At 48.8% G+C, this 144,179-nt stretch overlaps 1 protein-coding gene and 2 long non-coding RNA genes across 3 annotated transcripts; 1 reads left to right on the plus strand and 2 right to left on the minus strand.

Moving 5' to 3' along the window:
• Window positions 1–23,315: 23,315 nt before the first annotated feature.
• Window positions 23,316–30,720, plus strand: LOC144093781 (uncharacterized). Its single transcript, XR_013306329.1, has 4 exons — window positions 23,316–23,404; window positions 23,938–24,013; window positions 26,051–26,180; window positions 30,595–30,720. It is a non-coding gene; the product is annotated as an uncharacterized LOC144093781 (long non-coding RNA).
• A 41,443-nt stretch (window positions 30,721–72,163) lies between these two features.
• On the minus strand, window positions 72,164–75,199 carry LOC144093787 (uncharacterized). The gene is made up of 4 exons (XR_013306330.1): window positions 75,016–75,199; window positions 73,157–73,248; window positions 72,777–72,878; window positions 72,164–72,418 (listed from the first exon to the last, which is right to left on the minus strand). It is a non-coding gene; the product is annotated as an uncharacterized LOC144093787 (long non-coding RNA).
• Window positions 75,200–105,074: 29,875 nt separating this feature from the next.
• LOC144115013 (uncharacterized) lies at window positions 105,075–111,337 on the minus strand. The gene is made up of 4 exons (XM_077649127.1): window positions 111,111–111,337; window positions 106,106–106,197; window positions 105,726–105,827; window positions 105,075–105,367 (listed from the first exon to the last, which is right to left on the minus strand). Exons 1-4 carry the CDS (start codon window positions 111,335–111,337, stop codon window positions 105,075–105,077), a joined length of 714 nt encoding a protein of 237 aa, XP_077505253.1.
• Between the last annotated feature and the right edge of the window lie 32,842 nt (window positions 111,338–144,179).

Below are 144,179 nucleotides of genomic sequence, written 5' to 3' on the forward strand. Positions count from 1 at the left end.
ACAGCGTCGGCAGGTCGGTTGTCGCGGGTGGGGGCACACATCCGCCCTGTGGCCTAGCTTCCGGCAGTTGAAGCATGCCTCCGGACGGCGTTTGTAGGGGTACACCTCAAAAGTGAAGCCGAGATACCTCACGTAGCGGGGTAGCTTGGCATTGGCGATAGTCACCACGAAATGTCGTGTGCGGCCCATGCGGCGTGCGGCGACTACGGGGAGATCAGGGTTTCGAGCTTGGAGCTCAGCGAGGATCTCAGAGTCGGTCTCGTGACTGTAGGCTCTGTATATGATTCCTCGAACGGAGTCATCGGGGGCTGGGGCGTACGTGGCTACCCGGATGGCATTGGAGTCAATGGTTAACGTTTGTATTTTAGCATACAGGAACGCCCGTTCTTTTTCCGGTGTGCTGATGGTAACAGTGTTGTTTGTGGGGTGGATGCGGACTTGGTCGGCGGTGATTGCAAGGCGGCCGTCGATCTTGGCGGCGTTGTAGATGGCCATCGCCAATTTGGCCGGGCCGACTGCGTTGAGGTCGACGGTACCTTGCGGTCGGAAGACGATTTTGTAGTCCTCTGTAGGCAGGCGAGGAAGTGGTCGTTTTTTAGTCGGCGGTGGTGGACGGCCGCGGGGTCGTTGGTCTGACAGGACAGTGGTGGCTGCAGGCGTTTGGGTGTTGGCCGGCGGCGTTGCCGGTGGTGGCGGGCGTCTGTAGCGGCGTTGCATTTCGAGCGCCGTCCAAGTGCCATCGGCCAGCTCCGCGGCGGTAACATCCGTGCCGGTGACTGTGTACTGCATCTTAAAATGCAGGGAAGCGCCGTCGAGGCGAAGCGGGCGTCACCGCCGCAGGTGGGAGCAGAGCACGCACTAGGCGTGCTGAGCCGTTAGGCCTAGCTCCCGCGGTCGGGCGTTGCCGCAAATCGGCCGTAAAGTTGAAGACACTCGCCTGAAAGTAGTTAAAAGTCCCACAGGTGACGCCGGATGGGTGGCGGGCCGTCCTGTGAAAAATTGGTGGCTGTAAATAGCCGGAAACTGGTGAAATCGCCGGAAAATCGCAGACCGCATATAAGATGCGTCCGCTCGCTCCGAGCGCCTATACAAAGCCTGGAGTAGCAGGCCAAGGTCACGTTGCCACCGGGCGACCTCTCCTGCTTTCCTCTCATTAATTTTTTTCTCTCTCTCCACAGCAACGACGAAAACCAATGTTGCTGGCAAAAGATATGTGCTTGCAGCCTATTTTGGTTGTCTGCAAAGACCAAATAAGGTCATATATAACCGTTATTTTGTCACTTATTCTCATATTTTATTTAAATAAATATAAACCTTGCGTTTTCATCATCATCATCATGATTTATTGTCCCTTAAAGGCCCCTGTCGGGGTATTACATAAGGGGGGAGCGTATACAAGGTTGATGTGGAAAAACAAAGGTCACAAAAATATAACAATGCAATATAGGAACATAAAGAGAAGCAAGGAACGCGAATAGTTAGAACGGTGCATGTAAAAAATGCCTTTAGGCCACAAGCACCACACACGTCGGCGAGAGGTTAGAAAAAAAAACAGTTTTAAGCATTCAACACCACCAAAAGGGCTCCTTTGGACGTCCTTTTCCTGAAGTTCTTGCCTTTAACCTCCCATAGCAGAGGCGGCTTTGAGACTACAGAAACAGCTCCCGTGACATGTCGGTTGCACGTGCAGCAAGGAAATAAACACTGCCCTAAACGCAGGCTACCCTGCACGAGGCCTCTGCTGGTCACCTGGCAACGCCGGGTCTTTTGTTCAGAAGTGGTGCTGCCGCGCTGTCGCCGCGAAGAATTTCGAACTTGTCCGAACCTCGCCGCTCCAGCCACTGGAGCTGCCGCCGCCGCTCGAGAGAGGGTGCATGAGTCGCGGCGGCGGGATTCGCGAGCGTTTCGCTTGCATGTGAACCAGCCTTTAGAGACGGCCGCGGCGGACCGCCAAATCTCAGAGCTCACAATTTCACTTTGCCGTGCCCGCAGCCGCTCTATTTTTTTTTATGCGCAACGCCATCTGTGGGAGGCGTAGAACGCCAAGCTCGGCCGCGAAAGAGCTCGAGTGTCCACTCTTTGCAGTTATGCTACTTTATGGCCTCACCGCCTTGCTGTTGTTACTTGTGGACGGAAATGCTGGCTAAGAACAGTAAACTTATATTTAGTCGATTTTTGCCTGACAGTGCGAGGAAGTCGGTTTGTTCTCGTGGTCAAGTAAGCACGCGGCTATTGTGCGCTAACAGAAGAGACGTGGAGTGGGAGCATCTCCGACGAACGCACGAATTTACACTCGTGTCCGGGCGTGTCACGGACACAAATGGGAAAAAGCAAGCGCAAGAACCGTGAATGATAGCTTCTTTCTGTAGCTGACGTGCCGACAGCATAGAAAAATAAAAGAGGATGTCTGGGTGGTAAGGACGCTGATGGAAGAAACGAATAGCGCACCAACTTCAAGAGCACGAAACTTAACGATTAGCGGGATGCTGTTTACGTTGCTGTACGGCACCGCTTTCATTTGCTTTGCAGTTCTGTTTAGGATGAAAGCAACAAAAACGAAAAAATAATGGATAAAAGACGAGAAGAAAACGCGCGCCGAAGTAAAGCACACAAGGGCTGGCTAAAAGCGCCCCAAAGCCTCAGGAAACCGGCGGCCACACGCAGACTGAAAGGGTCAAAGCGCGTGGCTGCCGACTCGAACGTCGTCGAGGGACGCGCCGGTGAAAAGCTGCCGGAGAGCGACGTGCCGAGCGCAGCGTGGCAAATTCGCCCGTCGGCTTTCAAACTTTCTTGCTTTGGACCGCCTTTACGGTCGATGCTTTCGTGCTTCCTTCTCGCCTAAGAGCACAAGTGCAGTTCCTGCACTTCTAACTTAATAAAACAACCCTGGTGTGAGGTTCGGGAAATCCTGATTCAATTTTCTCGTGGTAGCGTTTAACGTCAGCATATCGGCACGTCTTGTTTCCTGTAGCAAGGTGGGCAGGGGTAGTGCGACACACGCAAAAGAGGGCGAAACGACTTGTTTGCTTTTCCCATTATTGTGTGCTCTGATTTGCATACGGGCTGTCTGCCGTGCAGTGACATGCTCAGCGAATTGCTTTTTTTCGTGCGTCATGCGTCACGTTCGGCGCATTGGCCACTGCAGCGAACACAAACAAGTGGCGCATTTGCGCCCAGCGGCTGTGGAAAAAGAAGCGCGAACGCGATGAGAAGGCGCTGGCGTTGTTTTTGTGCACTTGCCCGAGTTGATGGAGGACGTGAACGACTAGAGACGGGAATCTAATATACCGCCGCCTCGCTATACGCGAATATTTGCAGGCGCGTCCAGCGATTGAGGTCGGAAGGTACACACGATCTGAGCACTTCAACGGGGGTAACGCGTTTCTGATTCAGACATTTAACCTGTCAGGGTCGCGTAAATCCAGGCCCATTTTTTCTCCCTTTCATTACCGGCCTGATTAAGAAAGGAGAGCAAACCAAGTAGAGTAAAAGAATTCAATCAATCAATCAATCAATCAATCAATCAATCAATCAATCAATCAAAAGATGTGCGATTAATAAAAAACCGACACAGTCAATCCAATACCGTTACTATTGCTTAATAAACAGAAATATGGGCCATACAAAGTGCGCATCTGCCACGCAGTGACTACGTGAGAATTCATGCCAACATGTGAAAACGCGTTTTCTAAGCATTCACGAAGGGAGGCAAGCTGTGGGGAATACCACTGCGCTCGAGAACGAGCCAAGAACTGAGTCAAGCCTGCCCTCCCCGCCGGGCACCATCAGTCACGTGGAGGCTGAACGTTGGCAGAGAGAGCAGTGACCTCCGAAACACACACACACACACACACACACACACACACACACACACACACACACACACACACACACACACACACACACACACACACACACACACACACACACACACACACACACACACACACACACACACACACACACACACACACACTCTCTCTCTCTCTCTCTCTCTCTCTTCTATATGATCAGTACACATCTCAAACACACGTTACAATGTCATACGCACCACAACGCTTTCACTAGGTGACCCTCTAACACGCTTCAACCAACGACCGTTCATACGTGATGCGTGCCACGCAGAGGGCCTCGGTTAAAACCTCAATACATGCTAAATTCTCTTCATATAGTGATTTCAGGAATTCTGGGATTTTTTTTTTTTACCTACGCCGGGCGACAGGCGACGCCGGGTTTTCAGCATTAACGCTGTCGCGTACAAAAAAGAACATGGACAATTTCTAATTTTTGCTCTGCGTTGGCAATAAATTTTGTGCTCCAGATAATTGCAGTGCCATTCTCATTTTCGTCCTTGTTTAGAGTAAGCCTGAAACGCCGACGCACGCACATAGGTAAATATATAAGCTCGAGGCCTCGGCTTGCACTGCCGGCTGTCACGCTAGGGTTAGCGCTCTTCTCAGGACTCAGTGGAGAAAAGCCTGTCCTCAGGAACAAAAGCATTTGGTAAAACCTTGCACTTAGTCAACACCCACAGTATGTGTCATTCTTGAGGATAAGACGAGAAACGGTCAAACCGGCTCTTAAGGCGCAGACAAGTGTCTTCAGCGCGAAGCGGGAGCGCGACTTCGGGCTCCTCCTCTCGAGATCTCTGCGGTTTTAGCGCGAAAAGCACTACCACTAGCAAAACTGACAAACACGAGGTATGTGTGAAGCCTCAACCATTGGCCTTTGACAGAGCGCCAGCGGCGGAGGCCTTGCGCAGCTGCTCCGTCAACGCTCGAAACCAGCAACGCCTCTCCCCACCCACCTGTCATCCACGCGCGCGGCTGTCGATGGCGGCTGACGGTAAGATATGATGCACGTTTTGATGGTTACGGCTGGCTAAGTCCATAATTAGCCAAGAGAAAATGAATAATGGTAACCATTAAAAGTATGCAAAAATACCACCACTCAATACAAAATATTATAAAAAGAAGCAAACAAACTTGAATGATCTCGTGCGTCAGCCCGCAGCGGTTAGTCTCCATAGGCTAGTTACTGATAACAGTTACTCTGGTTGCGCGTTCCGTTATCCGCTGATGCAAGAAAGAGAAGAACTAAACCCCATTAACGAAGATTGATGGGGGCGGGTCAGTAAGAAAGCGAACGCATTAGACCCTTCAACTTGATAAGCGGTGACAGAAAAACGTGCCATGAAGATGGAAAGCCAATATGAGCGCCACGAGCAAATGCACGCAGCGGGAAGCATATAGAGATTTCGCACGCCGCCGGTTTATGGCAGTCCCAGTAAACACTCCGGTCGTCGCCTATACCCACGTGAGCAGCAGGTATCGGTGGACCCCAGTTCTCTTTAACTCCGGTGGGCGCGCATCGAAGCAGCCGTACACAGAGTTCAGTTATCGACTGCTGCGTGAGCAGTGGGCCCGCACGTTCATCCCGCACGGGCAGCCTGGGCCCGGCAGACTAAATCGCAGAGACCCCACGCGAAATCAATGCGCGGCCAGCGGCGGCGGCAAGAGCTCAAAAACAGGCCGCTCCCCTTTTAAGCAGCGACAGGCGCGAAGAGGCTGCCGCTCCAGCGCGTATCAAAATAAGCCCCAGCTCGGCGGCGTGCCGGGTTGAAGAGAAGTTTATTTACCACGGGCCTGGAAGGGACTGGTGTCCCTCGCAAAAACAAAGGCACAGAACGGCGACTAATGTCGTCCAACCTAAACTAATGACATGCTTTGGCGACTAGCGGCAACCTACGTATGCAAAAATGCACGTTGGCATGAAATGCACAAATACAAAAGCCATAAAAGTCCAAAAGAGTTCGAAAGAGGGTCCATACGCGCGCGGGGGGGGGGGGGGGGGGTGGATGCACGCGGAGCATGCACGCACAACACACCGCGCACAATCGCCGCACACAAAGAGCGCATGGCACACTCAGTACGGCAGGAGCTGCACAGTGACGCGGCCCCTGCTTGTGTTGATGAACCGGGTGCTCCACCGGCGCAGGAATTCTTCCTCGTCGAGGGTGACCCAGTCTAAGCACGCCTGTTCGAACAGGCGCGTTCTCACCCTCAGCAACAATGGGAACATGGCCCGCTGAGGTCGACCCTGCAAGGAAGCCACGCCTCTCTGCCGCCACAAAACAAACGCACCCACACAGAGCAGAAGCCGCACAACCGACTCACGTGGCCGGGTGCGGGAGTTCAAGGAGACAAAAAACATACGCGACATGAGCCGCCAAAACGTTCTAGCCACCACGCAGTCAAACATGGCATGCTGCAGGGTTTCAGTTTCGCCACACTGAGGACACCGCGAAGAAGGGGCGATGCCCCACGCTGCGACACGGACTCCCGTGGGCAAGACCCGCCAGCATCGCAGCCAGCCGAAGTCGCGAACGTCTGGTGGAAGAGTGCTAGACGTCAAATCTCGCCACCGCACCCGCCTGCTCCGTTCGAGCTGTTCTGGAGTAGCCTCCTGGATAGCGAGGAGCTCGCAAACACGGGAGGCCTGTGTCTTAGCGACGTCGACCTCGGGCAGAGCGGCTGTGAGAGATTCGGCCGCCCGACCGACATACCTAAAGAACCTCGGCGGCTGTTCGGCTGAAGGACCTGTTACCTGACCAAAAAAGAGGCGCCGCAACGTCCCAAGAAGGTAGGCGAGAAGTCCCCTCCCCGGGTAGTCGGTGACGTTGACCAGGTCGCGGACACCTCGGACAGCTAGAACACTGCACATGGTGCGTAAATCGGCAAGCTGAACCCGCCCATGCGCGTGGGAAGGCGGAGGAGCGCGCGAGCGACGGTCTCCGTCTTTCCCGCCCAGAAAAATGCGCCACAAAGTGTGGCCAAACGACGCATGAATGTGCGCGGCGGACAGGCGACGCGAGCTGCGTAGAAGAGTGGCGCGCACACAGATGATCTAATTATAAAAGCGCGCTCAGACAGCGACAAGCGAAAACGCGCTGCCACTGCGAGACGTCGCTCTGCGGTCGTTCTTAACTGCGACCACGACTCGCGAGCTACCTCTCCTGAGGAGAGGAACACGACGCCAAGGACCTTAACCGCCGAGACTCACTCAACGTCGCCCAGCAGGTCTGACGTAAAAGCGCCAAAGCGCAGAGCTTTGCTCTTGCCCCTGTTAAGCAGGGCGCCGGACAGCTCGCTGTAACCCGCAAAAAGCCGTAAGAACGCTGCGTAGCTGTCCTCCTCTCGCAAAAACAGGGACACGTCGTCAGCGTACGCGGACACCTTCACCTGACCTTGGCCAGGCAAAGGGAACCCGCGCACCGATGGACACTCAGCTACGCGCCGCAGGAGTAGGTCTAAACACAACACGAATAGCAAAGGCGACATGGGACAACCCTGTCGTATGCCGCGCTCGATATTGAAGCGGTCGCTCAACGAACCGTTAAAAAGCAACCGAGCTGTAAGGCCGGAATACAGCTGCGCTAACCGCGCCACGAACTCGGACGGAAAGCCGAAAGCCCCGAGAACTCCAAAAAGGTAGCGCTGCTCAACTCGGTCGAAGGCTTTAGCCTGATCGAGTGAGACGAAACAACCCGGTATTCCCGTTCTCGAGGTGAACGTGAACAAGTCACGCGTTAGTGCGAGAGACGAGAACACCGATCGTCCGGGCACACTGCATGTCTGTGCAGGGCTTATGAGCTCCGCTAAAACCGTACTCAACCTTTTAACCAGCAGTGACGCCACAGTCTTGTAATCTACATTAAGCAGTGTGATCGGGCGCCATGCCTGCGGGTCAGATGGGCTCCCGCCAGGCTTAAGGATGAGCACAATAGGCTCTCTCTGAAGGACTCCGGACTCTCGCCGTCCCTAACGAAGGCGTTCACCATCTGGAGAAAGTGTTTCTCCAGAACGGTGTAAAACCGCGCATAAAAGCTAATGGGAATGCCGTCAGGGCCTGGAGCTGAGGCAGCGTTCATGCCTTTAACTGCGGCAAAGAGTTCCTCTGAGCTCACCGGAGCGCCGAGCTGTGTGCAGACATCGCTCGGCACCTGCGGCAGCTGGCCGAAAAAACTGCGTAAAGCGACCGCAAAGGAGGCGGCGTCCCACCGTCCGGCCTCAGAAACAAACAGCTGTGAGAAGTGATGCCTAAAAACGGCAGAGATGACAGCCGCGCTGCTGCTCCTGGAACCGTCCGGCAAAACGACCTCCTCCACGCGAACCTGTCGTGTCTCATCAAGACTACCTGCGCGCACCTGCCGCAGCACAGTTGGATCAGACACAGGTCTACCCTGCACTAGTGCCTGACTTGCGGCTCGCGAGGACTGGCGTAGAAGCATGTGATAGCGCGCTTTTAAAAGGGCGAGGTAATCGCGCATGGCAAAGGTAAGCGGCGCGCCGCGCTGCACAATGCGAATACGGGCAAGGGTTGTGTTTATCTCCTCCGAGATACGCCTCCTGCGCTGGCGCCCTTCGCTAACTAAAAGCGCCCGCCATGTCGATTGGAGGTCATCCCAGGTGTTGGCACTTGCAACGTCTCCAACCGGGCCTCCCAACGCCTGTTCAATAGAAGTCACGCTCGACCAATCTGTCAGCAGACATGGATCCATACGCCACGCGTCGACATGGGGGGCGCCACCGCCCATGTCCAGTACTGCTGACAGAGGTCGATGGTCGCTAATACGTGGGGTGCCCGGGGGAAACGCGAGCACGTCACACGATACCACACAACAATCCAACTCGCGTGGAAACAGGAATTTGTCGAGACGACTAGCTGACCTGCCCCTCTCCCAGGTAGCACCAAAACTGTCACCATGTAGTTTTACCCACGCGCCAGTCAAAGAAAATTGAATACAAATATCCCGCAGTGACCGTGCCCCGGCGTAGGGTCGCCCCTGGCCTGGACCGCGAACATCACGAACGGGATCTCCGACTAGAAAACAAGGATAACAGTCCAACAAAAAAGAATCTAACAAATTAAAGAAACTAGACGAATCAGAACGGCGGGCTGGTGCATAGACCACTACCGCCCTGACACGCCTGCTACCCAAATAAAAATCCACCGCAAGTGTGCGACCGTCAATGCCGTAAATGCAGTGCGCGCCAGAGCGAAAAGAGCTGTTAACAAAAACCACACCAACACCGCACGAAACAGAAGTAGTTAACGAAAAAAAAGCATGAACACAAAACCTGGACTTAAAATCGGAGACCTCGCGTGGGTAACGTAGGTTAGTTTCCTGTAAAAACAGGATGTCGACGCCCTGCGCTCGGGCGAAGTGCATCACCTCTCTCTGCTTGTCCGGCGACCTAAATCCCTGAACATTCAGGGAGAGAAGGTGCACCAACGCCATGATGGTGATAAAGAGCGTCGACGGTGACAATACTCCTTCAGGGAGCCCCGCCAATAGCGGAGCTTGGGGCAGACTTTTTTGCCTGGGGCGAGACAGCGCCATCGGAATTATCATCCGCGTCCCTCGCGTGCTTCCCCGCTAGCTTTCCTGTGTCCATTTCGGCCACTGCTCGTAGATCGAGCGGCTGGCTGACCGTCACGTGGTGACTCAGCGTTCCACTCGACGCCGCCAAAGTAGCGACCGGTGTTGGCGACAAGCCACCACCGGCTGGTTGCGTCTCCTCTCCCTTGGGCTGGGGGCGGGGCGCATGACAGGGCAGGGCTTGGTGTACCGAGGTGGAGAGGGCTTGGCGCTGCTCGCAGGTCAGGTCCCCCGTCAGGCGCAACACTGCACCGCTCACGGACGGCCCGTCCTGATCCGTCTGGGACGAGGTGGACTCAGAGTCCTGGCTCGACTCGTCCTCCGAGCCGAAAGATGCGAGTGGCTCCGGCGAGAAGGCGCCCGTTGCATCAGAGATGGCGGCCGGGGACGAAGGGAAGTGAAAGGAGAAAAGCTCTGAGAAGCTCTCTGGCGGCGCGTCAACGGTGGGGTCCACGCTGGGGTGGCACATGGGGGTGGCAGCCGGGGGGTTCGCACTCTGCTCCTCTCGGGGGGAGGCGTCCGGGGGCTCGCAGTCTGATCCTCTCTGGGGGTGGCGAGCGGAGGGTACGCGGCCTGGTCCTCCCCGGGGGTGTCGACAGGGGAGCCTGCGGCCTGGCCCTTCCGAGGGGTGTCAGCCGGCCGTTGCTCGGCGGGGCGCCGCAAGGTGTCTCCAGGTCCCTTGGGCGGCCCAGGTCGGGGAGCCCCGGGCCCCCTGGCGGCGGCCGCATCCGCGTACGAACGCGGCCGCAGGCAATCCGCCGCCGCGTGTGGCCCACCGCACCGCCTGCACATCGCCCGACACCCGACCGTGTCGTGGCCGAAGGCCTCTCAACGCGAGCACCGCGGCGTGCGACATGCTGCGCCGACGTGGCCCTCCTGCGCACAGCGAGAACAAACTTTGCGGACGCCTCTATAATCGCACATGGCGCGGTGCCCTAGGACAGAGATGAAGTTGGGTACGAGCTTATGCATTTCCATCCGGACCAGCCGCTGACCGTTGTCGACATGCCGCCGGCCCTTCAGGGTAGAGTGGGTGATCTCGAGCACTTTCCCGTAAGGGCTGAGTGCCGAGGCGAGCGAGGCGTCACCTACGAAGAGCGGCAGCCGGAACACCGTGACGTTCACGACCGCAGGACCCACGCAGTAGACCGGGACTGAGGTGCCGTTCACAAGGAAGGCACCCGCTGTGAGAAGCTTGTGAGCCGCCGCAGCAGAGACTACGGCGACGCAGAACTTGTAACCGCCCTGGTGCTGGAGCGACTCCAGCCCCTTCGGGCCGACAATGGCCTCGATGCCGTCGACTAAGTCGTCGGCCGAGGCCTCGGTCGTCAACGAGAAGTTGAAGCAGTGCGCCTTCGGGGGAGGCGCGCGGAAAGTTGGTCCGCCAGCGGGACCGGTAGAAACCATGCTTGAGCCGGGCCGGGGACCTGGATCAGCAGATGGGCAGCTCGTAGAGGGTGGGGGGGAGGGGCCGCGGACAGCACCTCCACCAAGCTCCGGGGTAGGCTGAACGGTCGGGATTCCCGGGCGACCGGCCAAAAGCCCGGCGCCGGGACGACGATCCTCCAGAGGTATGGGGCCTCCTTCCGGGAGCGGGGCTAAAGACCGCTACGCTCCGTGGGCGCGTGGGTTTGCCTCTCCGAAAACCAGCAGCCTGACGACTCTGATCTTAGCCAAAAGGCCGGGAAGCGATCAGAACCTGGTATTAGATTGCTTTGGAGCGGTATGATAGTCGTGCCGGGACCGCTGCCGCCGGATGGCGCGCCGTGGGAAGGAGGGCAGCGCGCGTGCTTTTGCGGACGTCAGCACCAAGTCGGCCTGCTCTAACGAGCCGATTGGCGAGCGCCCAAGCGAGTCTCAAACTCCCCAATTTGGGCAATTAGAGGGAAGGCGGCGGCTGCGGCGCTATTAAGGAGCGCTGACACAAAAATTCTTCACCTGGGAGCGGCTGCGGGGATTCTAAATCCCAGACTCCCCCACCTTTCAGCCATGCTCTTCGTGTCGAGCGTCTAGCGCGCGCTCCGAGGCGTCGCGTGAATAAACTGCTTACTTGCTTGGCCTGGCTCCGGCCGCGCTCTTGGCTCCCTCTTTCCACTGCCACACCTGAGCCAGTGAAACAAAAAGCCCGCCAAAATGCCCCAGAAAACTGTGCAACGGTGTGGCGCACACAGAAGCGCTTGATTTATATGAACTTTAGGAGCCACGCGCTGCGCTTGCTAATGCGAAGGCGGCGATGTTTTGCCGAGTTCAGCTGCGCGCAAATGACGCGCCGAGTTCAACGCAATCGGTTCTTGAAGAGTAAGAGAAAAGGACGAAAAGCATGGATTGAAATTTTTTGGATCTGCACCAAACCCTCGCCATGAATCCCCCACCGTGCGTATGTGTCTTCGTCTCTGAGGCAACAACTATACATTTGATTACACTTTCTCCAAAATCGGTACTTCTTCGAGCTTCTTCCTTCTTGATACGTGTCTGAGCGCACGTTTGATTGCTGGATTGGATTGGATTGTATTGGATAACACTTATTCGCCGGCACAAAGTGCTAAGTTGAGGTCTTGGTCGCGCTAGATGGCAGTCAGCCCGTGGCTGACGGCGACCTCTTTGGCTCGCTCCACTGGCCGGAGTTGGGTCTCCGGGTCGGAGCTGAGCAGCACGGCCTCCCACTGCTAGGAGCTAGGAGGAGTTAGGAGCTGAATCAGGTCCGGGGGAGGCGGATCTTCCGGACAGTTCTACAGGATGTGGTCTAGTGTGGCTCTGTCGCCCCACTTGTTACAATGGGGGGGGGGAGTATTCCCCGGGGTACATGACTGAAAGTACCGCCGAGTTAGGGTGGAAATGGGTTTGCAAGCGACGCCAGGTAGTGTCCTGTGTCTTTGTGAGCGATTTATGCGGAGGGGAAGGTGCGTCTTTCGAGGCAAAAGTGATTGGTGTGTTATGTCATGAAACGAGTTCAGGCCATCCTTCGAGAAACTCGGGTCAGAGGAGCCCACTGCCCGACCGACGAAACCTCGGGCGTAATCGTGGGCTGCCTCGTTCCCCGGGTTGCTCGAGTGGGCCGGAACCCATAACAGCTCGATCTCCCTTGCGGGGGTGTGGTGGGCGCTTCTGAGGATTTGTAGGGAGATGGGGGAGACGCGGCCCCTGGCAAAGTTGCGTATGGCTGCTTTTGAATCGCTGAATATAATGTCAGCTGAGGTGTTGGCTTTGGCTAATGCAATTGCCGCTTCCTCCGCCGTCTCGGAGGAAGTGGTGTATATCGTGGCGGCTGTTAAGGGCGAACCGGTCCCGGTCACTGCGCCTATCGCGTACGCTTTGTGAGGTGCTGCATATTCCGCCGCGTCCACGTAAGCGGCCGCGGGGTAGTCCTTGTAATTGGCGTGGAAGGCGCGGGCTCTCACCTTGCGCCTTCCCTCGTGGTGCTTAGGATGCATGTTCATGGGTAGGGGTTTTAGAGTGAGCATGCTGTGTACTTCGGCGAGAAGTTGTTCCGAGTCTTCGGTTAGGGGTTCGGCGTTGATCCTTATACGGTGCAGGATGGCCCTACCTGCCTTGGATCGCGTGAGATGTGCATATTGGGAGGTGAGGTGTGCCTCGCACAGTTCAGATAGTGTGTTGTTTATGCCAAGGGCTAGCAATCTGTCGGTAGGCGTGTTGTTAGGAGGACTGAGCGCTGTTTTGTAAGCTTGACGGATGAGGCAATCTATCTTGATCTTCTCCGCTTGATAGAGATGCAGGTACGGTGAGTGTACACGAACCTACTGAGGACGAATGCCTGGATCAGTCGGCAGAGGTCGTTCTCCCTCATGCCACGTCTCTTATTTATTTATTTATTTATTTATTTATTTATTTATTTATTTATTTATTTATTTATTTATTAGTACTTCAAAGGCCCTATTGAAGGGGTATTACATCAGGATTGGCTATTCGTCGTATGAGCCGGGCGGTTTTTATTGACCGTGGCGGTCGTTTGCCTATTGTTTCGTTATTCTTGCGGTTGCTCTGAATGAGCATCCCGAGAGTTCTTATGGTGGGTACTTCCTTGATAGGGTGTCCTCCTGCAGTTAATTGTAGTGATGGCGGGGGTGCCTGGTCTTCTGAGGCTGCCTCTTGGTCTGTCTCTGAACACCAGCAATTCCGATTTTGGATGCGAGCATTCGAGCCCCGCGCCCGAGGCATGCGACTAGATGACGTTCGCTGCCTCCTGCAGCGTCTCCTTTATTTGGCCGTCGCTCCCCGTGGACATGCATAGGGTGATGTCGTCCGCGTATAAGCTGTGTTGTAGACCCTCGATTTCGGCCAGTTTCGGTGGCAGCGTGATTAGGAAGAGGTTACATATGAAAGGCGTGAGTACAGAGCCTTGCGGCGTGCCTCTGCTTCCTAGGGGTATGGGATCCGAGGTGAGACCTCCGAGTGATAGCTCAGAGTGCTGTGATTGCTGAAAAATATAATTGTACGGTCCAGAGACGGAGTGACTGACAGCGGTTAACTATCAGTACAACGCGAACATTCGTTTCTGTATTAGCGCTTTCCCAACCAAACCGAGGTTCTTTTCCAGAGGTCTTGCTTGAGGAGGAGGAGGAGGAGGAGGAGGAGGAGGAAAGAACATTTATTGAGCTCTCAAATTCGTTTTTGATGGCTTCAGATGGTGTCTTCCTTCTTCGGTTGACACTAAATCTTGTTACAGGGTTAGGGCCCTAGTCTAAGGCTCCACTGAGTATGGCTGCGCCTCGCACTCTATTTATCAGACCCTTTTGAGTCTCCATGGCTGGTCTTGCTAGAAAAAAACGGCACGACGAAAGCGCGGGATTCATACGCCGTAGGTGCGCTATTACACTGATTAGATTCAAACAAAGCAAAATTACCTCTCAAAAGCAATTCTGCTGCTAACTGTTTTGTGCTATTACAGATTATCTCGTACAGCAACAATTCACCTCACGTGACAGCTACTTATAAATTGCTGATGTAAATATATTCCCGAAAGGCATTTCTTGCAAAGCAGCAGCTACAAAGCCTCCAGTTGGGCGTCACCATGGAGGGCGCGTCAGAAACATTTCTTCGTGACAGCAGATCGTGTGAGAAACCGAGATGGCGGGTTCACTCTTACTTCTTGTCATTTTCTGAACCTATGACGCGCAAAATTATCAGCACCATAGCGCTAACAGCCCTCGATGTTTTAAAGTTAGTGACTTGGTAGTGCTGCGTATGAAGCGCAGGAAGACGTCAGACACAAAAGAGACAGCAGCGAACACAAAGTGGTTCGTAGTTAATAAGAGCACGTTTCTGTCGTCTGTGTTCGATGCCTTCTTGTGGCTTATCCACATCACGCAACAGGAGCTATCATCCCAGGCCACAAATGTGAATAATGGCACACTTTCCTCAGTAAGGACAACCCGTCAATTATTTCTGGACAAATCCTGTATTTCTCTGAAAAACAGTACTCCAGTAAATTACTATCAGCGAAACATAGAAAAAAACGGAGAATAACATTACGTCCCAAAACTAAGCAAAAGTTTGAGAAATTTAGATATTTACACGTGAACGTAAACAATAAAAGTCTATGAACCGGAAGCACAAGTAATGTCCAAAAATTTTCAACAACGCCATGTCCATGACGTTGACCATAGATGGAGGTCTGACGCGTCAGAAAATGTTTTTGTCCTTGAAGCACTGGTGGCCAGGGCGGTCTTCAGCTTCAAGTACACAATCACGGCAGCGGTGCGGCTGGACGCACAAGCCGCGGGCGCAGGGTGGGTCGATTGAGCTCGAACGCCAGTGCTTGCCTCATCTTCGTTGACTGGCTCACTCATTCGCTCTGAAGACTATGAAGAGCGGCCCATCACTGGCGTTCGAACTCCTTCACCTGTGCGGCTTCCTGCAGCCACCCCGCAAGCGACTCCGACGCCATGCTAGCCGTCGAATGGGCCGGCAGTGTACCGCAGGACATGTGGCACGACGGCACCGAGGACAGGTGGCACCAGCGCCGCAGACCTAAAAGCATCAAGGTCTGTGGCGAGGTGGGGTTCGAGAACCAGCATGGAAGAGAACCAGGCGTAGGTCGACGAGGTGTTCCGCTTCTTCGGAGACCTGGAGGCAACCACGGGCACCAGATTCATCCACAGCGGGGTCTCTCTCAAGGCGGTGGTCTCGAGCAGCAGCGTGGCCGGGAGCCAGAAGCAGGAGGTGGCTACCTTCTCTGCGGTGGCGGTGCGGACGGCGCGGACGCAGGTGACGACCACGGCGTGCCATGCGGCGACTGGGGCTGTGACCGACCCGCTTGCCACGTTGAACAGCGCGGCCATTGACAGGTGCAGTCACCTAGCACCGATGGAGAATGGCGAGAAGGTTGGTCTGCGCAAGACAGAAACGGCGTTTAGAGGACTGGGCGGAGAGCACAACGTATTCTATTATGTCCATGGGATGAACGCAAGCCACAACCGCGCGAAGAGAGCACGTAGAACGTACCCTGACAAGCGGCCTCTCACTCTCTGGCTGCCTGGCTTGACGCTTGAAGGAGCGCTTCCACTGTGGCTGTTGCCACTAGAAGCTGTAGGGGCGATGCGGCTTCATCGCAGAAGGGCACACAGCAGCAGCTCCCAGTAGAATAGCGGCGCTCCGCTCTCGGGTACCACCGCGGGCCCGTGTGCTGGACCATGCTTCAAGAACGACTCCGCGGCAGTGACAAGGGGCGACAATGTCAACTCCGAGCGTCGCCGGTGCCGCCAGTAATGGTTCAGCAGAACGCTGGAACATCGTCGAGTTGCTTCGAGGTGGGGACAGCGAGGCCTACCTTCGCCGGTGTCTTCGAGCAGTGCAGCAGCAGTGACATGGCTCTTGGCGGATTGAAAGCGGCTTTCAGCGTGAGATGTTCGACACGTGACCAGCGCTGCGAGTGGTTCGATGGCACGTTTGCCGAGTGACACGCGAGGGTGAAAAGAACGTCCTTCATCTTTCTCTTTGTGGTCAGTATGAAATGGTGTCCACATGCCGGCTGATGTGCTGTTCGTGGGCATATGATTGTTCAATTGTGAGGACACGATTTTTTTCCAGCGGGAAGCTGCTTAAAGGACATTATTCGAGATAAACGTCAGTGTAATCGTTCGCTTCGTGATGTCACCGAAGAAAAAGGAGCAGAAGAAAAGGAAGAAGTGTGAAAAGAATTGTAAGTTGAAGAAGGCGAGAAATGTCGACAATGGCTGCATCCAGCCAATGTGCTAAATGGTTTCCTGGAAGAATATCTGGTCCAGTATCCGAGCCACGCAGTTATTTTCACAGACGCCTCTCAAAATGGCGAAAAAGCAGCAGTAGGTGTTTATTCCCACGTACTAGATTGGAGGTATCCTATCCGGACCCCAGATTATTCGCCAATTTTTGCTGCTGTATTTCTCGCTATTGGCTTTGCCCTTCAAAAAGTCCCCGATATATTTCTCATGTAATCATTCTCTCGGACAGTCTCTCAGTCTTAGCAGCGCTTGAAAGCTCGAGGAGTAGTCTCTTGTACAGATCCCTAATGTATTCTGTGCTCCTTCATGTGGAAGAAGTGCGTTGTCAGTGGATTCCAGGGCACTGTGGCATTACTTCAAATTCGACGGCTGATTTCTTAGCGAATTTCAGCCATCAATGGGCCTGTTGCCCATGTCCTTCCATACGTTACCCTCCTGACCACGTCCCGTTATGAACGTTTCCAAATACACGAGAACCTGAGCCATGAGACCATCCTTGCTACAGCGGACTATGAACACTTAAAATTACCATGGAATTCGTTCATGCGCTTCAAGGCAATGTGATGTTTCCTTGACGCTATTGCGCTGCAAGATTCCTCGTCCCAATCTTTATTTATGTCGTTCAGGCCTCATGTGCGTCATGCGGGGATGCTAAATCCTTAGACCATTTCATCCTCTCTTTCTGGCGGTTTGCACGGCAGAGAATTTGGTGTTTGCCAAATCCCCTTGCTCAATTAGGGCTGCCGTTTACTCTCCCTGTCCTCCTCTGCTTCAGTGCAACCGTAATGCCCTTAAGCTGGCGTTGAGCTTCTTCACAGGTATACGTTATCGAGGCCGGGAGATTTTTGTGTTAAATCTTCTTCCTCTTTACTTTTCTCTCAAAATTTATTTATGATTATTACTTTTTAATTTATTTTAACCCTCACCCCTTTGTTTCCTAGATATTCATTCCAATCTCTTCAAAACCTCTCAAAATGCTTTATTCATTTTCCCAGATTCCTCAATTTTTATTTATGAGCCGCTTGAGATAAGTCTGGACGACTTTTTCTCCTGTTTGGATCTGCACCAAACCCTGGCCAATCCCCAACCGTGGGTATGTGCCGTCGCTTCGTAGGCAACAACAACAACAATTACATCCAGCCGTTAGGCTTCGCTTCGCGGTTAAACCGAGCGTCGCTGTCGCTGTCTGGGCAACTTTCACGACATATACACCATGTAGCAGTGGTGCCGCCAACTCGTGCGCGGAACCCCGTTGTTTGCTCCATGCTGTGTCGCAGGAGCATTCAGACAAGTTTTTGTGAGATTTTTCCTGTAAAAATGTATCCTAGTAGCGCAGTTGGATGTATGTCTGTATGCCAACGACATAGATGAGCTGCTAAATATCCCTGCATGGCTTTTCTGATGCCAGCAATACAGACAGAGCATGGAAACACTAAGATTTACCTGTGCTGTGGAATTCTTGGAGGAATGCTTGCAGATGGGCGAATGATAGAAATCGATTACTATCGAGCGACACGCATTTTACACAGTAACCGTGCACATTCATTACATATCCTCTATTCACTGCCTGCAAGTTGAGAGCACAAGCGCGGTTAACTGCTGCAAGGAAACAGTGGACGGGAAAGGCGACCTTACTGTTCTCGCTCTTCACCTGTGCACATGATTTGAAATAGATATTCGTATTTAAAGTGGCACACGTTTATTATAGCTTATGAGCACGAGAAAACGCAGACAGGTCCCGCATTATCAGTTAAATCTCAAGCGACAGTGGCTGGCCATGTTTTCTAGCTTTTTTGCGAAACAGTGTGACAAAGTAATAATCGCTGAGTCTTGTTACCTGATCTCCTGGTTTTTATTCACCCGTTTACAAGCGCCTGCTTCATTGGAAGTAGCTCATTTCAAATCTCCTAAACCCGGCCCGATCAAAACGCACGACAGAATTTTTTGTCGCGCATCTGTCGCGCGACACAATTTTGTGTCGCAAGACAAGCTGTCTTGTCGTGCCTTCTGTCGTGCGACAAGCTTCGTGTCGTGGGTTCTTTCGCGCGACAAAGTTGTTTGTAGTTGGTTCTGCCGCACGACAGACATCTTTCCTGCATTTTGCCGTGCGAAGAAGGTCCCTGTCGCAGCATTTGTCGCGCGACAGGTTTCTGTCGCAGGTACTTTCGCGCGACAGAGGGAGTCGTGCCGCGCGAAAGAGATTGCGTGCCTCAGCAAAGTTGCCTGTCGTGGGTTCAGTCGCGCGACAGACTTCTATCGCGCCTCTTTTCACGCGACGAAAGTACCGCCGTGCGGCCTGTCGCGCGACACAACAGCTTGTCGTGGGATATGCCGCGCGACAGATACCTCTCGTGGGTTGTGCCGCGCAATAGATACCTATCGTGGGATGTGTCATACGACAGATTCCTGGTGAGGGTAATTGTTTTACTGCAGAATTCTAGAAATACTGTCGTGCTGTCGTATTACAGCGATAGGATCAAATTGACCAAAGATGCTTCAAAGCACGCTCACTGTGGTGAGTCGCGAAGAGGATGCGAGGTGCTCTGGTCTGTTGGTGACGGGCACCGAGCGAAATGAAGTGCTCATTCACATTGGCGAATCGAGTTTTCAACTCGCTTCCCGCGACCTGGCTCTCTCACCGAACGAGAATTGGCTTAGAAGAGAGGCACTGCTCGAGCACTCACCTAATTTCCTTCTGTTCACACATGACAATGTGACGAAAGCAGTGCATGCTCAAGAGTATAATGCGGCTTTGAAAGCCCAAAGAGCTGTAATGCACAAGCGACGAAGCCAGCGGTGCCTGCGTATCCGCACGTGCTTGCGGTGGCGGCATGTAGCTGCAGCCACGACAGCGCCTGCACACCAATCGGTGTGCGCAAGTCGAATGACGCTACTGAAAGTCAGTGTCCTCTTGGCTTCTGTGACATGTTCAAGCCATGTAACATAATGTACCGCTACTACTACATGCGCAGAAAAGGCCAAGGACACTTCTATGTGTCGCGGAAAAGAATGTCGTTAATCGTCAATCAGGGAAAATTACTCGCCATGACCACCCGGCTACACAAAGGCAGCATGTGTGTACATGCACGCAGTTCTCTGTATAAATGTTCAAAGGAACCACGATATCATTTTTCCGCGTTTCAGTTTTAAGAGCGTCAGCTCTTACTACTTACGTTTGTCAAGGACACGTCTGTCTGCAGGGAAGGTCAAATTGGCCAAGACAGTTACCACACTATATCAGAAAGCAACAGCGGGCGCGTAGAGCCTCAGTTTTCACAGATACCTTCGATCCGTTTTACATATGCCAGTATAGCGGCTATCGAAGTGGAACCCCGGGGACCCCCATTTGCATCAAATTTGGGGGCCGCCCGTTTGACGCATAACGATCGAAGTGGTGTCAATTGACTTGTCATGTTCCTGAGGATAAAATAAATATTTAGATGAAGCCCAAAATATGTGTGGGATTCGCACCGACGACCTTTTCGCACCCAAACTGTGCATTCCGGGGACTTCCAGAGAGCCATAAGGCCTAATCCTTTGTCGCAGAGGGTTTCGGATGCGGTCAAACAAATCGTCTTGTTGTAATGCACACGTTTATAAAATTCGTTAACTGATATATAAGGAGGAAACATACCGGATATAGCGAAGGTGGCTGTAAGTAGCAATAGTAGTGCAAAATCTTTGAAGTAGATGACGCTGCTTGTATCTTAGAACGAATATTTCCGAAACGAAACGCCCTCTGATGTTTGTATTTTGTCTTCTCCACGTTTGCTGAGCACCCCGATCTAAACACTTGAAGCTCTCGTAGCTAACGCTCTTAAGTCCAACACTGATGCAGTGCTGGCGGAGAACTTTTCTTTTTAGTGGCAGTGACGTGGTGCTTATCATTAAATAACAAAAAAATACTTTACGACATCGTTCATTGCCCTCACTGAAAATTTCATGACGGTGACACGAAAATGTCGCTAAATATAGACAGCAGCGTATGCAGCTGAAGGTGAAATGCGGCGGCCGGCGAGTTTGAATCGATTTGATTCTCGGTCGAAATGAGAATAAAGTCTTGGGACTGACGTCAACCGCGCGCTTTCAAGAGTTTCGCCTGCTTTGACACAGTCTAGCTCCTGTGCACCCGCGCTCGGTCCTCTAAACTACTCTGATCCTAGTGTGACTGTGTGCTATGACAATCTGAGCGAAAAGGAGGATGTCTGGGGGTTTCGATGTGCACCACGCCCATACAGTTGAGCGACATGATAACGTACGGGCGCAGCATTCCAGCCTGAATACCGGCCGCCAGCGTCAGAAAAATGCGACAGTAATGTTTGTTCAAGTCCATACTAAGCCGTCGGATGGAGTATCGTTGTCCAATATCGAGTCGTTGGTAGAAGCGATAACAGGAATACAAACAAATGTCTCCCCACGGCGCCTTTAATTGCTGCTGCTCAATCGCGGCTCTCCTGGCCTCAGCTGGCTCTGCTCCTAAAGGTGTCGCGGAAACCGAGCATATCTTTGTTTTACTATGAGACGAGGTTCACAGTAAAACGATGACGAGAGCAGCACCTCAGCGATAGCACTCAGCTGCTGCATTGATGTGAAACCGGCTAGGCTTAGCGACGACTAGGGCAGCCAGGGGGTAGCGCGTAGTTCATTGCCCGGCGCGCCCGCGGGCGGCGTCGTTCCCGAAAGCTCGCCTCGCTCACTCCGGCTGGCTCACTGATTGGCTCAACAGCTTGCGACCTTCACTCGGAAGGTTGGAAAATAGAGAAGCGAGCGACTGGCGCTGCGACTGAGCGATACTTTATGCCCACGTTTGCAGTACTGGTGAACAACATTTAACGCCCATATGCTTGGGTTATCGGCTGCGTTGCGGCGAGTCTTAGTTAAGATCGTCCGCGACGCCATCGTCACCGTCCGTGACATACCGGCTGAGAACTTCAATTCCAGTACGTGCCGAAACAGCTCGTATTTATCGTAACGATACGAACTCGAAAACACGGCTGCTTCGATGCGCTAGTGGGCTCTTGCTTGTTAAACTATACGCGATCAGGATGCGGCGAGTCCTAGCCGCTGTTGCATATTAGCTAAAGTGAGACGCAAGTATCGACGTAGTTTCGTAACGCAGTTGATATCAAAGTAATCCGCTTGTACTGGTCACCGATTAAGCTGTTAAGTTTAATGATCTCCGGTGAGCGTGCCAGTGTCGCGCAAATTAATGCATCGCAGCTACTCTCCATCGTGCCAATTGCGTTCAACTTATCCACGATATTCGCCAGCTTGAGATACGGCGCTTTTCTTCGCTGTTTTTGTTGCAACTTAGTGATTTTATCTGGCATCAAACGAAGTTGCATTCTGTCAACACCGTCGTCTACTCCGTCGTGTTCTCCGTCGTCTGCTAGGGCATCCGGGTCACTTAAGGGGATCACAGGATCGCAGCTTCTACAAACGACATGCCAGCAAAAGTAACTGAAAGCGCTTTAGTATTCTTAAATAATCTAAAAATAATTTAAAATAAATGCAGTGTCTTTGTTGTGAAGATATTGTAAATATTCATGGTTTAAAAAACAAATTTTTTTGTCGGTTGCAATTTTTCACCGACAAGAAAGCGCAGCCGTCGGCGCCATTGCAGCGCAACCGACTCGTCGTGTTTTGTATAATTTGCCTCTTTGAGGCATTGCTTGAGTACTTGTACGGCGGACACGAGTGAAGAACTCATTCAATAGGAAGGTGAGCAGGAGTGTGTTTTGGAAGCCAACGACCAGGATTTCGGCATGTCAGCATTGGCGAGTTTCAACGGGTAAGCCATGAAGACAGTGCTGGGATGTCTTGTCATCTGTAAAGGGAACGAAGACTCCTGCGCCGTTTTACTAAGCCTGGATGAATCGCATGGCCGGTGAGTCCCGCTCTGCGTTTCTTTGCTAATGATCTGTATTCACACGCGCTATTTGTATGCGGCTATATAGGGATGTGAGTGGAGGCAATCCGCCTGCGGTTGCCGCAGCTATAATGCGGCGCCAAAAAAGCAGGGCCTATATCCTGCATGACAAGTGTTGTTCTCATTGTCTTTATGTGCATTTAGTACTCGCGTGCCGTGGTAAATAAAAATGGCACCAGATATCACAACAGAGTTACGCTTTCGCTTGCTAGCGCTTCGACACTCGGTGAAAAAGCATGGATTTGCACTGCGTAGAAGTCGGTGAGCGAGAAGTGCCGCGCGGCGGAGCGCTCGCGCTAGGCCAGCTGCGAACAGACAGCGCACTATTTTGCTCAGGGTTAGTACTCATCAGATTAGTGCTTGTGCCTTAATATGCGTCATACTAAATTCTGAGACAGTGATCGCATGCGAAAGGCTAGTTCAAATTCATCTCCTTGTCATTTGTAAACTTCTCTGTGCTTCCCCAGTGGAACAGGATTTGAGGCAGTGTTATGTCAAAGTTAGATCAATCTTGCGTCTCCTGTGCTGTAAACGTTGATGCTTCCTCTCCTTCTGAGCACTGCGAGCTGTCGGAGATGCAACTGCACAATTATTTAGGATTTCTACCTTTTTGCTATATCCCTCGTTTTTGCGGCCCGCATTCAAGTCGTTCGCCATTGCCGATATTTTTTTGTTACTTATTTTCGCTTTGTTATTTATTCTTGGTTGCGTGCCATCAGCTGTGGCGCCGGCGATTCTCTGAGCTCGGAACTCTTCCCAGGCACGGGATCCTACCCACAGACCTCCCTTCGCCGCACTCACGATTGTTCTTTGGTATTTTTTTGTTTCTCTTACCCTTACTTGCATTGTCAGTCGACAAATTTGTGCAGCTTTTAATTGTATGCAGATTTGTTAAATGCACTACCAATTTTTTTATGATGCTAAGCTGTGCTGTGAGATATCAAGATTCTTGCTAGTAAAGGCATGCTTTTTTCCATTCTCTCTTCTCATTTAACCAAGGCAGACTGGTTGCAACTTTAAATTTAATACCTAGACATTGGTGCAAGGCAGCATGATAGGAATTAATGAAAACCTGCACATCCTATATTCAAATTGGTGTGCGGTATTTCAGCCAGCTCATCTTTCAGTGTTGTTATAACAGTTATTGTGACTCTTCTCAAAGAATGTATATGGGTGCATTACATAAAATCTGTTCATTTGTTTTGTCATGGGCTAGCTCATTGTTTTTTTTTTACATATATTACGTCTAAGTTTAGTTTTTAAAGCAGTAGACGATTTCCTCTCTTGTCATTCATGACATGGCTACAGCCACTGACAGCTGTTGCTCTGGATGTATTTATTTGCAGTTGCCAGCGGCCAGCATCTATTGGGCCATGCGTGCTTCCTGCCTTCGGCTGTGTCATCCCTCCTGATCCGTTCATGGTAGTTATTCTTTTTCAGTGATGCATATCTTAGCTGCCTATTTAGAAAAATATTTTCCATATAGGCTTGCAGCTAGGTTTAGAAATGCATGAAACTTTACATGCACTTCACAGCAGTACCTCAGCTTATAATTACCGGAACTGTAGACTTGTACAAAATATAGTCGCTGATGTAGCTCTTGACGCAGCTGCTGTTAACATAAACGTGCTTGACATTGCACACCTGTTGCCTGGTATGCAGATGTGTCCTAGAAAAGGACCTATATGTTCATTTATCCCTTTAAAAACATTGTGCTTTACAATGATGGTTTACCAGTATTTCTGATACAGAGACCAAATTGTCAGTCAGTAAGTAATCCTTGTATGGCATAGCATCCTTGCAATGCACTGGGCAAGCTGCTGTCAGCACATATTTATTGCTGGTTTATTGTCATAGCATATGGTTATACTGCACAGTTTGTACCTCTACCTTCTTAAAGCAGTATACTTGAAAAATTTAAAATTAGTTGAAGGAAAATTCAAGGAAATGTAACCGTAATTGTCTCACATTTTGGTGGACACTTGAACCGTGATATAAGGGAAGGATATAGAAGGGAAGTAATGAAGAGCTGATGCCCATGTTAGATGCCCCTCTTTAGTTAAACATACCTCGCAATTAACACATTTGGTGCAAAACAAACATGGGACTTGCACACACACAAGCACCCTCATGTCAGTAAAACAAAGTGCCAATGTTTCCGTACTTTAGAGCTTTGCTCTTAAAAGCGCAGCTGACTGCTGCTCAAAGTTGAGAGCAAAAATATGTCTACTTTTCCTCATGTGCAGACCGCGGTGCTGGTGCCATTTCCAATGGTGATTGACATTGAGTTTCAAGATGCGCAGTCCGTTCCTGGAGTTAGTGATTTTGTCCGTCTTGTGAATGTGCTGTTAAAATTAGTGCAGAACAATGGTTCTCTAGTTCATTTTAGGTAACTGTGTCCTGTGCCACATGCTACCACACTTTTTCCTCAAATTTCCTAATCTCATTTAGCCATCTGATTGCCACCCATTCATGCATTCACCTACTCTTGGAATCCTCCCAGTGTTTTAGTGTGGTATTGCTTATATCTTCTCTGCATTACACATGCATTGCACTTCCTCTGTTTTTGATTTAGTCAAGATATCTCTGTTCCTGTTTCTTGCATAAGCATAAGAGGCGACTCAAGTGCACCATCTGGGCTTGTGATGCAATGTGTAGGGCCCTTCGTTTTGAGTAAAACCTGGTTTCTTCCTACTGTTGCACCAATAAAGATTCTTAAAGATTAGGTTCAATGCAATTTCTGTGCAAATGTGCCTGTAAGAAAGTGTGGATTGAAGGTGCACAATCCGAAGAACTGCTGGAGTGTAGTGGATGTCACATAATTCTTCTGACAGATTTTTTAAACAATTCTGGTTATTTTATTTCCCTTTTAATGTTTATTGTTTGTCGGTTGCTTATAATTTTTGGATAAATTGAAAACTACATGTACTGACTGGTATTTCATTCCCATAATTATACGCATTATTATGAAGCTGTGTTGGAAGGTAGATGTGCATTTAGAATGCGTGCTTTGAATTTCAGTGATTGTTTCTGCAATGCAAAATGGAGGACAGGTCTCTGCTGTGCGAGTTTTTTGCAATGGAGTGAAAGTACCTGGAGCAGCGTTTGCTACTGTGTCACCCAGCCAAAAGTTCTCCCACAGACCACTGAGCTTCTGAATACCTATGGCTTAAAGCTCGAAGCTCTGGTTGCCCTTTCCGAGGTTTTCTGCATTAGCGAGTGCAAGCCCAAGGGCTCAGAGCTAACAAGCATTTGAAACCATAGAGCTATACACAGTAGTGCTGGGGCCGTGCAGCAAGTCAGTGTGAAATAGGTCGCGATAAACATGGTTTACTGTAAAAAGGTAGTGTGAAAAAATAGTTGCGCTCACAGAAACCGCTGTTTTTTCTTAGTCGGTCATTGAAACAAAGCAATGCATGTAAAATTTGATATCTCACTGATCCCTCAATTTTTTTCCAGCTAAAGACCAAGAGTTGCATGGAAGTTGTGCAAGCCACCAAGTTGCGTGTGATTTTTGCCAGGGACCTGGAGCAGGCTGGGAAATTAGTGGATGGCCAGTGGTATTCACTCAGTAAGGCAAGCTTTTTCTGTAAGTACAGTTTTTGGCATGGCATTTCTTAGGAACGCATGCACTAATCTGACTACTCTATGGCCGCACATGCTTCAAGAATAATGAAGTACATGAAAAATTGATTGCCGAAAAAAAATTGCCGCTTCTGTTATGTTTTTTCAGGAAAGTATTTGCCATTTAAAGGGCTGTGAACACCATAAAAATTATGTGCCTGTTGTGGCTTTTGTTTTTCAAATTTCTTCCACGTCTATGTTGGCCTGACCTTGTAGCTTGTCTGCATGAGATTGGCTGCAGTTCGCTTTATTGTTGCTTCTTTATTGCCTGTCACAATCTTTACTTTGCGTGGCAGTGTCATGCAGTTTGGAAAGTAATCTGATCTTATTTCTGCATTGGCCTGAAGTGCAAGCTGTTACATGTGGGGCAGGTTTATGGTGTCCTTTTGTTTGCAGTAACTGCAGTTTGGCCATGAGGGTTAGAGGTTTAGTCCTTTTTTATTTTGATGCAGTGTCATATATTTCATGCATAAATTAATGAAGTAAGCACTACTTTTTGTAATAAATGAACATTCATTATAGCTGTGGCCATTATAAGTGCACTTGACTCTAAAATGGCTGTCTTTCGGCACTCAGTATTACATCTTAAAACCAGCCGGAAGATACAAAACAGGAGAAGAGATGAGCACAAGATGAGGCTGGTCTAACAACTGAAAATTTACTGAAGGAAAGTGGCAAAAGAAGACCTGCAAAGAGATTCAAGCACGCAAAACCCCAAAGCAGTGAGAAGGTAAAAAACAATCGAAAGGCACTGACATACTAGTAAACCATCTAAAAAACTAATTCCTTACAATTAAGGTTCACCGACGGTTTAGCCAGGCACTTGTTTTTAGCCTTACTGATGTAATAAGCCTCGACTATATCAGGACAGATAAATCACTTCCCTAAACCACTGATGTGCCGCAAAAATCAGGCGTGCAAAGAGAAAGGTCGTCCTCCGATTGCATTCACAAGATTGAACGTGCAGTGTCAGGTGAAAATTCGCCTTCCTCTCTATACAGTGAAAGTGCTCTCAGCCAGGCGCACATTCAGATATTTGCTTGTCTGCCCATAGTAGTTTCTGCTACGAGGCAGTGGAATGCAAAAAGCCCGTTTACTTTTGCAAGTAGTGAACATTTATCTGCCACTGTGCATAGCGGACGATTACCCGTAGTTGTATCAAGCCTAGTTTGAACGAAGAATCAAAGGGCTCCTACCTTACTTTTAGCGGTCAAGAAAACAGCAACATCATACTTTGGTGCAACTTTCTTGGGACGGTGAGAAATGGCGTGTAGGTAAGGTATAGAGCCCGTCTTTTTGTGCTGCTAAACTACGACAGCATCATGTGAATGGTGTTCCGTTCCCTAAAGAGAGTAAAAACACACTCTGACAGGTGCGCGAAATGGGCAAGTGGGAACCCAGGTGCCATTGGCTTGGAAACCTGCTCCGAGAATGCATTCTAAACACTGTGATGGCATGACTTCCATAAAGCGGTCGTGATGCATGCGATTGCCAACCTGTCCTTCACCAGCCTCGAGTGGTTCAACTCGTAGCTAAGAGGCTTCCTGATCTTGGGCTGTGGCGCCAACATATGTGGTCGTCCGCAAAGCGCAGGTCTAAGTCAAGAAGCTACAAACGGTTATGCTTAGTGAAATTCAGACATAAAAGATAGGCTTTGACCACATGCCTAAAGGTTTCTAAAACGTCTTGTGCCAACTTATCTGAGCCCTCCTTGTGCAAAAAAATTAGGTAGCTATCAACATAACGAAATGCTACTATCCCGAGGTCTTCCAAACAGGGCTTTGATGCGGTATCGACTCTGGACAGAAGAATGTCGCGGAGGAACAGTGCAACCTGGGACCCTCTGCATATGCCTGATTTCTGATGTAAATACCGCCTTGCCAACTCACAAAAGTGGAGTTCTGTGGAGTTATAGTTTCTTGTGGACAGCAACCTGGGCAGGTGCTCTGCAGTGAGCATCGACATGGAGGGCCTGCACTATTCATTGTCACATGATAGACCTCTGAGGCATGTGCAAACTGCATCAGGGTGAACAATGAACATGCTTTTACAGATGATTGCGTGATTTCGGTTGCTGGCTTCATGGGGCTGTTGTCCTTTTACTGCAAATCTGCATGTGTCAGTTGGCAGGGCGGTATTTACACGCAGGTCGTACCTTTGCTCAGCAACATTTTTTTGTCTAAAGTCGATAAGGCATTAGAGCCCTGTTTGGAAGACCTTGGAATAGTAGCATTTCGTTATGTTCATGACTATCTAATTTTTCTGGACATAGAAGGGTCAGATAAGTTGGCACAAGATGTTTTAGGAGTCTTTAAGGCATGCGGTCAAGGCCTGTCTTTTACATCAGAATTGTCTAAGCAGAACCGTTAGCAGTTTCTTGATGTAGACCTGCACTTTGTGGACGAATATGTTTGTCGGGGCTACAGCTAAAGATCGGGGAAGGCTCTTTTTAGCTACGAGTCGGACCACTCGTTGCTGGGGAAGGATGGTGAAGAGGTGTATTTGTCGCTGGTTAAGGTCAGTAAAGATGGAAACACTTGATGGGTGTGCAATCGTGTGCATGACATCAGCTTTACATAAGTCATGCCATCACTGCTGAGGACGCATTCTTGTAGCAGGTTTCCGAGCAGCTGGGTTCCCACTTGCCCATCTCAACAACCTGTCATAGATGTTTTCACTCGCTCGAGGGTAAGGAGCACATACTCCGATGATGCTGATACACCTTACCTCCACAGTATTTCACAGTCTCAAGAAAGTCGCGGGAAAGCGTAATGCTCCTGTTGTCTTAACAGCGAAGTGCAAGACAGGAGGCCTTTGCGCCGCCATTAAAAAGGCTTGATAAAACTGGGTACTTGTCCACAATGGACAGTGTCACAAAAAAAGGTTCACCACTTGCAAAAGTAATGGAGTTTATTGCGTTCCACTGCCTTATGGCTGCAACTAATATGGGCAGACAGGCAGATATCTGAATTTGCACCTGACTGAGCACTTTCACTCTATAGGGGGAAGGCAAATTCTAATCTGGCACTACATGCTCAATCTTGTGAATGCAAATCTGAGGATGACCTGTCTCTTTGCGCGCCTAATTTCCACGACACATCAGTGGTTTATGGAAGGGAGAAATCTGTCGGTAGATAGTTGAGGCTTAATACATCGGTAAGGCTAAGGAAACGTGTGGCTAAGCCATCAGTAAACCTTCACCGTAAGGAATTTGCTTTTTTAGATGATTCATTAGTATGCCAGTGACCTTTGATTGCACTTCGCCCTTTCACTGCTTTGGGTTATTGTGCGCTTGTATCTCTTCGCGGGTCTTCTTTTGCGGCTTTCCTTCAATGATGCCGCCGCGGTGGCTCAGTGGTTATGACGCTCGGCTGCTGTCCCAAAAGACGCAGGTTCGATCCTGGCCGCATCAGTCAAATTTCAATGGAGGCGAAATTTTAGAGGCCCGTGTACTGCGCGTTGTCAGTGCACGCTAAAGAACCCCAGGTGGTCGAAACTTCTGGAGCCCTCCACTACGGCGTCCCTTATAGCCTGAGTCGCTTTGGGACGTTAAACCCTCACAAATCAAATAATCAAAGTCTTCAATTAAAGTTTTGTTAGTCCCGCCTCTTGAGCTCATGTCTTCTTGTGTGTTCTGGCTGGTTTTAAGGTGAGTCAGTACCAACTCGGCCAGTCATAAGCCTTGTTCAGTATTACAACATTTTGAATAAAGTGAAGTTTACTAGGCTATGTTGCCGGGGATCGTGTCCGCAGCAGTTGTGGGCAACTCAGAAGAGATAGCGTCATACGATTGGTTGTGTAATTGGCAGAGGATGATGTGAGGATGCTGCTCGAAAAGAAAATTTCATAATCGGATAATTATTTACAGCCAAAAATGTCCAAAAAGTGGCTGGGCCAGAGAAAAAGTGCCGCGAAATTTGAAAACGCTGAAAGTAGGTGGAGCTACAGCGTAGTGCCAAGTTTGAAAAACTGGAAGTATGGACAAAGCCAAAGCTTGGCGCCAAGTTTGAAAGCTCGAAATGAGCAATGACGTGACCAGTGATAAGTGTCCTATACTTAACCAGGAGATAGGAAAAAGAATGATAAATTATAGGCAATTAGGTAATTATTGAGAAGCGAAAGGCAATGAACGGGTGATTAGACTGGGCGGGTATTCAGTGAGTGGGCAGGAACGATCCATGGAGGAAAATTTGAAAACTCGAAATCGTTGCTGGGATGAAATGAGGGTAAAATAAGAGTTAATTGATACCCAATCAAGTCAACGAGAAAACAACCATGGCACCAAATTTGAAAGGCGACCAGTGTCGAGGAGGCGTCAACGCTTTCACATTCTTTTTGCGCAGGTAGCAGCGGTGATCTCTATTTTTTCTTTTTTTCAGCCAAGACAAAAACCACTTTTCTTGGCTCATGGGCGATGTATCTAGGAACCTGCGGCCAGGACAACGCTGGACAGCATGCATCAGCAAGCTCGAAAAAAAGCACGAAACAGTAAATAAATATTGATCATTTTCATTTCAATTCTAGTGGTTTTGTGCACGAATTACTCTGGAATGCACAAAGATTGTGTTAATTGACAGGCGACGATTAACAAGCTGTGCATTTTTGTGCATTGCCTACTCCAGAACACAAATTCTGTGTTAATTGACAGGTGACACAGTGACACAAGACACACAGGTGACACAAGACACACTACAGAAGACAAGGCAAACTACAGAAGACAAGACAGACTACAGAAGTCAAGACAGACTACAAAAGAGAGGACAACTACAGAAGACAGACTACAGAAGACAGGACTACAAAAGACAAGACAGACTACAGAAGACAAGACAGACTACACAAGACATGCCCAAAATACGACAAGACTACAGACTACAGAAATTTTCTGTCTTAGAATCCTGTAGTGCGTTTTGACTGGGCCGCGTGTAGAATACCTTCTGGTGCGCTTTCACGCCGGCAGTTTTCATACACAAGACAGCGGTTTGTTCGTTGTAACTCATTTATTCTTTGACACCGTCGAAAACAGACTGTTTAGGCCACACGAGGGGTTCACTAACGAGAAAGGCACGCCCATTTATCTCGAAATTTGAAAAAAAATCACGATTCTGGGTAGGCTGATACCGGAAGGAGTCCTCTGTAGTGCGATAGCATTAAACGGTCGTTAAGTCGCGTTAAGCGGGATGTCAGGAAAATCCCTCATTGGTCGAGACAATGATAACATCACAGGCGTCAAATGATCGCCAAGGACAGATCACAGCACACCGCCAAATTTGAATATATCACCACTGCAGGAGCTGGGAGACTGCGACAGTATCGACATCGCTACTGGAGAGAGCAAAAGCAGTGCGTCAAGAGTTTCAGGGGCGGATGACGTAATAAACAAATAAAGCACTTTATGGCCGCGAGTGGGATTCGAACACGCGGCGGCGCGAAAAGATTATCTTAGCTGACCATCGCATGAGAAGGTTACGACACCACCGCATATTTTTTTTTACTTGAGAAAAAAAAACATGTTTGTTTATTAGTATATGCAGTACAGGAGTAAAATGACAGGGAAAAAAATCTAAAAAATTAAAATTTACTTTTCTGCATAGGGAGACTGGTAAAAGTAAGGCTAGGGGAGAGGTTATCTCTGTGAAAGGGACTGAGCGTAGAATGGAAACGGGATTGCGTCTCGTAGACAGCGAGGAAAGCTTGGCCGTGAAAATACAGGGTAGTTGGAGGGAAAAGTCACGTATTTCAATCAAGGAAATCCTGAGATAAGACACGATTAAGGCCAGGAAAAAAATATTGCCTCTAGGACAAGAAGGGAGAGGGAAAACATTTAAAGGTAAAGTTAGCGATGTGGTTTGAGATTCGGTCAGATGGTCACGAGCCCTTGTGCTTTGACGACCTCCGTGGCTCTCTCGATGGTACGGACTTGCCTGTCGGAGTCTGAGCTGACCAAAGCGGCTTCCCGCTCCTCGGGATTAGTGAGCCGAGCGTCCTTAGGACATGGCCATAAAATATGTGATTAATCGGCATTTTGCCCACATAGTTTACATATGGGGGAGTATGCGCCGCAAACATGGGCCGCATATAGCGTCTGGTTAGGGAGCGATCCCGATTCAGGTTACCTCCATAGGATTTCTTAGACTTCGCTTACGGACTTGTGTCCCGGAGGGTCTGAGCTACAGAGGGTAGGATATTGCAATTCCTAGATATAAAACCATGCGGTCCTCAGCGATTGGGGAAGATTTCGCTCCCTTGAACGATCCGTTAATCCTCGGGCTGTATTGTGGGCAGCCTCGTAATCGGAGAGTAAGGAGGTGCGCACGTGCACCCATATGAATTGAATAGGCCGTGTGCGCTGCTGAAGAAAGAGCTTGAGAAAAGAGGTAGCGATGGCGGATACCTGTCCCTTGGTGTAGTAACGAATGGCTGATCATGAAAGGAAAGAAAACTCAAGGCTGAAAGATGCAAATGGGATGAAGGACGGCAGGGATCAGAGGGGAGCCGTTGGTTAAGATAAGCGAAGGGTACTAGGGGACTGTCGCCCAGCGGAGACGGGCCCGCAGCCGATCATTCCAAGTGTTGCCAGTCTCTTAACTGCCATCAACTTTAGTCTGTGTGCAATGGATCCGGAACATCCTGCTATCGCATTGCCCTCTTAAGCTATCTTCGACGGCCCCATAATTTTAAATCAACCGTGGTGCTCCCTCTAGGTAGTGAAAATCGCCAAAAGTTGCAATGGCGTAAGAGGGAAGCATCAGGACAAGCGGACGCATTGTTCATCTAGAAAACCCAAGAACCGACCAAGCTAGGTAATCCATAGCTTAAAAGGACATTGAGAACAAATAGAAGTTGACCTGTATAGATAGAGTACCGCGCTTTGACAGAAAAGAGACTGATTCGCCCCTAAAACCGAGCTTTTATAAGCTAGAAAAAACTATAAAACGAAATACAGGGGTCGCCATCCCCGGTCGATTTCGCATGTAAAATGCGCACGTCGACACCGAAGCTTGGGCGTGGATCCCAGGGGCTACGCAAAAACGCTATTCACTTCAAAACGGTGGCAACCCGTTCTTTTCGGTAACGGCGTCACGAGATCGAATGGAGTAATGGCGTCTTCGTACTTGGCTGTCTCTTTCCACTGCGACACCCGAGCCGGTGAAAAAATACCCCCAAAACGACGCAAAAAAACTGCGCAACGGTGTGGGCCACAGAGAGGCGCTTGATTTATATGAAATATAGGAGACAAGCGTTGCGCTTGCTAATGCGAAGGCGGCTATGTTTTGCCGAGTTCAGCCCGCGCTACTGACGCGCTGAATTTAACGCAATCGGTTTATGAAGCGTAAGTGAAAAGGACGAAAAGCTTGGATTGTAACATTGTATTACACTATCTCTCATATTGTGTACTGCTTTCAACTTCTTCCGTGTAGATATGTGCTTGAGCGCAGCTTTGATTGCTGGAAAAATATAACTGTATGGTCGAGAGACGGGCCGATTGCCAGCGGTGATTAGTCAAGTACATGAAACGCCAACGCTAGTCTCATTCGCTGGGTTTTTACAACCAAACCAATATTCTTTTCCTGATATTTTGATGAAGCACAGCAGGGCGTAAACGCGGGATTTATGCACCGTAGGTGCGCTATTAAACTGATTAAATTAAAGCACAGAAAAATTACCTCTCAAAAGAAATTCTGGGACCGTATTACGTACCGCTCTCAGTACTATAACGCTCACAATGCCCCGCTCCTATTGGTGGGCCTTGGCCGGCGGACATATATGAATTTTTGCGTCGCCGGCGACTTCTACTCACGTAGGGAACACTGCTGCAGTGATGACATTGGGCACTTAGTTATGCGGGCTGAATGTGACCGAAACTTGCGAGCGAAAAACGTAGCCCCTATAGTACGCCCACAATCTTTGCGAGGAAAAATGGCGGCAAACGTAGCAGCGTACTGCGGCGGCGCGAGTAACGAGGAGAGTCCGCGAATACGCTTTTGGCTTGCCGGTCGAGTTGTTTCGACGAGATTTTCCCCTGGAGAAGGACACTGCACGGCGGTCGTGTCAATTAATTGCCGAATAACTGGAAGGTTTGCGAGCAAATGCGCTGTCAGTGGAGCGGCAGGCCTTCTGTGCGGGCTCCGCTTTTTCGCCATCGGCGGTTTTCAAAGCGCGTCGGGATAATGCAACCGACGGCTAGCAAATGTGTGCGGCGGGCTGCCGAAACCATCGTGAAGGTTGAGTCGCGGAACGGGTGGGTTCGCTTTCCGGCGAGCCCCGAAGAGAAGGCGGCGGCGAAGGAGGGCTTCCATCGCCACGGCAGCATCCCCGGCGTCGTTGGGTGTGTCGATGACACACTAATCGCCATCAAGGCGCCGCGGGGCAATGCTGCACACAGGGCAGCCTTCTGGAGCCGCTAGGGCTATTACGCCTTGAACTACATGACAGTGAGTAGACTTCATCCTCTGCTGTTTTTGACTGCATGTGTTCGGCTGCAAGTCCGGGCCGCGACCGCGGAAGTTCATGGCTAAACCTGTGTTGTATCTGTTTTCTTTCAAATCTGCGACTCCAACCTTCGAATCCTGGCCGTAGACCCCCGCTGCTCCGGCTCGTTCCACGACGCGTTCGCCTGGCGCTACTCGTGGCTGCGGTGAGAGGTTGTGCGATGCATGTTGGAGGAAAATGAAAATTGATTTTGAGGATAGGAAATGATGCAGTAACTGCCTCACCTATCTCAGCCAACACCCGAACCACGCCGTAAGGCAGGGATAAAGGAGGGGGTGAAAGAAGAAACGAAGAAAGAGTTGCCGTAGTGGAGGTATCCAGAACGTATCCGACCACCTGGGGATCCTTAAGGTGCAGTGACATCGCACAGCACACGGGCCATTTTGCGTTTCGCCTCCATCCAAACGCGGCTGCCGCGGTCGGGTTCGAACTTTGGTAGTCCGGCTCAGTAGACTAGCGCCTTAACCACTGAACCACCGCGTCGGGTGCATGTTGGAGAACGGATAGTTTCTTCGGGCTAAGCAGTAAGAAAGCGCTGTCTCGGTTATATATATCGAGCTACAGTGGTCCGCATGCACTGACGCTACAAAAATGGGGCGTGCTCGTTGCACTTAGGAATACCCATTGCGGTACGATACATACGCCTTGTGCGAGTTGCCCCTGTGTTGTTACTGAATGCAGCAGAAACACAAGGCACATAAAGCATTGTTGAAATGCATAGTATTCCAGGCTTAAACCAAGCCAGAAGGCGTTGTTACGACACTTGTGGCGTGTTGGAAATAGTAGTGAATTGTTTACATCAGAATGAGCTTCCAAGGATGTCCTTTCAGCTTTGGCTAAACATCTTAGTCGCGCAAAGGTTTCGGATGCTCCATTACAATCCGGAGCGAGTGGCTGTTATCATCGCAGCATGTGCAGCGCTGTACAACCTCTGCTTGGAGGCCCCTACGTCAGCGGACGACGAGGATGGCCCCTGACGCAGAGGACAATGACCCGCCTACGCCGGCCGGCTATTTGCCAGGTACTGGAACCCGCCTCAGCTACCTGCAGGGGAAAAGTCGTGCATGCACATGTCGTCAGCCAGCTGCGGAGAAACCATCTCCAGGAGCGACTGGTACGGTTGCGTAGGCTATAACAGAGGCAATGAACTAGCCGGTCAAGTCGTCGCAGCTACTGAAGGCAGTGTTCAGCCAATGGCTGCATGTATGTTGTGGTTGTTTTGGCTACAGCTAGCGAAGTGGCAAGTTTTTTTTTCTTGTTCGCGGTGTGTGTCTGGAAGCCTGTAGTGGCAAAGAAGAGAGCATGCACACCAGCTGCCACATCACTGACAGTGTATTTACCGTTCATCATAGTTCGCCGAACAGCCGCTTAAGTCTCCTTCAGCACTTGAAACTCGAGCCGAAACAACTCGTCCAGTAAGCCAAAAAAGCATTATCATGCACCCTCCTATGCCGCTGCCCGTGTGGACTCACCTGCCCCTCCACTGCCGTCATCTTGCAGCCTGCCTGTGCTGTGTGTAGAGCTACATGTGCTCGCTGTTTGCATGACAAAGCACGTGAATAAATAGTGTAATGTTGAAGCAAGGCAGGCAATGTTTGATGTAATCGGAAAGTACCACCGAAGCTTTATTTAGTGTGCACCACTAATTGTTTTACTGCATAATGCACCACTTGACACAGGTGGTCAGAGGAGCACAGGCATTAGCAGAACATATTGCATGCCATAACATCGACAAAAATTCCATCTTGTCAAGTGCAACATAAATTGTCATGCAGACATGATAAAAAAATATTACAAGACTACAAGCTGAACTGGTAATTACCACAGCTTCTGCCTAGCTTGTGCAGGCAGGAAGCCCAGTTTTGCAGTAAGTGCAGAAACATAGTACACAAGTAGTGCAATGTTAAGTAAACGCTACATAATAGGTTGTATATGACTACAAAACCTTTAACATGTACAACAGCGTGCATATAGATGATGTAGCCAAATTTTTGTTATTTATGCAGACGACACGACATTACTATTTTCTGCTACTTTGACCAATCAACTATTTAACTAGGCAAACAGAGCACTCAGAAGTATTGAAGAATGGTCTAAATGAAACAAGTTCAGAGTAGATGCTAATAAAACAATAGGTAATCCCTTTCGTTCAAAAAATAGAGATGTCTTCATCGATGAAGATATCTGCTATAATATTTCAAAATAATTGTAAGCCCATTTAAAATACTTGGTGTCGTCTTCACGGAACAGATATCATGGGATGCCCAAGTGGAGCATATTATGCAGAAGTTGTCATAACTCATTAGCTTGACTAATATAAACAAACATATCTTCACTATCAAAGTTAAAACTCTGTTACACCACGCATTGTTCTACTCGCACATAAAATATTGTCAGTTGGCCTGGGGAACGACAACCCTAAGTAACTTAACATGCATAAAATATATGGACTGGAGAAAAAAAATGGAAAGAAATATTTCCTACGCTCCTTATGACCATCTGTCTCTTCCGTTCTTTTAGAAACATAACATATGGGCCATATATGATATGTACACTTATCATTTAGCTTCAGCCTATAAAGAGAAAATTAAAAACAATGTGGAGTTTATGAATGAACTGGGTTCCTTAGAGAGAAAAGTTGCTCATTATACCACCCATAACGCACATACATGGAATAAAGTGTTCTGTTGAGCAAATTATGGGAAACAGATGATATGATATCACCTTCCAAACTTGTTGAATTTACTAAATAAACAAGGCCATAAACTCCAGCAAGCAATGAAAGCTGATATCAGATCAGTTTTATCCATGGCTGAACCCGTTTCCTGATATTTTCTCGATATGTTCCAGTAGGAAATTTTTTCTTCCTTTTATTTGCTGTGATTGTGATTCTTCGTTCATTTCTCTTCATGCAAAACATTTTGTAATCAAAAATTGGCATTTGTATTGTTGCATTTTCTTATTTTGAGAGTACAAAAGTTCAACATGTGTTCAAAGCTTTGAACTTCCACTATGTCTCACTGTTTTGCTGCTAGTGAGAACAAAATCGGTCCTTTTTTTGTTTATCATTTTTCTTGAATAAATGGTGACCTCACTCTTTTTAAAGAACCAAATTTCTGCGCATGTTTCGTGCAAATGCCCTGACTTTTGTTTCTGAATCTTGAGCTGACAATCGATGATTATAATGTGTCGTCGAGTGCACTTTTATTTTCTGCACATGCTACACTGTTCTGCTGATGCCCCTTCCTCATTTTTTATTACTGCTGGGGGGAGCCACGTCAAGCCAAGTGCCCAGTTTTTCTCCCTTCCTCCACCATCACTATGATGGAAAATAAAGGTGTTATTATTACATAACAAAAGGCCATTATCACTACATTTGATGAACAGTGCAGCAGTTTTGATGAAAATGGTGCATGACTAAGTTTACTGCACGTAATGCAAGTCGCAGTGCTCGCAATGAATGTAGCATTAGTAAAAAGTCCTCATACATAAATAGAGACGTGTAAACATGATAGCTACATCAGTTAGGTGCTATGCGTGTAGAGGTTTTCACTGAACAGCAGAACATGGAGCACAGTCATGCCGAGCAGTACAAAATATGCAACTTGTTACAATGCAGGCAATACTGCATGTAAAATCCCGTTGAAGCGCCTCAATGGATAGGCCATTAACACTTCTGCGTCTGGCAGAAGTAAAACAGTAACAATCAGAAAAAAGCAGATACAGACTTAATAGATATCATACATCTGCGTTTTGCAAAATTTAAAAAGGCACCATTACAAATATGCAAAAACAACCTAACCAGAAAATATCACACGACTTCTGCGTCACACACTGACTAAAGGATATCACACACCTTCTGTAACTTGCAGAAGGTAAAGAGGCACCATTGAAAAAATACACAGAGGGCGGCTAGAAATTATCAAAGACCTTCTGCTTCTTGCGGAAGGTAAAAAGGCACCATAAGAAAAAAACCATACCTCCTGCGTCTTGCAAAAGGCTGTAAAAAAAGTGTGCCAGCAAGCAAGATCTAAAAACAATAAAAAAGTTAAGTTGATGCTGTCTGTAGCTGGTTTTGCAGCAGCACCACCATGAAGGAGATGGCCAGTACGAGCTGCTCCTGCAGGCGCGCCGTTTGTTATCACGCGTCCCGCACTGTTGTTGCAAGATCTGACATAGTGGCTGTTAGCCGCCTTCTGTCTGCAGCAGCCTCGTTGAGGTGCTGCACATACAAGAAAGTTCAATTGCAAATCTTTGCTCCAAATACATTCAAAGCTCACTTCACTTTCATGTTATAGATGACCTACTGAAATATAGTGGAGCACATCCCAAAAGAGACAGTCATAGTGGGGTTAAGCACAGGTTTGGAACGGTGGACGTAGCAACATTACGTTGCATGCAGCTGCTTCTGTTGCACAAAATGTGGCGTATCCTGTCCGCCCATACCTCCAGGAGGCGTGCCTGAAAATTCGGCATCCTGCCCGTTGCGTGCCTAAGCGAGGTCTGCTGTGCGCCTTGTCTCCCTAAGCAGCTCGTCCACCTCCTCGTCCTGCTACTTCCTCCACCGCAATGGACGGCCTGGAACTGCCGATGCGGGTGGTGCCGTGGGCTGCTGCTGGCGGGTGCCTGTCGGAGGGGAAACAGTCTGAACGTACACTTGTCATACGACACCGCACGATGTGCAATAAGCAAACTGTTAGCTGCAACGTCTAAGGGGAGCAGCAGTACATAAAAGCAATTGCAGTCAGTGATATGACAAATGCAGCATTGTTTAAGTGAACTCAAAGTGCACGTCAGCCTTGTCGCAGCTCCTGCTGTAAGAGGGAAAAAGCTTGCACTACATGTCAATATGCCGGATCTGAATGAAACTTTTGTGGACATTGTTAAACAACTGTGACTGTATGGCGCTCCTGCAAATGCTATTTTTAAGAAGCACCTTGATAAGAGGGCAATGTGGAGCCTGCATACTGGCAGGTCAACTCACTCGCTGTGTCAGCACGCAGCCGATGCTGCTGCAGCTCCTACACCAGCAGTTCAGCAGATGTCTCCCCCGTCTCCTCCAGCCAGGATGTTTCACTGGCGTCGTCTACATGAAATCATTACACAAGACAAAACTGCACAGTAAACAGTTTCAGCAAAATGTGACATGTGTACGACTAAAATGTGTGGTCAGTTGGTACCGTGGCTGAAGGCGAAAAATCACTACCAGAAAAGGAAGGTAAAGAAGCTGCGGCTGCATTTGCAATCTCCAGTTTACGCACTACTACACCTTCCAAAATTAGTAAAAATGCAGATGAGGTTATCAGCAGTGTACACAACCTCTACGGCATACACATAAAATGGTTTGAAATACAGTTAACCTACCAGCTGCAGACTGGCCTCCCTCTGCAGGCTGCTTGTCCCCGGCTCTATGCCCACTGAAACTCTGACGGGAAGAGAGGTGTGCTGGGCAGCTCCTGCAAGAAGGCACAGTGCCTCACGTTCAAACATGAATGTCTCGAAGTTCATCATAGGGTTGCATTGCTTACAGTACATGGCCTTGAGGTTCGGTCAAGAATCCTTTATCACAACCAAGCTGCAAACTCTGCAACTGCCTGTAACGTCACAGGAGTTGACTAATGAGAGTGGTCATACCTGCTGGTGACGGGGGGAAGTGGGGGGGGGGGGCAGCAACCTGCTCAAAATAAGATCGCGCGACGCCCGTGGCGCTCACTGGCCCAATAAGCTCATTGGCTTGGCCATCCACAGCCGGCAGTATGCCGCCACCGGCGCCACTGCGACAGGAGCGTTCACGCGGTCCTCCACAGAACAATGTTGGCAGGCTTACCCTTGACCAGCTTGCAGCCGCGCCAACTCTGCTTGCCGCAGGCAAGCCACTACTGATGGACTGCTGCAAGCGCCCCGAGCAAAGCCCAGTTGCGGTGACCTCTTCGATGGAGGCAATTACCGGGCAGGGCTAACCCCTATTTTCCTCTCCCCTCCCCCGTCCAGTACCTAACAATAATCACTATATATATATATATATATATATATATATATATATATATATAGTCACCGGCTGTGAGATAATGCTCTCAGTATGTTTACGGCGGCTGACGATAGCTGGTGCGCAGCTGGCTTTGCTTTTTCGCATGTGCCCGATCGCCTGTGCCCTCGCACGCTCTGCGTTGCAGTTTTCTTATCGCCGGAACCCGAAATTGCGAGCTAGGCTGCCTCAGCACGCGCGCCTTGCGAGTTTGGTCCAATGGCTGCAGTCTAAGAAAATATATGTTATAAGCAGTGTGGTGCGCTGCATGAAATTCTGGCATATATGGGTGAACTTGTAAGGGCACCAAACTGCTCAAAACATTTATTTCGTTGGATCAGCGGTTCTCGCACCAAACTCGCAAGGCGCGCGAGCTGCGGCAGCTTAGCCCGTTATTTCTGGTTCCCGCGATAAGAAAACTGCAACGCGCTGCCTGTGTGTGCGAGGCCGCATCAGCCATCAAAATGCAGACAAACGCCCCCCTAACGGATGTGCTTATTTATGCCTGTGCTGTCTACGCGGCGATCGGGTACAGGCGAAAAAGCGAAGCTGCGCACCGGCCATCGCTAGATGCCGTGAAGGTGCAGGCACCCGTTGACAACCGGTTCGCGGCGCTGGCGCCAGTCCAAGACACGGTTTCCGTCTTTCGTGTTAAGTCTTGTGGGCTCCTGTACATGCCACGAATGGCGCCAATGTTCAGATGACATGACTGCCATTCCCTTTGTATTTAAGGCGGCGACAATCTCCTCCTAAAGCTCCCGCCTGCGAGCCGCCGCGTACTCAGGCGAGAGCTCCGACGAGGCCCGTGCCAAGAGCGGATGCTCTTCGAGCAATTCGATGAGCATACGCTCTTGGGTGACGGATATTACGTGGCCTCTTTGGTGGTGTTGCCATTTCAAATGATAACGGTATTTCACCCCGATTCCCTAGGCGATTTCTTGGTATCGGCCAAGGAAATTAATTTTTTAGACAGGGAATAAATATTCGGGAATCTACAACAGTTGTTCATTAACATGCACATTCGTGCGCTGCATTAGAACAACTTGTAGTAGAGTTATGAATGAGCAAGGACGAGCGAGATGGTTTAAACTGTGCACCTGACCGTTTTCCTCGCCCTCGTTCTTTCCCACGGCCGTATTCGTTCAGTTTTGTCATCGATAGTGAGCGACCTCCGACAGCAAACTTACCTCAAGAAGTGGTCTTCGTCGAATTTCGTGCCAAGAGCTCCTTGCGAGCTGATTCCTGCGCACCTACGGCCTTCAATGCATTCAATCAGATGTTTCTACCCTTAAGACATCGGCACAATACTTTGATTTTAGTCGACACGTGAAAAAGCAGGAACTTGCCGTCGAATCAGCTGTTCCATTGCGAGCCGCCATGCTCACGCTTTACCACTACCAGCGCGCCCTCATGGCAAAAAAACCTACCCTACAGCAAATTTAATTGCAAAAGTGAGAGCGCCTCTCATTTGCCTTCCTGTTTTTAAGTTTGCGAAACACTTTATTAGCAATACAGAACGTTATGTTTTTAATTCGTTGCGTTGCTGTTTTTTTTTTTTTGAGCAGACATGCTCACGCCGCTGTCAGCGCACCTTCGCAGCAACAAAAGTTCTTGTAAGAACGAATTTAATTTCAAAACTGAGAACGCTTCTAGTTTTGATGAGTATTTTTGACTTTGCGAGTTCGAAACAGTTTTTTGACAAAATAAAGCATTGCTAATTTTATTTGCGACAGCTTCACAATACGTTAGCATATGGCCCCTTGTACAAGTAAATGATTCCGAGGCGGAGCTTTGCTGGTGTCTGGCTGATTCCATGATCCGTAAAAAGTGCTGTCAAACACTGTTTCGTAATTTTGACGTGACGCTTACAAACTTGCGGTACATAATATGGCCCCAGAAAACAGGAAATTGGTTTTTGGGGAAAGGAAATGGCGCAGTATCTGTCTCATATCGGCGGACACCTTAAATGCGCCGTAAGGGAAGGGATAAAGGAGGTACTAAGAGGACAAGAAAGAAAGAGGTGCCTTAGTGGAGGGCTCCCGAATAATTTCGACCACCTGGAGATCATTGACATGCACTGACATCGCACAGCACACGGGCGTGCCTTAGCGTTACGCCTCCATCGAAACGCGGCCGCGGCGGTCGTGTTCGAACCCGTGTACTCCGGATATGGCCCCAGCTGTTTTTTTCTTTTTCTGGCTGCCATGTTCACGATGAATGAGTTTGTGGATGAATTGATAAGGCTGAATCCTTCAAATTGGTCAGCAGCTCACGCCACCTAGCAGACGCTTTTCCGCCGTCAGCGCATACCCACAGGGGAGCAGAAGTCACTGAACAGCAAACTTAAATGCAAAACTGAGGGTGCTTCTTGTTTTGCTTGGCGCTGTTGAGTTTTCAATGAAGTTTCTAAGCAAAATAAAACATCACTCTTTTTATTCACTGCGTCTTTACGGCAAAACGTTAGCCTACGGTCCCCTGTCGTGCAAATAAATGCTACCGGCGCGGAGCCACCGGAAAGTTGCTGCTAATTGCCTCATTCCACCGTCAGGCTGTCGTGTTGTCATTTTACCGCGACAGTGTTAAGGAGCTCGTGTCACAGAAAAGCCGGTGTTGTCGGCGGCGTTGGCCATGAGCGAAAAATGCCGCATCTCGGTGGACACCTTAACCGCGCGGTGTGTGTGCCAGCGAGAATTGTGGGACAGGCGGCATTTCCTTTCCTTAAAACCACTTTTCATTTCATTTTTCTTCCCTTATGACCCGGTTCGGGTGTCCACCGAGATATGTGCGACAGGCGTCCTTTTCTAAACTGTCCAACAAGCCACGCGTCGCGCCGAACGTGCGACGGCGCTCTCTGCTCTCCGTGGCAACACTGCAACACGCTGTCGCGTCTCACTCTAGAAGACGAAGCTTAAGCGTCCTCCAATTTTTTGACGTCACGCTGTCAAAAACAGATATATTGATAGCGCCCCGTAATTCGGCCACAGGTCATGTTAGAAGTCGAGATGTCAGTTCCCCTTATAATTTATTTGTTTGCATTCTTCAAATTGTTGCCGCGCAAAATTATCACCACCATAGCGCTAACAGCCCTCGATGTTTTAAAAGGCTTACATTCCAGTTTAGGCAGCACGATTGCTGGTAGTGCAGAGTACGAAGCGCAGAAGGACGTCAGACAATAGATCTCGACTCAGGCTATGAGGGACGCCGTACTAAAGTGCTCAGGAAGTTACGACCACCTCGGGTTCTTTAACGTGCACTGACATCGCATGCACAAAACACGGGAATCTAGAATTCGACCGCCATGCTGGGATCGAACCCGCGTCTTTCGGGTCAGCAGCCCAGCCCAATAAACCACTGACACCGCGGCGGCTTGCCCTTGGCATTAAGAGAGACTTGTTTCTGGACAAATCTGTATTTCTTCGAAAAACAGTGCTCCAGTAAATATCAGCAACAAATTGAAGAAAAATTCTGCGTCAATAATATTATATAAAGAAATTAAGCGAAAATTTCAGAAATTCAGATATCGTTTACACGATTAAACCGCAAAAAATGGAATAGTCTATAATACGGAACCACATGCAGCGTCCAATGATTGTGCACGACGTCATGTCCAGGAGGCCTACCATGGGCGAAGGTCTTGAGCGCGTCCGCAAATAACTGTTCTTGAGCAGGCGGTGGCCGCCTATCATCAGCTTCAAGTACATAATTCCGCCAGCGGGGTGGCTGGGCGCAGAAACCGCCCTGAGCTCGAACGCCAGCGCTTGCCTCATCTTCTGAAGACGATGAAGTGCGGCCCATCACTGACGCTTGAGTTCCTTCGCCTGTGCGGCTTCCTGCAGCCAACCCGCAAGCGACCCAGACGCCATGCTAGCCATCGAATGCGACGGCCATATATTACAGGAGACGCGGCACGACGAAATCAGGCACTGGTGGTACTTCCGGAGCGGACCTAAAAGCATCAAGGTCTATGGTGGGGCGGAGTCCTCGAGAGCCAGCCTCTAAGAGAACCAGGCGTAGGTCGATGAGGTGTACCGCTTCTTGGGAGACCTGGAGGCAACCACGGGCACCAGATTCATCAACAGCTGGGTCTCTCGCAAGACGGTGCACTCGAGCAGCAGCGTGGCCGGGAGCCAGAAGCACGAGGTGGCTACCTTCTCTGCCGTGGCGGTGCGGACGGCGCGGACGCAGGTGACGACCACGGCGTGCCAGGCGGCGACTGGGGCTATGACCGACCCGCTTGCCACGTTGACCAGCGCGGCAATTGTCAGGTTCAGTCACCTCGCACCGATGGAGAATAGCGAGAAGGTTGGTCTGCGTAAGACAGAAACGGCGTTTAGACGACTGGGCGGAGAGCACAACATATTCTATTATGTCGATTAGATGAACGCAAGCCACAACCGCGCGAAGAGAGCACGTAGAACGTACCTTGACCTCACTCCCTGGCTGCCCGGCTTGAAACATGACGGTGTGGTTCCACTGCTGTTGCAACTCCAAGCTGTAGGGACGATGCGGCTTCATCGCAGAAGGGCAGACAGCAGCAGTTCCCAGTAGAACGCTGGCGTTCCGCGCTCGGGTACCACCGAGGGCTCGTGCGCCGCACCAGGCTTCAATAACGGCTCCGCGCCCGTGGCAAGGGCCGACGTCTCCGAGCGTCGCCGATACCGCCGGTAGAGCAGAGGTGGGGACTGCGAGGCCTACCTTCGCCGGTGCCTTGGAGCAGTGCAGCAGCAGTGACGTGGCTGTTGGGGCTCGACAACTTTCTGTGTCCAACGGCAGATGGTCGACGCGTGACTAGCGCTTAGCGTGATTCGATGACACGTACGCCGCGTTACACATGAAGTGGCCGAACCTGATTGGTCAAAACGCCGGAAGCGGATGTGGTGGTTCGTATGCAGCGAAAAGAGTCGAAGAAATCGGATGGTGACGTCAAACCATGAAGCCGAGGGCGAAGTTGGTGGCGCGTTTTTTTTTTATGGGAATAAAAGTTGTTTCAATCAATAAATCAAGGAAGATTTAGAGGAGAGGCCATCACGCATGGAGGAGGGAAAGCTCAGGAGAGGCCCTCGATCGCAATCCGAGCTGCACGCCAAAAAGGTTGCCGGAATTAAGTCACGCGTTTTCGCAAGGACTACTTCGAGTCTTTAGCCGAAGGCGCAGCAAGGGTAACGGTGGACGCACCGCGCCGCCTGCTATATTAGGGTCATATTTTGTACTCACACTGGCTACACTAGTGTAGCTAGTGTAGCGCGGTTCCATTTTTTTTTGCCAGTGTAGAAAACGTGTAGCCACGCTCATCTACACGGACGTATTTTTTTTAATCGCAGTGTAGCATGAGGACTACACTTTCCACACCGCTTTTTTTGGAGGTGTAGGTTAGCAGACGAAAAAAGAAGACGCGCGTTTCAAACAAAAAAAAATTATTGTTTTTTGGGGAAAGGAAACGGCGCAGTATCTGTCTCATATATCGTTGGACACCTGAACCGCGCCGTAAGGGAAGGGATAAAGTAGGGAGTGAAAGAAGAAAGAAAGTAGTAATAGGTGCCGTAGTGGAGGGCTACGGAATAATTTCGACCACATGGAGATCTTTAACGCGCAACGCCATTTTCTGATTAAATTCCGCGAGCGGTTGCAGCGCAGCCTCGCAAGTCTGTGAAGATCGTCCGCCTGGACGACGGCAGCTTTATGGCGGTGCACCCACGATACGAAGAGAGTGGCAGCCTTACCTTCTACGAAGATAAAAACTGCTTACACGACTGAAAGTGCGTATTTTAGTGCGTGAACACTACTTCGCGTTTAGGTAAGCCGCGTTCGTTCGGATGGTATCGGCGCTGAGCGACGCACGTGACAAATGTATTTTGCGTTATGCATGGTCGTGTATACGTATCTATGCATGTTAGTGCGAAGCTCGCTAAGCGTGCAGTATCGTCTTTGACGTCTGTGTATTAATACGCCGGCGCCTCAAGTGGTCGGTCAGGCCGCTGTCTCAGAGCGGAGAGACAGCCATCGAAAGTCGCACTCCATATGCCGCGGAACGCCGGTTTCAACGCGGGGCAGAACGCTGTTCCCCTAGTCACGACAGAAGCATGGATGCTTTGTATTTCGCACGAGGAATTCGCCGCCGAACCTTCATGCGACGATTAACTCACTGCGCAAGTAGCGACTGCTTCAGAGCAGGCGATACACTTTTGTGTGCTGCGGTCGATTTGAGGCGAAACAAAAATGTCCTTTGAATTTTTCTACCGTAATGAACGCAACGCAGAAATGTTTTGTAGTATATATTTTTTCATTTTATCTTCTAATAAATTATGACGACTCGAAAATTCAGATGTCGTCTGCTCCCGAGGACGACGGCGCTTCGTATCATGCTATTGGCTGGCACTCGTGCAGACGAGTGCAGCTCCTCACGCCATAGCTTTAGCCGCGCCTCCGCTGGCCTACACGAGCTTGCACGAAGTGTAGGTTAAAAAAATTAATGTGGATTAGCTCAGCTAATCCAGGATATAGAAAGCGAAAGATGTCGGCATTCACTGTGTGTATTGGCGTTGACTATGTTCTAGACGGCGATGACTTTGAGCAAAGAAGGGCGCATGACTGGCTCCCTGGATATGCGGACGCCTCATTCGTGATTTGATACATGTGGCGGTGGTGAGAGAGAGATGTAGCTTGAATGCATTAACGCTGACAGCGTTGTGGCTGATATGCGGTACTGCTGCAATAGCTAGGCCGCAGCGTTCATTTAGTGATCAATCTCTCGCGATCGACCGTTAACTGCATGCCACCTCCCAGGGTGGCAGGGAGGGCGCGCTGCCTGTCCAGTGTGCGGAACAAAATCAAAGCAGGCTTTTGCAGTTGCAATTTTTAAAGCGAAAGCTTTACTGGCCGCGAACTTGCGATATCGCAATGGCGGGGCTCCGAGGAAGCACATGACGTCCCAACGCGCGCCTCGTCGCGGATATTTCTGACTCCATCGCTCCCTAGTCTCTACTGCGCATGCGCCACTAGTAGCACCGATCCACAGGTGTTCCGCCGCTGCGCCTATCCTCAAAATACAACTTTCAATTTTAAGTTTTCCCTTTTTACTTTTCCTCCCTCCTTTATCCCTTCCTTTACGGCGCAGTTCGGGTGTTCACAGAGATTGTGAGACGGTTACTGTGCCATTTCCTTTCCTCAAAAACCAAACAAATCTAGTGAGACGACGTCGTTCATATAGTTCATTGGCGTTGACAAATTTGCAAAGGCCGTTCATAATCACGAAAGGAAAGGCGCAGAACCTGCTCCGTGGGTGAGTGGAAACCTCAATCTCGCTTTCATGTACGTGGTGTTGGTGTCCAACTTAAAACTGAAAATTGGTTTTTGGGGACAGGAAATGGCGCAGTATCTGTCTCACATATCGTCGGACACCTGAATGGCGCGGTAAGGAAAGGGATAAGGGAGGGAGTGAAAGAAGAAAGGAAGAAAGAGGTGCCGTAGTTGATGGCTCCCGAATAATTTAGACCGGCTGGGGATCTTCAACGTGCTCGGACAACGCACAGCACACGGGCACCTTAGCGTTTCGCCTCCATCGAAATGCCGCCGCGGCGGTCGGGTTCGGAGTTCCCGGATGTGGTCTTGTTCATAATCAAGTATTATTCGGCGAAGGCGCTTATCGCAACTGCGGTAAGCGTGGGAATTAACTTTAATTTTTTGTGGTAGCCAACCATGGTACGTAGTGTCTTTCATCGCTTTTGCCTGCTTCGTTTTGCGATGGCAGATGTATGCGCCGCTGGGGTCCTGGCAGGCTACACTCGGCACAATATGATGTTAGAGAAAGTTTTGCTGTAGTGTAAGGCATCGAAACGCGGCCACGGTCGCTTGAATTTTAACTGATAAAGCTGTGCCTTTATGTCTTTTCTCGTCCTCCTAAATTTAATTTACGATGTCCTAATTGAACTATCAGTATTTATTTCTTATCGTGTGCAAAGGTCGAAGGCGAGAACAGAGACATCGGCTTTCCCGCGCAGTTTCCTCAGAGCGATTAACTGCGACTTGTGGGCTCATTTGGCCTTCCAAAAGATGCCTTGCTATGTAAATCATGTCATAATTCCTGCTGATAGCCTTTCTGTCCTGAGCCGTTGCCTAATATTTTTCATTCTACGACACGTGAAAGAAGTGCGTTTTCAGTGGGTATCCGGCCATTACGGCATTGATGCTAATGTGATGGCTGATATTTAGCAGACTCTACCCTTTGCGGACTTGTGGTACCATTAATTCCTGACACTGTTCATTTGACAATAGCTCGATTTCAACCGTTCCTGCAACTTCACTCCTTGAGTCATGAGCTTCTCCTTGCTACAGCGGATTTCCAGCATTTGGCATTTACTTAGAGTGTCCGCTTATGCAGTTCAAGGCAATGCGAGGCGCCTATGACCCTCTTGCGGTGCAGAATACCATGATTGAATCTTTATTTGTGCCGGTCGAGTGATCACGTACTTTATCTCTTTCTCCTCTCCTGCCGGTGGTTTGCTTCTCTGCGTATATAGTTCATTTGTGGATTCCCTTCGCTCGATTAGGCCTTCCACTTTCTATTCCGGTCCTTTCCTCATCTGGGGCAAACGCCAGGAGATATGTCCTAAAACCATTGCGCGATTATCTTCTCAATTTCATCATTGCGTCAGGGAGATTCCTTTATTACTTACGATTGCCAGAATTTTTTCCACTACAACAAAATTTAATCTACGTCAATCTTAACTGTTCCTGATGTTTGAATGTGCAGGCACCCTGGCCAATCCCCCATTGTGCGTGTGTGCCATTCCTCCAGAGGCCAACAGCAACAACGCGGCGGCCACGTTTGCATGGAGTCGAAGCGCGAAAGGCTCCCGCTTGGTTCAAAGTGCCCGTCGACCACCTTTCGCCCCGCTTCCACGCCGGCGAATTTCAAACACCAGACAGCAGTCTCTTCCTTGTAACTGGTGTATTCCTTGATACCATCGAGAAAAGACTGTTTGGGCTACACAATGGGTCACCGTGACAAACAAGGGCCAGCTCATCCCAAAATTAAAAAAAAGAAATCGCGATGCAGTGCGGGCTGACCCCGGAGGGAGTCCTCTGTGGCGTCTCTATACTGAATCAAATGTGGCGCCTATCTGTGTCATGAAAATCGCCTATAGCTGCAAAGGCGCTGGACGGACGCATCCCGACGAGCAGACACATTGCTCATCTAACGCAAAATCCCAGCAACCAAACTAGCCGCCGCGGTGGCTCAGTGGTTATGGAGCTCGGCTGCTGACCCGAAAGACGCGGGTTCGATCCCGGCTGCGGAGGTCGAATTTCGATGGAGGCGAAATTCTAGAGGCCCGTGTGCTGTGCGATGCCAGTGCACGATAAAGAGCCTCAGGTGGTGGAATTTTCCGTAGTCCTTCACTACGGCGTCCCTCATAGCCTGAACCGCTTTGGGACGTTAGACCCTCATAAACCGTAAACCAACAACTAAACTAACCAAGCTGGGTAATCCATACCTTAAAGGCACACTGTGGACGAAGAAAAGTTGGCCTGCATCATTAGGGTCACCATTATCATCATGAGCCAGACTACACCCACTGCAGGGCAAAGTCCTCTTCCATATCCCTCCATTGAACCCGGGCCTGTGCCTTCGGCGGCCCTTCCACCCTCACAAAGTTCCTAACCTCATCCGCCCCCTATCCTTCTGCCGCCTCCTGCTGCGCTTCCCTTCCTTTGGAATAGTCTTTTACCCCAAGGACCATCGGTTATCTTGCCTTCGCATTGCATGCCCTGCCCAAGCCCATTTTTTCCTCTTGATTTCGACTAGGATGTCATTAACCTGCCTTTGTTCCCTCACGCACTCAGTTCTCTTCCTATCTCTTGACGTTACTTAATCAAGGGAACGGAGCAGCGCAAAAACATTCAATCACACAAGAAGGACAAGACGCGACACGAGCGCTGTGTCGCGCCTTGTCCTTCTTGTGTGATTGCATGTTTTTGCGCTGCTCCGTTCCCTTGGTTAAAAAATGCACCAACTAGCCCAAAAAGAAGTTTTCTTGACGTTACACCTATCATTTCCCTTTTCATTGCTCGTTGCGTTGTCAGTTTAAGCTGAACCTTTTCGTTAGCCTCCCCGTTCCTGCCTCATAGGCGAGTACAGGAAAGATATACCTGTTATATACTTCTCTCTTGAGGGATATTGGTAAACTGACATTCATGATCTGAGAGTACCTGCCAAATTCACTTCACTCCAACCTTATTTTTGTAGTTATTTCATTTTTATGGTCCGGATCTGCGGATCTCTACCTGCCCTAAATAGAATATTCCCTTAGAGCTTTCAGCGCCTCGCTACATATTTTAAAATGATGTTCCATATCAGGGACTGTTCAACATTATTTTTCAGCATTACGATTTTTCGACTCACCGTTCTGTTTTCCCTGCCTAGCTGATTTATCATGTTTTGCAATTCCCCCCTGGGATGAATAGGAAGGCAATTCCATCAGCGAGTCGCAGATTACTACGGTATTCTCCATTTGGTCTTATCCACAACTGTTCGAAATGCAGGTCTCTGAATACCTCGCGTAAAGAGGCGGAAGATATCTCGCTGCCTGGCACCTTTCCTTATTGGGAATTTATTCCTTTTTTTGTGGAGGTTCATGGTGGCTGTGTAGACCTATAGATATCTTTCAGAACTTTTATACGCGGCCCCTCTACACCCTGATTTAGTAATGCCGGCATGACTGCCAATTGCTTGACTGAGTCAATTGTTTCCTTGTAATCTGTGAAGGCTACATATAGGGGCTGCTTAAATTCTACGCATTTCTCTGTCACCTGATTGATGGTGTGGACGTGGTCTATTGACGAGTAGCCTGTACGAAAGCCAGCCTGGTATCTTGGTTGATTGAAGTTTAAGGCTGCCGTGATTCTATTGGCGATTATCTTACCAAGTACCTCGCAGCCAACGGACAGAAAGCTTATAGGTCTGTAAGTTTTCATATTCTTGATGTCCCTTTTCTAATGGATTAAAATAATATTAGCATTCTTTAAAGACTCAGGTACGCTCGAGGTCATGAGGCACTGCTTATGCAGGGAGACCAATTTTTCTAGCATAACCTGCGCCCCGTCCGGCACCAGGGTAGCCAAATCCTGTTCTGTTGAGGGAATGCGTCGTCGGCTTCGGCACCAGGATCAGGCCACACCTCAGGCCTGGTAATGCGTGGCACCGGGATTCTAACCACGGTCCTCATGTATGCGAGGCTGATTCTCTAGCTTTACGATATCATTCCTCATTCTTGATTTCCCGTTTAACTTTGCTTAAAAGGATGTCATTAACTCTAGTTTGTCAGCTGACCCACTTGCTCTTTTCCTGTCTCTTAACGAGTACCGCCTTCTAATCACAAAGAGATTACACTCAGTGAAAACTGAGTCTTCGTAAGTTAGCAAAGGCCACAAAACGAAATGCATGCGTTGCCAAGCATCCCCGGTCTATTTCCGAAGTAAAATTCATGCGTCGACACCGAATTTTGGGCGTGGATCCCAGAGGCTACGATAAACCACCATTCCCTTCAAAACGGTGGCAACCCGCCCTTTCGGTAAGGATGTCATGAAATTGAGGATTTTCGACTCAAGTTTCTTAGCAGGGCGTCTGGAGCGCTCTCCTAGGCATTGCGCGAATAATCTGCTCTCTTGCTTGGCATGGCTCCTTCCGGACACTTGGCTCTGCCTTTCCGAGTGCCGCAGCTGAGCCGTTAAAAAAAGAGAATGCCCACAAAACGCGGTAAATAACCTCGAAAGGTGTGGCGCACACAAAAGCGTTTGATTGAGACAAATTAGGAGCCACGCACTCAGCTTGCTGGTGCGAAGGCAGCGCTGTTATGCAAAGTTCTCCTGCGTGCTACCAACGCGTCGAGCGCAATGTTCTTGCAGCATAAAAGAAAAGAAAGGAAAGCTTGGATTTGTATCATTGAATTGCGCTATCTCAAGTCCAATCGAATTCCTGCAATAAAGGGAACGACCACAAACTTCAGTTGCAATTAAATTGTTTTCATTGTCACCTCATTCTGTACTGCTTTCAGATTCCTCCTCGACATGCATTTGCGCGTAGCTTTGTTTGATGGAAAAAAATAATTGTATTCTCCAGAAACACAGCAACTGCTAGCTGTTAATTACTAAGTGATACAACACCGTTCGTTTCAATCCTCCCGTTGTCCCAATAACCTGAGGTAGATCTTTTTTCGGGATTTTGCTTGAAAATTCTGACAGGGTGAAAGCACAGGATTCATGCATCATTAGGTGTACTGTTAAATTGACTATATATTCCAATACAGTAAAAATACATCCCAAAACCAATTGTATTACTAACTTTTTGTACGATCACAGATTTATATGCATTTCACTTACAATTACAATTCACCTCTAGTGAAAGCTAGTTATGAATTGTGGTGTGAATATATTCATCCCAAAGGCATTTCTTGCAAAGCTGGAACGACAGTGCCTTCCTTTCGGCGTCACAAACTTTTCTTCGTGAAAGCAGGCAGATCGTATCGGAAGTCGAGATGGCGGCTTCCCTCTTGCTTCTTGTTCGTCTTTCTCAGAGTCTTTGGCTTGCAAAGCTCTCGATGTTTCAGAATGCTTAGCGTCTTGTAGTTTTGGCAACACCATGGTTGTTAGCGATGCGAATGAAGAGCAGAGCGACGTCAGGCGTATTGGAGACTACTAGTGCACACATACAAAATGTTTCGTAGTTCTCGAGTGTACCTTTCTCTCGTCCTTCATGCGCTTTATTCAAATCGTGCAACACTAACTATACAGCCAAACCACAAAGGTTAGTAGTGGCACACTTTCCGCATTAAAGGGCCACAGAAAGGGGTGTTTGAGCTTGGCTTTAAAATATTTGCACTATGTAGAGCACAGGCCACCGAGCGTTCATGCCGGGTACGAGACCTGAAAAGCGAGCGGGAAATTTACAATACAGTTTTAAAAATTCCCGCTTTCGCACCTCGCAGCGACGCGCGGTGCCGGGCCTTTGCGCGAACACCTGGCAGACGACGTCACGTCTTGCAGATGACGTCAGTAGCCGGGGGTAATCATTGGTTCACAGTGCCAAATCCTTTCACACGTCACGCGCTACCACGGCCGCGGCCACTCCGCGCGCTCCGCAGCCGGCGGAGGTAGGGGAGGGGCCGAGTGAGTGGGGCCGGCGGTGGAGCGCCGCCGTTTTGGTTTTGGCGTGCGCGAGGAGAGGGAAAGGCGCGAAGACGCAGAAGTTCAAATTTTGTCTGCATATAACTCACCTTCCACAAAGCGCATTAGAATAATTCTTGCTGGGCGATAATTATAAACCGCCGTCTTTTAACATTCCAGACATATCGCACCTTTATTGAGACCCCCTTTCTGGGTCCCTTTAAGGACAACCTCTTGCAATTCAGTGACAGTTTTTTTTTTTGAACAAATCCTGTATTTCTTTGCAAAACAGTACTGCAGTAAATATCAACAATAAATTGGAGAAAAAACGCGCAGGTTAGAACATTGAGCCAAGACATCTGAGCAAGAATTTGAGAAATTTAGACGTAATTTCCACGTTAAGACCGTAAAAAATAAATATTCTATGAAGCAGAAGCACAACTAATGTCGAGACAATGTGAAATTTTGAACGATGCTATGTCCACGAGGTCGATCATGGGTCGAGGTTTTCATGCGGGCGAAAATGTTTTTGTCCTTGAAAAGCACGCGGCCAGGTCTACCTTCAGCCTCAAGTACATAGTCACCCCAGCGGGGCGGATGAGCGCAGAAGCCGCGAGCGCACGTTGGGTCTCCAGAGCTCGAACGGCAGTGCTTGCCTCATCTTCGTTATTCTGGCTCACTACTCATTCGATCTGAAGACGATGAAGAGCGGCCCATCACTGGCGTTCCATCTCCTTCCCCTCTGCGGCGTCATGCAGCCACTCCTCTGGCGACTCCGACGTCATGCTAGCCGTCGGCTGAGGCCGTCTACGGCGGGACATATGGTACGACGCCACGGAGGCCAGGTGGTACCAGCGCCGCAGACCTACCAGTAGCAATGTCTATGGCGAGGTGCAGACTTCGAGAGCCAGCCTCTAAGAGAATCGGACGTAGGTCGACGAGGTGTTGCGCTTCTTCGTGGTCCTGTTGGCAACCGTCGGCACAAGGCAGATCGACGGCGGGGTCACTCGCAAGACAGAGGCAGAGAAGGACCACGACGAGGACCGCGGGCGCAGACGAGGACCATGACGTGCTTGGCGTGGAGTGCGGTTACGACCGATCCGCTGCACACGTTGATCAGCGGGATCACCGTTGCCGTCAGGTGTAGGCACCGCGCACTGATGGAGAATTGCGAGATGGTTGGTCTGTGGAAAGGCGCGACTATGTTTCAGAGACTGGACGAAGAATACAACGTTTTCTGCTGCGCCGGTGAGATGAACTCTGCTCACAGCCGGACAAAGAGTGCATGTAGAACCTCTATTGACAAGTGGCCGCTCTCTCCCTGATTGCCAAGCTTGAAACATGAAGAAGGGCTTGTACTAGGGCTGTGGCTGTTGCAACTAGAACCTGTAGGGACGCTGCAGCCTCATTAGGGCACGGCACACGACAGCTTTACCCCGTAGAAGTGGGGCGTTCCGCACTTGGGTACCACCGTAGGCTCGTGCGCCGCACCAGGCTTTGAGAAATGCTCCGCAGCATTGCCAAGGGACGACGTGGTCGTCTCTGAGCGTCGCCGGTGCCGTCAGTGCTGGTTCAACAGAGCGTTGGAACATCGTCGAGTTGCACCGAGATGGGGACAGCGATGCCGCACCTTCGACGGTGTCTTCTAGCAATGTAGCAGCAATGACGCAGCTCTTGGGGCTCGAAAACTGTCCTCGGCCTGTCCGACACGTTCGTCGCGTGACCAGCGCCGAACGCAACTTGAAGACGGGCACGCCACGTGACGCTCGAGGGTGGAACGAGCTCCCTTCAGTTTCCTCTTTGTAGTGAGTATCTCGAACGAGGCCCAGATACCGACTGCTGTGCTCTTTGTGCGCAGGAGATCGCTTGATTTTGAGAAGAGGATTTTTTTTAATAGCTTACAGCGTATTAAGGTATATTATTCGTGATAAATCATGGTGTAATCAGTCGCTTCGTAACTTCACCAATGAAAAAGAACTAGAAAAGAAAGAGGAAGAACAATACTAGTAAGCTGTAGGAGAAAAAGGCGAAAACCTGAAATTGTTCAGGTGCGGTCCACCACCCCATTTGTGAACATTGTCTTTGATTATATTTATCCACGCAATGGCAAATTAATGCCTTTCCCTTGTTAAATAGTATGTTGCAAGACTACTTGATGACCTTGCGCTCACATGCTTCAATTGCGACTGATGCTTCGGTGTGTCAAGAAACACACATCATAGGCATTTACTCCTAATCCCTTGACTGGTCTTTTTTTCTCCGTCTTCAAGATTTCACGCCTATTTATTTGGCCGAGTTTCTAGTGGTGGTTCTTGCACTGCACAAGTTACCCAACTCTTTTTCCGCGGTAATAATAATTACAGTCTCATTATCCTTATGCATTTCCCTTTCCGCGTCTACTGAATCGCAGCCATTTCGAATGCAAAAATTTCTGATCCCTCTGTATGCCCAATAAATTCCGTTTGTTTGCGTTCCTGGACACAGGGGCCTTCATTTAAATGAATCAGTTCATGGTTTAGCGAAGGCAGCCCTGATTGGTCCGATCGTTGACTCCCTTCCCTCCTGTGCGTTCATTACGTCGGCACGGTTTCGTACGTATACATTTTAAGGAGAGGATTTGGCGCATCAGTGCTTACTTCCTTGGACGATTTTCTGCACCTCCTGTTCCCTTGGCGGAGTACAGCTTAATTATCTCGCAAACTTGAAGTTTTCTTCACGCGACTACGTTGCTGTATGCCGCAACTAAATTTTTACTTCTACTGGCCTGGTCTTGCGATATCCCCATTGCGTCCGCATTGTGCCGAAACGGAAACAATAGAACACTTTCTTCCCTATTGTCTTCGCTACTTGACGCTAAGGAGGCGACTGTTAGAAGTTCAGTTACAGAAACTCAGTTTGTGTCTTTCTTCTGCGGTTGTTCTATCCATTGGCGCTTCCATACTTGGACATACTAATAGGAATGTTTGCTCTGATGCTCAAAGTTTTCTTCTAGAATCAGAACGCCTACCTCCATAACCTTTCGTAATGCCCAGTTTACTCTTTATTTTGGTATTTCTTTTTGTCTTTTATGTATTCCTACATGTTTCTTTTTTCTTCTTTCTTTCTTTTACTCACTCGCTCGCATAAATTTAAGCTTGTTAGGCACCCTCGCCACCCTCAACCAGATCTGTGACAGAAACTGAGTTGCCCAAATTTTTTTTAGATCATCCCATGTTTGCCGAATGCAGTTTGCAATAGAGGTAGTCGCCACCTGGTTATGGCCAATCACCTTTGTGGGTATGTGCCATTTTAAGAGGCCAACAGCAACAACAGTATCAGGGCTAAAATTTGCGGTTGGTCCCCCTACTCCGATAGTCTGCTGGATCTTGCAGCCGCTCTTGCTCTTTGGCTAGCTGCTGCTAATCTTTCGGTTCCTAGATGGACAGCATTTCCTCGCGACGCTCGACAGTTGGTTCTTCTACCCTTTCTACTTCCGTGCGCTCCTGGGAGGCTCACACCGTGCAGAATAGGCCCGCCTCTGTGCCACAGTGTGTCTCGCAATGCGAGAAGCGTCAGTAACGGGAAGGTCCAACCGTTCTTAGGCTTCGCGGTCAAACCAAGTTTCGGCGTCGCTGTGAAGCTGCACCGGCGCTAGAGGGAAGCATTTGAACCAGCAGACACATTGCTCATGTAACTCAAAAACCTCGCCCAATATAAACCAGGACTGGTAAGCAGATTCCAAGATTATATCCAAGTAACAGCTTGGCGCTTAATTAGCCGCGTTGAACCATAGCTTAAATTACACTAAAGGCAAATACATGTTGGCCTGTAGCAGTATGGTGCCGCGTTCTGATCAGAAACAGACCACTCATTGAGAAAACTAATCTTTTATAAGCTAGGAACAATCAAAAATTGGAAACTACACTTAAGCTCCGCCTCAGCGGTATGACGCCATAGGGTAAAGGGGTAACTCCTATATATCCAGAAGGTGATTCTGTACTTTGCACTCATAGACCTCTGGGAGTCCTGATACCCCTCGTAATGCAGTAGTGCAGCGGGAAACCGATGCGCCGCTGCCCTGCGATGGCAGATGCTCCCAGCGATGGGCCTTCTGCGACCCCAGGTTGCTCTTCCTGATGGACCAATCTTTAATTTTAATGCCAACTGCCACTATGGGCAGTTTGCTCACTACCCGATTGACAGGTTGGGATGACGTCGCAAGGTCACGTGACCTAGGTGGCTCACAAGCCTCGTAGGTTGCTCCCTGGGCACCACCTGCCAGAGCAGTGCCCATGACTTTTCACTCAGGGAACATACGCCGACAACGGCAACACGGCGTTTTCTGGTGAACGGGGCACATAACGCTGTAGCGTTGCCATGCGCGCTTGAGCACCGGCTTGTTTTTGCGGATCTTCGAGGCTAGCAACGCCTCCATTCGCTTCAATTTTCTAGCCGATGAAAACGTTTTTTCCTACTGGACGGTACTAAGCACGTGCTGAGAGGTTTTAGCGGTCAAAACAGCGAAGAAAGGCAGACAGGTGAAGAAGTTCAGACATCCTGTGTACTTTTTTATTTCTGATACACGATTCGTCCCTGGTTTCCACAGCAATTTTCCCGTTCAACGCGGATAGTAATCACAGTGGATTAATACGGCTGAACTACCCTTCGAATCCCCTTTGGTAATTTTTCTGCCTTGGGCAGTGTCCTTTGGCTCATTTACCACCCCTCGTAAACCGCAATTTGAATACCTGTGGCCACTAGGACTGCATCTAGCGACTCCTAAAAAGCGAAGCGCACCTTCCGAGTAATCGCTGAAGCGTAGTGCGCCCTTCAGTGCTCGTGACTAGGCGGCGGTGGAGGCATCGAGTCACCCAATTCTCGACTCAGTCGCTGAGCCAGCTGCTGATGACGATGTTTTGCCGGAAGCGAGGGGAGGAGGGGGGTGGGGGATCCTGCTCCTCGTGCAAGTCTGCTATCACAGTGCTGTGCTGCCTGACAACTGCAACGCTTCCGTGCAGGTAAAGGGCGCAGTCCAATTACCGCTTCAAGTGTTCGACGCAGACAAACCACTGGAAGGTGCACACAAAATACGAAAGAGGAGCACGAGGCGTAATTCGCTCGTTTCATCTTTCCAGAAATCTTGGCCGCTCATTTACGCGGGGCGTGTCCCTTCGAGCACCTGTTTTGAACGAAAATGGCGCATTTAAGATAATGATGAACAATGAAAATTGCAAACCATGCATGGGCCCTTATTTCCCTTTTTGTTGCGCTCCGCAATTATCAGCGCGTTGAGGGTGCGAATTTTGGACTTTAACCTGAGCCATTGCATTCACAGTTATCTGCTCTAGCATTTCATTTTATTCTCAGAATTTCTACAATCTGAATTTGTACTCAAGGTGGCAGTGCCTGGGAGCGGAATGCAAGTTGCTCTGCTACGGCTGCGGCTGTGCCGGTGACAACGAAGGAAACAAACTATAAGATGAAAATAAATATAAGATAATTTACAAATATGCTTACGTGCCAGTTACACACGCACAGGATTACAAAGCTGGAGTGCGGTTTTTTTTTAGGCGATGAAAATGGCGCAGTAACTGCCTCGCATATGAGCAGACACTTCAACCGAGCCCTGAGGGAAGGGAGGAGAGTGGGAGTGAAAGAAGAAAGAGACAAAGAGTTGCTGTAGTGGAAAGCGCCGGAGTAATTTCGAACGCTTGGGGATTGTTAACGGGTGCTGATATCGCACAACACACGGACACGTTTTGCGTTTCGCGTCCATTGATAGAGTCTCATTATTTTTTTTTCATCAGGCTGACTGCACCCACTGCAGGGCAAAGGCGTCTCCCATGTCTCTCCAATTAACCCCGTCTTTTGCCAGCTGCGCCCACCGTATGCCGTCAAACTTCTTAATCTCATCCGCCCACCCAACTTTCTGCCGAGCCCTGCTACACTTGCCTTCTCTTGGAATCCACTCCGTTACCCTTAAGTCATCTTGCCTTCACATCACATGCCCTGCCCAAGCCCATTTCTTCCTCTGGATTTTGACTAGGATGTCATTAACCCGCGTTAGTTCCCTCACCCACTCTGCCCGCTTCCGGTCTCTTAAAGTTACACCTATATATTTTCTTTCCATATGAATGCCGTACAAAACAGACGACAGAGGAAAAGGTTAGACACGAAAATGAGCGCTGCTCCCATTCTGCGCACTCAGGATGCGTGTGGCCATTGGACGTAGCGAGTTCAGAACGGCGAGGTCGCAACGGCATTCACGCTCTGTTGGGGCTGGCTAGGCGGTCGGTGGCGCGGCTTCATTCTCACTTCAGCTTTCTAATAGTACTTTAAGCTGCGGGGGTTCTGAAGTTGCAAAGCGTTTGTATATATATTTTTTTTACTTCTGTACCAAGTAATGTGGATACGCGCATGCATGCACGAATCACCGTATTTTTACTGTGCGGGTCATCACGCATGCAGTATATGATACGCCGGCAAGAAATGCAAGATTTTAGCGCCTTTCATTGTACCGCTCATGGTGAAGCTGTGGCATACGGATGCGGTATGCAGCTGAATTGGTATTAACGGTATACGCACTTCCACGAGACAAACGTTCAACCAGCTGATGTGCGTTCGTCATCAATATGCATGCCTTAAGGAACGTACCCCGATTCTTTTCCCGCTTACAATTAACAGAAAACAATTCGCGAAGGTAGAAATCGCAACAACCACAGCACAGTCATTCACAAGCGTCGTCTGAAATCATAATTACGGCATCACCAATCGGCAAACACGCGATAAGCGATTCCATAGCGCGCAGTTTGATTAACATTACGAGCGCAGTTTTCATTCATATGTGGTGTTGAATCAAATACGTCCGAGCGCGACTGCTTCTCGTATGTTTTTGAGGGTCTCTCGAAGCTTACGTTGTACATTTCACGCCGGCACACAACGCACCGAAGGCCACACTCTCGCGTTATAGTCGCCTATATATAGATGCGTAAGCACGATAAGCAGTTTTTTTTTTCGATCTGCAGCTGCCCTCGATAACTTCAAGTTTTTTTTTTTTTCTTTTTTCACCAACAGAGCCTATTTCTACCGTACACATGCGTAGCAACAAGACAAAGCCGCGCGCGATGCAACGGAGAGCCCCCACCGAAAGAGCGGTGGAGGCGCCCTGCACTTGCACCCTTGCACCTTGCCGCCGTCAACAATGATCTGTTGAGTTTCAGTTTTAAGTTTCCGGCCGCTTTTCTGGTCCTTAGAAGTGGCGTCTGATATGTCGGAGGGCTCCATTGCAAATACGCCACAAAAATGACGAAACTGTGCTGCACTCGAGCGCTGCAAAGAGTGCTGCTCTCGAACATTCTACCAGAACACGGCCGCTCAATCCGGCTACGATCGGACTAAAGCCCTATAGAGTAGCTATGCTAAGTAGCGACAAGTTCCTCTTCACCCTGCCACCTTTTCTACGCGACTCGCAGCCGTCCGCGCGCATATATATATATATATATATATATATATATATATATATATATATATATATATATATATATATATATATATATATATATATATATATATATATATAGTGGCATTTTAGAAAGATAACCTCGAAATGACGTAGCATACTTTGCCACACTCTTCTTTAAACCACTATATATATATATATATATATATATATATATATATATATATATATATATATAGTGGCATTTTAGAAAGATAACCTCGAAATGACGTAGCATACTTTGCCACACTCTTCTTTAAAGCACTTGCCAACCTTTAACAAACAGCCGCCTCTATGGGTACTCTGTGAAACAAGAAAAATATTTCTGAGAGTTTTGCTTACACGTGTTTCTATGGGCCGCGCTCCCGCCACGTCCGTACCGCTAAGCGCGTATCACCCTCGCTAGTACGTAACGCAGTGGTTCAAAAATACATTGCACTCGAAATGACGCTTCATACTTTCAGAATATGTTCTAGGATGAACTTGGTTGTTGTCCACGAAGGGACAAAATCATCACGCACTCAAATCAGGTGCAGAGTGAAATCATATATCGAAAAAAAATTTTGCTTCCATGCATTCCTAAGGGCGCTAAGCCTACTTTACACCCTCAGTTTTATCCTGTCGTTTCAGCCGACGACAGCAGCGCCACCGCATCTTGCTTAAATCACAGATTGGTATTTGTCTATTGCAACGCTACGCATGCGCGGAGAGCAGTGATAGAAACCTAGCTCTCCCATGTGAAGCGCCGCCTCCAATCGTGTTTGCGCGTGCGCCACTTCGCTTCGATGAACTATCACGCCGCGGAGCGCGGCCACGCGCTCTTGTGTTCGTCCCAAGAGCGGGCTACCTTGTACACTGGTGCACACAGGCGCACGCAGATTTATTACACGCGGTTTTGTCGAACGTTTTCTGTTCGGCAACACTGGGATTTAGCCCCACAGCACTTTGTTTGAAGAGCAGCATCAAAAGCTGGAGCGCCACCAGTACTGGAGCCTTATCAAACACTGCGCAGAATGCTACCCTCGCCGCGCTGCCTTATAAAAACCAGCGAGACACGCGTCGCCTGGCCTGGCGTAACCTTGCCTAAAACCGTGTCACAGATACCGGACTCACTTTGGGGTTAGTATCATCATCTGTCCCCATGTTTGTTTACAAACGTCAAAACCATGTATAGATCGTTTGTCCTGTGTGTAACATGAACAACGGCAACAAAAAAAAGAAAAAGAAAAATGTTAATGAAAAAACAACAATTCCTGCATACAGGCTTCGTATCTGCTGGCTGGTATGTCTGCTGTCTGGTCCGTCGTTTGCCAGCAGGTTAAATGCTGCTTCAACTGAAAAAAAAAGAAGCACACTAGAAAGAGTTCTTTCCAGTTGCTAACATCAGGAAGCGTAACCATATGAGAAGTTGCCTGTGCTGTATACCAGCTACATTTCCCGCGATTTTCGCATGCAAGGGCGCCCACTTAAATTCGGCAAGAGAACCACTGACATGCAGACACATAGCGAGAAAGAAAACCTTTCCATTTGGCTCTCGTCGCGGTCGAAACTGCGACACAAAATGAAGCGGCGGTCCGTGATCAACACAACTGTCTGTTCTTGACCAGAGGGAGCTCCGAAGCGAGATTTGGCCGCAGACGAAGCCACTGTACCATCCAGACAGATAACCAATATGTACATCGCGCGGCATGCGCAGCATAGCTGCTCCGCACTTGTCTGTCGCGGCAAGCATTAGCACAGAAATGTAGAATGCCCTCTCTTCGATGGTCAAATCTCTTCTCCCTTTTCACTGCTGCATTATACCCCTGTCTCTAAAAAGGCATCGGTAAGCACTACGTGGGAGTTACATTGCCTGTGACCTTGCTTTCATCAGTGGCGTCCCCTCCGGTCGCACCTTTTTTGTTCGTTCTGCATCTAGTACTGCATCTTTTTTAATTTTTTAAGGAGACCTTGTTCTCGGTTGCGTCACTCAGGAATAAAAACTTGGACAGCACTGCAGTCTTCTGCAATGGAGAAATGCGAAAGCATTTACGTTTAAACGTCAGCATCTTTTTTTGCGAGTTTTGTTGTCAGGTTACAATTATCACGTGACCCTTGGATCAGTAACTTTTTTCGCAAGTCATCGCTGTCTAACATCCGTACACATCCCCAACACACTTTACCGTCGTACACACCACAACGCGTTCACTTCGTGCCCCTCTAACATGCTTTAACCAACGACCCTTCGTGGCGCACAGAATTTTTGATACTTTTTTGGCGACAATTTGTTTCTTCCTCTGGAGGCTGGTGGAGCTGGCCTTCAGCACTTGCTTGTTCGTCAGATTGTTTCAAGGTTTTTCTTTTTTTAAAACAGCAAACCTTCCTTCCTGCTAGCTGTGTTAAAGAGACGAATAGGTGCTCATTTGCCTATTTTGTTTGCGTCCACTGGCATAGGAGTGTGTGGCCTTTGTGGGGTTTTCTTAAGTCACCGACACATTATATTTGCTCACTTTACGGTTTTCCATGGAATTCCTCCAGAAGACAGATTGCAAAAGTTCTGAGACTTTGTTCCCTGTACCAGTATTGGCAGCCTAACCTCTCCTTTCTAGACAACAGCGCGTGCAACGGAACACGATCAATCGGCCGCAAAGACTTCCTTTTTTTAAACTTCACACGTCAACCTTACCTGTCAAAACGTGGCTTCATTAAAAAGGGGCTGTTCTACCATAGTGAACTGTCTCTTGTGTCAGCAGCCATAAACTATTGATCATTGTTTTGTGTCTTGTCGTGATGCCGTGTTTTTTTTTTTTTTTTGGGGGGGGGGGGGGGACATCCTTCAACGGAGTCCTAAAAAGGTCATTGAGATTACACCCTATATTATAAGATTTTTGCCTAAAGTGGAGGGTTATAAGGTCCCATTTAATCTTTTACTGCTCATGGGACTGTTTAGCCTGTGGAAGAGCCGCACGAGTGATCGCCATGCAGAGCCGCCACGTTCATCGAAGTCTGTTCAGAGAGCAGTGTGCTATGGTGCGGGGGTACATGCTGCGCAGGACCGACTTACTGGATGCATGCGTGTGTCTCCCGGATTTTTTATTTTCGGGCAAAGTGAGAGCAGGATGCTGGTGTGACTCTGTATGACAGGTTGCGTGATGCGACCTGGTCAAGTCGGGCTTGAAGCCTGTAAGGGTGGGTGTACTTCCATGCAATGAGGAAAAAAGACCCTTCGTGGCGTATGTGTTACGTGCCCGCCTGGCACACCGCGGGCCTGGTTTCGTGCCGTAATGCCAGCGAATTTCTTTTTCGAATGGTCATTTTCGTGCGTGCACGGTCTGATGACATGCTCTGGTGACTATCTGCTGACATTCTCTGGTGACAGATCCTGTAGACGTCAGTCATGAGACAAGAAATGCTTTCGCATTGAATTATTGCATGACTCCTTTTTGATCACGGTTCATGATTTAATGTTCGTAAGGAGGCCAGGATAAAACCCATTCCATTTCTTCTGCTCAAACGGTAGACGACTGGAAGTTTAAGCTCTTTCAAAATTTATGTTGTTGCCTCAAGGAATTTCCGGGACGTATATTTAAGGAACTGCAGGGCCGGATGTACTATCATGATTCTTTTTGAAATGAATCGGTAGCCAACGTATATTTCCTTTACTATTCACGCCTTCAGTTAGTGCGCCATCCAACCACAGCGCAAAGGATCGGTTTTTTTTCCTTGCGCACTGCAACGCCCACGGCCAAGAAAGAAAATTTTTTTTTTCGTACTTCTGGTGTACCATACACGGTGAGTGCATAGGCTGCTAAGCACTAAAAGCATTTTGTAGGAAAAATACTTACATCGAACAGTCTAGTGATCCACACGCAGGTTTGACCGATCACGTTTGCAAGCCGTTGCGATCACTCGAGCGTTGACACGAGTGGAGTTCATGTGTAGGGAAACCATTAAAAACGTAGTCATCGCAGAAATTCAGGTATTTTCCGTCGTTAGGCAGTCAATGTGCTCTTATGAGTGCCAAAATTTCCTGTCACTCACTTCATTAAAGAAAAACTAGTCGAGCTCAGCTTACAAGCTAAGGTCATTCTCCAGCGAGAGCTAGCTGTTTTACAGTGCTAAGCGGCTAAGCTTGGCTGAATGGGGGTTTTCTGCTTTCAGTAACTGCAGGTGTCGCTTCTCGATTACAATAAAAATACAAGCAATGAACAGTTCTTGTTGCGACCACAACATTTTTTTAATTGCTTTCCGCAATGCACTGTTACTTTGTGGTCGCTGAAATGAGTGTATCGATGCACTCCGTGCCAAGCACAACGGTGCAAGTATGCTGAAACGCTAGGGTAATTCCCGTATCTTACGGTGTCGTGGGCTAAGGCTGCATTCGAAAGTAGCTGCCGTCCCAAACCATGCATTTCTTTGATGAACTGCCTGTAGGTAGCTCCTACACTCTAAACAGAGATGAGTAAAAAGGAAGTAAAATGTCTTCTGACGAACTCTCTTTTTAGGTGGTGCGTCCTTGGGACATGCCCATAAAATATGTGATTAATCGGCCTTTTGGCCACATAGTTTACATACGGGGGAGTATGCGCCGCAAACATGGCCGCATATAGCGCCGGGTTAGGAAGTGATCCTGATTCATGTTGCCTCCATATTATTTCTTAGATTCGGATACGGACTTGTGTCCCGGAGGGTAGCCGTTCTGAGCAATATAGGGAAGGATATTGCAATTCTTAGACATAAAACCATGCCATCCGTCGCGGTCCTCAGCGAATGAGGAAGATATTGCTTCCTTGCGCGATCCGTTATTCTGGCTGTACTGTGGGCAACCACGTAATCGGGGAGTAAGGAGGTGCGCACGTGCACCCTTATGAATTGCATATGCCGTGTGCGCTGCTGGAGAAAGCGCTTAAGAAAAGAGACAGCGATGGCGGATACCCGTCCCTTGGCGAAGTAACGAATGGCTGATCCTGAAAGGAAAGAAAACTCAAGGCTGAAAGATGGAAATGGGATGACGGACAGCAGGGATCTGAGGAGAGCCGTTGGTTAAGATAAGCGAAGGGTACTAGGGGACTGTCGCCCAGCAAAGACGGGCCCACAGCTGATCATTTCAAGTGTTGCCAGTCTCTTAACTTCCAGTGTTTAACTGCCTTCAACTTCAGTCTGTGTGCAATGTATCCAGAACACTCTGCTATCGCATAGCCCTCTTAAGATGACTTCGGCGGCCCCATAATTTAAAATCAACCGTGGTGTTCCCTCTAGGTAGTGATGACGTAGCGCACTTAATTATGCGGGCTGAATGTGACTGAAACTTGCGAGCGAAAAACGTAGCCCCTAGTACGCCCACAATCTTTGCGAGGGAAAATGGCGGCCAACGTAGCAGCCTGCTGCGGCGGCGCGAGTAACGAGGAGAGTCCGCGAAGACGCTTTTGGCTTGCCGGTCGAGTTGTTTCGACGCGAGTTTCGCCTGGACAGGGACACTGCACGGCGGTCGTGTCAATTAATTGCCGAATAACTGGAAGGTTTGCGAGGGAATGCGCTGTCGGTGGAGCGGCAGGCCTTCTGTGCGGGCTCCGCTTTTTCGCCATCGGCGGTTTTCAAAGCGCGTCGGGATAATGCAACCGACGGCTAGCAAATGTGTGCGGCGGGCTGCCGAAGCCATCGTGAAGGTTGAGGTGCGGAACGGGTCGGTTCGCTTTCCGGCGAGCCCCGAAGAGAAGGCAGCGGCGAAGGAGGGCTTCCATCGCCACGGCAGCATCTCTGGCGTCGTTGGGTGTGTCGATGACACACTAATCGCCATCAAGGCGCCGCGGGGCAATGCTGCACACAGGGCAGCCTTCTGGAGCCGCTAGGGCTATTACGTCTTGAACTACATGACAGTGAGTAGACTTCATCCTCTGCTGTTTTTGACTGCATGTGTTCGGCTGCAAGTCCGGGCCACGACCGCGGAAGTTCATGCCTAAACCTGTGTTGTATCTGTTTTCTTTCAAGTCTGCGACTCCACCCTTCGAATCCCGGCCGTAGACCCCCGCTGCCCCGGCTCGTGCCACGACGCGTTCGCCTGGCGCTACTCGTGGCTGCGGTGTGGGGTTGTGCGATGCATGTTGGAGGAAAATGAAAATTGATTTTGAGGATAGGAAATGATGCAGTAACTGCCTCACCTATCTGAGCGAACTCCCGAACCACGTACGCCGTAAGGGAGGGATAAAGGAGGGGGTGAAAGAACAAAGGAATAAAGATTTGCCGTAGTGGAGGTGTCCAGAACGTATCCGACCACTTGGGGATCTTTAAGGTGCAGTGACATCGCACAGCATACGGCCATTTTGCGTTTATCCTCCATCCAAACGCGGCTGCCGCGGTCAGGTTCGAACTTTGGTACTCCGGCTCAGTAGACGAGCGCCTTAACCACTGAACCACAGCGTCGGGTGTATGTTGGAGGACGGAGAGTTTCTTCGGGGGAAGCAGTAAGAAAGCGCTGTCTCGGTTACATATATCGAGCTACAGTGGTCCTCATGCACTGAAGCTACCAGAATGGGGCGTGCTCATTGCACTTAGGAATATGCATTGTGGTACGATACATACGTGTTGTGCGAGTTGCCCCTGGGTTGTTACTGAATGCAGCAGAAACACAAGGCACATAAAGCATTGTTGAAATGCATAGTATTCCAGGCTTAAACAAAAACAGAAGGGGTTGTTACGACACTTGTGGCGTGTTGGAAATAGTAGTGAATTGTTTACATCAGAATGAGCTTCCAAGGGTGTCCTTTCAGCTTTGCCTAAACATCTTAGTCGCGCAAAGGTTTCGGATGCTCCATTACAATCAGGAGCGAGTGGCTGTTATCATCGCAGCATGTGCAGCGCTGTACAACCTCTGCTTGGAGGCCCCTACGTCAGCGGACGACGAGGATGGCCCCTGACGCAGAGGACAATGACCCGCCTACGCCGGCCGGCTATTTGCCAGGTACTGGAACCCGCCTCAGCTACCTGCAGGGGAAAAGTCGTGCATGCACGTCGTCAGCCAGCTGCGGAGAAACCATCTCCAGGAGCGACTGGTACCGTTGCGTAGGCTATAACAGAGGCAATGAACTAGCCGGTCAAGTCGTCGCAGCTACTGAAGACAGTGTTCAGCCAATGGCTGTGAATAGTTTACATCAATATGAGCTTCCAAGAGTGTTCTTTCAGCGGTGTTTGCGTAAACATCTCAGTAGTGCAAATGTTTCATACGCTCCATTATAAGACGGAATGAGCGGCTATCATCATGGCAGCATGTGCAGTGCTTCACAACCTCTGCTAGAGGCCCCTACATCAGCGGACGACGAGGATGCCTCTGCCCAAGAAGACAATGACCCGCCTCACCCACCTCCGGGGGAAAGTCGTGCGTGCACATGTCATCCAGCTGCGGAGAAACCGTTTCCAGCAGCGACTGGTACAGTTACGCAGGCTATAACATAGGCAATGAAATAGCCAGCCAAGTCTTCGCAGCCAAGACAGTGTCCAGCCAATGCTTGTGTGTATGTCGTGGTTGTTTTGGCTACAGCTAGCGAAGTGGCAGCCTTTTTTTTGTTTTTTGTTCGTGGTGTGTGTCTGGAAGCCTGCAATGGCAAAGAAGCAAGCGTGCACACCAGCTGCCACATCACTGACGGTGTATTTACCGTTCATCATAGAGTTCGCCGCGCAGCCATTTCAGACTCCTTCTCCATTTGAAACTCGAGCCGAAACAACTCGTCCAGTAAGCCATGCACCCTCCTATGCCGTTGCCCGTGTGGACCCACCTGCCCCTCCACTGCCGTCATCTTGCAGCCTGCCTGTGCTGTGTGGACAGCCACCTGCCCTCGCTGTTTGCATGACAAAGCACGTGAATTAATAGTGTAATGTTGAAGCAAGACAGGCAATGTTTGATGAAATCAGAAAGTACCACCTAAGCTTTATTTAGTGCACACCACTAATTGTTTTACTGCATACTGCACCATTTCACACAGGTGGTCACATAAGTACAGGCATTAGCAAAACATATTGCATGCCATAACATTGACAATAATTCCATATGTCTTGTCAAGTGAAACAAAAATTGTCATGCAGACATGATAAAAAAAAGATTGCTAGGCTACAAGTTCTACTGGTAATTATCACAGCTTCTGCAGTGCTTGTGCAGGCAATAAGCCCACTTTTGCAGTAAGTGCACAAACCTAGTACACAAGTAGATCAATGTTCAGTAAGCACTACATAATAGATTTTACATGACTACAAAACCTTTAACATGTACAAAAGAGTTGATAAAGATGATGTAGCCAAATTTTTGTTATTTATGAAGACGGCACGACATTACTATTTTCTGCCCCTTTGCCCAATCAACCAGGCAAACAGAGAACTCGTAACTATTGAAGAATGGTCTAAATGAAACAAGTTCAATGTAAATGCTAATAAAACAAAAGCTATTCCCTTTCGTCCCAAAAATAGGAACATATTCATCGATGAAGATATCTGCCATAATAATTCATAGCAATTGTAAGCTCATTTAAAATCCTTGGTGTCGTCTTCACGGAACAGATGTCATGTGATGCCCAAGTGGATCATAATATACAGAAGTTGTCATGACTCGTTAGCTTGACTATTATAAACAAACATATCTTCCCTACCAAGGTTAAAACTCTGTTACAGCACGCATTGTTCTACTCGCACATAAAATGTTGTCACTTTGCCTGGTGAACGACAACCCTATGTAAAATGCATAAAATATATGGACCGCAGAAAAAAATGCAAAGAAATATTTCCAACGCTTCTTATGACCATCCGTCTCTTCAACCCTTTCAGAAACATAACATAATGGCCATATATGACATGTACGCTAACCGCTTAGCTTTAGCCTATAAAAAGGAAATTAAAACAATGTTGATTTTTTGAAGGAACTGCCTTCCTTACAGAGAAACGTTGCAGATTATCCCGCCAGCACCCCACATATATGAAATAAAGTGTCAAGTTGCACAAATTGTGACAAACAGATGATATGGTATGACCTTAAATACTTATTGAAATTACTAATTAAACATGGCTTTAAACTCCAGCAATCAATGAAAGCTGATATCAGATTAGTTTTATACATGGATGAACCTGTTTCTTGATATGTTCTAGTAGGCGATGTTTTTGTTCGTTTTATTTGCTGTGATAGTGATTCTTCATTTTTTTACCTTCATGTGAAACCTGCATCTTGTAATCTAAAAAGTGGCATTTGTACTGTTGCACTCATTTCCTTATTTTCAGAGTGCAAAAGTTCGACATGGTGTTCAAAGCTTCGAACTTTCACTTTGTCTCACTGTTTTGAGGCTAGTGGGAACAAAATGGGTCCTTTTATGTTTGTTTATCTTATGTTTCTTGCATAAATGGTGACCTCACTTTTTTTGAAGAACCAAATTCCTGCGCATGTTTCGTGCAAATGTCCTCACTTTTGTTTGTGAATCTCGAGCTGACAATCCATGATTATAATGTGTTGTCTTGTGCACTCTTATATTCTAAATGAAGGCACAGCGCACGAAAGGCGGGACTGAGAAAGATACAAACACAGCGCTGTGTTTGTCTCTTTCTCAGTCCCGCCTTTCGTGCGCTGTGCCTTCATTTAGTACCATGTACCGACTAGCCCAGACAAACATCTTATATTCTGCACATACTACACTGTTCTGCTGATGCCTCTCACTTTTTTATTATTGCTGGGAGGGGGGAGCCACGTCAAGCCAAGTGCCCAGTTCTTTCTCCCTACCTCCCCCATCACTATGATGGAAAGTAAAGGTATTACTATTACATTACAAATGGCCATTATCACTGCATATGATGAACAGTGCAGCAGTTTCGATGCAAATGGTGCATGACTAAGTGTATGGCCCTTAATGCAAGTCGCAGTGCTCGCAGTGAATGCAGCATTAGTAAAGAGTCCTCATACATATATAGAGACGTGTAATTATCATAGTTACATTAGTTAGGTGGTATGCGTGTAGAGGTTTTCACTGAACAGCAGAACATGGAGCACAGTCACGCCGAGCCGTACAAAACATTCAGCTTGTTACAATGCAGGCAATACTGCATGTAAAGTCCCGTTGAAGCGGCTCAGTGATTGGGCCATTAACACTTATGAATCTTGCAGAAGTAAAACAGTAACATCAGAAAAAAGCAGATACAGACTTACTAGATATCATAAATCTGCGTCTTGCAAAATTTAAAAAGGCACCATTACAATTATGCAAAAACAACTTGACTAGAGAATATCGCACGCCTTCTGCATCACACACTGACTAGAGAATATCACACACCTTCTGTATCTTGCAGAAGGTAAAGAGGCACCAGTGAAAAAATACACAGAGGCCGACTAGAAATTATCACAGACCTTCTGCTTCTTGCAGAAGGTAGAAAGGCACCATAAGAAAAAAACCACACCTTCTACGTCTTGCAAAAGGCTGTAAAAAAACTGAGCCAGCAAGCAAGATTTAAAAACAATAAAAAAACTTAAGTTGATGGAAGCTGTAGCTGGTTTTGCAGCAGCACCACCGTGAAAGGGATGGCCAGTACGAGCTGCTCGTGCAGGCTTGCCGATTCCCTTCTCATGTCCCGCATTGTTGTAGCAACGTCTGACATAGTGGCTTTTAGCCGCCTTCTGTCTGCAGGAGCCTCGTTGAGGTGCTGCAGAAACAAGGAAGTTCAATAGCAAATCTTTGCTCCAAATACATTCAAAGCTCACTTCACTTTCATGTCATGGATGACCTACTGAAATATAGTGGGGCACATCCCACAAGAGACAGTCACAGTGGGGTTAAGCACAAGTTTGGAACGGTGGACGTAGGAACATTACGTTGCATGCAGCTGCTTCTGTTGCACAAAATGTGGCGTATCCTGTCAGCCCATATTTCCAGGAGGCGTGCCTGAAAATTCGGCATCCTGCCCGTTGCGTGCCTAAGCGAGGTCTGCTGTGCGTCTTGTCTCCCTAAGCAGCTTGTCCACCTCCTCGTTCTGCTACTTCCTCCACCGCAATGGACGGCCTGGAACTGCCGATGTGGGTGGTGCCGTGGGCTGCTGCTGGTGGGCTGGCGGGTGCCTGTCAGAGGGGAAACAGTCTGAACGTACACTTGTCATACGACACCGCACGATGTGCAATAAGAAAACTGTTTGCTGCAACGTCTGAGGGGAGCAGGAGTACATAAAAGCAGTTGCAGTCAGTGATATGACAAATGCAGCATTGTTTCAGTGAACTCGAAGTGCACGTCTGCCTTGTCGCAGCTCCTGCTGTAAGAGGGAAAAAGCTTGCACTACGTGTCAATAAGCCGGATCTGAAGGAAACATTTGTGGACATTGTGAAACAACTGTGACTGTATGGCGCTCCTGCAAATGCTATTTATTAGAAGCACCTTGATAAGAGGGTAATGTGGAGCCTGCATACTGGCAGGTCAACTCACTCGCTGTGTCAGCACGCTGCCGATGCTGCTGCAGCTCCTCTACCAGCAGTTCAGCAGATGTCTCCCCCGTCTCCTCCAGCCAGGATGTTTCACTGGCGTCATCTACATGAAATCATTACACAAGACAAAACTGCTTAGTAAACAGTTTCAGCAAAATGTGACATGTGTACGACTAAAATGTGTGGTCAGTTGGTACTGTGGCTGAAGGCGAAAAATCACTACCAGAGAAGGAAGGTAAAGAAACTGAAGCTGCATTTGCAATCTCCAGTTTACGCACTACTACACCTTCCAAAATTAGCAAAAATGCAGATTAGGTCATCAGCAGTGTACACAAGCTATACTGCATACACATAAAATGGTTTGAAATACAGTTCACCTACCAGCTGCAGACTGGCCTCCCTCTGCAGGCAGCTTGTCCCGGGCTCGCTGCCCACTGAAACTCTGACGGGAAGAGAGGTGTGCTGAGCTGCTCCTGCAAGAAGGCACAGTGCCTCACGTTCAAACATGAATGTCTCGAAGTACATCTTAGGGTTGCATTGATTACAGTACATGGCCTTGAGGTTCGGTCAAGAATCCTTCATCACAACCATGCTGCAAACCTTTAAACTGTCTGTAACGTCACAGGAGTTGACTAACGACAGTGGTGCTGGTGATGGGGGGGGGGGGGGGGCAGCAAACTGCTCAAAATAAGATCTTGCGACGCCCGTGGCGCTCACTGGCCCTATAAGCTTGGCTTGGCCACCCACAGCCGCCAGTCTGCCGGCACCGGCGCCACTGCGACAGGACCGTTCACGCGGTCCTCCACAGAACAAGACTGGCAGGCTTACCCATGGCCAGCTTGAAGCCGCGCCAACTCCGGTCGCCGCGGGCAAGCCACTACTGCTGGACTGCTGCCAGCGCCACGAGCAAAGCCCAGTTGCGGTGACCCTTCGACGGAGGCAATTACCGGGCAGAACCCCTATTTTCCTCCCTCATCCCCCGTCCAGTACCTGACAATAACAGCTCTCTCTCACTCACACACACACACACACACACACACACACACACACACACACACACACACACACACACACACACACACACACACACACACACACCGTCGCCGTCTCTGAGATAATGCTTTCAGTATGTTTCCGGCGGCTGACGATAGCTGGTGAGCAGCTGGCTTTGCTTTTTCGCATGCGCCCGATCGCCTGTGCCCTCTCTTCTTAACGCCGGAATCCGAAATGGCGAGTTAGGCTGCCTCAGCACGCGCGCGTTGCGTGTTTGGTCCACAGGATGCAGTCTAAGAAAATATATGTTATGAGCAGTTGTGGTGCGCTGCATGAAATTCTGGCAAATATGGGTGAACTTGTAAGGGCACCAAACTGCTCAAAACATTTATTTCGTTGGATCAGCGGTTCTCGCACCAAACTCGCAAGACGCGCGAGCTGCGGCAGCTCAGCGCGTTATTTCTGGTTCCCGCGATAAGAAAACTGCAACGCGCTGCCTGTGCGTGCGAGGCCGCATCGCTGAGCAAAACGCAGACAAACGCCCCCGTAACGGGTGTGCCTATGACTGTGCTGTCTACGCGGCGATCGGGCACAGGCGAAAAAGCGAAGCTGCGCACCGGCCATCGCTAGATGCCGTGAAGGTGCAGGCACCCGTTGACAACCGGTTCGCGGCGCTGGCGGCAGTCCAAGACACGGTTTCCGTCTTTCGTGTTAAGTCTTGTGGGCTCCAGTACATGCCACGAATAGCGCCAATGTTGAGCCGACTTGACTGCCAGGCCTTCTGTATTTAAGGCGGCGGCAATCTCCTCCTAAAGCTCCCGCCTGCGAGCCGCCGTGTACTCAGGCGAGAGCTCCGACGAGGCCCGTGCCAAGGGCGGATGCTCTTCGAGCAATTCGATGAGCATACGCTCTTGGGTGACGGATATTACGTGGCCTCTTTGGTGGTGTTGCCATTTCAAATGATAACGGTATTTCACCCCGATTCCCTAGGCGATTTCTTGGTATCGGCCAAGGAAATTAATTTTTTAGACACGGAATAAATATTCGTGAATCTACAACAGTTGTTCATTAACATGCACATACGTGCGCTGCATTAGAACAACTTGTAGTAGGGTTATGAATGAGCAAGGACGAGCGAGATGGTTTAAACTGTGCACCTGACCGTTTTCCTCGCCCTCGTTCTTTCCCACGGCCGTATTCGTTCAGTTTTGTCATCGATAGTGAGCGACCACCGACAGCAAACTTACCTCAACAAGTCGTCTTCGTCGAATTTCGTGCCAAGAGCTCCTTGCGAGCTGATTCCTGCGCACCTACGGCCTTCAATGCATTCAATCAGATGTTTCTACCCTTAAGACATCGGCACAATACTTTGATTTTAGTCGACACGTGAAAAAGCAGGAACTTGCCGTCGAATCAGCTGTTCCATTGCGAGCCGCCATGCTCACGCTTTACCACTACCAGCGCGCCCTCATGGCAAAAAAACCTACCCTACAGCAAATTTAATTGCAAAAGTGAGAGCGCCTCTCATTTGCCTTCCTGTTGTTAAGTTTGCGAAACACTTTATTAGCAATACAGAACGTTATGTTTTTAATTCGTTGCGTTGCTGTTTTTTTTTTTTGAGCAGACATGCTCACGCCGCTGTCAGCGCACCTTCGCAGCAACAAAAGTTCTTGTAAGAACGAATTTAATTTCAAAACTGAGAACGCTTCTAGTTTTGATCAGTATTTTTGACTTTGCGAGTTCGAAACAGTTTTTTGACAAAATAAAGCATTGCTAATTTTATTTGCGACAGCTTCACAATACGTTAGCATATGGCCCCTTGTACAAGTAAATGATTCCGAGGCGGAGCTTTGCTGGTGTCTGGCTGATTCCATGATCCGTAAAAAGTGCTGTCAAACACTGTTTCGTAATTTTGACGTGACGCTTACAAACTTGCGGTACATAATATGGCCCCAGAAAACAGGAAATTGGTTTTTGGGGAAAGGAAATGGCGCAGTATCTGTCTCATATCGGCGGACACCTTAAATGCGCCGTAAGGGAAGGGATAAAGGAGGTACTAAGAGGACAAGAAAGAAAGAGGTGCCTTAGTGGAGGGCTCCCGAATAATTTCGACCACCTGGAGATCATTGACATGCACTGACATCGCACAGCACACGGGCGTGCCTTAGCGTTACGCCTCCATCGAAACGCGGCCGCGGCGGTCGTGTTCGAACCCGTGTACTCCGGATATGGCCCCAGCTGTTTTTTTCTTTTTCTGGCTGCCATGTTCACGATGAATGAGTTTGTGGATGAATTGATAAGGCTGAATCCTTCAAATTGGTCAGCAGCTCACGCCACCTAGCAGACGCTTTTCCGCCGTCAGCGCATACCCACAGGGGAGCAGAAGTCACTGAACAGCAAACTTAAATGCAAAACTGAGGGTGCTTCTTGTTTTGCTTGGCGCTGTTGAGTTTTCAATGAAGTTTCTAAGCAAAATAAAACATCACTCTTTTTATTCACTGCGTCTTTACGGCAAAACGTTAGCCTACGGTCCCCTGTCGTGCAAATAAATGCTACCGGCGCGGAGCCACCGGAAAGTTGCTGCTAATTGGCTCATTCCACCGTCAGGCTGTCGTGTTGTCATTTTACCGCGACAGTGTTAAGGAGCTCGTGTCACAGAAAAGCCGGTGTTGTCGGCGGCGTTGGCCATGAGCGAAAAATGCCGCATCTCGGTGGACACCTTAACCGCGCGGTGTGTGTGCCAGCGAGAATTGTGGGACAGGCGGCATTTCCTTTCCTTAAAACCACTTTTCATTTCATTTTTCTTCCCTTATGACCCGGTTCGGGTGTCCACCGAGATATGTGCGACAGGCGTCCTTTTCTAAACTGTCCAACAAGCCACGCGTCGCGCCGAACGTGCGACGGCGCTCTCTGCTCTCCGTGGCAACACTGCAACACGCTGTCGCGTCTCACTCTAGAAGACGAAGCTTAAGCGTCCTCCAATTTTTTGACGTCACGCTGTCAAAAACAGATATATTGATAGCGCCCCGTAATTCGGCCACAGGTCATGTTAGAAGTCGAGATGTCAGTTCCCCTTATAATTTATTTGTTTGCATTCTTCAAATTGTTGCCGCGCAAAATTATCACCACCATAGCGCTAACAGCCCTCGATGTTTTAAAAGGCTTACATTCCAGTTTAGGCAGCACGATTGCTGGTAGTGCAGAGTACGAAGCGCAGAAGGACGTCAGACAATAGATCTCGACTCAGGCTATGAGGGACGCCGTACTAAAGTGCTCAGGAAGTTACGACCACCTCGGGTTCTTTAACGTGCACTGACATCGCATGCACAAAACACGGGAATCTAGAATTCGACCGCCATGCTGGGATCGAACCCGCGTCTTTCGGGTCAGCAGCCCAGCCCAATAAACCACTGACACCGCGGCGGCTTGCCCTTGGCATTAAGAGAGACTTGTTTCTGGACAAATCTGTATTTCTTCGAAAAACAGTGCTCCAGTAAATATCAGCAACAAATTGAAGAAAAATTCTGCGTCAATAATATTATATAAAGAAATTAAGCGAAAATTTCAGAAATTCAGATATCGTTTACACGATTAAACCGCAAAAAATGGAATAGTCTATAATACGGAACCACATGCAGCGTCCAATGATTGTGCACGACGTCATGTCCAGGAGGCCTACCATGGGCGAAGGTCTTGAGCGCGTCCGCAAATAACTGTTCTTGAGCAGGCGGTGGCCGCCTATCATCAGCTTCAAGTACATAATTCCGCCAGCGGGGTGGCTGGGCGCAGAAACCGCCCTGAGCTCGAACGCCAGCGCTTGCCTCATCTTCTGAAGACGATGAAGTGCGGCCCATCACTGACGCTTGAGTTCCTTCGCCTGTGCGGCTTCCTGCAGCCAACCCGCAAGCGACCCAGACGCCATGCTAGCCATCGAATGCGACGGCCATATATTACAGGAGACGCGGCACGACGAAATCAGGCACTGGTGGTACTTCCGGAGCGGACCTAAAAGCATCAAGGTCTATGGTGGGGCGGAGTCCTCGAGAGCCAGCCTCTAAGAGAACCAGGCGTAGGTCGATGAGGTGTACCGCTTCTTGGGAGACCTGGAGGCAACCACGGGCACCAGATTCATCAACAGCTGGGTCTCTCGCAAGACGGTGCACTCGAGCAGCAGCGTGGCCGGGAGCCAGAAGCACGAGGTGGCTACCTTCTCTGCCGTGGCGGTGCGGACGGCGCGGACGCAGGTGACGACCACGGCGTGCCAGGCGGCGACTGGGGCTATGACCGACCCGCTTGCCACGTTGACCAGCGCGGCAATTGTCAGGTTCAGTCACCTCGCACCGATGGAGAATAGCGAGAAGGTTGGTCTGCGTAAGACAGAAACGGCCACAAGCCACAACCGCGCGAAGAGAGCACGTAGAACGTACCTTGACCTCACTCCCTGGCTGCCCGGCTTGAAACATGACGGTGTGGTTCCACTGCTGTTGCAACTCCAAGCTGTAGGGACGATGCGGCTTCATCGCAGAAGGGCAGACAGCAGCAGTTCCCAGTAGAACGCTGGCGTTCCGCGCTCGGGTACCACCGAGGGCTCGTGCGCCGCACCAGGCTTCAATAACGGCTCCGCGCCCGTGGCAAGGGCCGACGTCTCCGAGCGTCGCCGATACCGCCGGTAGAGCAGAGGTGGGGACTGCGAGGCCTACCTTCGCCGGTGCCTTGGAGCAGTGCAGCAGCAGTGACGTGGCTGTTGGGGCTCGACAACTTTCTGTGTCCAACGGCAGATGGTCGACGCGTGACTAGCGCTTAGCGTGATTCGATGACACGTACGCCGCGTTACACATGAAGTGGCCGAACCTGATTGGTCAAAACGCCGGAAGCGGATGTGGTGGTTCGTATGCAGCGAAAAGAGTCGAAGAAATCGGATGGTGACGTCAAACCATGAAGCCGAGGGCGAAGTTGGTGGCGCGTTTTTTTTTTATGGGAATAAAAGTTGTTTCAATCAATAAATCAAGGAAGATTTAGAGGAGAGGCCATCACGCATGGAGGAGGGAAAGCTCAGGAGAGGCCCTCGATCGCAATCCGAGCTGCACGCCAAAAAGGTTGCCGGAATTAAGTCACGCGTTTTCGCAAGGACTACTTCGAGTCTTTAGCCGAAGGCGCAGCAAGGGTAACGGTGGACGCACCACGCCGCCTGCTATATTAGGGTCATATTTTGTACTCACACTGGCTACACTAGTGTAGCTAGTGTAGCGCGGTTCCATTTTTTTTTGCCAGTGTAGAAAACGTGTAGCCACGCTCATCTACACGGACGTATTTTTTTTAATCGCAGTGTAGCATGAGGACTACACTTTCCACACCGCTTTTTTTGGAGGTGTAGGTTAGCAGACGAAAAAAGAAGACGCGCGTTTCAAACAAAAAAAAAATTATTGTTTTTTGGGGAAAGGAAACGGCGCAGTATCTGTCTCATATATCGTTGGACACCTGAACCGCGCCGTAAGGGAAGGGATAAAGTAGGGAGTGAAAGAAGAAAGAAAGTAGTAATAGGTGCCGTAGTGGAGGGCTACGGAATAATTTCGACCACATGGAGATCTTTAACGCGCAACGCCATTTTCTGATTAAATTCCGCGAGCGGTTGCAGCGCAGCCTCGCAAGTCTGTGAAGATCGTCCGCCAGGACGACGGCAGCTTTATGGCGGTGAACCCACGATACGAAGAGAGTGGCAGCCTTACCTTCTACGAAGATAAAAACTGCTTACACGACTGAAAGTGCGTATTTTAGTGCGTGAACACTACTTCGCGTTTAGGTAAGCCGCGTTCGTTCGGATGGTATCGGCGCTGAGCGACGCACGTGACAAATGTATTTTGCGTTATGCATGGTCGTGTATACGTATCTATGCATGTTAGTGCGAAGCTCGCTAAGCGTGCAGTATCGTCTTTGACGTCTGTGTATTAATACGCCGGCGCCTCAAGTGGTCGGTCAGGCCGCTGTCTCAGAGCGGAGAGACAGCCATCGAAAGTCGCACTCCATATGCCGCGGAACGCCGGTTTCAACGCGGGGCAGAACGCTGTTCCCCTAGTCACGACAGAAGCATGGATGCTTTGTATTTCGCACGAGGAATTCGCCGCCGAACCTTCATGCGACGATTAACTCACTGCGCAAGTAGCGACCGCTTCAGAGCAGGCGATACACTTTTGTGTGCTGCGGTCGATTTGAGGCGAAACAAAAATGTCCTTTGAATTTTTCTACCGTAATGAACGCAACGCAGAAATGTTTTGTAGTATATATTTTTTCATTTTATCTTCTAATAAATTATGACGACTCGAAAATTCAGATGTCGTCTGCTCCCGAGGACGACGGCGCTTCGTATCATGCTATTGGCTGGCACTCGTGCAGACGAGTGCAGCTCCTCACGCCATAGCTTTAGCCGCGCCTCCGCTGGCCTACACGAGCTTGCACGAAGTGTAGGTTAAAAAAATTAATGTGGATTAGCTCAGCCAATCCAGGATATAGAAAGCGAAAGATGTCGGCATTCACTGTGTGTATTGGCGTTGACTATGTTCTAGACGGCGATGACTTTGAGCAAAGCAAGGGCGCATGACTGGCTCCCTGGATATGCGGACGCCTCATTCGTGATTTGATACATGTGGCGGTGGTGAGAGAGAGATGTAGCTTGAATGCATTAACGCTGACAGCGTTGTGGCTGATATGCGGTACTGCTGCAATAGCTAGGCCGCAGCGTTCATTTAGTGATCAATCTCTCGCGATCGACCGTTAACTGCATGCCACCTCCCAGGGTGGCAGGGAGCGCGCGCTGCCTATCCAGTGTGCGGAACAAAATCAAAGCAGGCTTTTGCAGTTGCAATTTTTAAAGCGAAAGCTTTACTGGCCGCGAACTTGCGATATCGCAATGGCGGGGCTCCGAGGAAGCACATGACGTCCCAACGCGCGCCTCGTCGCGGATATTTCTGACTCCATCGCTCCCTAGTCTCTACTGCGCATGCGCCACTAGTAGCACCGATCCACAGGTGTTCCGCCGCTGCGCCTATCCTCAAAATACAACTTTCAATTTTAAGTTTTCCCTTTTTACTTTTCCTCCCTCCTTTATCCCTTCCTTTACGGCGCAGTTCGGGTGTTCACAGAGATTGTGAGACGGTTACTGTGCCATTTCCTTTCCTCAAAAACCAAACAAATCTAGTGAGACGACGTCGTTCATATAGTTCATTGGCGTTGACAAATTTGCAAAGGCCGTTCATAATCACGAAAGGAAAGGCGCAGAACCTGCTCCGTGGGTGAGTGGAAACCTCAATCTCGCTTTCATGTACGTGGTGTTGGTGTCCAACTTAAAACTGAAAATTGGTTTTTGGGGACAGGAAATGGCGCAGTATCTGTCTCACATATCGTCGGACACCTGAATGGCGCTGTAAGGAAAGGGATAAGGGAGGGAGTGAAAGAAGAAAGGAAGAAAGAGGTGCCGTAGTTGATGGCTCCCGAATAATTTAGACCGGCTGGGGATCTTCAACGTGCTCGGACAACGCACAGCACACGGGCACCTTAGCGTTTCGCCTCCATCGAAATGCCGCCGCCGCGGTCGGGTTCGGAGTTCCCGGATGTGGTCTTGTTCATAATCAAGTATTATTCGGCGAAGGCGCTTATCGCAACTGCGGTAAGCGTGGGAATTAACTTTAATTTTTTGTGGTAGCCAACCATGGTACGTAGTGTCTTTCATCGCTTTTGCCTGCTTCGTTTTGCGATGGCAGATGTATGCGCCGCTGGGGTCCTGGCAGGCTACACTCGGCACAATATGATGTTAGAGAAAGTTTTGCTGTAGTGTAAGGCATCGAAACGCGGCCACGGTCGCTTGAATTTTAACTGATAAAGCTGTGCCTTTATGTCTTTTCTCGTCCTCCTAAATTTAATTTACGATGTCCTAATTGAACTTTCAGTATTTATTTCTTATCGTGTGCAAAGGTCGAAGGCGAGAACAGAGACATCGGCTTTCCCGCGCAGTTTCCTCAGAGCGATTAACTGCGACTTGTGGGCTCATTTGGCCTTCCAAAAGATGCCTTGCTATGTAAATCATGTCATAATTCCTGCTGATAGCCTTTCTGTCCTGAGCCGTTGCCTAATATTTTTCATTCTACGACACGTGAAAGAAGTGCGTTTTCAGTGGGTATCCGGCCATTACGGCATTGATGCTAATGTGATGGCTGATATTTAGCAGACTCTACCCTTTGCGGACTTGTGGTACCATTAATTCCTGACACTGTTCATTTGACAATAGCTCGATTTCAACCGTTCCTGCAACTTCACTCCTTGAGTCATGAGCTTCTCCTTGCTACAGCGGATTTCCAGCATTTGGCATTTACTTAGAGTGTCCGCTTATGCAGTTCAAGGCAATGCGAGGCGCCTATGACCCTCTTGCGGTGCAGAATACCATGATTGAATCTTTATTTGTGCCGGTCGAGTGATCACGTACTTTATCTCTTTCTCCTCTCCTGCCGGTGGTTTGCTTCTCTGCGTATATAGTTCATTTGTGGATTCCCTTCGCTCGATTAGGCCTTCCACTTTCTATTCCGGTCCTTTCCTCATCTGGGGCAAACGCCAGGAGATATGTCCTAAAACCATTGCGCGATTATCTTCTCAATTTCATCATTGCGTCAGGGAGATTCCTTTATTACTTACGATTGCCAGAATTTTTTCCACTACAACAAAATTTAATCTACGTCAATCTTAACTGTTCCTGATGTTTGAATGTGCAGGCACCCTGGCCAATCCCCCATTGTGCGTGTGTGCCATTCCTCCAGAGGCCAACAGCAACAACGCGGCGGCCACTTTTGCAAGCAGGCGAAGCGCGAAAGGCTCCCGCTTGGTTCAAAGTGCCCGTCGACCACCTTTCGCCCCGCTTCCACGCCGGCGAATTTCAAACACCAGACAGCAGTCTCTTCCTTGTAACTGGTGTATTCCTTGATACCATCGAGAAAAGACTGTTTGGGCTACACAATGGGTCACCGTGACAAACAAGGGCCAGCTCATCCCAAAATTAAAAAAAAGAAATCGCGATGCAGTGCGGGCTGACCCCGGAGGGAGTCCTCTGTGGCGTCTCTATACTGAATCAAATGTGGCGCCTATCTGTGTCATGAAAATCGCCTATAGCTGCAAAGGCGCTGGACGGACGCATCCCGACGAGCAGACACATTGCTCATCTAACGCAAAATCCCAGCAACCAAACTAGCCGCCGCGGTGGCTCAGTGGTTATGGCGCTCGGCTGCTGACCCGAAAGACGCGGGTTCGATCCCGGCTGCGGAGGTCGAATTTCGATGGAGGCGAAATTCTAGAGGCCCGTGTGCTGTGCGATGCCAGTACACGATAAAGAGCCTCAGGTGGTGGAATTTTCCGTAGTCCTTCACTCCGGCGTCCCTCATAGCCTGAACCGCTTTGGGACGTTAGACCCTCATAAACCGTAAACCAACAACTAAACTAACCAAGCTGGGTAATCCATACCTTAAAGGCACACTGTGGACGAAGAAAAGTTGGCCTGCATCATTAGGGTCACCATTATCATCATGAGCCAGACTACACCCACTGCAGGGCAAAGTCCTCTCCCATATCCCTCCATTGAACCCGGGCCTGTGCCTTCGGCGGCCCTTCCACCCTCACAAAGTTCCTAACCTCATCCGCCCCCTATCCTTCTGCCGCCTCCTGCTGCGCTTCCCTTCCTTTGGAATAGTCTTTTACCCCAAGGACCATCGGTTATCTTGCCTTCGCATTGCATGCCCTGCCCAAGCCCATTTTTTCCTCTTGATTTCGACTAGGATGTCATTAACCTGCCTTTGTTCCCTCACGCACTCTGTTCTCTTCCTATCTCTTGACGTTACTTAATCAAGGGAACGGAGCAGCGCAAAAACATTCAATCACACAAGAAGGACAAGACGCGACACGAGCGCTGTGTCGCGCCTTGTCCTTCTTGTGTGATTGCATGTTTTTGCGCTGCTCCGTTCCCTTGGTTAAAAAATGCACCAACTAGCCCAAAAAGAAGTTTTCTTGACGTTACACCTATCATTTCCCTTTTCATTGCTCGTTGCGTTGTCAGTTTAAGCTGAACCTTTTCGTTAGCCTCCCCGTTCCTGCCTCATAGGCGAGTACAGGAAAGATATACCTGTTATATACTTCTCTCTTGAGGGATATTGGTAAACTGACATTCATGATCTGAGAGTACCTGCCAAATTCACTTCACTCCAACCTTATTTTTGTAGTTATTTCATTTTTATGGTCCGGATCTGCGGATCTCTACCTGCCCTAAATAGAATATTCCCTTAGAGCTTTCAGCGCCTCGCTACATATTTTAAAATGATGTTCCATATCAGGGACTGTTCAACATTATTTTTCAGCATTACGATTTTTCGACTCACCGTTCTGTTTTCCCTGCCTAGCTGATTTATCATGTTTTGCAATTCCCCCCTGGGATGAATAGGAAGGCAATTCCATCAGCGAGTCGCAGATTACTACGGTATTCTCCATTTGGTCTTATCCACAACTGTTCGAAATGCAGGTCTCTGAATACCTCGCGTAAAGAGGCGGAAGATATCTCGCTGCCTGGCACCTTTCCTTATTGGGAATTTATTCCTTTTTTTGTGGAGGTTCATGGTGGCTGTGTAGACCTATAGATATCTTTCAGAACTTTTATACGCGGCCCCTCTACACCCTGATTTAGTAATGCCGGCATGACTGCCAATTGCTTGACTGAGTCAATTGTTTCCTTGTAATCTGTGAAGGCTACATATAGGGGCTGCTTAAATTCTACGCATTTCTCTGTCACCTGATTGATGGTGTGGACGTGGTCTATTGACGAGTAGCCTGTACGAAAGCCAGCCTGGTATCTTGGTTGATTGAAGTTTAAGGCTGCCGTGATTCTATTGGCGATTATCTTACCAAGTACCTCGCAGCCAACGGACAGAAAGCTTATAGGTCTGTAAGTTTTCATATTCTTGATGTCCCTTTTCTAATGGATTAAAATAATATTAGCATTCTTTAAAGACTCAGGTACGCTCGAGGTCATGAGGCACTGCTTATGCAGGGAGACCAATTTTTCTAGCATAACCTGCGCCCCGTCCGGCACCAGGGTAGCCAAATCCTGTTCTGTTGAGGGAATGCGTCGTCGGCTTCGGCACCAGGATCAGGCCACACCTCAGGCCTGGTAATGCGTGGCACCGGGATTCTAACCACGGTCCTCATGTATGCGAGGCTGATTCTCTAGCTTTACGATATCATTCCTCATTCTTGATTTCCCGTTTAACTTTGCTTAAAAGGATGTCATTAACTCTAGTTTGTCAGCTGACCCACTTGCTCTTTTCCTGTCTCTTAACGAGTACCGCCTTCTAATCACAAAGAGATTACACTCAGTGAAAACTGAGTCTTCGTAAGTTAGCAAAGGCCACAAAACGAAATGCATGCGTTGCCAAGCATCCCCGGTCTATTTCCGAAGTAAAATTCATGCGTCGACACCGAATTTTGGGCGTGGATCCCAGAGGCTACGATAAACCACCATTCCCTTCAAAACGGTGGCAACCCGCCCTTTCGGTAAGGATGTCATGAAATTGAGGATTTTCGACTCAAGTTTCTTAGCAGGGCGTCTGGAGCGCTCTCCTAGGCATTGCGCGAATAATCTGCTCTCTTGCTTGGCATGGCTCCTTCCGGACACTTGGCTCTGCCTTTCCGAGTGCCGCAGCTGAGCCGTTAAAAAAAGAGAATGCCCACAAAACGCGGTAAATAACCTCGAAAGGTGTGGCGCACACAAAAGCGTTTGATTGAGACAAATTAGGAGCCACGCACTCAGCTTGCTGGTGCGAAGGCAGCGCTGTTATGCAAAGTTCTCCTGCGTGCTACCAACGCGTCGAGCGCAATGTTCTTGCAGCATAAAAGAAAAGAAAGGAAAGCTTGGATTTGTATCATTGAATTGCGCTATCTCAAGTCCAATCGAATTCCTGCAATAAAGGGAACGACCACAAACTTCAGTTGCAATTAAATTGTTTTCATTGTCACCTCATTCTGTACTGCTTTCAGATTCCTCCTCGACATGCATTTGCGCGTAGCTTTGTTTGATGGAAAAAAATAATTGTATTCTCCAGAAACACAGCAACTGCTAGCTGTTAATTACTAAGTGATACAACACCGTTCGTTTCAATCCTCCCGTTGTCCCAATAACCTGAGGTAGATCTTTTCTCGGGATTTTGCTTGAAAATTCTGACAGGGTGAAAGCACAGGATTCATGCATCATTAGGTGTACTGTTAAATTGACTATATATTCCAATACAGTAAAAATACATCCCAAAACCAATTGTATTACTAACTTTTTGTACGATCACAGATTTATATGCATTTCCCTTACAATTACAATTCACCTCTAGTGAAAGCTAGTTATGAATTGTGGTGTGAATATATTCATCCCAAAGGCATTTCTTGCAAAGCTGGAACGACAGTGCCTTCCTTTCGGCGTCACAAACTTTTCTTCGTGAAAGCAGGCAGATCGTATCGGAAGTCGAGATGGCGGCTTCCCTCTTGCTTCTTGTTCGTCTTTCTCAGAGTCTTTGGCTTGCAAAGCTCTCGATGTTTCAGAATGCTTAGTGTCTTGTAGTTTTGGCAACACCATGGTTGTTAGCGATGCGAATGAAGAGCAGAGCGACGTCAGGCGCATTGGAGACTACTAGTGCACACATACAAAATGTTTCGTAGTTCTCGAGTGTACCTTTCTCTCGTCCTTCATGCGCTTTATTCAAATCGTGCAACACTAACTATACAGCCAAACCACAAAGGTTAGTAGTGGCACACTTTCCGCATTAAAGGGCCACAGAAAGGGGTGTTTGAGCTTGGCTTTAAAATATTTGCACTATGTAGAGCACAGGCCACCGAGCGTTCATGCCGGGTACGAGACCTGAAAAGCGAGCGGGAAATTTACAATACAGTTTTAAAAATTCCCGCTTTCGCACCTCGCAGCGACGCGCGGTGCCGGGCCTTTGCGCGAACACCTGGCAGACGACGTCACGTCTTGCAGATGACGTCAGTAGCCGGGGGTAATCATTGGTTCACAGTGCCAAATCCTTTCACACGTCACGCGCTACCACGGCCGCGGCCACTCCGCGCGCTCCGCAGCCGGCGGAGGTAGGGGAGGGGCCGAGTGAGTGGGGCCGGCGGTGGAGCGCCGCCGTTTTGGTTTTGGCGTGCGCGAGGAGAGGGAAAGGCGCGAAGACGCAGAAGTTCAAATTTTGTCTGCATATAACTCACCTTCCACAAAGCGCATTAGAATAATTCTTGCTGGGCGATAATTATAAACCGCCGTCTTTTAACATTCCAGACATATCGCACCTTTATTGAGACCCCCTTTCTGGGTCCCTTTAAGGACAACCTCTTGCAATTCAGTGACAGTTTTTTTTTCTGAACAAATCCTGTATTTCTTTGCAAAAGAGTACTGCAGTAAATATCAACAATAAATTGGAGAAAAAACGCGCAGGTTAGAACATTGAGCCAAGACATCTGAGCAAGAATTTGAGAAATTTAGACGTAATTTCCACGTTAAGACCGCAAAAAATAAATATTCTATGAAGCGGAAGCACAACTAATGTCGAGACAATGTGAAATTTTGAACGATGCCATGTCCACGAGGTCGATCATGGGTCGAGGTTTTCATGCGGGCGAAAATGTTTTTGTCCTTGAAAAGCACGCGGCCAGGTCTACCTTCAGCCTCAAGTACATAGTCACCCCAGCGGGGCGGATGAGCGCAGAAGCCGCGAGCGCACGTTGGGTCTCCAGAGCTCGAACGGCAGTGCTTGCCTCATCTTCGTTATTCTGGCTCACTACTCATTCGATCTGAAGACGATGAAGAGCGGCCCATCACTGGCGTTCCATCTCCTTCCCCTCTGCGGCGTCATGCAGCCACTCCTCTGGCGACTCCGACGTCATGCTAGCCGTCGGCTGAGGCCGTCTACGGCGGGACATATGGTACGACGCCACGGAGGCCAGGTGGTACCAGCGCCGCAGACCTACCAGTAGCAATGTCTATGGCGAGGTGCAGACTTCGAGAGCCAGCCTCTAAGAGAATCGGACGTAGGTCGACGAGGTGTTGCGCTTCTTCGTGGTCCTGTTGGCAACCGTCGGCACAAGGCAGATCGACGGCGGGGTCACTCGCAAGACAGAGGCAGAGAAGGACCACGACGAGGACCGCGGGCGCAGACGAGGACCATGACGTGCTTGGCGTGGAGTGCGGTTACGACCGATCCGCTGCACACGTTGATCAGCGGGATCACCGTTGCCGTCAGGTGTAGGCACCGCGCACTGATGGAGAATTGCGAGATGGTTGGTCTGTGGAAAGGCGCGACTATGTTTCAGAGACTGGACGAAGAATACAACGTTTTCTGCTGCGCCGGTGAGATGAACTCTGCTCACAGCCGGACAAAGAGTGCATGTAGAACCTCTATTGACAAGTGGCCGCTCTCTCCCTGATTGCCAAGCTTGAAACATGAAGAAGGGCTTGTACTAGGGCTGTGGCTGTTGCAACTAGAACCTGTAGGGACGCTGCAGCCTCATTAGGGCACGGCACACGACAGCTTTACCCCGTAGAAGTGGGGCGTTCCGCACTTGGGTACCACCGTAGGCTCGTGCGCCGCACCAGGCTTTGAGAAATGCTCCGCAGCATTGCCAAGGGACGACGTGGTCGTCTCTGAGCGTCGCCGGTGCCGTCAGTGCTGGTTCAACAGAGCGTTGGAACATCGTCGAGTTGCACCGAGATGGGGACAGCGATGCCGCACCTTCGACGGTGTCTTCTAGCAATGTAGCAGCAATGACGCAGCTCTTGGGGCTCGAAAACTGTCCTCGGCCTGTCCGACACGTTCGTCGCGTGACCAGCGCCGAACGCAACTTGAAGACGGGCACGCCACGTGACGCTCGAGGGTGGAACGAGCTCCCTTCAGTTTCCTCTTTGTAGTGAGTATCTCGAACGAGGCCCAGATACCGACTGCTGTGCTCTTTGTGCGCAGGAGATCGCTTGATTTTGAGAAGAGGATTTTTTTTAATAGCTTACAGCGTATTAAGGTATATTATTCGTGATAAATCATGGTGTAATCAGTCGCTTCGTAACTTCACCAATGAAAAAGAACTAGAAAAGAAAGAGGAAGAACAATACTAGTAAGCTGTAGGAGAAAAAGGCGAAAACCTGAAATTGTTCAGGTGCGGTCCACCACCCCATTTGTGAACATTGTCTTTGATTATATTTATCCACGCAATGGCAAATTAATGCCTTTCCCTTGTTAAATAGTATGTTGCAAGACTACTTGATGACCTTGCGCTCACATGCTTCAATTGCGACTGATGCTTCGGTGTGTCAAGAAACACACATCATAGGCATTTACTCCTAATCCCTTGACTGGTCTTTTTTTCTCCGTCTTCAAGATTTCACGCCTATTTATTTGGCCGAGTTTCTAGTGGTGGTTCTTGCACTGCACAAGTTACCCAACTCTTTTTCCACGGTAATAATAATTACAGTCTCATTATCCTTATGCATTTCCCGGTCCGCGTCTACTGAATCGCAGCCATTTCGAATGCAAAAATTTCTGATCCCTCTGTATGCCCAATAAATTCCGTTTGTTTGCGTTCCTGGACACAGGGGCCTTCATTTAAATGAATCAGTTCATGGTTTAGCGAAGGCAGCCCTGATTGGTCCGATCGTTGACTCCCTTCCCTCCTGTGCGTTCATTACGTCGGCACGGTTTCGTACGTATACATTTTAAGGAGAGGATTTGGCGCATCAGTGCTTACTTCCTTGGACGATTTTCTGCACCTCCTGTTCCCTTGGCGGAGTACAGCTTAATTATCTCGCAAACTTGAAGTTTTCTTCACGCGACTACGTTGCTGTATGCCGCAACTAAATTTTTACTTCTACTGGCCTGGTCTTGCGATATCCCCATTGCGTCCGCATTGTGCCGAAACGGAAACAATAGAACACTTTCTTCCCTATTGTCTTCGCTACTTGACGCTAAGGAGGCGACTGTTAGAAGTTCAGTTACAGAAACTCAGTTTGTGTCTTTCTTCTGCGGTTGTTCTATCCATTGGCGCTTCCATACTTGGACATACTAATAGGAATGTTTGCTCTGATGCTCAAAGTTTTCTTCTAGAATCAGAACGCCTACCTCCATAACCTTTCGTAATGCCCAGTTTACTCTTTATTTTGGTATTTCTTTTTGTCTTTTATGTATTCCTACATGTTTCTTTTTCTTCTTTCTTTCTTTTACTCACTCGCTCGCATAAATTTAAGCTTGTTAGGCACCCTCGCCACCCTCAACCACATCTGTGACAGAAACTGAGTTGCCCAAATTTTTTTTAGATCATCCCATGTTTGCCGAATGCAGTTTGCAATAGAGGTAGTCGCCGCCTGGTTATGGCCAATCACCTTTGTGGGTATGTGCCATTTTAAGAGGCCAACAGCAACAACAGTATCAGGGCTAAAATTTGCGGTTGGTCCCCCTACTCCGATAGTCTGCTGGATCTTGCAGCCGCTCTTGCTCTTTGGCTAGCTGCTGCTAATCTTTCGGTTCCTAGATGGACAGCATTTCCTCGCGACGCTCGACCGTTGGTTCTTCTACCCTTTCTACTTCCGTGCGCTCCTGGGAGGCTCACACCGTGCAGAATAGGCCCGCCTCTGTGCCACAGTGTGTCTCGCAATGCGAGAAGCGTCAGTAACGGGAAGGTCCAACCGTTCTTAGGCTTCGCGGTCAAACCAAGTTTCGGCGTCGCTGTGAAGCTGCACCGGCGCTAGAGGGAAGCATTTGAACCAGCAGACACATTGCTCATGTAACTCAAAAACCTCGCCCAATATAAACCAGGACTGGTAAGCAGATTCCAAGATTATATCCAAGTAACAGCTTGGCGCTTAATTAGCCGCGTTGAACCATAGCTTAAATTACACTAAAGGCAAATACATGTTGGCCTGTAGCAGTATGGTGCCGCGTTCTGATCAGAAACAGACCACTCATTGAGAAAACTAATCTTTTATAAGCTAGGAACAATCAAAAATTGGAAACTACACTTAAGCTCCGCCTCAGCGGTATGACGCCATAGGGTAAAGGGGTAACTCCTATATATCCAGAAGGTGATTCTGTACTTTGCACTCATAGACCTCTGGGAGTCCTGATACCCCTCGTAATGCAGTAGTGCAGCGGGAAACCGATGCGCCGCTGCCCTGCGATGGCAGATGCTCCCAGCGATGGGCCTTCTGCGACCCCAGGTTGCTCTTCCTGATGGACCAATCTTTAATTTTAATGCCAACTGCCACTATGGGCAGTTTGCTCACTACCCGATTGACAGGTTGGGATGACGTCGCAAGGTCACGTGACCTAGGTGGCTCACAAGCCTCGTAGGTTGCTCCCTGGGCACCACCTGCCAGAGCAGTGCCCATGACTTTTCACTCAGGGAACATACGCCGACAACGGCAACACGGCGTTTTCTGGTGAACGGGGCACATAACGCTGTAGCGTTGCCATGCGTGCTTGAGCACCGGCTTGTTTTTGCGGATCTTCGAGGCTAGCAACGCCTCCATTCGCTTCAATTTTCTAGCCGATGAAAACGTTTTTTCCTACTGGACGGTACTAAGCACGTGCTGAGAGGTTTTAGCGGTCAAAACAGCGAAGAAAGGCAGACAGGTGAAGAAGTTCAGACATCCTGTGTACTTTTTTATTTCTGATATACGATTCGTCCCTGGTTTCCACAGCAATTTTCCCGTTCAACGCGGATAGTAATCACAGTGGATTAATACGGCTGAACTACCCTTCGAATCCCCTTTGGTAATTTTTCTGCCTTGGGCAGTGTCCTTTGGCTCATTTACCACCCCTCGTAAACCGCAATTTGAATACCTGTGGCCACTAGGACTGCATCTAGCGACTCCTAAAAAGCGAAGCGCACCTTCCGAGTAATCGCTGAAGCGTAGTGCGCCCTTCAGTGCTCGTGACTAGGCGGCGGTGGAGGCATCGAGTCACCCAATTCTCGACTCAGTCGCTGAGCCAGCTGCTGATGACGATGTTTTGCCGGAAGCGAGGGGAGGAGGGGGGTGGGGGATCCTGCTCCTCGTGCAAGTCTGCTATCACAGTGCTGTGCTGCCTGACAACTGCAACGCTTCCGTGCAGGTAAAGGGCGCAGTCCAATTACCGCTTCAAGTGTTCGACGCAGACAAACCACTGGAAGGTGCACACAAAATACGAAAGAGGAGCACGAGGCGTAATTCGCTCGTTTCATCTTTCCAGAAATCTTGGCCGCTCATTTACGCGGGGCGTGTCCCTTCGAGCACCTGTTTTGAACGAAAATGGCGCATTTAAGATAATGATGAACAATGAAAATTGCAAACCATGCATGGGCCCTTATTTCCCTTTTTGTTGCGCTCCGCAATTATCAGCGCGTTGAGGGTGCGAATTTTGGACTTTAACCTGAGCCATTGCATTCACAGTTATCTGCTCTAGCATTTCATTTTATTCTCAGAATTTCTACAATCTGAATTTGTACTCAAGGTGGCAGTGCCTGGGAGCGGAATGCAAGTTGCTCTGCTACGGCTGCGGCTGTGCCGGTGACAACGAAGGAAACAAACTATAAGATGAAAATAAATATAAGATAATTTACAAATATGCTTACGTGCCAGTTACACACGCACAGGATTACAAAGCTGGAGTGCGATTTTTTTTAGGCGATGAAAATGGCGCAGTAACTGCCTCGCATATGAGCAGACACTTCAACCGAGCCCTGAGGGAAGGGAGGAGAGTGGGAGTGAAAGAAGAAAGAGACAAAGAGTTGCTGTAGTGGAAAGCGCCGGAGTAATTTCGAACGCTTGGGGATTGTTAACGGGTGCTGATATCGCACAACACACGGACACGTTTTGCGTTTCGCGTCCATTGATAGAGTCTCATTATTTTTTTTTTCATCAGGCTGACTGCACCCACTGCAGGGCAAAGGCGTCTCCCATGTCTCTCCAATTAACCCCGTCTTTTGCCAGCTGCGCCCACCGTATGCCGTCAAACTTCTTAATCTCATCCGCCCACCCAACTTTCTGCCGAGCCCTGCTACACTTGCCTTCTCTTGGAATCCACTCCGTTACCCTTAAGTCATCTTTCCTTCACATCACATGCCCTGCCCAAGCCCATTTCTTCCTCTGGATTTTGACTAGGATGTCATTAACCCGCGTTTGTTCCCTCACCCACTCTGCCCGCTTCCGGTCTCTTAAAGTTACACCTATATATTTTCTTTCCATATGAATGCCGTACAAAACAGACGCGAGAGGAAAAGGTTAGACACGAAAATGAGCGCTGCTCCCATTCTGCGCACTCAGGATGCTGTGGCCATTGGACGTAGCGAGTTCAGAACGGCATTCACGCTCTGTTGGGGCTGGCTAGGCGGTCGGTGGCGCGGCTTCATTCTCACTTCAGCTTTCTAATAGTACTTTAAGCTGCGGGGGTTCTGAAATTGCAAAGCGTTTGTATATATATTTTTTTTACTTCTGTACCAAGTAATGTGGATACGCGCATGCATGCACGAATCACCGTATTTTTACTGTGCAGGTCATCACGCATGCAGTATATGATACGCCGGCAAGAAATGCAAGATTTTAGCGCCTTTCATTGTACCGCTCATGGTGAAGCTGTGGCATACGGATGCGGTATGCAGTTGAATTGGTATTAACGGTATACGCACTTCCACGAGACAAACGTTCAACCAGCTGATGTGCGTTCGTCATCAATATGCATGCCTTAAGGAACGTACCCCGATTCTTATCCCGCTTACAATTAACAGAAAACAATTCGCGAAGGTAGAAATCGCAACAACCACAGCACAGTCATTCACAAGCGTCGTCTGAAATCATAATTACGGCATCACCAATCGGCAAACACGCGATAAGCGATTCCATAGCGCGCAGTTTGATTAACATTACGAGCGCAGTTTTCATTCATATGTGGTGTTGAATCAAATACGTCCGAGCGCGACTGCTTCTCGTATGTTTTTGAGGGTCTCTCGAAGCTTACGTTGTACATTTCACGCCGGCACACAACGCACCGCAGGCCACACTCTGGCGTTATAGTCGCCTATATATAGATGCGTAAGCACGATAAGCAGTTTTTTTTTTTTGCGATCTGCAGCTGCCCTCGATAACTTCAAGTTGTTTTTTTTTTCTTTTTTCACCAACAGAGCCTATTTCTACCGTACACATGCGTAGCAACAAGACAAAGCCGCGCGCGATGCAACGGAGAGCCCCCACCGAAACAGCGGTGGAGGCGCCCTGCACTTGCACCCTTGCACCTTGCCGCCGTCACCACTGATCTGTTGAGTTTCAGTTTTAAGTTTCCGGCCACTTTTCTGGTCCTTAGAAGTGGCGTCTGATATGTCGGAGGGCTCCATTGCAAATACGCCACAAAAATGACGAAACTGTGCTGCACTCGAGCGCTGCAAAGAGTGCTGCTCTCGAACATTCTACCAGAACACGGCCGCTCAATCCGGCTACGATCGGACTAAAGCCCTATAGAGTAGCTATGCTAAGTAGCGACAAGTTCCTCTTCAAACTGCTACCTTTTCTACTAGGCTCGCGGCCGTCCGCGCATATATATATATATATATATATATATATATATATATATATATATATATATATATATATATATATATATATATATATATATATATATATACATATATATATATATATGCCACTATATATATATATATATATATATAGTGGCATTTTAGAAAGATAACCTCGAAATGACGTAGCATACTTTGCCACACTCTTCTTTAAAGCACTTGCCAACCTTTAACAAACAGCCGCCTCTATGGGTACTCTGTGAAACAAGAAAAATATTTCTGAGAGTTTTGCTTACAGGTCTATGGGCCGCGCTCCCGCCACGTCCGTACCGCTAAGCGCGTATCACCCTCGCTAGTACGTAACGCAATGGTTCAAAAATACATTGCACTCGAAATGACGCTTCATACTTTCAGAATATGTTCTAGGATGAACTTGGTTGTTGTCCACGAAGGGACAAAATCATCACGCACTCAAATCAGGTGCAGAGTGAAATCATATATCGAAAAAAAATTTTGCTTCCATGTATTCCTAAGGGCGCTAAGCCTACTTTACACCCTCAGTTTTATCCTGTCGTTTCAGCCGACGACAGCAGCGCCACCGCATCTTGCTTAAATCACAGATTGGTATTTGTCTATTGCAACGCTACGCATGCGCGGAGAGCAGTGATAGAAACCTAGCTCTCCCATGTGAAGCGCCGCCTCCAATCGTGTTTGCGCGTGCGCCACTTCGCTTCGATGAACTATCACGCCGCGGAGCGCGGCCACGCGCTCATGTGTTCGTCCCAAGAGCGGGCTACCTTGTACACTGGTGCACACAGGCGCACGCAGATTTATTACACGCGGTTTTGTCGAACGTTTTCTGTTCGGCAACACTGGGATTTAGCCCCACAGCACTTTGTTTGAAGAGCAGCATCAAAAGCTGGAGCGCCACCAGTACTGGAGCCTTATCAAACACTGCGCAGAATGCTACCCTCGCCGCGCTGCCTTATAAAAACCAGCGAGACACGCGTCGCCTGGCCTGGCGTAACCTTGCATAAAACCGTGTCACTGATACCGGACTCACTTTGGGGTTAGTATCATCATCTGTCCCCATGTTTGTTTACAAACGTCAAAACCATGTATAGATCGTTTGTCCTGTGTGTAACATGAACAACGGCAACAAAAAAAAGAAAAAGAAAAATGTTAATGAAAAAACAACAATTCCTGCATACAGGCTTCGTATCTGCTGGCTGGTATGTCTGCTGTCTGGTCCGTCGTTTGCCAGCAGGTTAAATGCTGCTTCAACTGAAAAAAAAAAGAAGCACACTAGAAAGAGTTATTTCCAGTTGCTAACATCAGGAAGCGTAACCATATGAGAAGTTGCCTGTGCTGTATACCAGCTACATTTCCCGCGATTTTCGCATGCAAGGGCGCCCACTTAAATTCGGCAAGAGAACCACTGACATGCAGACACATAGCGAGAAAGAAAACCTTTCCATTTGGCTCTCGTCGCGGTCGAAACTGCGACACAAAATGAAGCGGCGGTCCGTGATCAACACAACTGTCTGTTCTTGACCGGAGAGAGCTCCGAAGCGAGATTTGGCCGCAGACGAAGCCACTGTACCATCCAGACAGATAACCAATATGTACATCGCGCGGCATGAGCAGCATAGCTGCTCCGCACTTGTCTGTCGCGGCAAGCATTAGCACCGAAATATAGAATGCCCTCTCTTCGATGGGCAAATCTCTTCTCCCTTTTCACTGCTGCATTATACCCCTGTCTCTAAAAAGGCCTCGGTAAGCACTACGTGGGAGTTACATTGCCTGTGACCTTGCTTTCATCAGTGGCGTCCCCTCCGGTCGCACCTTTTTTGTTCGTTCTGCATCTAGTACTGCATCTTTTTTAATTTTTTAAGGAGACCTTGTTCTCGGTTGCGTCACTCAGGAATAAAAACTTGGACAGCACTGCAGTCTTCTGCAATGGAGAAATGCGAAAGCATTTACGTTTAAACGTCAGCATCTTTTTTTGCGAGTTTTGTTGTCAGGTTACAATTATCACGTGACCCTTGGATCAGTAACTTTTTTCGCAAGTCATCGCTGTCTAACATCCGTACACATCCCCAACACACTTTACCGTCGTACACACCACAACGCGTTCACTTCGTGCCCCTCTAACATGCTTTAACCAACGACCCTTCGTGGCGCACAGAATTTTTGATACTTTTTTGGAGACAATTTGTTTCTTCCTCTGGAGGCTGGTGGAGCTGGCCTTCAGCACTTGCTTGTTCGTCAGATTGTTTCAAGGTTTTTCTTTTTTTAAAACAGCAAACCTTCCTTCCTGCTAGCTGTGTTAAAGAGACGAATAGGTGCTCATTTGCCTATTTTGTTTGCGTCCACTGGCATAGGAGTGTGTGGCCTTTGTGGGGTTTTCTTAAGTCACCGACACATTATATTTGCTCACTTTACGGTTTTCCATGGAATTCCTCCAGAAGACAGATTGCAAATGTTCTGAGACTTTGTTCCCTGTACCAGTATTGGCAGCCTAACCTCTCCTTTCTAGACAACAGCGCGTGCAACGGAACACGATCAATCGGCCGCAAAGACTTCCTTTTTTTAAACTTCACACGTCAACCTTACCTGTCAAAACGTGGCTTCATTAAAAAGGGGCTGTTCTACCATAGTGAACTGTCTCTTGTGTCAGCAGCCATAAACTATTGATCATTGTTTTGTGTCTTGTCGTGATGCCGTGTTTTTTTTTTTTTTTTTGGGGGGGGGGGGGACATCCTTCAACGGAGTCCTAAAAAGGTCATTGAGATTACACCCTATATTATAAGATTTTTGCCTAAAGTGGAGGGTTATAAGGTCCCATTTAATCTTTTACTGCTCATGGGACTGTTTAGCCTGTGGAAGAGCCGCACGAGTGATCGCCATGCAGAGCCGCCACGTTCATCGAAGTCTGTTCAGAGAGCAGTGTGCTATGGTGCGGGGGTACATGCTGCGCAGGACCGACTTACTGGATGCATGCGTGTGTCTCCCGGATTTTTTATTTTCGGGCAAAGTGAGAGCAGGATGCTGGTGTGACTCTGTATGACAGGTTGCGTGATGCGACCTGGTCAAGTCGGGCTTGAAGCCTGTAAGGGTGGGTGTACTTCCATGCAATGAGGAAAAAAGACCCTTCGTGGCGTATGTGTTACGTGCCCGCCTGGCACACCGCGGGCCTGGTTTCGTGCCGTAATGCCAGCGAATTTCTTTTTCGAATGGTCATTTTCGTGCGTGCACGGTCTGATGACACGCTCTGGTGACTATCTGCTGACATTCTCTGGTGACAGATCCTGTAGACGTCAGTCATGAGACAAGAAATTCTTTCGCATTGAATTATTGCATGACTCCTTTTTGATCACGGTTCATGATTTAATGTTCGTAAGGAGGCCAGGATAAAACCCATTCCATTTCTTCTGCTCAAACGGTAGACGACTGGAAGTTTAAGCTCTTTCAAAATTTATGTTGTTGCCTCAAGGAATTTCCGGGACGTATATTTGAGGAACTGCAGGGCCGGATGTACTATCATGATTCTTTTTGAAATGAATCGGTAGCCAACGTATATTTCCTTTACTATTCACGCCTTCAGTTAGTGCGCCATCCAACCACAGCGCAAAGGATCAGTTTTTTTTCCTTGCGCACTGCAACGCCCACGGCCAAGAAAGAAAATTTTTTTTTTCGTACTTCTGGTGTACCATACACGGTGAGTGCATAGGCTGCTAAGCACTAAAAGCATTTTGTAGGAAAAATACTTACATCGAACAGTCTAGTGATCCACACGCAGGTTTGACCGATCACGTTTGCAAGCCGTTGCGATCACTCGAGCGTTGACACGAGTGGAGTTCATGTGTAGGGAAACCATTAAAAACGTAGTCATCGCAGAAATTCAGGTATTTTCCGTCGTTAGGCAGTCAATGTGCTCTTATGAGTGCCAAAATTTCCTGTCACTCACTTCATTAAAGAAAAACTAGTCGAGCTCAGCTTACAAGCTAAGGTCATTCTCCAGCGAGAGCTAGCTGTTTTACTGTGCTAAGCGGCTAAGCTTGGCTGAATGGGGGTTTTCTGCTTTCAGTAACTGCAGGTGTCGCTTCTCGATTACAATAAAAATACAAGCAATGAACAGTTCTTGTTGCGACCACAACATTTTTTTAATTGCTTTCCGCAATGCACTGTTACTTTGTGGTCGCTGAAATGAGTGTATCGATGCACTCCGTGCCAAGCACAACGGTGCAAGTATGCTGAAACGCTAGGGTAATTCCCGTATCTTACGGTGTCGTGGGCTAAGGCTGCATTCGAAAGTAGCTGCCGTCCCAAACCATGCATTTCTTTGATGAACTGCCTGTAGGTAGCTCCTACACTCTAAACAGAGATGAGTAAAAAGGAAGTAAAATGTCTTCTGACGAACTCTCTTTTTAGGTGGTGCGTCCTTGGGACATGCCCATAAAATATGTGATTAATCGGCCTTTTGGCCACATAGTTTACATACGGGGGAGTATGCGCCGCAAACATGGCCGCATATAGCGCCGGGTTAGGAAGTGATCCTGATTCATGTTGCCTCCATATTATTTCTTAGATTCGGATACGGACTTGTGTCCCGGAGGGTAGCCGTCGTGAGCAATATAGGGAAGGATATTGCAATTCTTAGACATAAAACCATGCCATCCGTCGCGGTCCTCAGCGAATGAGGAAGATATTGCTTCCTTGCGCGATCCGTTATTCTGGCTGTACTGTGGGCAACCACGTAATCGGGGAGTAAGGAGGTGCGCACGTGCACCCTTATGAATTGCATATGCCGTGTGCGCTGCTGGAGAAAGCGCTTAAGAAAAGAGACAGCGATGGCGGATACCCGTCCCTTGGCGAAGTAACGAATGGCTGATCCTGAAAGGAAAGAAAACTCAAGGCTGAAAGATGGAAATGGGATGACGGACAGCAGGGATCGGAGGAGAGCCGTTGGTTAAGATAAGCGAAGGGTACTAGGGGACTGTCGCCCAGCAAAGACGGGCCCACAGCTGATCATTTCAAGTGTTGCCAGTCTCTTAACTGCCAGTGTTTAACTGCCTTCAACTTCAGTCTGTGTGCAATGTATCCAGAACACTCTGCTATCGCATAGCCCTCTTAAGATGACTTCGGCGGCCCCATAATTTAAAATCAACCGTGGTGTTCCCTCTAGGTAGTGATGACGTAGCGCACTTAATTATGCGGGCTGAATGTGACTGAAACTTGCAAGCGAAAAACGTAGCCCCTAGTACGCCCACAATCTTTGCGAGGGAAAATGGCGGCCAACGTAGCAGCCTGCTGCGGCGGCGCGAGTAACGAGGAGAGTCCGCGAAGACGCTTTTGGCTTGCCGGTCGAGTTGTTTCGACGCGAGTTTCGCCTGGACAGGGACACTGCACGGCGGTCGTGTCAATTAATTGCCGAATAACTGGAAGGTTTGCGAGGGAATGCGCTGTCGGTGGAGCGGCAGGCCTTCTGTGCGGGCTCCGCTTTTTCGCCATCGGCGGTTTTCAAAGCGCGTCGGGATAATGCAACCGACGGCTAGCAAATGTGTGCGGCGGGCTGCCGAAGCCATCGTGAAGGTTGAGGTGCGGAACGGGTGGGTTCGCTTTCCGGCGAGCCCCGAAGAGAAGGCAGCGGCGAAGGAGGGCTTCCATCGCCACGGCAGCATCTCTGGCGTCGTTGGGTGTGTCGATGACACACTAATCGCCATCAAGGCGCCGCGGGGCAATGCTGCACACAGGGCAGCCTTCTGGAGCCGCTAGGGCTATTACGTCTTGAACTACATGACAGTGAGTAGACTTCATCCTCTGCTGTTTTTGACTGCATGTGTTCGGCTGCAAGTCCGGGCCACGACCGCGGAAGTTCATGCCTAAACCTGTGTTGTATCTGTTTTCTTTCAAGTCTGCGACTCCACCCTTCGAATCCCGGCCGTAGACCCCCGCTGCCCCGGCTCGTGCCACGACGCGTTCGCCTGGCGCTACTCGTGGCTGCGGTGTGGGGTTGTGCGATGCATGTTGGAGGAAAATGAAAATTGATTTTGAGGATAGGAAATGATGCAGTAACTGCCTCACCTATCTGAGCGAACTCCCGAACCACGTACGCCGTAAGGGAGGGATAAAGGAGGGGGTGAAAGAACAAAGGAATAAAGATTTGCCGTAGTGGAGGTGTCCAGAACGTATCCGACCACTTGGGGATCTTTAAGGTGCAGTGACATCGCACAGCATACGGCCATTTTGCGTTTATCCTCTATCCAAACGCGGCTGCCGCGGTCAGGTTCGAACTTTGGTACTCCGGCTCAGTAGACGAGCGCCTTAACCACTGAACCACAGCGTCGGGTGTATGTTGGAGGACGGAGAGTTTCTTCGGGGGAAGCAGTAAGAAAGCGCTGTCTCGGTTACATATATCGAGCTACAGTGGTCCTCATGCACTGAAGCTACCAGAATGGGGCGTGCTCATTGCACTTAGGAATATGCATTGCGGTACGATACATACGTGTTGTGCGAGTTGCCCCTGTGTTGTTACTGAATGCAGCAGAAACACAAGGCACATAAAGCATTGTTGAAATGCATAGTATTCCAGGCTTAAACAAAAACAGAAGGGGTTGTTACGACACTTGTGGCGTGTTGGAAATAGTAGTGAATTGTTTACATCAGAATGAGCTTCCAAGGGTGTCCTTTCAGCTTTGCCTAAACATCTTAGTCGCGCAAAGGTTTCGGATGCTCCATTACAATCAGGAGCGAGTGGCTGTTATCATCGCAGCATGTGCAGCGCTGTACAACCTCTGCTTGGAGGCCCCTACGTCAGCGGACGACGAGGATGGCCCCTGACGCAGAGGACAATGACCCGCCTACGCCGGCCGGCTATTTGCCAGGTACTGGAACCCGCCTCAGCTACCTGCAGGGGAAAAGTCGTGCATGCACGTCGTCAGCCAGCTGCGGAGAAACCATCTCCAGGAGCGACTGGTACCGTTGCGTAGGCTATAACAGAGGCAATGAACTAGCCGGTCAAGTCGTCGCAGCTACTGAAGACAGTGTTCAGCCAATGGCTGTGAATAGTTTACATCAATATGAGCTTCCAAGGGTGTTCTTTCAGCGGTGTTTGCGTAAACATCTCAGTAGTGCAAATGTTTCATACGCTCCATTATAAGACGGAATGAGCGGCTATCATCATGGCAGCATGTGCAGTGCTTCACAACCTCTGCTAGAGGCCCCTACATCAGCGGACGACGAGGATGCCTCTGCCCAAGAAGACAATGACCCGCCTCACCCACCTCCGGGGGAAAGTCGTGCGTGCACATGTCATCCAGCTGCGGAGAAACCGTTTCCAGCAGCGACTGGTACAGTTGCGCAGGCTATAACATAGGCAATGAAATAGCCAGCCAAGTCTTCGCAGCCAAGACAGTGTCCAGCCAATGCTTGTGTGTATGTCGTGGTTGTTTTGGCTACAGCTAGCGAAGTGGCAGCCTTTTTTTTGTTTTTTGTTCGTGGTGTGTGTCTGGAAGCCTGCAATGGCAAAGAAGCAAGCGTGCACACCAGCTGCCACATCACTGACGGTGTATTTACCGTTCATCATAGAGTTCGCCGCGCAGCCATTTCAGACTCCTTCTCCATTTGAAACTCGAGCCGAAACAACTCGTCCAGTAAGCCATGCACCCTCCTATGCCGTTGCCCGTGTGGACCCACCTGCCCCTCCACTGCCGTCATCTTGCAGCCTGCCTGTGCTGTGTGGACAGCCACCTGCCCTCGCTGTTTGCATGACAAAGCACGTGAATTAATAGTGTAATGTTGAAGCAAGACAGGCAATGTTTGATGAAATCAGAAAGTACCACCTAAGCTTTATTTAGTGCACACCACTAATTGTTTTACTGCATACTGCACCATTTCACACAGGTGGTCACATAAGTACAGGCATTAGCAAAACATATTGCATGCCATAACATTGACAATAATTCCATATGTCTTGTCAAGTGAAACAAAAATTGTCATGCAGACATGATAAAAAAAAAGATTGCTAGGCTACAAGTTCTACTGGTAATTATCACAGCTTCTGCAGTGCTTGTGCAGGCAATAAGCCCACTTTTGCAGTAAGTGCACAAACCTAGTACACAAGTAGATCAATGTTCAGTAAGCACTACATAATAGATTTTACATGACTACAAAACCTTTAACATGTACAAAAGAGTTGATAAAGATGATGTAGCCAAATTTTTGTTATTTATGAAGACGGCACGACATTACTATTTTCTGCCCCTTTGCCCAATCAACCAGGCAAACAGAGAACTCGTAACTATTGAAGAATGGTCTAAATGAAACAAGTTCAATGTAAATGCTAATAAAACAAAAGCTATTCCCTTTCGTCCCAAAAATAGGAACATATTCATCGATGAAGATATCTGCCATAATAATTCATAGCAATTGTAAGCTCATTTAAAATCCTTGGTGTCGTCTTCACGGAACAGATGTCATGTGATGCCCAAGTGGATCATAATATACAGAAGTTGTCATGACTCGTTAGCTTGACTATTATAAACAAACATATCTTCCCTACCAAGGTTAAAACTCTGTTACAGCACGCATTGTTCTACTCGCACATAAAATGTTGTCACTTTGCCTGGTGAACGACAACCCTATGTAAAATGCATAAAATATATGGACCGCAGAAAAAAATGCAAAGAAATATTTCCAACGCTTCTTATGACCATCCGTCTCTTCAACCCTTTCAGAAACATAACATAATGGCCATATATGACATGTACGCTAACCGCTTAGCTTTAGCCTATAAAAAGGAAATTAAAACAATGTTGATTTTTTGAAGGAACTGCCTTCCTTACAGAGAAACGTTGCAGATTATCCCGCCAGCACCCCACATATATGAAATAAAGTGTCAAGTTGCACAAATTGTGACAAACAGATGATATGGTATGACCTTAAATACTTATTGAAATTACTAATTAAACATGGCTTTAAACTCCAGCAATCAATGAAAGCTGATATCAGATTAGTTTTATACATGGATGAACCTGTTTCTTGATATGTTCTAGTAGGCGATGTTTTTGTTCGTTTTATTTTCTGTGATAGTGATTCTTCATTTTTTTACCTTCATGTGAAACCTGCATCTTGTAATCTAAAAAGTGGCATTTGTACTGTTGCACTCATTTCCTTATTTTCAGAGTGCAAAAGTTCGACATGGTGTTCAAAGCTTCGAACTTTCACTTTGTCTCACTGTTTTGAGGCTAGTGGGAACAAAATGGGTCCTTTTATGTTTGTTTATCTTATGTTTCTTGCATAAATGGTGACCTCACTTTTTTTGAAGAACCAAATTCCTGCGCATGTTTCGTGCAAATGTCCTCACTTTTGTTTGTGAATCTCGAGCTGACAATCCATGATTATAATGTGTTGTCTTGTGCACTCTTATATTCTAAATGAAGGCACAGCGCACGAAAGGCGGGACTGAGAAAGATACAAACACAGCGCTGTGTTTGTCTCTTTCTCAGTCCCGCCTTTCGTGCGCTGTGCCTTCATTTAGTACCATGTACCGACTAGCCCAGACAAACATCTTATATTCTGCACATACTACACTGTTCTGCTGATGCCTCTCACTTTTTTATTATTGCTGGGAGGGGGGAGCCACGTCAAGCCAAGTGCCCAGTTCTTTCTCCCTACCTCCCCCATCACTATGATGGAAAGTAAAGGTATTACTATTACATTACAAATGGCCATTATCACTGCATATGATGAACAGTGCAGCAGTTTCGATGCAAATGGTGCATGACTAAGTGTATGGCCCTTAATGCAAGTCGCAGTGCTCGCAGTGAATGCAGCATTAGTAAAGAGTCCTCATACATATATAGAGACGTGTAATTATCATAGTTACATTAGTTAGGTGGTATGCGTGTAGAGGTTTTCACTGAACAGCAGAACATGGAGCACAGTCACGCCGAGCCGTACAAAACATTCAGCTTGTTACAATGCAGGCAATACTGCATGTAAAGTCCCGTTGAAGCGGCTCAGTGATTGGGCCATTAACACTTATGAATCTTGCAGAAGTAAAACAGTAACATCAGAAAAAAGCAGATACAGACTTACTAGATATCATAAATCTGCGTCTTGCAAAATTTAAAAAGGCACCATTACAATTATGCAAAAACAACTTGACTAGAGAATATCGCACGCCTTCTGCATCACACACTGACTAGAGAATATCACACACCTTCTGTATCTTGCAGAAGGTAAAGAGGCACCAGTGAAAAAATACACAGAGGCCGACTAGAAATTATCACAGACCTTCTGCTTCTTGCAGAAGGTAGAAAGGCACCATAAGAAAAAAACCACACCTTCTACGTCTTGCAAAAGGCTGTAAAAAAACTGAGCCAGCAAGCAAGATTTAAAAACAATAAAAAAACTTAAGTTGATGGAAGCTGTAGCTGGTTTTGCAGCAGCACCACCGTGAAAGGGATGGCCAGTACGAGCTGCTCGTGCAGGCTTGCCGATTCCCTTCTCATGTCCCGCACTGTTGTAGCAACGTCTGACATAGTGGCTTTTAGCCGCCTTCTGTCTGCAGGAGCCTCGTTGAGGTGCTGCAGAAACAAGGAAGTTCAATAGCAAATCTTTGCTCCAAATACATTCAAAGCTCACTTCACTTTCATGTCATGGATGACCTACTGAAATATAGTGGGGCACATCCCACAAGAGACAGTCACAGTGGGGTTAAGCACAAGTTTGGAACGGTGGACGTAGGAACATTACGTTGCATGCAGCTGCTTCTGTTGCACAAAATGTGGCGTATCCTGTCAGCCCATATTTCCAGGAGGCGTGCCTGAAAATTCGGCATCCTGCCCGTTGCGTGCCTAAGCGAGGTCTGCTGTGCGTCTTGTCTCCCTAAGCAGCTTGTCCACCTCCTCGTTCTGCTACTTCCTCCACCGCAATGGACGGCCTGGAACTGCCGATGTGGGTGGTGCCGTGGGCTGCTGCTGGTGGGCTGGCGGGTGCCTGTCAGAGGGGAAACAGTCTGAACGTACACTTGTCATACGACACCGCACGATGTGCAATAAGAAAACTGTTTGCTGCAACGTCTGAGGGGAGCAGGAGTACATAAAAGCAGTTGCAGTCAGTGATATGACAAATGCAGCATTGTTTCAGTGAACTCGAAGTGCACGTCTGCCTTGTCGCAGCTCCTGCTGTAAGAGGGAAAAAGCTTGCACTACGTGTCAATAAGCCGGATCTGAAGGAAACATTTGTGGACATTGTGAAACAACTGTGACTGTATGGCGCTCCTGCAAATGCTATTTATTAGAAGCACCTTGATAAGAGGGTAATGTGGAGCCTGCATACTGGCAGGTCAACTCACTCGCTGTGTCAGCACGCTGCCGATGCTGCTGCAGCTCCTCTACCAGCAGTTCAGCAGATGTCTCCCCCGTCTCCTCCAGCCAGGATGTTTCACTGGCGTCATCTACATGAAATCATTACACAAGACAAAACTGCTTAGTAAACAGTTTCAGAAAAATGTGACATGTGTACGACTAAAATGTGTGGTCAGTTGGTACTGTGGCTGAAGGCGAAAAATCACTACCAGAGAAGGAAGGTAAAGAAACTGAAGCTGCATTTGCAATCTCCAGTTTACGCACTACTACACCTTCCAAAATTAGCAAAAATGCAGATGAGGTCATCAGCAGTGTACACAAGCTATACTGCATACACATAAAATGGTTTGAAATACAGTTCACCTACCAGCTGCAGACTGGCCTCCCTCTGCAGGCAGCTTGTCCCGGGCTCGCTGCCCACTGAAACTCTGACGGGAAGAGAGGTGTGCTGAGCTGCTCCTGCAAGAAGGCACAGTGCCTCACGTTCAAACATGAATGTCTCGAAGTACATCTTAGGGTTGCATTGATTACAGTACATGGCCTTGAGGTTCGGTCAAGAATCCTTCATCACAACCATGCTGCAAACCTTTAAACTGTCTGTAACGTCACAGGAGTTGACTAACGACAGTGGTGCTGGTGATGGGGGGGGGGGGGGCAGCAAACTGCTCAAAATAAGATCTTGCGACGCCCGTGGCGCTCACTGGCCCTATAAGCTTGGCTTGGCCACCCACAGCCGCCAGTCTGCCGGCACCGGCGCCACTGCGACAGGACCGTTCACGCGGTCCTCCACAGAACAAGACTGGCAGGCTTACCCATGGCCAGCTTGAAGCCGCGCCAACTCCGGTCGCCGCGGGCAAGCCACTACTGCTGGACTGCTGCCAGCGCCACGAGCAAAGCCCAGTTGCGGTGACCCTTCGACGGAGGCAATTACCGGGCAGAACCCCTATTTTCCTCCCTCATCCCCCGTCCAGTACCTGACAATAACAGCTCTCTCTCACTCACACACACACACACACACACACACACACACACACACACACACACACACACACACACACACACACACACACACACCGTCGCCGTCTCTGAGATAATGCTTTCAGTATGTTTCCGGCGGCTGACGATAGCTGGTGAGCAGCTGGCTTTGCTTTTTCGCATGCGCCCGATCGCCTGTGCCCTCTCTTCTTAACGCCGGAATCCGAAATGGCGAGTTAGGCTGCCTCAGCACGCGCGCGTTGCGTGTTTGGTCCACAGGATGCAGTCTAAGAAAATATATGTTATGAGCAGTTGTGGTGCGCTGCATGAAATTCTGGCAAATATGGGTGAACTTGTAAGGGCACCAAACTGCTCAAAACATTTATTTCGTTGGATCAGCGGTTCTCGCACCAAACTCGCAAGACGCGCGAGCTGCGGCAGCTCAGCGCGTTATTTCTGGTTCCCGCGATAAGAAAACTGCAACGCGCTGCCTGTGCGTGCGAGGCCGCATCGCTGAGCAAAACGCAGACAAACGCCCCCGTAACGGGTGTGCCTATGACTGTGCTGTCTACGCGGCGATCGGGCACAGGCGAAAAAGCGAAGCTGCGCACCGGCCATCGCTAGATGCCGTGAAGGTGCAGGCACCCGTTGACAACCGGTTCGCGGCGCTGGCGGCAGTCCAAGACACGGTTTCCGTCTTTCGTGTTAAGTCTTGTGGGCTCCAGTACATGCCACGAATAGCGCCAATGTTGAGCCGACTTGACTGCCAGGCCTTCTGTATTTAAGGCGGCGGCAATCTCCTCCTAAAGCTCCCGCCTGCGAGCCGCCGTGTACTCAGGCGAGAGCTCCGACGAGGCCCGTGCCAAGGGCGGATGCTCTTCGAGCAATTCGATGAGCATACGCTCTTGGGTGACGGATATTACGTGGCCTCTTTGGTGGTGTTGCCATTTCAAATGATAACGGTATTTCACCCCGATTCCCTAGGCGATTTCTTGGTATCGGCCAAGGAAATTAATTTTTTAGACAGGGAATAAATATTCGGGAATCTACAACAGTTGTTCATTAACATGCACATTCGTGCGCTGCATTAGAACAACTTGTAGTAGAGTTATGAATGAGCAAGGACGAGCGAGATGGTTTAAACTGCGCACCTGACCGTTTTCCTCGCCCTCGTTCTTTCCCACGGCCGTATTCGTTCAGTTTTGTCATCGATAGTGAGCGACCTCCGACAGCAAACTTACCTCAAGAAGTGGTCTTCGCCGAATTTCGTGCCAAGAGCTCCTTGCGAGCTGATTCCTGCGCACCTACGGCCTTCAATGCATTCAATCAGATTTTTCTACCCTTAAGACATCGGCACAATACTTTGATTTTAGTCGACACGTGAAAAAGCAGGAACTTGCCGTCGAATCACCTGTTCCATTGCGAGCCGCCATGCTCACGCTTTACCACTGCCAGCGCGCCCTCATGGCAACAAAACCTACCCTACAGCAAAATTAAATGAAAAGGTGAGAGCGCCTCTCATTTTCCTTCCTATTTTTAAGTTTGCAACACACTTTGTTAGATAAATAGAACGTTATTTTTGTTTAATTCATTGCGTTGCTGTTTTTTTCTTTTTTAAGCTGAGATGTTGACGCTGCTGACAGCGCATCTTCTCCGCAACAAAAGTTCTTGCAAGAGCGAATTTAATTTCAAAACTGAGAACTCTTCTAGTTTTGATTAGTATTTTTGACTTCGTGAGTTCGAAACAGTGTTTTGACAAAATAAAGCATTGCTAATTTTATTTGTGACAGCTTCACAACCGTACGTTAGCATATGGCCACTTGTACAAATATATGCTTCCGGTGCGGAGCCTTGCTGGTGTCTGGCTGATTCCACGATCCGTAAAAAGTGCTGTCAAGCACTGTTTCGTAATTTTGACGTCACGCTTACAAACTTGCGGTATGTAATATGGCCCCAGAAAACTGGAAATTGGTTTTTGGGGAAGCGAAATGGCGCAGTATCTGTCTCCCATATCGGCGGACACTTTAAAAGAGCCGTAAGGGAAGGGATAAAGGAGGTACTAAGAGAAGAAAGGAAAAAAGAGGTGCCGTAGTGGAGGGCTCCCGAATAATTTCGACCACTTGGAGATCACTGACATGCACTGACATCGCACAGCACACGGGCGTGCCCTAGCGTTTCGCCTCCATCGAAACGCGGCCGCGGCGGTCGTGTTCGAACCCGTGTACTCCGGATATGGCCCCAGCTGTTTTTTTCTTTTTCTGGCTGCCATGTTCCCGATGATTGATTTTGTGGATGAATTTATAAGGCTGAATCCTTCAAATTGGTCAGCAGCTCACGCCACCTAGCAGACGCTTTTCCGCCGTCAGCGCATACCCACAGGGGAGCAGAAGTCACTGAACAGCAAACTTAAATGCAAAACGTAGGGTGCTTCTTGTTTTGCTTGGCGCTGTTGAGTTTTCAATGAAGTTTCTAAGCAAAATAAAACATCACTCTTTTTATTCACTGCGTCTTTACGGCAAAACGTTAGCCTACGGTCCCCTGTCGTGCAAATAAATGCTACCGGCGCGGAGCCACCGGAAAGTTGCTGCTAATTGGCTGATTCCACCGTCAGAGTGTCGTGTTGTCATTTTACCGCGACAGTGTTAAGGAGCTCGTGTCGCAGAAAAGCCGGTGTTGTCGGCGGCGTTGGTCATGAGCGAAAAATGCCGCATCTCGGTGGACACCTGAACCGCGCAGTACGTGTGTCAGCGAGAATTGCGGGACAGGCGGCATTTCCTTTCCTTAAAACCACTTTTCATTTCATTTTTCTTCCCTTATGACCCGGTTCGGGTGTCCACCGAGATATGTGCGACAGGCGTCCTTTTCTCCGAAAGCAGCACCCCGACCCACGCATCGCGGGAGATGAGCGCATCGACAGTGTCACCGGCTGTCGCGCACTTACACGGTCACAACGTGCAATGATCCTCCGCGCGCGCATTGGCTGCGTGTGGCCCGGGGAACGACGGGTGCGTCACGGAATCGCGACGAGTGTTATATGTGACGGATGCGGTGCAGTGGAACCACTAGAACACCTGCTCCTTCACTGTGCCGCGTTCGCCGATGCTCGTCGCGATATGCTCGCGGCCTATAGGGCGCAGGGCATACTACAAGACTCCATCAAGACGCTATTGTGGCCGCAGGGCAGTGCGCGCACTCGTGAGCGAACTTTGGTGAGCCTCTGTGCATTCCTCGAACACACGGGCTTGACGTCCCGTCTGTTCTCCATCAGGTAGTTACACGCAGTGACCGAACGCTCCGCGAGTTCTACCTTGAACGATTAATAACTGGACGCCCCACTCCAGTTGTAACCAACACAGTGCTGTGCGCGTGTGTGATTTAATTCCTCTAAAATGAACTAATCACGCGCACAACATGGACACATTTCTTATTGTGTAAATAGTTTGTACATATTACTTCTCCCCCTATCCTCTCTTCCTGTCCCCTCACCTCTTTCATTTCATTTCTCCATTCTGCCTGCTGTCCTTTATTTCCGCTGCCCCATCTCAGGTGCTTCAGTATCCATGACAGATGCCGGGGCTAGCGAAAATCTTTTCCTTCCTTTTTACTATTATTTTTAATAAAACCACTACCACCACCAACAACAAGCTATGTGTCGCGCCGAACGTGCGATGGCGCTCTCTGCTCTCCATGGCAACGCTGCAACACGCTGTTGCGTCTCTCTTAAAGAGGAAGCTTAAGCGTCCTCCAATTTTTTGACGTCACGCTGTCAAAACGGAGATATATTGATAGCGCCCCGTAATTCGGCCCCAGGTCATGTTAGAAGTCGAGATGGCAGTTCCCCTTATAATTTATTTTGTTGCATTCTTTAATCTGTTGCCGCGCAAAATTATCACCACCATAGCGCTAACAGCCCTCGATATTTTAAAAGGCTTACCTTCCAGTTTAGGCAGCACGATTGTTGGTAGTGCAGGGTACGAAGCGCAGAAGGACGTCGGACACATTAGAGACTCAACTCAGGCTATGAGGGACGCCCTAGTAAAGGGCTCAGGAAGTTACGACCACCTCGGGCTCTTTAACGTGCACTGACATCGCACAATACACGGGAATCTAGAATTCGACCGCCATGCTGGGATCGAACCCGCGTCTTTCGGGTCAGCAGCCCAGCGCAATAAACCACTGTGCCACCGCGGCGGCTTGCCCTTGACATTCAGAGAGACTTGTTTCTGGACAAATCTGTATTTCTTCGAGAAACAGTGCTCCAGTAAATATCAGCAACAAATTGAAGAAAAATCCTGCGTCAATAATATTATGTAAAGAAATTAAGCGAAAATTTCAGAAATTCAGATATCGTTTACACGATTAAACCGCGAAAAATGGAATAGTCTATAATCCGGAACCACATGGAGCGTCCAATGATTGTGCAGGACGCCATGTCCAGGAGGCCCACCATGGGCGAAGGTCTTGAGCGCGTCCGCGAATAACTTTGTTCTTTAGCGGGCGGTGGCCGCCTATCTTCAGCTTCAAGTACATAATTCCGCCAGCGGGGTGGCTTGGCGCAGAAACCGCCCTGAGCTCGAACGCCAGCGCTTGCCTCATCTTCTGAAGACGATGAAGAGCGGCCCATCACTGACGCTTGAGTTCCTTCGCCTGTGCGGCTTCCTGCAGCCAACCCGCAAGCGACCCAGACGCCATGCTAGCCGTCGAATGCGACGGCCATATACCACAGGAGACGCGGCACGACGAAATCAGGCACTGGTGGTACTTCCGGAGCGGACCTAAAAGCATCAATGTCTGTGGTGGGGCGGAGTCCTCGAGAGCCAGCCTCTAAGAGAACCAGGCGTAGGTCGATGAGGTGTACCGCTTCTTGGGAGACTTGGAGGCAACCACGGGCACCAGATTCATCAACAGCTGGGTCTCTCGCAAGACGGTGCACTCGAGCAGCAGCGTGGCCGGGAGCCAGAAGCACGAGGTGGCTACCTTCGCCGCGGTGGCGATGCGGACGGCGCGGACGCAGGTGACGACCACGGCGTGCCAGGTGGCGACTGGGGCTATGACCGACCCGCTTGCCACGTTGACCAGCGCGGCAATTGTCAGGTGCAGTCACCTCGCACCGATGGAGAATGGCGAGAAGGTTGGTCTGCGAAAGACAGAAACGGCGTTTAGACGACTGGGCGGAGAGCACAACATATTCTATTATGTCGATGAGATGAACGCAAGCCAGAACCGCACGAAGATTGCACGTAGCACGTACCTTGACCTCACTCCCTGGCTGCCCGGATTGAAACATGACGGTGTGGTTCCGCTGCTGTTGCAACTCCAAGCTGTAGGGGCGATGCGGCTTCATAGGCGAAGGGCAGACAGCAGCAGTTCCCAGTAGAACGCTGGCGTTCCGCGCTCGGGTACCACCCAGGGCTCGTGCGCCGCACCAGGCTTCAATAACGGCTCCGCGCCCGTGGCAAGGGCCGACGTCTCCGAGCGTCGCCGATACCGCCGGTAGAGCAGAGGTGGGGACTGCGAGGCCTACCTTCGCCGGTGCCTTGGAGCAGTGCAGCAGCAGTGACGTGGCTGTTGGGGCTCGACAACTGTCTGTGTCCAACGGCAGATGGTCGACGCGTGACTAGCGCTTAGCGTGATTCGATGACACGTACGCCGCGTTACACATGAAGTGGCCGCACCTGATTGGTCAAAACGCCGGAAGCGGATGTGGTGGTTCGTATGCAGCGAAAAGAGTCGATGAAATCGGATGGTGACGTCAAACCATGAAGCCGAGGGCGAAGTGGGAGGCGCGTTTTTTTTTTTGATGGGAATAAAAGTTGTTTCAATCAATAAATCAAGGAAGATTTAGAGGAGAGGCCATCACGCATGGAGGAGGGAAAGCTCAGGAGAGGCCCTCGATCGCAATCCGAGCTGCACGCCAAAAGGGTTGCCGGAATTAAGTCACGCGTTTTCGCAAGGACTACTTTGAGCCTTTAGCCGACGGCGCAGCAAAGGGTAACGCTGGACGCAGCGCGCCGCCTGCTATATTAGGGCCATATTTTGTACTTACACTGGCTACACTAGTGTAGCTAGTGTAGCGTGGTTCCATTTTTTTTTTGCCAGTGTAGAAAAAGTGTAGCCGCGCTCATCTACACGGACGTATTTTTTTTAAATCGCAGTGTAGCATGGGGACTACACTTTCCACACCGCTTTTTTTGGAAGTGTAGGTTAGCAGACGAAAAAAGAAGGCGCGCGTTTCAAACGAAAAAAAAATAGTTTTTTGGGGGAAAGGAAATGGCGCAGGATCTGTCTCATATATCGTTGGACACCTGAACCGCGCCGTAAGGGAAGGGATAAAGTAGGGAGTGAAAGAAGAAAGGAAGTAATAGGTGCCGTAGTGGAGGGCTACGGAATAATTTTGACCGCATGGAGATCTTTAACGCGCAACGCCATTTTCTGACTAAATGCCGCGAGCGGTTGCAGCGCAGCCTCGCAGGTCTGTGAAGATCGTCCGCCTGGACGACGGCAGCTTTATGGCGGTGCACCCACGATACGAAGAGAGTGGCAACCTTACCTTCTACGAAGATAAAAGACTGAAAGTGCGTATTTTAGTGCGTGAACACTACTTCGCGTTTAGGTAAGCCGCGTTCGTTCGGATGGTATCGGCGTTGAGCGACCCACGTGACAAATGTATTTTGCGTTATGCATGGTCGTGTATACGTATCTATGCATGTTAGTGCGAAGCTCGCTAAGCGTGCAGTATCGTCTTTGACGTCTGTGTATTAATACGCCGGCGCCTCAAGTGGTCGGTCAGGCCGCTGTCTCAGAGCGGAGAGACAGCCATCGAAAGCCGCACCCCATATGCCGCGGAACGCCGGTTTCAACGCGGGGCAGAACGCTGTTCCCCTAGTCACGACAGAAGCATGGATGCTTTGTATTTCGCACGAGGAATTCGCCGCCGAACCTTCATGCGACGACTAACTTACTGCGCAAGTAGCGACCGCTTCAGAGCAGGCGATACACTTTTGTGTGTTGCGGTCCATTTGAGGCGAAACAAAAATGTCCTTTGCATTTTTTTACCGTAATGAACGCGACGAAGAAATGTTTTGTAGTATATATTTTTCATTTTATCTTATAATAAATTATGACGACTCGAAAATTCAGATGTCGTCTGCTCCCGAGGACGACGGCGCTTCGTATCATGCTATTGGCTGACACTCGTGCAGACGAGTGCAGCTCCTCACGCCATAGCTTTAGCCCCGCCTCCGCTGGCCTACACGAGCTTGCACGAAGTGTAGGTTAAAAAAAATTAATGTGGATTAGCTCAGCTAATCCAGGATATAGAAGGTGAAAGATGTCGGCATTCACTGTGTTTATTGGCGTTGAATATGTTCTAGACGGCGATGGCTTTGAGCAAAGCAAGGGCGCATGACTGGCTCCCTGGATATGTGGACGCCTCAGTCGTGTTTTCATACATGTGGCGATGGTGGGAGAGAGATGTGGCCTGTATGCTTTAGCGCTGACAGCGTTGTGGCTGACATGCGGCATTGCAGCAATAGCTAGGCCGCAGCGTTCATTTCGTGATCAATCTCTAGCGATCACCCATTAACTGCATGTCACCTCCCAGGGTGGCAGGGAGGGCGCGCTGCCTATCCAGTGTGCAGAACGCAATCAAGGCAGGCTTTTCCAGTTGGACACCAACGCCACGTACTTGAAAGCGAGATTGAGGTAACCGTCTCGCATATCTCGCTGGACACCCGAACCGCGCCGTAAAGGAAGGGATAAAGGAGGGATTGAAAGAAGAAAGAGAAATCCGAAAATTGAAAGTTAGATATTGAGGAAAGGCGCGGCGTTGCGCAGCGGCGGAACACCTGTGGCCCGGTGCTACTACTGGCGCATGCGCAGTAGTGACTAGGCAGGGAGAGAGAGAGAGAGAGAAATATCCGCGGCGAGGCGCGCGTTATGGCGTCATGTGCCTCCTCGGAGTACCACCACGGCGAAATCGCAAGGTCGCGACCAGTAAAGCTTTCGCTTTAATAAATTGGAGGACGCTTAAAGGGGTAGGGACATCAAATTTTGAGGCTATAGTAAGCTTGTTATGGGCTTCTTCTGTATGTAAGGTCACACAAGGCAAAGTATTGGACGCAACAAGTGCTTAACAGATATTTTAATTGGGCTCCAAAGAGTCCCTAAGTGGTCTTTTTCACGATCGATGCCATCAAAACACAGTAACGTGACGTACTATGAACGGCGACATCGGCGAGGCGCTGCTTCGGCGACTCAGCGGTCGGTGTGCTGATCAACGTCTGCCGTCACTGACGCACCAGCCGGCACCTCATGTTGGAGGCCGAGCGAAACGTTCCCGTCGATGAGACGATGACTCTCTGGTTTGGACCCTCTCCGTCATACGAATAAGCGAAACGAGCGACTACATTTCATACGTTCACCCTTCGGCTCACCTGCAATACGAATAGGCCTAGCGAGTCCGCCGGGTTCGTATGTGCAATGTCGGCGATTGTGGAGAGCGAGTTCCCAAGTTTTAGCGAATACAAATGGTCATCGAGCGTAGTCCTGACAACAGTCGAAATCGAAGATTGTTTACATCTTAGGACGCAAATATATTAAGCGGGAAGCGCCGCTGCTAGGCGGTGTGACCCAGTCTGTCGGTCAATGCTGCAGGAGCCCGCGGCTGCAGCTACAGTCGTCGGCGTCGCTTGAGGGCAACAAATTAAGTCATTTTGTTTATCTCAAATGGGTGCCGAACATACCTATAGATAAACCAATTTAAACTCAAGTACTGGAAACATCGAAAACAGCAAAAAAGTTGTTACAACGAGTCAGAAACGCCGGTCCTACGCGTTGTCAGAAACCTGGCTATGAAGCATTCCCCAGGCTGGCGCTCGCATTCTTCGGCGATTCTTGCAAAGTTATCGCACTGCGAAAACAAGCAAACCCGCAACCGGCGCAAAAGAGATGAGCTTGATTGACCTAAGTGGAACGCAGCTTGCAATTCTTGCCGAACTAACGCGCAATTGGTGCCTGTATACAGATGCAGATATGTAAACAAAAGTAGCGCCGAGATGCAGTCGTCGTCATGGGCGCATTCCTGGAGGAGTTACGTACCCGTGCGGTTAGTTCTGAACCCTGTAAAATTGTCTGGAAGCATTCATTTAGCGAATACATGCACTGCTTGCTAAACTAGCAGCAGATGCCGTAATCAGCAGCCACGGGACCCTGAGCATGTCTCGCAGCGCGGCTGCGCGGGCGGCGCGAAGTGAAGACAGAGACGGGTATTGGTCGGTAGGAAAAGTGAGGCATCGTGTCGCTGTAATGTGTCAGCTACGGGCTACCGACAGAGACGTCCGTCGAGCATCGGCGTCGGCGTGGCAAAGCGAAACATAGCTCAAAAACCGCGTTGGCATACGCGGTATGGCAACTGAGATCGGCCGAAGCGAGCCGTTTGGCTTCAGGACTCAGTGTCGTTCCTCGCTTGCTTGGCTTTTCTCCGCAATCGCAGTACCGACCAAGTTTGTCGGCACATGATTTCGAAAGGAGCTGCTATGCGCAGCATGTGCACGTGAGCAGACGACGCAGCAATACGTGCGTCACAACTTTTGAACCCATGTGACCAGGGTTGCTGCTCTTCCAAGATAGTGACGTCGCAGCACACCCTGCGCTCAGAAACCGAAACCGAAATCGCTCAGTATAAATAATGGAATAATAAATCATTTATCGCACTTATATGAATTGCGCAGCGTGTGTCACGCGTCCTGGGATAATACGCAACGTTTGAAACAAAGAACACGCCAACCAAATATTTGGTGTCTCTACCCCTTTAAGCTTCGTCTTCAAGAGCAGGACGCGACAGCGTGTTGCAGAGTTGCCAAGGAATTCACGGAACGCCATTGTCCGTTCGGCGCGACGCCTTGCCCGGACAATTTAAGGAAAGGAAACAAATCTGCGTCATTTCCTTTCCCCAAAAAACCAATTATTATCTTCAGCTCTGCTCGGTGTTCTTCTGAGTCGTGACACTGGTGGAGATGATGTAGACAGGATAATCGGTACACGCTGTTACACAACTGTGCCGTCGTGTCTCTCTATGAATTTTTTTTCAGTTTGTGCTGCATTTCATCGACTGCAAGCGGTTTAACTGCGGACGTTTTGTTATTTTTGGCAAAAGCTTGTTCTTTACAGGGTATGACAGTAATAAAAGCTTTAGGCAGCGTTAGCCTATTCAGCCGTGAAATGCGCTCTCGTCAGCTTGTTAGCGGGAAATGGGGGATAGTGGAATGGTCTATGGTTCTTAGCTACATTTTGAGGTCGTAAAAACTAGCGGCAAAACAAATCGGCCGTATAAGCGCGGCTGTTGGTGGCGCTGGGTGTTTCCAGTTCAGAGCGATTGTGACGCAACACGAGATGTCTGCCAGGGTGTGTGGCACACGCACGAAACATCTGAGGTAGGTACGGCGCGCCCCTTTCTCAATGAGGAGACGTTTGTTAAAGTCGGCACAGTCACGGATGCCACTCTAGGCGTCATTGCGCACCGTTGAGCCATTATACGAGGAGCGCATCAGATTCATTTTCAGCGGCCATCGCACGAATCGCGTTACGGCCAACGAAAAACGCCGGAATTGTTTAGTGGTGCTGCCACCTTCTTTCTCCCTGCGGTGCGTATTCCTTTTTTAACTTTTGTCGTTGGGGGCTGCGTGACGTGTTCAAGCTGTAAGATACGTTGCGGAGCGCGTGAAGGCTGGCAGAGATGAGTGCAGAGAACTGCAAATCTAGGCAAATCTCCGGTGTCAAAAAGAAGTACGAACTAGAGGCGAAACTGACACGTAGCTTCCCCACAGGCAATTCCATTCCCCTCGCCGCCTACCCTTAAGCACTACACAGTTTCTATTTCTCGTGTTTTCAAAGTTCATGGCATCGGCTGTCCGACCGGCGAGTGTGACCGCTTTACACGGCTTTGCGAAAATGCACATCATAAAGAAGCTGTTTCGAGACTCTGTCGTCTCCTAAGTTTCGTCAAGGCGCCGCCTCAGTGTATGAAAAATAAATAGATGTCAGATAAGCTCGCGAGGCGACATTTATTTTTATTTTTTTTGCCCTCCCTAAATTATATGTATGAAGCTAAGCCCGTTGTGCCATAGGCGGTGCGGGCAGGGCACCATATTTCCTATTAATTTTTATTACCACCTTAAGGAATATGGGCGTACTTTGACTATATTTAATTGTTATTAACCGACATAATGAGAAATGACCATATTTATTTCCGCAGCGTGAATATGATGTCGTAATTCAGTATTAGAATTTTTATGAGACGGCCCCACTGTGCGCCATCTATACATTAATTACCTCGAATACTTTAAGGTCTCAACTGGACATTTCCATATCATAGCTAATTAGGAAATCACCATGTCGTGTTCCACAGAAATGTTAGCTGTAGTAGAATAGCAGTACTAGTAAACTGATAGTGACCCATAGGGATAAAGACATACAACAGGCTAATTGATAATAACAACAAAAACAACAACAACAACAACAACAATAATAATAATAATAATAATAATAATATTAATAATAATAATTGATTTTGGGGGAAAGGAAATGGCACAGTATCTGTCTCATATATCGTTGGAAACCTGAACCGCGCCGTAAGGGAAAGGATAAGGGAGGGAGTTAAAGAAGAAAGGAAGAAAGAGGTGCCGTAGTGGAGGGCTCCGGAATAATTTCGATCACCTGGGGATCTTTAACGTGCACTGAAATCGCACAGCACACAGGCGCCTTAGCGTTTTGCCTCCATAAAAACGCAGCCGCCGAGTTTTTGTGGAGGCAAAACGCTAATGCGCCCGTGTGCTGCGCGTTGTCAGTGCACGTTAAAGATCCCCAGGCGGTCGAAATTATTCCGGAGCCCTCCACTACGGCACCTCTTCCTTTCTTCTTTAACTCCCTCCTTTATCCCTTCCCTTACTGCGCGGTTCAGGTGTACGCCGATATATGAGACAGATACTGCGCCATTTCCTTTCCCCAGAAACAATTATTATTATTAAAGGAAATGGCGCAGCACAAATGAGTACAAAGTCACAACGTGAGCTTTACGAAGCGCTTCATTATTAATGCTGCTTAAGCTAAACACTTCATTTTATGTTTATGCAGGGCAAGTGTAAACCTTTTTTCCTGCGTTGCTGGCATTCCGAATTTTAATATTTGCCTTTCGATTCTCTAAAAATAAAATTAATATTGCTCGTAATGGCGCGGCAGCAGCTGCAAAGACATGGCGGATGTCGTCTATGCTATTGGTGTACTTTATTTCTCTTGTCATATTTTCAACAAACGAATATTCGAAATTTTCGAATAGCGAATTGAATCTGCTTTTATACAATTCGTTCAACGAATCAAGTGCTGCATGTTCAAAATTATGCTAAGCAATCGAATTCGTTCCCAAGTTTCGAATAGGGCACTCCGTTGTTACCTTCATCGCATGTTTGAAAACAGGGCCCACTCTGACGCCGCACTGCATGCTGTCGCGAGTCCCAGAGGTGGGCAACCTGATGAGGTTGAGGTCGACCTCAACCTCACGTCGTGAGGTGAGGTCGTTGACTGCTTGTGAGTGAGGTCAGCAAATCAGACCTCAACCTCACGCGAGATTTGAGGTTGAGTGAGGTCGTCATTCAGTGAGGTCGAAATTTTGAGATCGACACCCGCCGCGGTGGCTCAGTGGTTAGGGCGCTCGAACTACTGATCCGGAGTTCCCGGGTTCGAACCCGACCGCGGCGGCTGCGTTTTTATGGAGGAAAAACGCTAAGGCGCTCGTGTGCTGTGCGATGTCAGTGCACGTTAAAGATCCCCAGGTGGTCGAAATTATTCCGGAACCCTCCACTACGGCACCTTCTTCCTTTCTTCTTTCACTCCCTCCCTTATCCCTTCCCTTACGGCGCGGTTCAGGTGGCCAACGATATATGAGACAGATACTGCGCCATTTTCCTTTTCACAAAAACCAATTATTATTATTATTATTTTTGCAGTGGCTGCGTCTTACTCCGACGATCGCCGCTTCCGAAGCGGAGTTGGGGCGCACCACCGCAATGTTCATGCGATGACGCTTGGCGTTCGGTTTCCCCTGTCTAGACAACCGGATGCCGCAGTCCGCTCCTAGCTTTCGGTGCGGCGCCGTAATGTCCGTTCAGCCCGAGCCTACAGGAGGACGCACCCCTCTGGTGGCCTTCCTGGAAGGAGTGCTGCTGTCACGGCACGCCACTCTCCCTCCCCCTTGCCCCGCTGGCGTAGCGCCCGTAGCTGCCTGCCAGTCGGCTCAAACTTCCAAGAGCGTGCAAAGCACGTTGAACCACGGTAGCTTCGTTTGATGCCGCAAACAAATAATTTCAGTACAGCAAGCACGCAATAAATTCGTCGCAGCGCGGATGGCCCCAGGCAAGACTGCTTCGTGTTCATGCTCGTTGCCGGCGCTGACGTCAGGACTCTTGCCTTGCAGTCGAATAAAGGGGATCCTGCTGTACATCACAAGCTGACTTAACAGAAACTGGAGCAGTCGGCACAGGCGAGACTGCAGCCGTGGCCTCGTGCTTGAGTGCTCGCTTCGGCTACGGGAGGTCGTGGGTTCGATTTCCACGGTCTCCAGTACACCAGCCGGTTAATCCAATGGGAACAGGCGGCCCCTGCCTAGTGCTCGGCTCTCCAGGGGTGCACCGCGTGGGAAGGGTAGCCTGCGCCTCAATATTCCCGCCAAATGCGGGCACAAAAACGACTCCACGTGGTTAAAACCCGCAGTCCAAAACTCTCGCCTTGTGCCAGTTACAAAACTTACAACGTTCATGAACCGTTCACTTCTCTAGCCTCACGAGAGATGTGCCATAGCACTCTCCGCTCACAAACCCCCTTCGAGCAAAGTGCAGTGGTATTTGCTCGCTACCGTTGTGGCTGGCTCACACGCATCGGCAGGTGTGCATGACGGGTTAAAAAAAAAGATGGGCTTCTCCCGCACGAGGCGGATTTGCTTGACGGCGGAACTAACCTTTGATCCGTCAACGCAACGGTTTGGTCCAAGACCCTTCTCCCAAGCATCTCACCCTAGATGAGCCGAGCACCATGCCGGGGGGAAATCTTGTACCCATTAAAAAACCGATGGGTACCCGGCAGCTTTGGGAATCGAACGCAGCACCTGCCGAATGTGAGGTGGATGCTCTACCACAAGGCCACGCTTCGGTGCTATGGTCTTCGCCAAAAGCCCGAGAAGTGAAAAGCCGAAAGATTGTCGTTCGGCAGCTTACAGTCGAGCTGTCATGTTTTTTCCTGAACATAGTTATGGCTCAGACAAATTGTACCATTCTACATGATTTCCCCTCATTCATTGAGATGCTCAATAAGCTTTAGGTTCTCATAAATGATGAGGAGGAATAAAATATTTGTGTGAAATGTTTCTTTTCATCACTTCATTTTGTGGAAACATGTTTGTATTGTAATTTGAAATATCTGTTTTAATATTTGAACTACTCGAAAGTAAAGCATATCTCTGTACTGGCTGGCATTTCGAAATGCTCTGGTATGCGCAGCATGTGTATGAGAGCAGACGATGCAGCGGTCCCTGTGTCACTACTTTTGGAGCCCACATGACCAGGGTTGCTGCTCTTCCTCGGGAGTGACGTCGTAACGCACCCCGACACTCAAACCGAAATCTCTCAGTATAAATAATGCGATATTTAATGCGCATATCACGGAGCCCATATCACGCGCCTGGTGGGAGTATGCAATGTTTGAAACTAAGAACACTCCAACTAAAAATTTGGTGTCTTCGCGCATTTAAGGTACTGGGTTTAGCATATGGAGTTGTGACCTCCTGTGTGCCAGCGTCAGAAGCCTTTCAGAAACCCTTTCATTGTTTGTCTTGACTATTTTCATTCATTCTTGGTCTCTGCCTTGTACACGCTTCTTTTTGTGTGTGGTTTCTCCGGCACATATTGAACAATGTTCCTTTTATCCTTTTTTGATGATCTTTGTAATGTCCATACGCAAAGCCACTACAGGAATACGTGGGCTGCTGCTATAGTCTGTTAATTGGGAGATGCCGTCATCTTTTTTCTCTCATATGCATTCCATTTTTTGTGTATTTGTTTGTGGGTTTCTCTTAGTGGTTTATTAGTTGCATTTTTTTTTTCTTAGGGGTTTATTAGTTGCAGTTACAGGCCGTCCGAATTCAGGCGCAACGCTGCACTGCAACAATGCTCAACCCTCAAGGGATTCTCGGATGGATGCACTATTCTCCATGGAAGAACTTGATGCTGCGCTTGCTTGTTGTAGAAGGTCATCATCACCAGGGCCCGATGGTGTGACGTACTCCGCAATTGCCAACCTTGGCCAAGAAGCTCGACGAGCTCTTTTGGACACTTACAACAAGTCATGGACTGCTGGCATAGTTCCTCATGATTGGAAGACCAGTCGTCTGGTTCCACTTCTTAAACCGGGGAAATCACCGCTCGACCTTTCGTCATGCCGTCCAATTGCACTCGCCAAATGCGTCGGCAAAGTCATGGAAAGAATGCTGCTCACACGCGTGGAATGGTACTTGGAGCGATATCAGATTTATCCAACCTTCATGTCTGGGTTCCGACGGGGCCGCTCTTCTATCGACAACGTGGTTGACCTTGTAACGTCGGTGCAACACAGCAAAAGTTTGAAAAGATTGACCGTGGTATTATTTTTGGATATCAAGGGCGCGTACGACAACGTAACGCATCAGGCCATTTTGGACGCAATGGAAGCTGCTGAGATCGGAGGCCGCACGTTCAGCTGGATACGCAGCTATTTATCAGAGAGGTCGTTTTTTGTCCTGACTGCGGACGGACCAACGTCCTTACACCGAAATTCGCGCGGAGTCCCTCAGGGTGGAGAGCTGAGCCCAGTTCTCTTCAACCTTGCTCTCATCGGCCTGGTCGACGTATTGCCTCAATCTGCTTAGATCTCTGTATATGCAGATTATATCTGTATTTGGGCATCAGGGGTGACCCGTCCTCAAGTTCGTGCAAGACTTCAAAAGGCGGCATCGATATTCACATCTTATCTTCGATTGCAGGGCCTGAACATTTCGACCGAAAAGTGTTCACTTGTGGCGTTCACACGCAAAATAATGTCACGCTACACCATTCGCATTAATGGTGAAGCCATTCCCTATGAGAGAAGCCACAGATTCCTTGGTGTTGTCATCGACAGGAACCTCTCGTGGAGTCCACATGTCTACGACATGAGAAAGAGACTAATTGCGATTGTCCACGTCCTCTCCTTCCTCGGGGGAAAGTCCTGGGGAGCATCAGTGTGCTCTATGCTGCAACTGTACCGTTCCCTATTTCTGGGCTACATGCGGTACAGTCTTCCGATATTCAGTTCCATTAGAAAGACAAATATCAAGACTCTTCAAAGTGTGCAAGCGCAAGCTCTCCGTATCTGCCTTGGACTGCCTAAATGTGCATCAACAGCAGCAACTGTTCTTGTTGCCCGGGAACATCCTGTTACTACATACATTGCTGTTGACACCATGAGAACACATATTCGGCACCTCACACGGGTTCCCTGTCATCACCTCGCAACACTCCCAATAATTAGGCCGCGTACTGCATTCGCCAAAGTCATTGCAGCTCATCGCGCATATCTTCCATCGGAGTTTACCCCTGCGTCAAGACCGTGCTCACCCTTATGGAGTCTTCATGAACCTCGGGTTCACCTCCATATTCCTGGAATTACGAAGAAAGCTGGTGTATCACTACCCGCTCTCAAACAACTGACACTGAATCACCTGCATTCTTACCACAGTCACCGCATACATGTTTACACAGATGGATCAGTTCACTCGACCAGTTCTGCGGGGTCGGTGGTGATACCGGCCAGATCCATCTTCATGAAAGTGAAGACGACCTATTCAACATCTTCAACTGGTGCGGAACTCGCAACCTTACGGGCTGCGGTAGAGTTCATCAGTCAAGAACCTCCACATGACTGGACGGTTTTCACCGACTCTAAAGCAGCCCTTCAAGCCCTGCAAGCTGCGCTACGCCGCGGGTCGCAGGAACAACTTGTTGCTGAGATCCGTCTACTGTACCACGGCACCGTTTCCAAAGGTCATGACATCATTTTTCAATGGCTGCCAGGACACTGTGGTATTAACGGTAATCACCAGGCCGATGCGGCTGCGCGTTCTGCTCACAACAACGGACTTCCAGTGAGGATCCCAATATCAAGACCTGACGCAGCGTGTGGGCTTCGGCCTTTGGCGCTGGAGCTCACACTTTTAGCGTGGAACACGGGAGAGTTTTGCAACCTCCGCCTCAAGGCACTGGACCCTGGACTGCGCCTTCGTCTTCCACGTAACTTAGCACGTCGCGACGCAACATTGTTATACCGTTTATGAATCGGTGTTGTTTTTACCAACCACTATGCTTTCCGGATGAGGATGGCCGACAGTCCTGCCTGTGAAAGCTGCGGTTGTGAGGAGACCATCGCTCATCTTCTCTGTGAGTGCCTTGCATTTGCGAGTGCAAGACATACACTGTGTTGTGCCCTGGACCGCCTCGATCCTCGCCCATGAACAGAGCAAAAGATCCTCGGTCCGTGGCCACAGCAGTCGACTGCCCTCAAAGCATACAAGGCACTCTTTGCCTACTTGAGAGCGACTGGATTGAGTGACAAATTGTGACAGCGTTGTGCGTGCGTGTGTGTGTTATGCCTTTTTCCCCTTCTCTCTTCCTCCTTTTCGCCCCCTAATCCTTCTTCCCCAGTGCAGGGTAGCCAACCGGAACCCCTTTCTGGTTAACATCCCTGTCTTTCCCTCCTCCTCTTTATCTATTTATCTATCTAGCTGCATTTTATTGTTCTGAGTTTGCATACTTTTTTCTCTTTTCATGGCATCCAACCCTGTGTATGACTGACACTAGTGGAGGGACAGGAGCAGCCGACCTTGCATGGCGCGGCATTCTCTGGTCCAAGGCACCTATTGCCCGTTCCAGGCTACTGGCTCAAGATTGTGCCCACAAGTCTGCACCTTGGCCTACAAGCAGAGTCGCATTAGACCCATGTTGGCCAGGACTTCCGCACCAAATAAAGTACTCCTACCGACACGCCTTGTCAGTAATTAATGAAGTGTATATATGAATAAATGAGTAACAACTTCGTTGGCCCTTGATATGCTTGGATATCGGGACCGAGGTCTTCACCGCATGACGATGAAATCTGCAGACGACGGAGGGAAGCCTTCAGGAGGGTTCGTAAACTTGAAGGTTTATTTACATATTTACAACAGAAGCAGGGAGACCAAAAGTCAGAGATGAAGTGCCGTGAAACCAACCAAATCGCGGCTTACAGTGGATATTCCCTAGGCACCTAGCTAGGGAAACCGGTGGCTGATCAAGCGTCCAATGGGCAGACACACTCTTCATAGTCTCTTCCCTAACCCCGTGACCGCTCCGCCCTCACAAACACGTGCACAGGCGATAAGGAATCCTGGCGCCTTGAGGTCCTGGAATGCTGTTTCCGACGGGTTGACCAGGTGCATAAGGTCGTTGGCTTTGCAGGCGGTGATCCCCTCCGTGGGAAAGATGCGTCCTGACGGCCCCGTGAATTCCAGAGGGTAAAATGAATCAGCCGTGTCCGCCCCCGCTTTGTCTGGCCGCGCAGGTGCAAGCGAGCGAGGAGGGTCCGGCGCCATTGTTCGGGTCTTTCTGCTGGTCCACGTGAGGGCGCAGTTCGGGAGAAATGCCGCATTCCATACTCCGGACGAAGGGATGAGAGGCCTTTCGTCACAGCTCATCGTCGCCAGGAGCCGTTCCTAATCCTCTTCTCAGGACGACAGCACCTTTGGTCAAACATAGTTCGATGGCGCCCGCCGAGCTCGTCTGTTCCCGCTGTCGGGGCCTCCGATCACAACAATCCGTCCGCCGCCAAGAAGACGCCACGAAGTGGTTGCAGCTGGTCGGTGCACCACGAATGGGCGTCAGAGTCCCAGTCGGCCTCGTAGTAGTCAGCCCACTTGACCAGCACAGCTGGCAAGGGTCCTCAACGGAGCATTAGCGATCAGATCTGAGCTCAGCCCCTACCTCCTGCTAGGCAGTACGCGGCCAGCCTCAGAACATTGCCAGGTCTTCAATACGGAGCAATATGGCTGCAAATTTTGGATGACTTAACCCTCGCCAACAGCTCACGCCCGGAAGTCTGCTGAACCAAAACTAGTTCCTCTTTTTGTTTTTCCTTTTTTCGCAAAGACATGCGTCGAAATCTCGGGTGGCTCCTGGGAACTTTACAGTGCAAGGGTGTTGGACAGGGCCGCTTCCTCCTCTCTCTCTTTCTTGCATGTTGTGTCCCCCTCCGACACCCGCGCGTTCTGTGGCGCCCTTTTGTGTGGCAGCTGCGCGCCCTTCTGAGCAGCAAGCCGCACGCGTAACCTGTCTCGCGACAACTCCTGTCGTGGTCCCACAATGGAACAGGTGGCTTTCGCCCTGCACGCTTAGTTGGTTGGTATTGCACGCGACGTCTTTCTGATTTCCTATGCCGCGGCGAATATGCCGGGCCGTTACACTGCTGATTAGTTTTCACACTTCCGGTGCTTTTGACCCGCACACCTTTCTTTGCCTGCAGCCGCCTTCGGGAAACTACCATTGTTGATTTTCGCTTTCCGCCATCAGTTCTCGTGGTGCCGTCGCGTGTTGTTAAGCTGCCGGCCTTCGCCTCAACACCAGCAGCCGACGTAGCATTTGGCAAATACTTGTCGCGTTCTCTGTTTTTCTCGCGCAGCGAAGCCACTCGCTTTTTGCTCTCAGTACCAGGTGACGGTTTCCCTGACGAGCCGGTCGCTGCTCTTTCTTCTAAACAAGGTAGCTCATTTTCTTGCGGTCGGTCACTAGCCGCTGTGATTTCCTCAGCACTAAGATTCTCTTTGTTTCGATGCAGCGCTGAGCCGCATTCTGCGCTTACAATCGAACAGTCAGCGGGCGCTATCCGTGGGCCACTAAACGTCGGCAACTCAAAACAGACTGCCCGCATTTGCATCTCCGCAGAGCGTAACACTTCGCTGTCCATAATTCTGGATATCGGAGCAGCGTCATTGCCATTCCGGGTTACAGTGCCATCGCACTTTTCAACTAACGCTGCGCTCTGTCTGGGCGCTTCAACGCTGCTGTCAAGTGACTCTGCGTTACGCTCTTCGACGGAAAGCTCTTTCCGTGCGGTGACATACAAGTTCGCCGCAGTCTTTCTGGCGCGGAATCTGTGCCTCATTTGCCATAGCGGCATCTGTATCAAGGCTATAACCGGCCCTTTCTCTGCTCTTCCGAGCAACAATTGTGTCCCTAGCTGACCAAGCGGGGTTCGTGGGCTGGTCGCTGACACCCTGATGGGAGCGCGGCCCGCTGCCATCACTACGATCTTTAGAGTGCGCCTCTGTACGTATGCCGAAAAAGTGGAAGAGGGCTCTTTTTGCCATTTCGTAGTTGTCGGCATCCTCGTCGGACAGCCGCGCTAATACGGCGCCGACATCACAAGGGAGGATGGCCGTCAACATCCGTGGCCAGTCGCCCTGGTCTACCTGCTCATCTGCGCAAATGTTTTCAAAATTTGCGAGAAAAGTTAGGAAATTTTTTCCTCTTCTAAAAATTCTCAGACGCGCTCTCGCTCTTTGCCATCTGAGCAATTTAACTTTACGCCTGAGCTCTTCCAGTTCTCGTTCGCGTTGCTTCTCTATCTCTGCCTGACTTGCCACTGTGTTCGGCACCTCTAGCCTAGTGCGTTCTGCCTGTGCAGCCTGAGCTATCTGTAGATCGAGCCGTTTTTCTCGATCTCTCTTTCATGCTCTTCGCGCTTCCTCTCGTGCTCTTCGTGCCCCCTTTCCTTCTCCAACTCCTCCTTAATTAGCTCCCAACATTCTACTATCTCTTCCTCGTCCGCACCGAAATCCTCAATTGCCCTAATCAATTCAGGTTTTCTACGGATCGACCCACAATCAATGCCCAATTCCCCGCATACGAGAACTAGGTCTGGTTTGAGCAGCTTCTTCCAGTCCATGACTATTTAAGCAACGGCAAGTCTCTACTCACGTGGTCAGAGGAGCCCCGGCTGCCTCTTATACCAACCTTCGCTTACCTAGGCTAACAATTTTCCAAAGTTGTAAAACCTGGCAATGCTCCAAGAGAAAGACCGCGCACTTACCATACCAGAGTCAGGACCAGGCGCAGACCATCCCACCGCTACCAACCAGTTGATATGCTTGGCTATCGGGACCGAGGTCTTCACCGCATGACGATGAACTCTGCAGACGACGGAGGGAAGCCTTCAGGAGGGTTGGTAAACTTGGTTTATTTACATATTTACAACAGAAGCAAGGAGACCAAAAGTCACAGATGAAGTGCCGTGAAACCAGCCAAATCGCGGCTTAAATACAGTGGATATTCCCTAGGCACCTAGCTAGGGAAACCGGTGGCTGATCAAGCGTCCAATGGGCAGACACATTCTTCATAGTCTCTTCCCTAACCCCGTGACCGCTCCGCCCTCACAAACACGTGCACAAGCGATAAGGAATCCTGGCGTCTTGAGGTCCTGGAATGCTGTTTCCGACGGGTTGACCAGGTGCACAAGGTCGTTGGCTTTGCAGGCGGTGATCCCCTCCGTGGGAAAGATGCGTTCTGACGGCCCCGTGAATTCCAGAGGGTAAGATGAATCAGCCGTATCCGCCCCCGCTTTGTCTGGCCGCGCAGGTGCAAGCGAGCGAGGAGGGTCCGGCGCCATTGTTCGGGTCTTTCTGCTGGTCCACGTGAGGGCGCAGTTCGGGAGAAATGCCTCATTCCATACTCCGGACGAAGGGATGAGAGGCCTTTCGTCACAGCTCATCGTCGCCAGGAGCCGTTCCTAATCCTCTTCTCAGGACGACAGCACCTTTGGTCAAACATAGTTCGATGGCGCCCGCCGAGCTCGTCTGTTCCCGCTGTCGGGGCCTCCGATCACAACACCCTATAGAAAAACCATGCTACAAAGCAGTTTTTTTAAGACCATACCCAGCCACCACATTGTTTCCTCTGAGTAACCTACTCTTCGAGGTAAGTGCTTGCCGTGTGTCGCACTAGTCTGAAGTGTTGCTGCAGAACTGCATATTGCCTTCCTGTTTATGCTATTGCAGCAGAAAATGCTCCACAAAGCTAATGAGGAAAATTTCACCAAGATACTGCTCTGAGACAGCTGCTAAAAGGGTGCTGAAGCCCACTGAAAATGTAAACCAGTTAATGAGCAGGGTAATTGTGGGCACTGCATGCATGTCTACTTTTAATGCATAGGAGGAGCCAGTTTCAACTGTTTACAGGTGGGTAGTGCTTTTTCTAATTTCATCATCACTGAGTGGGATGCTTGTACCCATACCACCCCCTAATTCAGTACTTGAGCATTGAAAATGCTAGGGAAGCTCTTGCTGAACATTGTAAACGACGCCCTTTGAATTGAATGTTATTTGTAGGTATTTTGCAAAGGCAAGGTAACTGTCCTAGCAGTGCTACTGGGATTGCAACTCGCTGCAAACGAGGCAGAATCTGTAGCACTGGGCTCTTGCTGGCATTTTGTGAAATTGGTATTACCCGAAACTGCACTGTAAAGGAGCATAAAGAAAACGATGCCTTCCACAGTAATTCATGCCATGCAACATGACATGAAAACCATCACATGGCCAGTTTATCCATTGCCTTCAGGTTCAAGACATCTGCCAGTTTCTATACGGTAGCTTGACTGTTGCATTGGAAAACTACATTTCTTTTAAAGGCACTTTTTGAGCAGGAATTGGGTTTAACCTGGTTTTGATGATTTATGCTTCGGGTGCACCAACTGGGTAATATCGGGCTTTAACTGCTAACAAGAGGCTCTAAATATTTGCTAAATTTGATTTATAGCCTTCTCTTACTGTTGTGATATATCTTTCCTAAAGCAGAACAGTGGCCTGAGCTAGGTGTCTGAGTGAATTTGCATCACCTCTGAATGACAGATTAATTTTTTGTTGGTTCTAACTTTTTTCAGCGCTGAGGGCCATTATTGCCAGAGAGTAATGCAAGGTGCGTACTGTACACAGACAGGGAAATCGCTTTATTCAAACCTGCGATATTTACAAACTAGCACTTTGTTCCAGTCAAAATCGCGTATTTCAATGCGACAAAGCTGCCGGTAATATAAGCGTACGCAACAGACGTACAGCTTGTTACCTGTCCTGACCGATGAAGCATGGCAATGCAGTGTGCTGCATGAGGCCATCGTGGAGAACCACTTGTCTACTACCCCTGTCACACGGTGCTTTCGAAGTGCAGTTTCTCTCCCCAGATGCACTCCTGTTCCTGCCACGACATAGGACCAGTTTATTTTAGTACATGTGGGGCCGATCGAGTGGAATCCATGAGGCGCCGCTATTAATGCTGTCAGTGCTGATGAGCGGTCGCATAAGAATGAAAAGACCCGTACCAACCCTTCTGGTCGGGCTCTCTTTATTCCGTATTCTGCGTAAAGAACTATTTTCCGGTCCCCTCACCCTTCGTTTCTAATCAGCATAGTTTGAACAAATTTTCGGTCGCTTAATAGCTTGAAGTATCGAGGCGTCAAATGCCTGATTATTGGTGCGTACATTCCATATATATATTTCCCATCCATAGCGTGCACACAATTTGTCCCTAAACGTAATGACCCTTGGATATATTGTCTTCATCTTCAAAATACTTGTCGCAAATCTTAAAAGTTTATTATAGCGAAAAATTTATGTATAAGACTGCTCAAAGGGAGCACGGCTACAACACCATCGCCGCACACACACGTCCACTCTTGGCGCTCTTAATTCAGTTCCAATAGATGAACTGAAAGTTTGAGCTATATAAAAGCGAGCACAAAACAACGAAAGTTCACTGGGTGGGCGTGTATTTGAGGAAGCATCGCGCATAAAAGGTTTTACCACTAAACGCGCTGATCAAATGCATGCAGCACAGTGAAACGGTGATATAGATATGAGATGAAATTCTGCAGCTGGCTCTTCTCGCCCTCGCACTGAAAAGAGGCAGGATTGATTTTTCCCTTTGCAAAACAGACATCCAGTAGGATCCCACTGTTACGTTCGCGGTTGCTGCGTTTTTCCCGGTGGTACGTTTTTTTTTTTTCATATGAGCCAGATAGTCCAGCTGCCACAGAAGCCCCTACAACAGAAACTCAATCGCCTATATCTGTTACATAATGCAATTGTTGCATAGTTCCCTTGTCGTACGTCGCGAAAGTCATCTCACGATGGTAGTTTACACCGTCCCGGAATTCGTTCAATGCGCGCATAATGGCGACGGCGGCCAGAAAAAGCGAAATTATACAATTTTTGTTCGCCGGCTTCTGGAAGGAAGCACCCAAGCCAACGCCAACACACTTACAGAGCATGTGATTTTTTGTGCGTCTGTTGGCACAGTTACATCACCGCTGCGACGCTAGCGCGAACGACAGCACAAAAACTGAACTATATGCCGCGGCAGTGGGCACAAACAGCCCTGTAAGAAATGCGGTTGCGTGGGTTGGCTCCGACAATTTTGTTTCTGCCATCCGCCTTATTCTTGTCACCTGCACCTTAAAATACACAATTTCTAGATTCCAACAGGCGATGATTCTATATGGGATTAATGCGGCCACCGCAATAGAAGCGAAGAAGCGCACGCATACCGCATCTTCGCATGCTCCCTCTTCTTTGCTAAATCCCTTCCACAGACAGCTGCTCAGGCTAACAGAGACTCATTGCAGTGCGTTTCTGAAGCTTTGGACATATTCAGAGCAATCGTGAGAACCACACACTAATTCCAGAGAAGCATATGGTGCATATGTCACAATAATAAAAAACAGCAGGCAACACTGCACAATTTTTTTCACCCTAAACATTCCGTTAATAAGTTTCCTGGCGGTTGTTTTTTTTTTCTTTTCGCGGTCCCATGAAAAACGCGACGGTAAAGTTCTGTTGCATTCAACGCTTTGGTGCATTTAACAATTATATATGAACACAAGTGCACACTCAACTCTCACCTCAGGCTGTATATGCAGCCCAAAATTTAACTTCAAATTGTCTCTGGAACTTTAAATAAAATAAGTAATGTTTTGCTGTATATCTAATGAGATCAAATCATCTTTGGAATACCAAATCTCATCTGTATGATTCAGCACATTAGCATACCTAAAAATCATATAGTTAGATATCAGGTGTACATGGCCCATAGGGCCATCCTCTCTTAGATGCACATAAATCATGTACATCACCACCTGGACGATATGACCACAGATGTCACACATGCCCAAGAATGCTGATCCCATGGCTGCAGCTAAGGTTTTCGGCCAGAAGAATGGGTAAAAGGGCAAGGTGATGCAGGTTGATCGCTTGCAAAAGAGAAATAATCACTAGAGAAATGCATCCCAGTATGTGCACTCAGAACTGCAGCTGAACTAGTTTTTATTGCTATGTGAAATATGTAGTAGTTACGGAATAAGAAAATAAGTAAGGCATGTATTGCACAAAACAAAAAAATAAATGCCATTTAGCAGGTGCATGTGAGAGTTTTCAGTTGCAAGGTATATATATGCCAAGCCTAATTTTAATTTACCTTCTAGAAGGTACCCTACATTTTATAATCACTCAAAAATTGATACTCTACAGTGTGTTTCTCCAAAGACACGGTAATTTTAAAATATTTTGTGTTAAAAGAGCGCGTCAAAATAAACGAGTTATTTAACCAGCAGGCGGGTAATCTAATATATAAGATTTATTTTTGCCAATTACAGTAATGTGCCTTATTTATTGAAAGGTTAATTACAGCTGACCGTAATATCCACATCAGTTTTTAGATTTCTCAAAATATGATTCTCGTTGTGGCTGCAGCGCAATGAGTTTACGGTGCCCAGATGGGCAAAACCGCATGGGCCAGAAGGGCTTGCAGCCATGCCTACAAGTGTGTACCCAGCTATCTTCTCTAGCAGTGCCCGCCACGGGCATTAAAGTGTATATACACTTTATTCCCTGTTACTGTTTTTCCAAGTTCAGCCGGTGTCAAAGGAGATCTCTTTAAGAGCTATTCCTTCTAAAAAAGAACTAATCAAAACTAGGACACATCTCGCACACGAAGATTACAGCAGAAGCCTTAACACAGCAGCAATGCATGCCTGCAGGCTTTTGACTGGTACCAACTGAAAATGTAGACAGTGTAATCTGACATATCCGAGCTGAGACCACATAGAACCCTGTGGTTTCCATAGCTGGAGACTATTGGAACTCTGCCATGCTTATGAAGTTGACCTACTGTTGGTCCAAGACAGAAGTATTTAGCTTCTATTAAGTCCCTAACTGGAACTACCTGGCATTATGTTTAAGGTGCACCTGTTTTGATTATAGTTTCACTTAGTTCTAACTGGAACAATGCTTTGGAAGACAAGGTGTGCCATCACATATAAGCAAACAACTATGATTCTTGTTTAAAGCTGTGGCAAACAGATTTCTGGTTGAGATTGGGTGGTCTTGGTTCATATGAGCTGCAACTATGCCAAATTCTCAATTTAGAATGTTTCCCTTGCGTGTATGCAAATCCAGATGGCAATTACCCAGTGAAGGCATATTATATTTCACCTTAACTAGCTGATATTATATGTTCTCGACCACAGAAAAAAAATAGGTTTAAAGCTCCTTCAAGTGCTGTAGCAATATAAGACCCATTTCATTTTCAATGAAAGGTATGGAATTTTTATCAAGCAGAAAGAAACAGTAGGGATGAAACTGTAATGCGGGACATAGGTTATATGATTACTTGGGCATCACAAAGCTGAACTTTTCTCATAAATAGAAGCAGAAATAATTTGCTTATTATTAAGATGTCAGGTTGAAAGCTCTCGACATTTGTTGTCATCAAAGCTCCAAATTCACGTGCCAAAGCTTCGCCGTGATGCAATGACCACCATAGTTTGGGCACCACCTATTTTTAAGCTGACAGATTTTAGCTAGTTTGATGTATGGGGGTTTAACTATGTGCCAAAACGACTCAGGCTAGGTATGAGGGACGCCTAGTGAAGGGCTCCGGGAATTTCGACCTCCTCGGGTTCTTTCTGACATCGACAGCACACGGGCCTCTTGAATTTCGCCTCCATCGAAAGTCGACCGCCGCGGCCGGGATCTAACCTGCATCTTTCGGGTAAGCAGCCAAGCGCCATAACCACTGAGCCACCGCGGCGTCCTTATTCGAAAGTGACAGCATGATCCCTCAGGTGTTTCACAAATACTTGATGATAGTGAATTTTTATGGCGCAAGGGCATCTGCGGGCAAAGAGCACCGTGGCACAAGTAATTTTAGTTTGCTCAAGGCAGGGTCAAAGATCCATTTCCCAAGCATTTCACCCTGAATAAGGGGAGCACTAGGCTAAGGGAAGCTTGTACCCATTGTATCACCGGTGGTTGCCCGGCAACACTGGGGATCGAACCACGCACCTCCCGCATGCGAGGTGGATGCTCAACCACTAGGCCACCGCTGCAGTGATTTGTGAAAAAAACACCGGTATTTTGCGCTAACAAAATTGAATAGACTATTTATGCAAACAAATGTTTCTGCTGGAAACAAAAATGCACCTGAAAGGGTTATTACACATTTGCATATAGCCTTGAATTCTAGTCAAGTCCATATTTTTTTAATTATTGGCAGTATATCGAACTCCAATTTCGCTGGCCGTTCGCCGCACCCCTGAAGTGGCAGTTCATCTAATGGCGCTCTCAGATCAATTTTGCGCATGTGCGCCGACCCATGCTTTCATAGCACTAGCACTGCGAAACCGCGTGAAGAGGTAACCATGGGATGTGCTTACCGTCTGTTTCATGTACTCATTTTCCACACACCGCTCATGCGGCAAAGCCATCCCAACTAAATCCTAGTGTGCTAAGTTGATGGGCATTGCAATTATTCGATGTATAATGTTCTGGTAACAGGATCACGTGAGGGCAAGCCGAGGCTGGTTCAAAATCACCGTCCTCAGTGGCTTCAATGCGAAGCAGGTTCGGCCCAACAAGCAGAAAGGTGTTATGTCGCTGCAATAACAGTCAGCAGCGTGGGTGCAATGCATCCTTTCAGTTAGGTCAGATAAGCAGATCTACAGCCATTTTTTATATATTGAACTGCTTGAGATTCCCTTAGCAGTTTAATATAAGTTAAAGGCTGACGTGCCTCTGTGGCCAACACTTGCAGTTTTTGGCAAAAGCAAGCAGGCTACTGGGTTTGCTTCTCAGCCATTTGGTACCCTTATGGCACTCTAAAGATGAATAGGTCTCGAAAAGTGATGACAAGAGTTGTACTTACTGACTGCTCCGCTACACGATTAAGAAATAAACCACTCTGCCTGGTTACTTTTGGCAAAGACGGTACAAGGTAAATTGAAACCCCCGTGACGTCTATGCAGAAATAAATGCCATGTCTCACTCGGAAGTATACTTTATTTCAGGAAAAGTGAAGACCTAAGAAACCTAGTTTCAGTGCCAGTGTGGAGTGCAATGGAAAAGTCTTCACTTCCATCTGTTGTTTTCGTAGTCCCACTTTGAAGAAATGCCTTCAACGGGATTCACCCTGAGGTCGATCATCCTCTGCAGCTGTGCTTGTCTGGCCTCCAAAGTGGTAGTTGATGGCAAAGGGCCATACACTAAGAAACAAGGCACATTGCAGGAGAAATTAACCCTTCGCAGTCAACAGCAAAAGCAAAGCACATAAAGTGAGAACTGATGATGATGAATATAGATTTTTCTGGCGCAAGGGCATCTACGGGCAAAGAACGCCATGGCACAAGGAATTTTCCATTTCTCAAGGTGAGGTCAAAGACCCATTTCCCAAGCATTTCACCATTAAGAAGCCGAGTGCTAGACCAGGGGAAAGCTTCTACCAGTTGTATCACCAGCGGGTACCCGGCGGCACTGGGGATAGAACCACGCACCTCCCGCATGTGAGGTGGATACTCAACCACTTGGCCACCGCTGTGGTACATAAAGTGAGAACTGAATCCTTAAACATTCTTAAATTACAGCTATGCATACTGGTCAGACATGTATGTAATTGCTACTTGCAGCTGTACCAATACAACCAAGATAATTTTATGGTCAATTTTCCACGCAAACTTGCAGATGCAGCGAAAAGCAGGCAAACTGCAGGTTCAAAATTCAATACAAGGACTGCCAAAATAAGGAAGGCAATGACTTCTGAAGCAATGCTGTGGACAGTGAAGCCTCACCCTAATGCACTGCATGAATTCTTTGTGAAAGGAATGTAGCCACACAAGAGGCTGCATCCTGTAACCTTTAAACAGAAAACAAACACAGAATACACCCATTTGGCAAACCCATGCTGCTTGAAGGGCAACTTTTTTTTTAACATTTTGATTTGATAACAACATAGTCCTTAAAGTTCTCCCTCTTCAGCACGCAGTCACGCAAGCACATACACGCACAAAACTTTTCAAAATACCAAGTAGAAGTTTAGAAACAGCGTAAACCAGCAAACCTAAACTAGTTTTCGAACCAAACTATGACATCACGGATACTGTCACAAAACATATTGCGTGCATGTCGAAATGCCGTGAAATGCGCTCTCGTCAGCTTGTTAGAGGGAAATGGGGGATAGTGGAATGGTCTATGGTTCTTAGCTACATTTTGAGGTCGTAAAAACTAGCGGCAAAACAAATCGGCCGTATAAGCGCGGCTGTTGGCGGCGCTGGGTGTTTCCAGTTCAGAGCGATTGTGACGCAACACGTGATGTCTGCCAGGGTGTGTTGCACACGCACGAAACATCTGAGGTAGGTACGGCGCGCCCCTTTCTCACCGAGGAGACGTTTGTTAAAGTCGGCAGTCACGGATGCCCCTCTAGGCGTCATTGCGCACCGTTGAGCCATTACACGAGGAGCGCATCAGATTCATTTTCAGCGGCCATCGCACGTATCGCGTTACGGCCAACGCCAAACGCCGGATGTGTTTAGTGGTGCTGCCACCTTCTTTCTCCCTGCGGTACTTGTTCCTTTTTTAACTTTTGTCGTTGGGGGCTGCGTGACGTGTTCAAGCTGTAAGATACGTTGCGGAGCGCGTGAAGGCTGGCAGAGATGAGTGCAGAGAACTGCAAATCTAGGCAAATCTCCGGTGTCAAAAAGAAGTACGAACTAGAGGCGAAACTGACACGTAGCTTCCCCACAGGCAATTGCATTCCTTCAGCTACCTACCCTGTATGCACTACACAGCTTCTATTTCTCGGGTTTTCAAAGTTCATGGCATCGGCTGTCCGACCGGCGAGTGTGACCGCTTTACACGGCTTCGCGAAAATGCACATCATAAAGAAGCTGTTTCGAGACTCTGTCGTCGTTTTTTTTTTTTGTGTCCGACTCGTAAGTGTGTGAAACATAGATTTCAGATAATCTCGCGTGCCCGCATTTTTTTTTGGTGGTTCTGTATACTGTATAAACACAAAAGTGAACTTGGGCGATTTCATCCCAATTATCCTATATGTAATGGACAAGCGCTTTGTGGTGCGAGCAATCAGCGGGGGAGGCAGGGCACTATTATTTGTTTCCTTTTCTAGCCCTTTTTAACGTTTGTGTGGGGTGGATGGTGTGAGCAGGGGAAATTTATTTTTATTTTTTTCGCCCTCCCTAAATTATATGTATGAAGCTAAGCCCGTTGTGCCATAGGCGGTGTGGGCAGGGCACCAAATTTCCTAATAATTTTTATTACCGCCCTAAGGAATACTGGCGTACTTTGGCCATATTTCATTGTTATTAACCGACATAATGAGAAATGACCATATTTATTTCCGCAGCGTGAATCTGATGTCGTAATTCAGTATTAAAAATTTTATGAGACGACCCCACTGTGCGCCATCTATACATTAATTACCTCGAATACTTTAAGGTCTCAACTGGACATTTCCATATCATAGCTAATTAGGAAATCACCATGTCGTGTTCCACAGAAATGTTAGCTGTAGTAGAATAGCAGTACTAGTAAACTGATAGTGACCCATAGGGATAAAGACATACAACAGGCTAATTGATAATAACAACAAAAACAACAACAACAACAACAATAATAATAATATTATTAATAATAATAATAATAATAATAATTGATTTTGGGGGAAAGGAAATGGCACAGTATCTGTCTCATATATCGTTGGAAACCTGAACCGCGCCGTAAGGGAAAGGATAAGGGAGGGAGTTAAAGAAGAAAGGAAGAAAGAGGTGCCGTAGTGGAGGGCTCCGGAATAATTTCGATCACCTGGGGATCTTTAACGTGCACTGAAATCGCACAGCACACAGGCGCCTTAGCGTTTTCCCTCCATAAAAACGCAGCCGCCGAGTTTTTGTGGAGGCAAAACGCTAATGCGCCCGTGTGCTGCGCGATGTCAGTGCACGTTAAAGATCCCCAGGTGGTAGAAATTATTCCGGAGCCCTCCACTACGGCACCTCTTCCTTTCTTCTTTAACTCCCTCCTTTATCCCTTCCCTTACTGCGCGGTTCAGGTGTACGCCGATATATGCGACAGATACTGCGCCATTTCCTTTCCCCAGAAACAATTATTATTATTAAAGGAAATGGCGCAGCACAAATGAGTACAAAGTCACAACGTGAGCTTTACGAAGCGCTTCATTATTAATGCTGCTTAAGCTAAACACTTCATTTTATGTTTATGCAGGGCAAGTGTAAACCTTTTTTCCTGCGTTGCTGGCATTCCGAATTTTAATATTTGCCTTTCGATTCTCTAAAAATAAAATTAATATTGCTTGTAATGGCGCGGCAGCAGCTGCAAAGACATGGCGGATGTCGTCTATGCTATTGGTGTACTTTATTTCTCTTGTCATATTTTCAACAAACGAATATTCGAAATTTTCGAATAGCGAATTGAATCTGCTTTTATACAATTCGCTCAACGAATCAAGTGCTGCATGTTCAAAATTATGCTAAGCAATCGAATTCGTTCCCAAGTTTCGAATAGGGCACTCCGTTGTTACCTTCATCGCATGTTTGAAAACAGGGCCCACTCTGACGCCGCACTGCATGCTGTCGCGAGTCCCAGAGGTGGGCAACCTGATGAGGTTGAGGTCGACCTCAACCTCACGTCGTGAGGTGAGGTCGTTGACTGCTCGAAATTTTGTGAGTGAGGTCAGCAAATCAGACCTCAACCTCACGCGAGATTTGAGGTTGAGTGAGGTCGTCATTCAGTGAGGTCGAAATTTTGAGATCGACACCCGCGGCGGTGGCTCAGTGGTTAGGGCGCTCGACTACTGATCCGGAGTTCCCGGGTTCGAACCCGACCGCGGCGGCTGCGTTTTTATGGAGGAAAAACGCTAAGGCGCTCGTGTGCTGTGCGATGTCAGTGCACGTTAAAGATCCCCAGGTGGTCGAAATTATTCCGGAACCCTCCACTACGGCACCTTCTTCCTTTCTTCTTTCACTCCCTCCCTTATCCCTTCCCTTACGGCGCGGTTCAGGTAGCCAACGATATATGAGACAGATACTGCGCCATTTTCCTTTCCACAAAAACCAATTATTATTATTATTATTTTTGCAGTGGCTGCGTCTTACTCCGACGATCGCCGCTTTCGAAGCGGAGTTGGGGCGCACCACCGCAATGTTCATGCGATGACGCTTGGCGTTCGGTTTCCCCTGTCTAGACAACCGGATGCCGCAGTCCGCTCCTAGCTTTCGGTGCGGCGCCGTAATGTCCGTTCAGCCCGAGCCTACAGGAGGACGCACCCCTCTGGTGGCCTTCCTGGAAGGAGTGCTGCTGTCACGGCACGCCACTCTCCCTCCCCCTTGCCCCGCTGGCGTAGCGCCCGTAGCTGCCTGCCAGTCGGCTCAAACTTCCAAGAGCGTGCAAAGCACGTTGAACCACGGTAGCTTCGTTTGATGCCGCAAACAAATAATTTCAGTACAGCAAGCACGCAATAAATTCGTCACAGCGCGGATGGCCCCAGGCAAGACTGCTTCGTGTTCATGCTCGTTGCCGGCGCTGACGTCAGGACTCTTGCCTTGCAGTCGAATAAAGGGGATCCTGCTGTACATCACAAGCTGACTTAACAGAAACTGGAGCAGTCGGCACAGGCGAGACTGCAGCCGTGGCCTCGTGCTTGAGTGCTCGCTTCAGCTACGGGAGGTCGTGGGTTCGATTTCCACGGTCTCCAGTACACCAGCCGGTTAATCCAATGGGAACAGGCGGCCCCTGCCTAGTGCTCGGCTCTCCAGGGGTGCACCGCGTGGGAAGGGTAGCCTGCGCCTCAATATTCCCGCCAAATGCGGGCACAAAAACGACTCCACGTGGTTAAAACCCGCAGTCCAAAACTCTCGCCTTGTGCCAGTTACAAAACTTACAACGTTCATGAACCGTTCACTTCTCTAGCCTCACGAGAGATGTGCCATAGCACTCTCCGCTCACAAACCCCCTTCGAGCAAAGTGCAGTGGTATTTGCTCGCTACCGTTGTGGCTGGCTCACACGCATCGGCAGGTGTGCATGACGGGTTAAAAAAAAAGATGGGCTTCTCCCGCACGAGGCGGATTTAGGGTTGCTTGACGGCGGAACTAACCTTTGATCCGTCAACGCAACGGTTTGGTCCAAGACCCTTATCCCAAGCATCTCACCCTAGATGAGCCGAGCACCATGCCGGGGGGAAATCTTGTACCCATTAAAAAACCGATGGGTACCCGGCAGCACTGGGAATCGAACGCAGCACCTGCCGAATGTGAGGTGGATGCTCTACCACAAGGCCGCGCTTCGGTGCTATGGTCTTCGCCAAAAGCCCGAGAAGTTAAAAGCCGAAAGATTGTCGTTCGGCAGCTTACAGTCGAGCTGTCATGTTTTTTCCTGAACACAGTTATGGCTCAGACAAATTGTACCATTCTACATGATTTCCCCTCATTCATTGAGATGCTCAATAAGCTTTAGGTTCTCATAAATGATGAGGAGGAATAAAATATTTGTGTGAAATGTTTCTTTTCATCACTTCATTTTGTGGAAACATGTTTGTATTGTAATTTGAAATATCTGTTTTAATATTTGAACTACTCGAAAGTAAAGCATATCTCTGTACTGGCTGGCATTTCGAAATGCTCTGGTATGCGCAGCATGTGTATGAGAGCAGACGATGCAGCGGTCCCTGTGTCACTACTTTTGGAGCCCACATGACCAGGGTTGCTGCTCTTCCTCGGGAGTGACGTCGTAACGCACCCCGACACTCAAACCGAAATCTCTCAGTATAAATAATGCGATATTTAATGCGCATATCACGGAGCCCATATCACGCGCCTGGTGGGAGTATGCAATGTTTGAAACTAAGAACACTCCAACTAAAAATTTGGTGTCTTCGCGCATTTAAGGTACTGGGTTTAGCATATGGAGTTGTGACCTCCTGTGTGCCAGCGTCAGAAGCCTTTCAGAAACCCTTTCATTGTTTGTCTTGACTATTTTCATTCATTCTTGGTCTCTGCCTTGTACACGCTTCTTTTTGTGTGTGGTTTCTCCGGCACATATTGAACAATGTTCCTTTTATCCTTTTTTTGATGATCTTTGTAATGTCCATACGCAAAGCCACTACAGGAATACGTGGGCTGCTGCTATAGTCTGTTAATTGGGAGATGCCGTCATCTTTTTTCTCTCATATGCATTCCATTTTTTGTGTATTTGTTTGTGGGTTTCTCTTAGTGGTTTATTAGTTGCATTTTTTTTTCTTAGTGGTTTATTAGTTGCAGTTACAGGCCGTCCGAATTCAGGCGCAACGCTGCACTGCAACAATGCTCAACCCTCAAGGGATTCTCGGATGGATGCACTATTCTCCATGGAAGAACTTGATGCTGCGCTTGCTTGTTGTAGAAGGTCATCATCACCAGGGCCCGATGGTGTGACGTACTCCGCAATTGCCAACCTTGGCCAAGAAGCTCGACGAGCTCTTTTGGACACTTACAACAAGTCATGGACTGCTGGCATAGTTCCTCATGATTGGAAGACCAGTCGTCTGGTTCCACTTCTTAAACCGGGGAAATCACCGCTCGACCTTTCGTCATGCCGTCCGATTGCACTCGCCAAATGCGTCGGCAAAGTCATGGAAAGAATGCTGCTCACACGCGTGGAATGGTACTTGGAGCGATATCAGATTTATCCAACCTTCATGTCTGGGTTCCGACGGGGCCGCTCTTCTATCGACAACGTGGTTGACCTTGTAACGTCGGTGCAACACAGCAAAAGTTTGAAAAGATTGACCGTGGTAATATTTTTGGATATCAAGGGCGCGTACGACAACGTAACGCATCAGGCCATTTTGGACGCAATGGAAGCTGCTGAGATCGGAGGCCGCACGTTCAGCTGGATACGCAGCTATTTATCAGAGAGGTCGTTTTTTGTCCTGACTGCGGACGGACCAACGTCCTTACACCGAAATTCGCGCGGAGTCCCTCAGGGTGGAGAGCTGAGCCCAGTTCTCTTCAACCTTGCTCTCATCGGCCTGGTCGACGTATTGCCTCAATCTGCTTAGATCTCTGTATATGCAGATTATATCTGTATTTGGGCATCAGGGGTGACCCGTCCTCAAGTTCGTGCAAGACTTCAAAAGGCGGCATCGATATTCACATCTTATCTTCGATTGCAGGGCCTGAACATTTCGACCGAAAAGTGTTCACTTGTGGCGTTCACACGCAAAATAATGTCACGCTACACCATTCGCATTAATGGTGAAGCCATTCCCTATGAGAGAAGCCACAGATTCCTTGGTGTTGTCATCGACAGGAACCTCTCGTGGAGTCCACATGTCTACGACATGAGAAAGAGACTAATTGCGATTGTCCACGTCCTCTCCTTCCTCGGGGGAAAGTCCTGGGGAGCATCAGTGCGCTCTATGCTGCAACTGTACCGTTCCCTATTTCTGGGCTACATGCGGTACAGTCTTCCGATATTCAGTTCCATTAGAAATACAAATATCAAGACTCTTCAAAGTGTGCAAGCGCAAGCTCTCCGTATCTGCCTTGGACTGCCTAAATGTGCATCAACAGCAGCAACTGTTCTTGTTGCCCGGGAACATCCTGTTACTACATACATTGCTGTTGACACCATGAGAACACATATTCGGCACCTCACACGGGTTCCCTGTCATCACCTCGCAACACTCCCAATAATTAGGCCGCGTACTGCATTCGCCAAAGTCATCGCGCATATCTTCCATCGGAGTTTACCCCTGCGTCAAGACCGTGCTCACCCTTATGGAGTCTTCATGAACCTCGGGTTCACCTCCATATTCCTGGAATTACGAAGAAAGCTGGTGTCTCACTACCCGCTCTCAAACAACTGACACTGAATCACCTGCATTCTTACCACAGTCACCGCATACGTGTTTACACAGATGGATCAGTTCACTCGACCAGTTCTGCGGGGTCGGTGGTGATACCGGCCAGATCCATCTTCATGAAAGTGAAGACGACCTATCCAACATCTTCAACTGGTGCGGAACTCGCAGCCTTACGGGCTGCGGTAGAGTTCATCAGTCAAGAACCTCCACATGACTGGACGGTTTTCACCGACTCTAAAGCAGCCCTTCAAGCCCTGCAAGCTGCGCTACGCCGCGGGTCGCAGAAACAACTTGTTGCTGAGATCCGTCTACTGTACCACGGCACCGTTTCCAAAGGTCATGACATCATTTTTCAATGGCTGCCAGGACACTGTGGTATTAACGGTAATCACCAGGCCGATGCGGCTGCGCGTTCTGCTCACAACAACGGACTTCCAGTGAGGATCCCAATATCAAGACCTGACGCAGCGTGTGGGCTTCGGCCTTTGGCGCTGGAGCTCACACTTTTAGCGTGGAACACGGGAGAGTTTTGCAACCTCCGCCTCAAGGCACTGGACCCTGGACTGCGCCTTCGTCTTCCACGTAACTTAGCACGTCGCGACGCAACATTGTTATACCGTTTATGAATCGGTGTTGTTTTTACCAACCACTATGCTTTCCGGATGAGGATGGCCGACAGTCCTGCCTGTGAAAGCTGCGGTTGTGAGGAGACCATCGCTCATCTTCTCTGTGAGTGCCTTGCATTTGCGAGTGCAAGACATACACTGTGTTGTGCCCTGGACCGCCTCGATCCTCGCCCATGAACAGAGCAAAAGATCCTCGGTCCGTGGCCACAGCAGTCGACTGCCCTCAAAGCATACAAGGCACTCTTTGCCTACTTGAGAGCGACTGGATTGAGTGACAAATTGTGACAGCGTTGTGCGTGCGTGTGTGTGTTATGCCTTTTTCCCCTTCTCTCTTCCTCCTTTTCGCCCCCTAATCCTTCTTCCCCAGTGCAGTGTAGCCAACCGGAACCCCTTTCTGGTTAACATCCCTGTCTTTCCCTCCTCCTCTTTATCTATTTATCTATCTAGTTGCATTTTATTGTTCTGAGTTTGCATACTTTTTTCTCTTTTCATGGCATCCAACCC

Source organism: Amblyomma americanum, chromosome 1, assembly GCF_052857255.1.
Source record: "Amblyomma americanum isolate KBUSLIRL-KWMA chromosome 1, ASM5285725v1, whole genome shotgun sequence".
NCBI lineage: Eukaryota > Metazoa > Arthropoda > Arachnida > Ixodida > Ixodidae > Amblyomma > Amblyomma americanum.

What these genes read in the sequence shown, in the direction of transcription:
- LOC144115013 (XM_077649127.1), bottom strand. Translation starts at nt 111,337, where the DNA reads ATGGGCCGCTCTTCATCGTCTTCAGAAGATGAGGCAAGCGCTGGCGTT. An exon ending in GGGAGGCCAGTCTGCAGCTG is followed by an intron (nt 105,828 to 106,105) that starts GTAGGTGAACTG and finishes GATTTCATGTAG; the next exon opens with ATGACGCCAGTGAAACATCC. An exon ending in GCAGCGTGCTGACACAGCGA is followed by an intron (nt 105,368 to 105,725) that starts GTGAGTTGACCT and finishes CCCCTCTGACAG; the next exon opens with GCACCCGCCAGCCCACCAGC.